Source organism: Vicia villosa, unplaced genomic scaffold, assembly GCF_029867415.1.
Source record: "Vicia villosa cultivar HV-30 ecotype Madison, WI unplaced genomic scaffold, Vvil1.0 ctg.003279F_1_1, whole genome shotgun sequence".
NCBI lineage: Eukaryota > Viridiplantae > Streptophyta > Magnoliopsida > Fabales > Fabaceae > Vicia > Vicia villosa.
The window spans coordinates 22,521-166,699 of NW_026706163.1; the positions used below are offsets into that span (position 1 = coordinate 22,521).

The 144,179-nt window shown below is 34.6% G+C and overlaps 4 protein-coding genes, 4 non-coding genes and 1 pseudogene across 12 annotated transcripts; 1 reads left to right on the forward strand and 8 right to left on the reverse strand.

Annotated features, from left to right (window-relative positions):
• Positions 1–22,154: 22,154 nt before the first annotated feature.
• LOC131640707 (tryptophan aminotransferase-related protein 2-like) lies at positions 22,155–28,712 on the reverse strand. Its single transcript, XM_058911095.1, has 5 exons — positions 28,341–28,712; positions 23,678–23,981; positions 22,944–23,224; positions 22,553–22,854; positions 22,155–22,446 (listed from the first exon to the last, which is right to left on the reverse strand). The coding sequence occupies exons 1-5, from the start codon at positions 28,613–28,615 to the stop codon at positions 22,268–22,270; spliced, it is 1,341 nt and encodes a 446-aa protein (XP_058767078.1). The 5' UTR covers positions 28,616–28,712; the 3' UTR covers positions 22,155–22,267.
• A 7,424-nt stretch (positions 28,713–36,136) lies between these two features.
• On the reverse strand, positions 36,137–37,313 carry LOC131640710 (glycerate dehydrogenase HPR, peroxisomal-like; annotated as a pseudogene).
• Positions 37,314–72,855: 35,542 nt separating this feature from the next.
• Positions 72,856–76,685, reverse strand: LOC131640708 (galactinol--sucrose galactosyltransferase). The gene is made up of 3 exons (XM_058911096.1): positions 75,277–76,685; positions 73,818–74,363; positions 72,856–73,703 (listed from the first exon to the last, which is right to left on the reverse strand). The coding sequence occupies exons 1-3, from the start codon at positions 76,555–76,557 to the stop codon at positions 73,140–73,142; spliced, it is 2,391 nt and encodes a 796-aa protein (XP_058767079.1). The 5' UTR covers positions 76,558–76,685; the 3' UTR covers positions 72,856–73,139.
• A 7,768-nt stretch (positions 76,686–84,453) lies between these two features.
• LOC131640712 (uncharacterized) lies at positions 84,454–88,121 on the forward strand. 4 transcript variants are annotated; one of them, XM_058911098.1, is made up of 10 exons: positions 84,454–84,747; positions 84,866–84,968; positions 85,072–85,225; positions 85,299–85,398; positions 85,482–85,597; positions 85,689–85,880; positions 86,204–86,476; positions 86,779–86,999; positions 87,252–87,467; positions 87,676–88,121. In XM_058911098.1, the coding sequence occupies exons 1-10, from the start codon at positions 84,665–84,667 to the stop codon at positions 87,790–87,792; spliced, it is 1,575 nt and encodes a 524-aa protein (XP_058767081.1). In that variant the 5' UTR covers positions 84,454–84,664; the 3' UTR covers positions 87,793–88,121. The 4 variants fall into 4 exon arrangements, with proteins under 4 accessions (XP_058767081.1, XP_058767080.1, XP_058767082.1 ...); XM_058911097.1 differs by having other exon boundaries at positions 84,455–84,747; positions 84,863–84,968; XM_058911099.1 differs by having other exon boundaries at positions 84,455–84,747; positions 84,863–84,968; positions 85,341–85,398.
• Positions 88,122–88,257: 136 nt separating this feature from the next.
• On the reverse strand, positions 88,258–95,149 carry LOC131640713 (FKBP12-interacting protein of 37 kDa-like). Of its 2 annotated transcripts, XM_058911102.1 has the most exons (14): positions 94,890–95,149; positions 94,774–94,813; positions 94,614–94,681; positions 93,774–93,841; positions 93,625–93,661; positions 93,155–93,242; positions 92,956–93,020; positions 92,787–92,864; positions 91,959–92,006; positions 90,632–90,685; positions 89,816–89,977; positions 89,532–89,601; positions 89,038–89,093; positions 88,258–88,560 (listed from the first exon to the last, which is right to left on the reverse strand). In XM_058911102.1, exons 1-14 carry the CDS (start codon positions 94,914–94,916, stop codon positions 88,384–88,386), a joined length of 1,038 nt encoding a protein of 345 aa, XP_058767085.1. In that variant the 5' UTR covers positions 94,917–95,149; the 3' UTR covers positions 88,258–88,383. The 2 variants fall into 2 exon arrangements, with proteins under 2 accessions (XP_058767085.1, XP_058767086.1); XM_058911103.1 differs by lacking the exons at positions 94,774–94,813; positions 94,890–95,149 and adding an exon at positions 94,750–94,768.
• A 5,941-nt stretch (positions 95,150–101,090) lies between these two features.
• LOC131640717 (small nucleolar RNA snoR77Y) lies at positions 101,091–101,174 on the reverse strand. Its single transcript, XR_009295321.1, has one exon. It is a non-coding gene; the product is annotated as a small nucleolar RNA snoR77Y (small nucleolar RNA).
• A 147-nt stretch (positions 101,175–101,321) lies between these two features.
• LOC131640716 (small nucleolar RNA snoR77Y) lies at positions 101,322–101,412 on the reverse strand. Its single transcript, XR_009295320.1, has one exon. It is a non-coding gene; the product is annotated as a small nucleolar RNA snoR77Y (small nucleolar RNA).
• Positions 101,413–101,444: 32 nt separating this feature from the next.
• LOC131640714 (small nucleolar RNA snoR2/U65) lies at positions 101,445–101,602 on the reverse strand. The gene has a single exon (XR_009295318.1). It is a non-coding gene; the product is annotated as a small nucleolar RNA snoR2/U65 (small nucleolar RNA).
• Positions 101,603–101,645: 43 nt separating this feature from the next.
• On the reverse strand, positions 101,646–101,810 carry LOC131640715 (small nucleolar RNA Z112). Its single transcript, XR_009295319.1, has one exon. It is a non-coding gene; the product is annotated as a small nucleolar RNA Z112 (small nucleolar RNA).
• Between the last annotated feature and the right edge of the window lie 42,369 nt (positions 101,811–144,179).

The window sequence follows — 144,179 nt, forward strand, 5'->3', positions numbered from 1 at the left end:
TATCTTCCATTTGCACAAGTGTGTTAGACACATTGCATAGAAATTTTTGCAAGAGAGCAAAGACAAAGAACTTCACAAAAAGTCATTAACATGGGTAACACTCTTTATTTCTCCTTACTATTATACTTTCGACTAATACCTTTCAACTTATATTTTTTATGTTGGTAATACAAGATATGCATTGAATGAGCCTACATTTCAATACAAATGCAAGGAAATACGTTTGACAAACCTAGAAGCTTTAAGGTGGGTCGATGACATTCCAATAAAAAAATTGGGCATGAGCTTATGATGCATATTAGCAATGGGGCCATATGACAAGCGACCTTGTTGAGTCATTGAACTTAGTGCTTAAGTCTACATGTAACCTACCTATTACAAGTTTGGTAAAATATACATACTATAGGTTGGGATTAGTGTTTGTGTAGCGAGGACATGATTGAAGGAAAATGTTGGCTTCAAGGGAAAGTATACACGAAAATTGCAATAAAGGGATTGTAGAAAAAGTTCTAAAATCCAAAAACTCATAATGTCATGTAATTTAATTGTCTGAGATTCTATTTCACAGTTCATGAAAATGTGAACCATAGCGAGGGGCAATCAATAGGACATTTCAACGCAGACCTCCAAAGACAATTGTGGAAAATTTCAATTTCTCCATGTGTTTTATTCAGATGTTATTGCATCATATTTTAGTATTTTCCAAGACTAATATATTCATATACCACATGTGTACAAACACTACTACAAAATAGGACTTTCGTAACACAATATTACAACGACATTGTTGTTAACCGTGGTAATAATTTGTTTTTGGGCGCTTTTTTTGTATTTACTAAAAGATATTTCACTACGATCATAGTTAAAAAGCGTAGTCAAATGTACTTAGAGTGAAAGAGTTTGAATCCCAACTCCAACAACTTTCCATTTATTGTGACAAAACGGGCTTGACCTTGTATATCACCACGGTTATTGTAGTCAACTGTAGTGTAAAGTTCAACCATTCCATCACAGCTCGTCTTACCAACCATGATTAAAGGTGTTCCATATTTATATATAAGCGAAATTATCTCTCGCTCAGTACATAAAAGCTACATCTCTCAAAAGAAAACCTAAATATTTATTTCACTCGTCTCTCTCAAAAGAAAACCCTAACATCTATTTCATTTGTCTCTCTCAAAAGAAAATCCTAACATTTGTGTCACTTATCTCACTCATATTGAAATCCCAAACTTATGTAGTGATTTTGTCTCCTTCAAATCTTAGGAAATGGCTACCCTAAATTGAGCGCTGCATACATGTGTAACTGCTACAAACTTATAGATTAACACGTGTTTGTTTCTCTCACTTCAGCTTCATCTTTCTTTCCTTTCATTTTGACCCAGAGATCCCACCTCATTTTGAAAAGAGTGTGATCATAATCATCATCGTCATTATCATCATTCATAATCAATCATGCATCACTTACTAACCAAAAATATACAAAAAAGATTGTGTTTGCTTGTTGCTTGTCTCACAAGGTAGGTGACTGGTCAAAAGGCTCATGAATCTGAAGAAAAAGCAAATATGAAAATTCTAGAGCATGTTTGGGACTTTCCAAAAGTATTAGAACTCGTCCATAGCATTTGTGATCTAGGAGAATCGAAAGGATGAAGATAGTGATCCATTCTTGAATTTCAAGTCCATTTCCATGAAGAACCAAGTTGGAACTTGGAACCAAACCTACCAAATCTGCAAGAAAAGGTACATTAACTTGTAAATCTCCCTCTAATTAGAAGATTACACAAACGTTTGAGCTATTGTCCAAGTGCTTTGATCATTGCCCATTGAATTACTCCATCTATGGCACAAAGTTAACACTTCCATTCTTGTAAAGCCACTTTAATCACCAACAACTCTTGCTTGGAGCTCTCATCTTGTTTTCTCTGCACCAAAAGTGATTCAAATTCAACAAAAAACCTCCTACTTTGCAGAAGAATTAACATAAGTCATGTATAAAGCATTGCAAGTACCATGGAGACCATAACTTTCTCATTTCTTCACAAACAAGCAAAGTGACATAACTTGAGCATGGGAACTCCAAATGATATGATTTTCCCCAAAAAAACCACATTTTGTGCCTTTAAATAGAGGCAATTGGTTCTGAATTGAAACACACGGAACATCTCAAAGTCACTACCTCATTTGAAACACTACGCCAAATTTGGCTTTTAACAGCACACCTACGAAAGCGCTTTTTCCCAAAAGCGCTCTGGTAGGTTTGGCTAAAAACAAAATTAAAAATCACGCTAGAAAAGCGTTCTTATAGGGGGGGTAATGAAAGCGCTTTCTAAAAGCGCTCTTATAGGGGGTGGGTATGAAAGCGCTTTCTAAAAGCGCTCTTATAGGGGGTGGGTATGAAAGCGCTTTTGAAAGCGCTCTTATAGGGGGTGGGTACGAAAGCGCTTTTAGTAATAAAGCGCTGGTATAAAGGGGCATATGAAAGCGCTTCTGAAAAGCGCTCTGGTAGCCCTTTTTAATATTTTCATAAAACTAAAACACGCTATTTTCAGAAACCCAAAACTCCTCCGTACATCTTCTTCTTCTTCCTCGCTCACGTACTCTCTGCTTCCTTGCTCTCACTCCCTCCGCCGTGGTCTCAGCCCCTCCTCCGTCCCTCCGTCGTTGTCTCAACTAGCCGTCGTCGTCTCAACTAGCCGTCGTCGTCGTCTTCTTGCTGCTTCTCTCAGAATCAAAGTCTTGTGGGATTTTAGGGTTTTTCTTGGTCAAAATCAAAGTCCAGTTCTGCTTCTGTTCAGGTAAAGTCTTCCCACTATTTTAAGAGCAAATTGTGAGAATACTTTGAAACATTTATGAGAGATAATGGTATAGTTTACTCTAAAAGTATGATATCAAGCAAATAGTTTCTGGTTCTGCTTTTGTTCATAATTTCTGTAATGTAGAAATTTGTTTTTGTGTTGCTATCTTATTTGATCCTGAAGTGATAATGGTATAGTTTACTCTAAAAGTATGTGTCGCACGCTCGCGAAAATGAACAAAGTCGCCACCAATATATTTATCCCAAAGAGGGAAAGGAATATCAGGAAACGTAAGATGAATAAGAACGAGGTCTTTCGACCAGAGATAGGGTACGGGAGTCGGTTACGCAAGGGGAAGGTGCTAGCACCCCTCACGCCCATCGTACTCGATGGTATCCACCTATGTTTGTTGCTATCTAAAGGGTGTATAAATCTAAGGCTTAATGCTAAAGGAATGCATGCAAATGAAAGAAGAAGAAACACGGGGAAAAAAAAGGTTTATAAATAGTTGTGCTCGCTTAGGCCCCGCGACCCAATGCCTACGTATCCTTTTCAGGAATCAGAGCGCCGTAGTTCGGCTCTTTAGTTTTTGTTTGTTTTTGTGTTTTTTAGTGGACGGAGTTACATTCGCAATCTAGCGTCAGGATAGCAGCTCGTTGAGTGGAGTCTTATGCGTTACCAGTCTGCGATCGAAAGGAAGCAACGTGTCCGTTTAAGGGAAAGAATGCCCCGGAGGCGAGATGAAGAAGAGATTCTGAGCATTTCGAGTGGAACCCTTAAGCAAGGGAGACTCGAGTTGCTCTATGGTTTGTGTTTTTTAGAAGTTGGGAACTTACGCCTGAATGGGACCCTTAAGCAAGGGAGATCCAAGCACTCGAACATTCCCTTAAGCAAGGGACGTTCAAGCTTCCATTCCCTTTTTAAGATTTTCACTTTGTTTATTAGTGTTTTAAGTATTTTCTTTGTATTTTTTATGGGGAATTTTATTCAAGTATTTATTAGATGTTTTAAGGTTGAAAAGGAAAAGAAACTAGCCTAAGCATGAAGGGAATTTCTACCTAATGTTATCATGGTTTCTACCTAAGGTTAGGATTAAAAGAAACATGAAAAATAAAGCACTAAGTAGAAAAAAAAATGACAATGGTATAATAGCACAAAATTACTCACAAGCATATATTGACAAGTCATGAATATAGTACAAAAGTGGACTAAAAAATACTACTATTCTTATGATTTTTTATGAAAGAAATAAGTTCTAATTCAAGCAAAAAGACTAAAAGAAAATAGCCTAATTACTATTATTTAGTGATTGATTTTATGTCAAAAATTACATTTATATGACAAAAATAATAGAGGAAAAAATTAGCCTTTTATTACCTAAAAAGAAAAGGAAAACAAACTAATTAAGACTTGAATCTATCATGAACAGGAGGTGCAAATTGCAAATACTGGAGGTCTGAGTAGTAAGGGCGCAGGGTCCAGGTCCGGCCCAAAAGTGATTATTGTTCAGCTTCCTAAACACCAAAAATAGTGTGTGCGCTGGGCTCAGGGGGTATGCGTAGCAAACTGGCCCAGTGTAGTTTTTGTTCAGATCTCTATAGCCAAAAAATATGACACGGGCCAAAGAGGAGGTGTGAGGCAATTAGGGCCCAAAGTCATTGCACAGCTTTGTCCATGTTATTGTTTCAGAATTTCATTCAATTATTCACAAATAAAAAATAAAATAATTAAATGAATAATTAAAAAATATAGAAAGGGGGTAAAGTTTCAGTTGCGACGTTCCATCTCCTTATTCCAACTCTCTCGTTCTCAAATTATCTCGCCGGAAATCGCCTCCCGGCGGCGACCATGGCGGAGATGCTTCCAAATATCCAAAACCTAGCACAACCTTGTTATCTTCCTCCGTTAATTTCGAATCCGCCATCATTTTCTCTCAACTTCCACTCGTTTTAGCCTGGATCTAAGTAAACATCTAAAACCCTAGGTTATACTAAAAGCTCAAACAAACGGTAATGGTGGCGAATTGAAGAGCGAGACCATGGGGGAAATGTTCACAGTTCGTCACTCTTCACAACAGTATCAAGAACAAGTAAAGAAGACGAAGAATGAAGGCTCGTAAAACTCACCTGGAATGAAGATCACAGTTGTGTATTTGGCGAAATAAACGCTAGATTGCGGTGAAGATGTTCAGGTGAGTCTTCGATGCTTCGATTTTCAGGTTCTTCTACTCTTTCTTCTTTGAATTTTTTCTTGATCTTTCTTTTGATTTCCGTTGTTGTTTTTTTTCTGTGTGAGTCTTTTCTGTGTTGTGTGAACCGTGTAGCTGAGTGTGAGATTTACGAGTTGCAGGCTTAGCTCCACTGTCAAGAGTTTCTAATGGAGAAACTCTTGCAGTTAAGAATTGAGGAGCGTGTAGTGAGGGTTTGGTATGAAGATGATGATGAATGGAGGTTCGCAGGGTTTGAGAGATGAAGATGAGAATGGTTAGAGTTGATGGAGAGTGAATCGAGAGCTTGAAGTTGCAGAGTGATGATGATTGAATGAAGATGAATTGAAGAATGTGGAGAGAGAGAGAGAGAACTGAAAATGGAGAGTGTGAATGGTGGAGAGGCTTTAAAAATGGAGGGAGGTTTGAATATATAGAGATTGAGAGGGAAAAGTTTGAAATTCTGGACTCAGACACGCGATGTCTAACAGGATGTCACGACATTACTATCTGAACGTTTTTAAACAAAAGAACAAAGAGTAAACAGATAAACAACACAGGAAAGTTGTTAACCCAGTTCGGTGCAAACACACCTACATCTGGGGGCTACCAAGCCAGGGAGGAAGTCCACTATAAGTAATATCAATTAAAGGTAATACAAATCAAGATTACGCCTTTCACTTAATATCTACCCAATGCAACTTCAATCTAAACAACTTAGACCAGAGATCCTACTCACTCCCCCTCAATCACAGCAGTGATTAAAACTAACCAACGAATAACAAAAGAAGACACTCTTCAAGGACACAACTTGATCTTGCTTAAAAGCTTTGATCAAGTACAATAGTACTCTTGCTTAAAAGCTTTGAGTACTTCTTACAACTCAAAACAAAACGCCTAGACCAAGACAATCATCATGATGATTGTTTGGCTTACAAGAAAGCTACAACGAAAGACTTAAAAACAAAGAACTCTAAAAGTTTCTCAAACAAAAACCCCAACGTCAACAGCAGCACCTGCGTGGAATATATAGCCTTCATACAATACACCAGCTGGGCCTTGGATCCACAAAATAGTTTTAACCCTAATAAAACTAATCTCCATAAATCAAGGAACTAATAATAATAATAATCATCCAAGACGTCCTTGAAACAGATCAGAATCCATCATTACCAAATAAAGCGCATAGGATCTTATCAGATCACATAACCATAAATAGTAATAGAAAAGAACGAACAGCTGCGAATGTCATGACATCGGCCTTGACATCAGGTAAAGGCCCGCATAAGGAAAGACTTCACAACAGCAGAATGCATGTCATGACACCAGTTATGACAAGATAGAACCACAATTAGTTTTACCAAAAATTACAGCCAATCAACAACATCTACAAACTCCCCCTTTGGCAAATTTTTGGCTAAAACACTAATAGATGTAAACAGATATCAGAGCATACACAACAGCCAACAACAGAAAAATAAATTCTGTAACAGAAAAATAAATTCTGTAAGCAACAACAGCAACTTGATTAATCACCAGAAAACCAGAAAACATCTACTTAATCAACTGTTATAGAAACCACTTGTCATTGTCAGGGAGAACCAGAGAAAACCCAAAATAAAGAAAACCACAAAACAACCATGTCCAAAAAAAACCAAAAGATCACCAAAATAACAGAACAACCATTACAACAAAACAACCACTACTACTACACTACCACTACCAATTACTCCCCCTTTTTAGCCACAAAAGGAGCCAAAGCATATTCAGCTTAGCAGAGCTAATCATCAGACCCATCACTGTCTTCATCACTAGAGCCACCAGGATTGACATCACTTGAGCTACTAGTCCATTCAGCAGCATCACTACTCCCACTCTCAGCACCCTCAGCCTCAGCATCCTCAGCTTCTTCCTCAGCCTCTTTGTCTTCATCCATATTGTCACCACCCTTTTCACCAGCAAGATCATCATCTGTAGACTGCTCAAGACTGTGGATGAGATTTTCAAGTTTCAGCTTCCTGTTGTCCAACTCTTGACAAGTCTCTTTTAGCTCAGCAATAAGAAGAGCTTTGTTCACAAATTTGCTGGGTTGTGATGTCCCAGCAGATGTCTTGTCATCAGACCTCTGCAGCAGCTTGTAGTGAAAAGACAAAGCACTCTCCCTCTTACATACAGAATCTTTACTTTTCAGAATTCCAGGGTGTTGCTTGAGGATTATTCCACATATCAGAGATGGGAAAGCAATGGGAAGCTTAGTAGCAGAGGTACCAACATGCCTCATAGTTTGATCAAATATGTAGGTCCCATAGTCAAATTTTGTCTTGGTTCCCACGGCATATATGAATCTTCCTAGGCCAACAACAATGGTGGAAGTGTGATTGGTAGGCACCCAGTTAGCAGCACCAATTTTGTGCAGCAATGCATACCTGACATTAAGAGAACTAGCTGACAGTTTGCTCTTTATGGGCCACTTCTTAACCTTACCACCAGTGATTACCTTGCAAACCTCATTATCAGTCACTTCAAGCTCAGGTTGAGCCTCAGCATCTCTACCTAGATATAGGTTGATAACAGCAGGGGAAAAATCTATACACTTTCTTCTAACATACACCTTATGAAAATCATCAGTTGTTCTATCACCACAATCTTGAGACAAATTCACAATGAATTCCTTCACAAGCATTTCATAACACTTTGAAAAATGAGTAACAGTTTTAATCAAACCTGCAGCCTTGATGAGCTTCATGACCTCTTGACATTCCAGAGCATCATTTGCTAATTCTCTTTCCAGAGCCAGCCTTCTTTGATAGACAAACTTCCACTGAATAGCATTTGAAGCATAGTGCAAGTAAATGTTATCCAAAGGAACATCACGAACCTTTGTGGAGGATTTTGTGACAGCAATCTTCTTCTTGGATGGGATGTCAGGGACATCACTTAAGACATCATCTTCTGGGACAGAAACACTTCTTTCCTTCCTCTTCTTCATAGTAGCCTTGCTCCCTGTGGTTGAAGGTTCAGCAAGGACCTTCTTGTCCTTCTTTATAGTGACCTTCTTTTGAGGAGTAACCTGAGGTTTGGAGAAATCTTGATCACAAGCCTGTTTGCCCTTACAAGTCTTGACTCTATGAGAGATGCTAGAGATGAGTTCATCATCAGCAATGTCAATAGAATCATCCAGATCATCCAGATTCACCACATCATGCACAGTAGGGCCTTCATTAGGGGTTTCTTTAGAAACAGCAACAGGAACCTCTTCAGCTTTCTCAGGCTCAGGAATTTCAGCATCTTTAGTACCAGATGTTTCAACATTAACAGCTTCAGATGTCTCAACTTCTTTGGCACCTGGGATCTTCTCTTCAATGTTATCAACCGATGTCTCAACATCACCCTGATCTTTGCTAGCATCATCTTGACCATCTTGATCATCTTTGCTGTTCTCAGAAGCAGACATCTGGGCTAGAGGAACGGATATCCCATCAACCTTGTGTCCTTCATTCAAGATTCTGGTGACAATACCTGCGATCGCATTGTGAACATAAGTAGAACCCTCTATACCTTGAACAGAAAAGGTTTCAGGAACAGATCCCCCAGTTGATTTTCTTGCATGCATCTTTCTTGGTAGATTACAAACAGTATCGGTAGCGGGAACAGAGTTCAATGGCACAACATCCAGCACAACATCTTGATCACTCACAACATTTGGTGCCCTAGAACCTGATGCTGTTTCAGAGGTAGGAGAAGATTTCTTTGAGGGAGAACTCTGAGACATGTTGAGAGAAAATGGAAAACTGGGTAAAGGGTTGTGAAAGCAGAAACACAGAGAGATAGCGTGAGTGTGGAGGAGAGGTTTTGGAGGAATGGAAACTGTTTGGGTAACTTGTAAAAGGGGGGGGGAAATACACTTTAATGTGTAATGATATCAAAGATTTGGAGAGAGAAATAATGCTGGCCCCACACCCAATTAATTGCTATAATCCTTCACAAAGACAAATGCCTAGTTTGCTTCTTAGATTTTCAAATTGATTTGCATCCAAGGCTTTTGTGAAAATGTCAGCCAGTTGAAGGTTTGTAGCAACATGTTCCAAGGCAATTATTTTATCTTCAACAAGATCTCTAATGTAATGATGTCTAATATCAATGTGCTTGGTCCTGCTATGCTGAATGGGATTCTTTGAAATGTTAATGGCACTTAAGTTGTCACAATATAATGTCATGACATCTTGCGTGACATTGTATTCTGTTAACATTTGTTTCATCCAAACAAGCTGAGAGCAACTACTTCCTGCTGCAATGTATTCTGCCTCTGCAGAGGACAAGGACACACAATTTTGTTTCTTGCTGAACCATGAAATAAGATTATTACCCAAGAAGAAACATCCTCCTGAAGTACTTTTTCTGTCATCTGCACTTCCAGCCCAATCTGCATCACAATATCCAGTGAGAATAGGTTCACACCCATGAGAGTAGAGCATTCCATATTCACAAGTACCATTCACATATTTCAGGATCCTCTTGACTTGGTTGATATGGCTGATCTTAGGATCTGCTTGATACCTAGCACACACCCCAACAGCAAAAGCAATATCAGGTCTACTGGCTGTGAGATACAGCAGACTTCCTATCATGCTTCTATATAAACTTTGATCAACACAGGTTCCCTTTTCATCTTTGGACAACTTTAAGTGAGTAGGAGCTGGTGTTCTTTTGTGAGAAGCATTTTCCATTCCAAACTTTTTAACAATGTTTTTAGCATACTTACTCTGAGAGAGAAAAATTGAGTCTTCCATCTGTTTAACTTGCAGCCCAAGAAAATAAGTTAATTCTCCAACTAGACTCATTTCAAATTCTGATTGCATCTGATCAACAAAATGTCTAGTCATCTTGTCTGACATCCCCCCAAACACAATATCATCCACATAGATTTGAGCAATCAGGATCTTTCCTCCTTCATCTTTAACAAAGAGAGTTTTATCTATTCCTCCTTTCCTGTACCCATTACCAGTAAGAAACTCAGTTAGTCTCTCATACCAAGCTCTAGGGGCTTGTTTTAAGCCATAAAGAGCTTTTCTTAGTTTGTACACATAGTCAGGATGGTTTGGATCAGCAAAACCTTTAGGTTGCGCCACATAAACTTCCTCACTCTGGTATCCATTCAAGAAAGCACTCTTCACATCCATCTGATACAGTTTGAATTTTAGAATACAAGCAACTCCTAGCAGTAATCTAATTGACTCAAGTCTAGCAACTGGAGCAAAGGTTTCATCAAAGTCAATTCCTTCAACTTGAGTGTATCCTTGAGCAACTAGCCTTGCTTTGTTTCTGACAACAGTTCCCAGTTCATCTGACTTGTTCTTGTAAACCCATTTTGTTCCAATGACATTAGTACCTTTAGGTCTTGGTACCAGCTCCCATACTTCATTCCTTTCAAACTGGCCTAGTTCTTCCTGCATGGCATTAATCCAGAACTCATCTGTTAAAGCTTCCTTGACATTTTTAGGTTCAATTTTTGACACAAAACAAGAGTTTGAAACTACTTCCCTTGACCTTGTAGTAATTCCACTGTTGAGATCACCTATAATAAGTTCACTAGGATGATTTTTTTGAACTCTTATTGATGGACTCTTGTTAGGAAGTTTAGTCTCAGATTCTGTGATAGTAGGACTGCAATCATCTTCTCTTGTAGATCCTTCAGCTGTAATATCCCAGAATGTTCCGACATCTTCTGTGACATCTGCTTGATTGTGGACATCATCAACCACAACATTTATGGACTCCATTATTATTCTGGTTCTTGAGTTGAACACTCTATAGGCTCTACTGTTTGTAGAGTAGCCCAGAAAGATTCCTTCATCACTCTTGGGATCCATCTTCCTTCTGTGATCTCTATCAGCAAGAATGTAACACTTACTACCAAACACATGGAAGTATTTGACAGTGGGTTTTCTTCCCTTCCAGATCTCATATAGGGTGGTAGAGGTTCCTTTTCTTAAGGTAACTCTATTATGGACATAACAAGCAGTATTCATGGCTTCAGCCCAGAAGTAGATAGGAAGATTCTTAGCATGGATCATGGCTCTGGCTGATTCTTGAATCGTTCTATTTTTTCTTTCAACAACCCCATTTTGCTGTGGAGTAATAAGGGAAGAAAATTCATGATGTATTCCTTCAGAGGAGCAGAAATCAGCAAACTTTTGATTCTCAAATTCCTTTCCATGATCACTCCTAATTCTCACAACACCATTTTCTTTTTCTCTTTGAACTCTTTGACATAGGTCCTTGAAAACATCAAACACATCTGATTTTTCTCTGATGAAATTTACCCAAGTGTATCTGGAGTAGTCATCTACCACCACATAAGCATATTTCTTTCCTCCAAGACTTTCTATTTGCATTGGTCCCATCAAGTCCATATGTAGCAGTTCAAGAACTCTGGAAGTAGTCAGATGTGTAACCTTTGGATGTGACATCCTGGTTTGTTTTCCTACCTGACATTCACCACATATTCTTCCCTCATCAATTTGTAGCTTAGGAATTCCTCTCACAGCTTCCAGAGAAATAATCCTTTTCATACCCCTTAGATGAAGGTGACCAAGTTTTTGGTGCCATAGCTTTGCTTCTTCTTCCTTAGAGCATACAGTAGAATAGCTGGATTCATGAGACACCCACAAATAGCAGTTATCTTTGGATCTGACACCCCTCATAACTACTTCCTTTTCTTCATTAGTAACCACACACTCAGCTTTAGTGAAGTTGACTTGGTATCCTTGGTCACAGAGTTGACTGATGCTTATGAGATTAGCAGTCAGGCCTTTGACCAACAAAACACCTTCTAAATTTGGCACTCCTGAACAGTCTAATTTTCCAACTCCTTTGATTTCTCCTTTAGCTCCATCACCAAAGGTTACATAACTAGTAGAATGACTCTTGATATCAACAAGCAGATTCTTGAGTCCAGTCATGTGTCTGGAACATCCACTGTCAAAATACCAGTCTTCTTTGGCTGAAACTCTAAGAGATGTATGGGCTATTAAGGCCATATTTTTAGGTTTCCATTGTTGCTTCTGGACGGGCATGATCTGCTTAGGTCTGTAGTAAGGAGCTTGATCTGGGTATCCATATAATCTGAAGCAAAAAGGCTTAATGTGTCCAAATCTTCCACAGTAATGACATCTCCATCTTTGAAACTTTCTCTTCATTTCACTTTTCTCGTGATGTTGAGTCACATGTTTTGACATCGGTTTCAACATCTCAGCTTCAGGTTTAGTTCTGCTACTATCTTGGAAATGTTTCTTTGCACCAACAAATCCTATACCAGACATATCTCCTGAACTTTTTCCAACCTGCAAAATCTCCTCCAACATATCCGTGCCACTGTTCAACATTTTTACAGATTTTGACATCTGATCAAGTTTGGATTGCAACATGATAATTTCACTATTCAGTTCAGATATAGTTTCACTAAGCCCTTTGTTATCAGCCTCCAACTGAGCTATGTATTTCTTCTGCTTTTCACCTTGTTGACACACTTCAGCACTTCTGATACACAGCTTTCTGTAGGAGGTTGCCAGCTCTTCAAAGGATAGCTCATCTTCACTAGAATCTTCATCAGAATTGCAAACTCCAGTAAGGGTTGTGACATGTTTGGCTGATTCTTCTTCAAAATCACTCTCAGAATCTTCATCAGACCAGGAGACTGACAAACCTTTCTTTTGTTTCTTGAGATAAGTAGGGCATTCAGCTCTAATATGTCCATACCCTTCACATCCATGACATTGAATCCCTTTGCTGTGATTGTACTTTTCTTCTGGTTTAGCTCTTCTGCCAGAGTCATAAGATCTACTGATGTCAGATGAGATGTTCTTGGCATTAGGTCTTGGCTTCTGATCCATTCTTCTCATAATTTTGTTGAATTTTTTGCCAAGCATAGCTATAGATTCAGATAGATTCTCTTCTCTACTTTCCTCTACTTCTTCTTGAAAGTTGGACACAAAAGCTATGCTTTTGTTCTTCTTTTCAGAATTTTCACTGATTCCCATCTCAAAGGTTTGAAGAGATCCAATTAACTCTTCTACCTTCATTTTGCTGATGTCCTGTGTCTCTTCTATAGTTGTAACTTTCATATCAAATCTCTTAGGTAGGGATCTAAGAATTTTTCTCACCAGCTTTTCATCAGACATTTTCTCTCCCAAAGCTCCTGAGGTATTAGCAATATCCAGTATATTCATATGAAAATCCTTAATACTTTCATCATCCCTCATCCTTAGATTTTCAAACTTTGTAGTTAGCAGTTGAAGTCTTGACATCTTCACTTTGGAGGTGCCCTCATGAGTAGTCTTGAGGGTATCCCAGACATCTTTGGCTAGTTCACACTGGTGCACCAGTCTGAAAATATTCCTGTCAATTCCATTGAATAAAGCATTTAAGGCTTTAGAGTTGCCAAGCGCCAATGCCTCTTCATCTTTGTCCCATTCTTCCTCTGGTTTAAGAGTTTTCTTGCCATCTTTATCAGTAATAACAGGATGTTCCCATCCTTTGTTCACAGCTCTCCATGCTTTACTATCCACGGATTTCAGAAAAGCCACCATGCGAGGTTTCCAATAATCATAATTAGAACCATCCAGAATGGGTGGTCTAATCACAAATCCACCACCTTCTTTGTCCATAGTACCAGAAAATACTGTCCCTAGATCTCACCCAGTAAAAACAGGCAGGGTGCCTGCTCTGATACCAATTGAAATTCTGGACTCAGACACGCGATGTCTAACAGGATGTCACGACATTACTATCTGAACGTTTTTAAACAAAAGAACAAAGAGTAAACAGATAAACAACACAGGAAAGTTGTTAACCCAGTTCGGTGCAAACACACCTACATCTGGGGGCTACCAAGCCAGGGAGGAAGTCCACTATAAGTAATATCAATTAAAGGTAATACAAATCAAGATTACGCCTTTCACTTAATATCTACCCAATGCAACTTCAATCTAAACAACTTAGACCAGAGATCCTACTCACTCCCCCTCAATCACAGCAGTGATTAAAACTAACCAACGAATAACAAAAGAAGACACTCTTCAAGGACACAACTTGATCTTGCTTAAAAGCTTTGATCAAGTACAATAGTACTCTTGCTTAAAAGCTTTGAGTACTTCTTACAACTCAAAACAAAACGCCTAGACCAAGACAATCATCATGATGATTGTTTGGCTTACAAGAAAGCTACAACGAAAGACTTAAAAACAAAGAACTCTAAAAGTTTCTCAAACAAAAACCCCAACGTCAACAGCAGCACCTGCGTGGAATATATAGCCTTCATACAATACAGCAGCTGGGCCTTGGATCCACAAAATAGTTTTAACCCTAATAAAACTAATCTCCATAAATCAAGGAACTAATAATAATAATCATCCAAGACGTCCTTGAAACAGATCAGAATCCATCATTACCAAATAAAGCGCATAGGATCTTATCAGATCACATAACCATAAATAGTAATAGAAAAGAACGAACAGCTGCGAATGTCATGACATCGGCCTTGACATCAGGTAAAGGCCCGCATAAGGAAAGACTTCACAACAACAGAATGCATGTCATGACACCAGTTATGACAAGATAGAACCATAATTAGTTTTACCAAAAATTACAGCCAATCAACAACATCTACAAAGTTAGTTGAGGGAGGAGAGATTATAGCCCTTGGATTGAGTTTCGGTTATGAGATTGGAGGGCTGAGATTGAGTCTCCTATAAGGTTAGTTATCCAGTGATTTTTCTGTTATAACTCGGTTTCAATTGGTTAGAGGTTGTTAGGATTGGTTAGAGGAGTAACTGATTCTGTTATGCTTCTGTTTTGACAGTTATAGATGGTTATGTGAGCTGGCAGTTAGTAATTGGTTAGAAGGTTTAGAGTGGTGGTTATGGATTCTGTTATTTTCTGTTAGGTTTAGGAAAAGTTTGTTATAACAGTTAGGAATTGTTAGAAATATGGTTACAAGTCTGTTAGAGAAAATAGAAAGGGGTTAGTTAGAGGGTTGTTAAGTTAGTTATGATGTTTATGGGATAGTAACTGAAATCGGTTAGGTAGTTTGAGTTGGTTACAAGACTGTTATATGGTTGGTTATAAGATGGTTGGAAGTTGGTTAGTAGGTTTCTGTTAGCTATTAAGAGGTTAGTTATAAAACTGAAAATGTTAGTTTTTTCTGTTAGTTTTCTGTTTTGGTGGTTAGTAGGTTAGTTCTGTCAGGGGTTAAAAGGTTAGGAATTGGTTAGAGAATTAGTTTTAGGATAACTGTTAGTTATTTTAGGTGGTTAGGACAGGTTGAAAACTAAACTGTTAGGGAAATGCATGGATGCTGTTTTTATTTTTGAATGGCTGCAGTTTTTTTTGTTGAATGAATGATGTTTTTTGCTTTGACTTGGTGATGCAGGCTGTCAACCGATCGGTTGGGACATGGCTGGGTCAGCGGATGCGACGACACGGTCTTGGTTTATTGATTTTGGTAAGCTACAAGTTGCTGCAGAATTTTGGATGGTTTTATTTGTTAACTGAACTAGTTTGAAATTTAGTAATGGTAATTGGACTTCTGTTTGCAGGTTGGTGGTATTGGAGGTACAGGGGATGTATGGCACAGGATTCTGAAGCAAGAGGAGCACTTTTATGAACACTTAGTCTTAGCGTAGATTCTTAGTGAGCTTATGTTTGGGACATGCCTTGTAATGTAATTCTTTATGTCTCACCAAAATGTAATAACCAGTCACGGTTTGCGACCTTGAAGAGATAATATGTATGGAATTTGGATGACCATGTAACCTCATGAATAGACTGAATGAATCTTGTAGCCCATATAGATCAATGACATTTTCTACTTTCTCAAATTTAAGTGTATCCTTCACTTTCTCCAATTTGCCTCTAGTTTGAATTCAAGACTTCTTCTTATAGACTTCAGATTGCAACTTGAATAAACCAAAGATAAGATGGAAACCAAAACAAGCTTAACATGGAGTTTGACCAAAAGTCAAAGTTATCCCTTTTTAGCATATGATTTCCAACTTAGAAGTGACTTTAAAACACCATCTTTTTTCATCAAACTCTTGCACAACATCCAAAGCATATATGACTTGTAACATAAGTAATTAGACGAATCAAACTTTGACTTGATGATGAAACTCAGGTGAAACTTCAATATATTAAAATAGACTTTGTAAAGATCTTAACAAAGCCTTGAAATCAACCTTGATGAAGATGACACCCTTGTAATTTGATGAGCGGAGGATTCTTAATGATCATAAACACAAAACCTTTCCAAGATCCTTGATCCTATGCCATATTACTAGTTAATGATACATGATGTTAAATAACCTAATGGAGGTATGCAAATGAAATGTAATGCTTACGCCAATTAGAATAAAATCAGATGGGCAAATTTTGGGGTGCAACAGTATGATAGCAAGCAAATAGTTTTTTCTATGTATCTTTGGCTTATGATTCATCATAATGGTATAGTTTACAATGTACAATGTTTGACAAGTCTAATATATCTTATCAACAAATAATCATAGCCTGATATATCTTTGCCATTATATCCAAATCAAATCCCACTCTCCTTTGATTGTAAGTCAGTTCCTTCACTATGCAATAGGGTCATTTGTTGCATGGCCCTCGGAGCTCATTATCTTTGGTGATGAGGTATATTCAAAACCATTATGAATCATTTAGTTTTCGAATGTCAATTTTGCACCGTTACGTTAATTATTTTTTACATTTTAATTTTAGACTGCTCCTACAAAACCCGCAATTAAGGGCAAAGGGATTTTACAGGAGGAGGAGTCTGTTGCATCACTAAAAGAGGTACATTTAAGGTGTTAATATATAATTTGAATGTAAAACTCCATGATTTTATATTTTATCGATCGTTATTTGATTTTTAGGCATCTGCTCGGGAGTCACAACAAGTGACACAAGTCGTTCGTAGCGTACCGCCTAAGGGTCCTCCGAAGCAAGCGGCAAAAAAAGGTGGTGCTTTTTTTCCTCGATATCGGACGACGCTCGGAACACTTGTTGATATGTCCGATTTGAAGGAAGGTGCTCTCCGTCAAATCAATATGGAGGAAGGTATCTTTGGTGTTGAATTCATTTCACATATTGCAATAGATGACTTGGAAGAGATTTTTACACAAGAGCAACTAGGCCTCGCTAATATGCACTCGTACATCCGGTAATATTCACTCATCTGATATATTATTTAATTAGTCGAACAATTTATTTACACATTATGTTTATTATGTTTTTCACTCATCCGCTAATATGTTTATAATGTTTTTATTTAAGGTTGTTGCATGACAGAGTGTTGCGCGGGACTGCATTGTCAAATAGATTCCGTTTCGTGTCTTCCGCCCATTGCAGCGGAATGACAATTGATTCGGAACCGGAATCAGTTAGACAGCGCTTAGTCGATAGATTCATGTCATCCGGCAATACAGAAAGTCTGATTCTTTGGGCGTATAATACCCGACCAGTAGGGTTAGTTTCTCATTCTTGGTTCATTTAATCTTTGTTTCTTTTGCGTAGCAAAATTTTTATATAACCTATTGTTTTAATTTATAGAGCACACTGGTTGTTGCTTGCTATCAACCCGATAAGAGAAGTTGTATATTTTCTGAATTCGGTAGATGGTGAGTGGAGCAATTATCCGGCTATGAAGGAAATTATTGATTTGTAAGTGGGATCGTTCTAAATATTCTTGTATATTTATATATTTAATTATTTGTGAGATTGATCTAAATATATGCTTTTATATTTTTGTTAGATCAATACAAGTGTTCCGAAGTCAACGAGACGCACAGGTATCTCGGACTAAATCAAACAACATTACTTGGATCAAAGTGCAGGTACATTGTTTTTCACAATTTTGCTTATAATATTTATGCTACTTGATAAAACAAGACAACTATAATTTCTTATTTGTTTTTCTATGTAGTGTCCGATACAGCGGAACAGTTCAGACTGCGGATACTTTGTTTTGAGGTTTATGAAAGAAATCCTTCAAATGAATCAATTAGAGATTCCAATCACGGTATGGATTTATAACTTAATTAGATAACTTCTTATAGTTTATTACATTTAACTAAATCATTCATATTATGTTTTTATTCTGTAGTACTTTGACGAATTCCGTGCTGCTTCTTACCCGAAACTTAAGTTGGAAGAAATCAAAGAGGAATTGTGTCAATTTTATATTCATCAGCTATTCATGTAGTAGGATTTGTGTCGATTTGAAGAGAATATTACAGTACTCCAGAATATATGGTTACTAACTTTGTTCATATTGTTGCCAATTAATATTTGAAGTATAATATTGTTGATGTTAGAGATTTAGTTTGATTGACATAATGATGTATATATATAATTTTGGATATTATAATGGTATTATATTAGTATATATATAGTCCTACCTATGGTTGAAAATATATCGTCGAAAATATATTACTGGTCGAAAATATTACAGGTTGAAAATATATTACAGGTTGAAAATATATTACAGGTCGAAAATATTACAGGTCGATCTGGGAGGCTGAAATTATAGGCTGCACTTTAAAATATCTCATTTAGCAACGACAGCGCTTTTAAAAAGCGCTCTTAAAGGTCCACATACGAAAGCGCTTTGTTACAAAAAGCGCTGCCAAAGATCAAAAAAAAGAAGAAGAAAAAAAACGCAACCTACCAAAGCGCTTTTGGAAAAGCGCTCTAGTAGGGGGGGCTACCAGAGCGCTTTTTCCAGCAAAAGCGCTCTTATAGGGGGTCTACCAGAGCGCTTTTTCCAGAAAAAGCGCTCTTATAGGGGGATCTACCAGAGCGCTTTTTCTGTAAAAAACGCTCTTATAGGGGGGTCTACCAAAGCGCTTTTAAAAGCGCTTTCGTTACCTACGCCAGCGCTGGCTATGAGAGCGCTTTAAAGCGCTGTTAAAGGCCAAAAAAAGCGCTTTAGAAGCCCTTCCGTGTTGTAGTGAAAGCTTTAAAATCGTCACTTGTACAAACTTGTGAATTTTGAGTTCTAGGTCATTTATGTGTCAAACCATCCATCAAACACCTCATATACATCTTATAGAAGTTATTTGATCATTCACATTACTTCTGTAACACCTCAAACACAAACCTTCATTCTCACTTTTGTCACTTGCAAGTGAACTCGGGTAGACCAATCCAGATCAATTAAAGGTGTTATGAGCATTCAGTTAGCATTCCAGAGGTCTAAGGAAGTTTTCCAGGCCATCAAAGCATTTCTTGAAGTCCATTAAAACACCCTTCAATCTCCAGTTTCAGAGGTAAGTTCTCAAACTTGAACTTTCTCATTGTGCATCCTTTTCAATAAAACTCGATTCTATTATGTTCAGCATGATATGAGGATCAAAAGCCCTCTGCTTGTCTTCATTTATCCTTTGTGTATGTCATTTAATTTTGTTTTGAAAAATTAGGGTTCATGGGGTTTTCTGAGAAGTTTGTGAGCTACAATTTGAATAAATTTATGAATCATACATGGTTGAGTTCGTGTTGAAATTCTGAACATATTTGGTCTTTACATCATTGAGAATGGTTGCCTAAATCTCAAACACGATTTCTGAAAATCATTTGAACCAAGGTTGAAGATGAAGTTCATTTTGAACTTGGAACACATTTTTTATTATATATTTATGTGTGTGTTTGTTTATCACTTGTAGCGCGTTGGCCCAGTGGTTAGTGTTTTAACATGTGAGTGTTAGGGCATGGGTTCAAGTCTTCCCAAGGCCAAAACTAATTTTTCATCACTTATTTCTTTTAGTTTTTCAAACAACTTTGATATTTTATTTGAAATAGTAAATTAAATCATTTTCACTTGATTTGTTGCACACTTATCATTTACCTTATATATTTTATGAATATATTTTAAAATCACAAAAATACTTGTTATTTAATCAATTTTAATTTAAATCAAAACAAATGCTTTTATGCCGTTTAATGCCATTAAATCAAAATCCTTTTTAATCACGCGACCGTGGTGGAAAGCATCATACATACAACCACCTCTTACCTCACAACGATTAGTTAAACATTGTGGTATCTCTTTCCAACCGTTGTGGTATCTGTTTTACGTAGTAGTGAAAGTTGTTAATATCCTTAAAGTATGCAAGAAAAGTTTTCTCGGTGTTTCCCATTAATATTATTGACCTCACTATGAAAGGAATACTCTTTGTCACAATGAGTCCATGCAAGGAAAAAAGAAGATGCCCAAATAGTACTAGCATTAAAATCAAAATGGACAATGTTGAGAAACATAAAAGAAAATGTAGAATTTATCGTCAAATCAGCAATAACTGCAAAAATTACCCAAATGCTACAAATTAAGTATGCTTATTTATTTTTGCTATATTTTCATCTTATAATAAAATTAGTAATTAATCAAATGTTGCCTTGGTTTTTGCATGAAGGACAATTTTTATTTAAAATTAATAACATTTAGTTAGAACATAATATGAATAGACAGAGTGTTCTCAAATTTTTAGAGATCCTATGTAAGAAGTTGAAGTTAATTTTAGTTGAGTCGTAAAAAATTTTCAAATGGTTCTATTTAACTGTAAATTAAATGTGGAATATGTATATGGAAATCCTTTGTCATAGCTTAATTATAAAACAAAAAAAAAAGTGAGACTTAGACTATCTTGCACATTCTTAAAAACGACTTCGAATAAACATAAAATAAAGTTACATTACATCAATATAAAATCAAAATACTTCTTACATAACTTTTACACCACCGCAATCAAGCCACCCCTTTTACTCCTCTAGCAACTTCTTTATGTGTGTGTCAAACATTCTTACATGTTACATCTAAACAGTGTTTTAAAAACCGGACCGGTCATCGAACCGGTGAGGGTACTAGGTCACTGGTTTATCGGTCGAACCACTGGGTCACTGGTCGAACCGCACGACCAAACCGGATTAAACCGGATAACTCGGTTGAATAGACCTGTCATTATATAGGTATAAAACCGGTCGAACCGGATGATTCAGTCTCTAAAAAAATATAACTAGCTTTTAAATTTTTTAAAAATATCATATCATAAATTCACAATTTCATAACTTAAATTCAAATTTTAAACAAAGGTATCACATATAACAAAATAGTAAAAAATTACAAAGTCTAATTGCAAACAAAGTCTAATTACAACATAATCTAAACAAAGTCTAATTACAACATAATCTAATTGAATAGTTTATAACAAAATAACTCCAATGTGTACCAAATTTAATTCAAAATAGGATCCTCCTAAAAAGAAAATCAAATAAAATTCAACGTGTTTATGCTATTTAAGAAAATTTATTAGCAAAGATAACAAATAGACAATAAAGTTTTTAATTTGTCACTAACGAAAAAAACTATGTGAGAATGCTATTTAAGTAATACACTACTAAATATATTAAAAAAAAATTTAAAAGAAAAGTTTAAAAGAAATGTTAAAAGAAAAAAGTTTAAAAATAAAAAATAAAAAAATTAAAAAAAAAGTTTTAAAAAAATACAAAAAAAAAAAACAATTAAACCGCCGGTTCCCACCGGTTTGATGACATACCCGATCTAACTATTGAACCAGACCGGTTCCCGATTCGACCGGCCGGTCCGGTCCGGTTTTTAAAACACTTTATCTAAATCATTATGAAGTTCCAACTTACTCTTAATCATATAGCATGCAATCATTTGAGCTATCATCCTTCGGGTGTTATGTATGAATATCAAAATTTTTATCTTTCTAGTATAACCACCTAACTTTAAAAATTATTTCCTTCAATGAGTGTCGTTTTAAAAAAAATTGTTTCAAAATAAATGTTATTTTCACTTTTTAATGTAGCAATAATTTAATTATTAGTTTGTACACTATTTTCAACACATTAATAAGGTCAATTTAATAAAAGTGCCATGTGTTATCACAATATATTGTATTTCTTAATTCCTTTGCAACCATAAAATCAACTCTTATTCTAAAAAGGGGGGAATATTGTTCAAGCATGAAATCTACTCTTTGAAATTCTAATATAGATCTTGGGATATGCTCGTATCCCTATCCTTATTATTATTATTATTACTTAAATACTTATAAATAATATTGTGCACCAATATATGATCTAATATATGATCTGATCCCCATACATATTGTGCATCAGTACACTTGAGTGATCAAAATTGTGTTACAGCTCTTCACTTCCCAACACAACTAAACTTCCATTACATAGACTATATGCTAGATAGTCTATCTAGAAATTGGCTAAAATTTTCATCAGTATCCAACAAGCTAATTCTTACATATTTTGGGCTAACCCCAAATTGTCTTCCACTTCTGGTTAAGATCTTGTGTTCTCTAAGGAAGCTTTCACAGTCTTCCACATTTCCCTCACACTTCAACCACACAAAAGCTGTAAAATATATCATTATATACATTAGCACTCCTACAACAAATTTACCTCAAAATGTTCAATTAAATTAAACTTTAGTTTATAGTATAAAGTATATAGTATGTACCTGGTTGAGGTTCCAACACCTGATTGAAAAAGTTACAGAAAGCAGGAGAAAATTGAGGCAAACTGAACAATTCACCACGGTCTACTACTTCTCTCAGCAGCTTCCACCTCTTTGTCATGACCTTATGGCTGAACTCGAAGAATGAGTCACCCTCTAGAGAGTTTTCTTGTTTGCAACTATCAGAAACCGCGCTTAAAATCTTAGCAGCCCGGAGCTGTGAATCCTTTGAGACTCCTATTGAGTTTAACTCTATGAACTTGGTCATTTTCTTTGCTACTTCTTTGTCTTTCACAAGAGCCCACCTAAAAGTACAAAGTGGAAGCATTCCTTAAGTTTTCAAATTTATTATAAATGGTTATGGTTTAATGGATTATGGTATCATCTAACTTACCCTATCCGCGATCCTGCATGACCAGTGATTTTTGATAGAGTAAAAAGGGTTAGATCATTATCTGCAGGAAATGATATAGGAGTGTATTGCGGCCAGTAATATGCAAGGTCGTGAACCAGAAGTCCCTGACTACGGTTAACCTTAGAGGTCCTCGCATGTCCATCAGGATTATTCGGTGAAGTTATCAGTTCAATGTAGGGACCATCTTTCTCGTAACTATTTGCATCACCTCCCCATTTGTATAGCCCGGATTTTAGAAAATCCGTCATTGTTAGGTATGACTGCAATGCAAATTACAAAGTAGTACTAATTAATCATCAAACACATAAAGACACACCAGACACGACACCAATACTGCATCTCATGGATGATAATTTTAAAAAATAAATAAATTGAATGTATCACATGTGCTGATGCCATGTTAGTGTCGGACACTAATGCGTATGAGACAACAAACATGCCAAAGATTAATGTCAATTTAAGGCATGTGACCCTTCAACAAAAGATGCAACAAGTATACATGCAAAAGTAGTAGCACTACTACATAATAGGAGACAAAAATAAATAAGAAAATGGTATGAATACATTGCATGTGATAATTAATTAATGTCCATATAAGAAGAATCTCACATGGCCTAAAAATAGACAAGAGAATCAATCCATGTAATAAATAAATGTTGAGGAATCATACAACATGCATAATAAGTAACCAAGAACAAGAAAAGGGCACTGACAGAGTAGTAGGGTGCGGCACAGACAACGTTGATTGGCTCATTTGCATGAGAAGGGGAGAGAGCATACAGCGCAGCAAGAAACAGTTGAGAGGAACCTGTCCCTACAACAATGTAACGTCCATCAGTTACTGCATTCCCGACCACTCTGTGCAACCTCATTACCTCCTTTGCAAATTCTGCCTCAAGAAACCAGCATATGTTGGACACATCCACAAAATAGCTCATGGATTGCCATCCTTTGATTGTTATACTTGTCTTGTCACCACTTTGTCTCCAAAATCTCTCATACACTGTCGGGTTGCCACTGCATTTTATTCAAGTCAACTTATCACAATTCATAAACTAGTACATCATTATTTTCGCAATACATTTTAAAATATTTTATTTTAAATTTAATATCTTATTTTACAAACGACTAATCTAAAAGAATTAATTTCACTGTCAGCTAGCGAGGCCCCATTTAAAGTCAGAGCAAAACTCTGTATGAACTGAGTTAAGATAAATATTATTAACACCTAACGGAATTCGAATCATTCGAATCTAAAACTTTGACAAGAGTGCACTTTCAATTCAAGTTTCAAATCTTCACCTAAATGTCAACTATAATTTTTTTTTAAAATAAATAAATTTTACATTCATTAACTTTTCTCATGCGACATAAGATGGACAGAGGACGGAACTATTGATCCTTGATGTAGTGACAAAAATTTATATATATCCATAAATCACCTAGTTCTGTCCCCAAATCTTAGTGAATAATGGACTAAAATTTATTTTTGGATCGGTTTAGATTAGGTCAAGGAGCAATGAACATGTAAGAAGGGAGTATTTAATAAGGGGTACATCTACATGTGTCAGGTTATGGAAAATAAAAGAAAAAACTCAAGTGTCCACATACATGAGCCAAACAATGAAAATTAAGATGTGTAATGTATAATGCATTGACAATTATGAGATTCACATTAATGGAAAAAGCTAATAGGACAGAAATCATTGGAGGTGGAGTTCCATTTATGTAGGACCCATCATGAATTGATTAATTATAGATTCAGATTCCATAAACCATATGATATGGTAATAGGAGAGAATTGAATGATTAAAAAGCACATAAAAAGGTTATACGATTGAATGATTTAAATTTGTGCGGCCAAAAGTAGTCTAAAATAGAAAAAAAAGTTGTAAAAATCTAATGTCACTCAAACACCCCAAAAGACAGTTTCATATGATAACGAAAGTGTATCTTAATTCATGCAGTCTCACTAATTCGTATTTAGAATGTAAAATTATAGTTATAAAATCATTGAATAATTAAAATAATAATCTTAGTCCAGATTAAAAGGTTGGCCTAATTATGTATATGATGATTTTGGTATAAAAAATGTCAACTGAGGACCCGTTGATAGTGGTGGTGTAGTGGTGCTGCCTAGCTAAGTAATGTCACGACCCTATAGAGGGCTACCTCCAAAATTGGTGGCTTGGACCTATCTCTAGTCTACTTAGCTGGTAAATTTAAAAATTAGGGTGTGACCGCATGGTGTAAAAGCCAGTAGTAGCTTCAAGAAAATTTACGGTGGAGAGTGTGTACAAACGTGTAGTAGCGAAGACCCGCATTGCTACTAAACACACACTAAACTTATACTTGGTAAATTTAAAAACTACACGTGTGTAAAAGCTAGTAGATGAAGTTTCTTGAAAAATTTACGGTGAAAGAAGTATAAACTTATTGTACGGGTGATTTGTATTTCTATCGAGTAGACTTATTTAACTAAACTTTGAAAATGGTAGATGAGATAGTTCAGATGGTACTTGTTAGTTGAAGGAAGGGTGTTGTTGATCCAGAGTTTAACTCTTGATAACTACGTTTATTTGTAAATAAGTTGTTGATGATTTATAAATTAACAACTTTAAAAAAAAAAAAACTAAATTTTGAAAGATTTTTGGAGAGGAGAGTTTTGGATTGTGATGTATATAATTTGGTGTTAATTTAAGAATTTTTTAAAAATTGAATATTTAATATAATAAAGTTATATAATATTTCAAAAAAAAAACATTTATTTTGTTTTACCAAATATTTTATAGTATTTTAGTCAAGGATCCAACATTGAATTCCATATTAGTACAATAAATGAACTAAGTTTAATTTATGGAAAAAATATTATATTTTTAAGGATATTACCAAAATTGATAGTGGTCCTAGGAAGACTCACTCTAACACTATTTTTTTTAAAATATTCACTATTTTGTTTGTGGAAATATATGTGAGTGCTATTAATCTATTTGACATTCAATTTCAAACTAGTATGATATTAATTTTTAAAATAATAATTAAGATCTACATATATTTTATTAAATTAAAAAAATAAATGTTAAAACATAATATTAAATTGACTTTTTTAATTAATATTATATTTACATTTTTATCAAATATTATATTCTGAACCTAAAATTCTTTTAATTTTTAGGTTTAACTATTCCAAAATAGTTAAAACAGTTAAAGTAATCCTTCCACTCTATAATATTAAAGTGAATATTGTTAATACATAGTCTATTTATGATTATATTTCTTCAAAGTTACTCTATTATATTCTACCAAATGAGCAACATTAGGAGGTAATATTTTGACTAATATGTCTGTAGGTTGGAATGACATATTAAGTTTTATCAAATTTCTTATCCAATTCAATCAAATTTTATTAGTTTGAATAAAATCAAAAACTTGTTTTTTTATAATAAACTCAAATAATTTTTACATCAATCAATTATTTTTATTAGTTGGTTTAGGTTGGATAATTAATACATAACATCCCACTATTTTAAAAATCTCTTATAAAACTATTACATAACATTACCATATTTGATTTGAGTTGTAATTGAAGGGATTTAGGTGAAATGTGAATTGGGTTGGTTTGGATATGAATTTGAACTCATATGGGTTATATAATTTTTTTGTCTTAAAATAAATGTAGTTAAAAAAATTTGTCTTTTTCACTATCCTAAAATTAGTGTAGTTAAAGAAATTGTTCTAAAATAATTATCTCATTATCTTTTCAATACATTATTAATTAATTTGTACCAATTTCACTTCTAATAAATATTGTCTACATATTAACAAAAAAATATTATCTACATTATTTTCAAATTATTAAATTATATTATATATTTATAACAATGTATAATAATCAATAATAATTAAAAGAAGTTTGTAAAATTATTATATTTATTTTTTAATTATTAGTTTTTTTAATATGTGTATATCAATCTTTAAAATATTTATTTTGTGATGTAGCTTTGAGTTTGGGGCAAAACTAATCATTGTTTCCAATGCAATTGTTTTTACTGTCTCAATCTAAAAATATAATTTTGTTTTAAAATTTATATATATATATATATATATATATATATATATATATATATATATATATATATATATATATATATATATATATATTAATTTCTTAAAAAGACTAACAACAATAATTAAAAATAATAATTATATATTTGGTAGTTTTTGAAATCACTTTAAACTATTTATTTTGAAATTATTATGAATATTGTGATTAAACACATAGAAATAATGTATCAATTATAATAATTGATTAAAAATTTATAATGTATTATTTAAACAAATATGAAAGTGTCTAAAGGAAAAAAAAAAACAGTATCAAAAAAGTTAAAAGTGATTTTATGAGTTAAAAAACATAATTAGTGTTTTTTAATTTCTTTTGAATTTTTTATAACTAATTTTTTAAAAGTAAAGTTTAAATATTTAAATTTTGTAAAGAAACTCAATTATTTCCTAGTTTTTACCATCAAGAAAATAGAATCCCTCGTATATTTATTTAGCTACTAATTTCTTCATTTTAAAACAACTGTAGTTTAAGACATAAAATTGTTATGTATTAAAAAATACAATAATTATTAGGAAAAATAAAACATTACTTTATTAATTATTGTTTGATTTTCCACTATTATAAATAAAGATAAATATAATGCAATGGAATTTGCACATTACTATTAATTAATTAAATATTGTTTATGTCTTGAAATATAAAACTTTGTCGAACTTTTTAAAATATTATTTTAAAATAAGATTGATTTAAATTGAACATGCTGAAGAAATAATAATGAAACAAAAATCGATACTGTTTGAGTGTGTTGTGAGAAAAAATGCACGTTAAAGACAATGACTTATCTCTGTCTATTCTTGAAAATAGAGCAGAGAAGCCTGAAACTACTGTCCTGTCCTAGCTACCCTAAACTCAGACATAGCCAGTAATATTCCCTTTGGCTCAATCATAACAGATTATTTGAATCACAATTTAATCACTTTATCAAAACTTTATGGTTCATAAATTGAGTCTATTTATAAGAAAAAATTTATTTTTTAAATTCATATATTGAATTATTAATATATTTAAATACTACCTCTGGTCCCATTTATAAGAAAAGATTCTCTTTTTAGATACATTGAATAAATAATGTAACTAGACAGTATGTTGTTCAAATACATTATTTATTTAATGTATCTAAAAAGAGAATTTTTTCTTATAAATGGGACCAGAGGGAGGAATATATATTAAATATATTATTTATTCAATAAATTTAAAAAAAAATTATAAATAAGATGATAGAGAATATTAACGTAACATTAATATAAACTTACTGATCGAGGTTGATAATTCTGTTGCTGCGTGCTTTAACGTCTATGCATGTAGAATTTGCCAAAGATGAAGTGGATGATGACATAACAACATGTGATTTGAGGATATTGCTATGTGTTTTTGTGTCAAAATCTGTTCCATTTTTGTAACAAGAGATGTTGTTGTGTCCTTGTTCACCTTCATAGAGCATTCGCAGTATGAAGCTGACATTTAAAGCGAGTGATAACACTAACAAGTGCTTGGAAGAGAGTAATACTGTATTGGGAATCTTGGCCATGTCCTGTCAAATGAAAAAGAAAAACAGAGCAAAAGAAAAGATGAATTATTGATAGAAAGATAGAAAGAAAAAAGAGAGGGAGAGTCTCGTTCGTGAATGCTTTTGGGCCTATACTAAATTGCTTTGCATTGTACCAATTTATAAAGTTGCGTTCGGAGTGGACCTTTTGGGATTACAAAATTGTTCAATTTTTATATTTTAGAATTTTAAATGTTTCTTATATTTAAATGTGTTTTTAACTTTAATCTTTATTATAAACAATATAATAAGTGGTAGCATATATGAACCAATTTTATTTATGGAATAAAATATATGAATTTTATAATTAATTTTTAAAGGTTGAGTAAAGAAAGAACTCCGAAATATAATGTTGAAATTTAAGTGTGAATAATCAAGTATCACATTAAAAAATGAAAAATATATTAGATATATAAGTGAAAAGACTCGTGCACCCAAATGAATATTTAACCCATTCGGGATTAATTGTCATCTGATACCTATTACGCAGAGATGAAAGAGAAGGTTGGAGGATTGATTCGCTTATATGTTATATACGAGTGATAGAGACACTAAAGGAGGTTTGGGACAAATTGGAGACTCAATATATGTCAAAGACACTAATGAACTAATTGTTTGCGAAGTAGCGAATATACAATATGGAGATGCATGAAGGATCCTTTCCGTTAAGAAACTAAAATTGGTTGGAAAATCGGTGGTTGTGGTGGACAACGGTGCATCTGAGGTTTCAATAAGGAGTGGGAGGGGTAACCTCCAAGGTTGGCACTTTAACTCTAAAGTCAGTATGTGAAGGTGAATAGTGAATGAAATTTGAATTTGAAATTATGTACTTAAGATTATTTGCGTGTTACTTTTACAAAATGGAGCAGTTATAACAACCTCTTATTCTCTAGGCACGGAAAGCGGGGAGTCAAAACTTCCTTGTCGTGGATGTATATTGGATGTATCTTTGACCTAGATTACCTGTAATCTTCTATAGTGTAACTCCCGTGTGTTGTGAGCAATTTGAAAGAATCGGGACTTCCTTTGGGTGGTCGGCCAATGACCATTCTAGTAGGTCCAAAACAATTGCCCCTAAGCCATTGTCTTTGTATGACAATTCAAGTTTTATTGTTTATGCCTAATTTATCGATCACACTTTTAATTGAAATGGAAAACCAAGATAAGATGTTACTGTTTCTTGGGAACTTGCACCTTTAACGCGCCTCATGCTTCAAAGGTCTTTTCGGCAGTACCCTCATAATGAACTTCGAGAACTTAAACAATTGAGTGTCTCACAGGGGTGATCTGAAGCGTTGATAGGGTTTTATTTCCTTTAGTGAGTTATCATATGATTCTTGAGTGGTCACTTTCACATTTCTTTAGGACATTCTTTTTGCTTCATTATCATATGCATTTTCTACAATGATTTCCCTTATAATACTCGAAGAAAATAATGTTTATCATGAGTCAAAAATTAAAAGAAGATACTTGTGCTTCTTGGGTAGACCATGTTTCTTCTTTAAGTGTTTTTGTCTTTGCTTAAGAGGGTGGTCTTGACAGATCTTTTCTGCATGTTGGTCCATTTTCAGATTAGGGTGTCTTTACCTCCTAGTGAAAATGAGAGAAACTTTAGAGAGTATGGTAACTATGCCATCCCTTTCTATGAGTGTATTTTCTTGATCATGGGTTTTGACTACCCTTCAATATCTTTGAAATAGAAGTTCTAAATCAATTGATGGTTACTCCATCGAAGTTGCATCTTGCAAGTTGAGTGTATGTAAAAGTCTTCTAATATTGGTGTGATTATTTAAATGGGAAACCCTCTTTATGCCTTTTCTTCCATCTCTTCCAAATTCAACTTGGTTCTGCGACTCAGGCACGAGACCATGGTTTGCTTCACCTGGTGCAAATTGTTCGTAGTTTCGGAATTTTTTCGGAGAGCTTTAAGCATTTTGAAAATTGATTCATCCTGGTTACCCCTCTCTTCCAGGAGGCTCATGCAACGATGTGTACCGTAGGGGACAGAGTGGGAGGTAGGTGTACCATCTTGTTTCCCAAGTGCTGAAACAAGAGTCATTTCTTGATGCAAAATAGATTGTATGACTATAAATGGGGCGACATATATCTAGAGGATATGTATTTCAAGAAAGGACTGGCGGGTTTTGTCAAGCAGTTGGGTTAACTAGGGGAGTTACTCCTCGGGATGAAGCTTCACATAAGCGCTTGAAAAGACATATCAAAATCCTCCTACTGATGGATGCACATGCCAAGGAAGAAGGGAAGATCATTTTTTGCGAGTTTTTAAACGTATTTTGCCCCCTATTTTATTTTGGTAATTAGGGATGTGCTTACTTTGGTAATATTTATTTGTAGACTAAATAAAAGATCAGGAGGCGCTTTGTCTCTTAAGGCAACCTCTTCAAATACTTTGAGGTTGGGAGTTGCTCCTTCTCCCTCAAGGTCTGTTAGGGGTGATGGTGATTCAAATTATCCTTGCTGGTTATTGTGTGCATCGTATCCTCCTGCTCTTGCACAGTTAATGGGGTTATGCCTCTGTCCTCCTTAAGAGCACCAAGTCTCTTCCTTAAAAGAAGACTGTTCCTATTTAGCCAACTTGACCGGGCGCACTCTTGATGACACTGTTTTTACCTATTTAAGTTATATTTTTTTGATCCCGGGAATTATGCTCCGAACTTCATGCGAACTTACGAGGTCTTTCCTTGAAGTTTATTCGGTATTTCTCAGACTATTACCAGCCAAAGGTCGGTTCCCCCCTCCAAGGTGAAAACCTGGTCCGAGGTCGATGTGTGGCCAACTCACTGCGTCCTCTATAGCGACTAGCTACCAGAGGGGTGGACCGTTATTGTCATTTTAGAGGTTTTGTTTAACACCCTAAAATCCAACATGCATTTTATAAAATAATCTGAGTAATTTTTGTCAAAAAGGGTGTCACATATTTCTCATTTAAACCTCTTCCTCGAATAATAATTAATAGCAACGAAAAATTGAACAATTAAAAACATCACTTCATGGTCTCATAAAAATAGAAATTACTTCAACTCATAAAACATCAGTTTAGATAAACTCAACAACTCGGAGAATAAATCAAGAAAACGATCTCAACTCAAGTGTTACTCTATCAGACTGACACAAAACTAAACAACACGAAAAGCAATAAACGAAGAAGGCCACTAGTCATCTTCCACACAACCAACATCTAAGGCTCCTCAGTCTCTACTTGAGTATCTGCACCATATGCGTAAAGTTAACACAAGAAGCAAACAGGGGATGAGAATGTATTCATAAATGTTAATGGTGCATAAAACAGCAGGGGTAGCTTAATCATATTATTCTTCAGTTACATAGATTAATTCACAATAATTATCAATCACAAATACAGTCAGACAATGCGATGCAATTCTCCTCTTCTTCTTAAATGCATGTGGTACCAAGGTTTGGATGTCAGAGTTATGTTACTGATTAATCCATCATATATGGTTTCTCTCAAGCCCTAATAACCAATCAGTATTGGTTCTATTTACTTTTGTATCATGAACTTATATATATATATATATATATATATATATATATACTTATTAGACATTTGATTTATTGTGTTATTTGTATATGATATAATAAAGTTATTAGAATATTTAGTTTTTTTAATGACCTATTAAGTGTGACTTAATCGTGAGACTTTATTAAACATAAGAACGCTAATAATAAAATATCTATTGTCAAGCTTTATTGTCAAATAGGACAATCGTAATGCATAGAGACTATTATGTGGGTAGACTTGTGATTGTATCTCGCGAATCATGGATATGAGATTTCAAATATTCATATAACTATAAATATTATGATTAATATTTATATCGGATTGATCAGCCATGGAAATACTACACAACTTGTTATGTAAGTGGCATAAGTTATTTTCATAGTAATAGTGGTGTATACCACCCTTCAACCTGAAACCACTATGGACCATACATGTGGAGTCGAGTTCTTTATTACCTGTCAAACATTGTGTGTAATAGGATAATGACCATAAAGATGGTTGTGGGTACTCTACAAATCATGTTGAGGGACAGGAGTGACTTATGTGGGATTTGTCCGTCCTATATATACATGAGTAATCTATGGGTCTTTATCGAGTATGACTGTAAAATGCATGTCGTGCTCAAATAAGTTGATATGAAATGTTAATGGTGCATAAAACAGCAGGGGTAGCTTAATCATATTATTCTTCAGTTACATAGATTAATTCACAATAATTATCAATCACAAATACAGTCAGACAATGCGATGCAATTCTCCTCTTCTTCTTAAATGCATGTGGTACCAAGGTTTGGATGTCAGAGTTATGTTACTGATTAATCCATCATATATGGTTTCTCTCAAGCCCTAATAACCAATCAGTATTGGTTCTATTTACTTTTGTATCATGAACTTATATATATATATATATATATATATATATATATATATATACTTATTAGACATTTGATTTATTGTGTTATTTGTATATGATATAATAAAGTTATTAGAATATTTAGTTTTTTTAATGACCTATTAAGTGTGACTTAATCGTGAGACTTTATTAAACATAAGAACGCTAATAATAAAATATCTATTGTCAAGCTTTATTGTCAAATAGGACAATCGTAATGCATAGAGACTATTATGTGGGTAGACTTGTGATTGTATCTCGCGAATCATGGATATGAGATTTCAAATATTCATATAACTATAAATATTATGATTAATATTTATATCGGATTGATCAGCCATGGAAATACTACACAACTTGTTATGTAAGTGGCATAAGTTATTTTCATAGTAATAGTGGTGTATACCACCCTTCAACCTGAAACCACTATGGACCATACATGTGGAGTCGAGTTCTTTATTACCTGTCAAACATTGTGTGTAATAGGATAATGACCATAAAGATGGTTGTGGGTACTCTACAAATCATGTTGAGGGACAGGAGTGACTTATGTGGGATTTGTCCGTCCTATATATACATGAGTAATCTATGGGTCTTTATCGAGTATGACTGTAAAATGCATGTCGTGCTCAAATAAGTTGATATGAAATATTGGGCTTATTTGTTGTTATTAAGTATACCCAATGATCAAAGAATATAATATTGGACTATACAAAGTGAGCCCGATGTAAAGCCAGGCGATGTAATAAGTCTGGGACATTTTACATCGGTTCAAGGCTCGATGTGAAAAATTAACATACTACATCGGTTGAATCAGATGTCTGATGTGAAAAATAATGCAATTTTTTTATTAACAAAATATGCGCCATATTTTACATCGGTTTTCATCCACACCCGATGTAATAGATTGTTTTTACATCGGTTTTCAGCTTTGTCCGATGTAATATGTTAACTGCTTTTAAATATATAATTGCTGTTTTTCCTATTTTTTCCTATTTTAACCTGTAATTTTTTTTTTACCTAATTTTCCATATAAGATTTAAATACCACACAACCCAAAATTAGGTCGCTATTTTGCATATTTTTCCCACAGCACACAGCACACAAGTGTACAAAATGATAAGAAAAATTTACACACAGTTTACTACTACAAAATAATAACACAACAAATATCCAACCATTTAAGTCCTTTCGCGCACTTGAAAAACCAACATGCATCCACGAGAAACATAAAGTTATTCTTTATATAACTCAAAAAAAACATTTTGCCCAACAAGTCTCAAATCATACAAATCTTCTTATGTCAATTCTGTAGGATCATCGAATATCCAACCATTTATAAAGTTATTTTTATTACCTACAAATGAATGACATAATTAGTTACAACTAAAGTTATGAACGAAGGGAGTAATATAAGAATGAATATTGAGTGTACCTTCTCATTAATATGAATACCATTAATATACATGAATATATCTCTAATAATACTCATCAATTATATTCCTAACAATATCTTTTCTAGGTTCAACTCTAATCTTAATTCATCAAACCACTTTAGTTTATCGGGAACCTTAATTCATCTAATATCGTGTATGACTTTTTCTATTTCAAGTGACAATCTTTTTCTTTTTTGTCTTGACCAAGTAGATAATACCCCACTTATAATAAACTTTTGTTTTTTTCCCACCACACAAAATTTATTTGTCCAACACTGTATAACAATGGAGTATTAGAAACAAATAAACAAATAAGACAAAAAAATGGTGATGTAATTATGTAGTCATAATTAACATGAATCCTCTTATTTATTTACTTTGGTCCCCATTCAATTAGTCCCCATTCAATCTTAAAGTCAAGCACAAACTATTGCTTTTTTTGTATTTTTGCCATTACAGCTGACGGTTTCTTATGAGGTTCCTCAACTTTTATCTCCAGTGGCATCCGTAAGTAATCTAGCCTTTATAAAATGTAAATTTCTTGATAACTTTAGTTTACAAAAACGGTAAAGGAATTCCCATTTTTCATTATTAATTACTAGCCAAGTGGTAGATATTTTCCTAGTTTTTTCACTTGGGATCATGCTCATCTAAAGTGAGATTATTTCTGTCCAAACACTGGTTGAATTTCACAAAGATTTGGGCACGGTTATCATGCCAGTGTTGGTTATCCTATTTTTAAATGTTAGTTCCTCACAACTCCGATGGAAATCATGGTCTTGATATACAAAACAAACACATCAACATAATGCACATGAGCTGTTCTTAAACCTTGCAATTCCAACCTCGTGGTACTAATTCGAAACAGAAGCAGAATCTACGCAAGGATTCAACTACATAAACGAACTATCAACATCGATAAATATCTCGTAAACAAATATCGAATTACATTACCTGTGTCGAAGATGGCGTTTCTTGAATCAAATTGATACCGACCACGTTTCTAGAATCAATTTGCTGTGATTTCTCTTTACGATGTTCTCCGCAGGCCGTGAAATCGAGGATTAACGGAAGGTACCGGAGCTTTCCCAATAGGCAAATCTTTTGCGGAATCTAAAAAGAATTCTTCCCAAGGAGCTAGAAGCAGTATGCCCTACCGTTCTTTTCCTCTTCGCCCCGTTCTACCTAGTCGATGTATATATTATTGTTAATCAGTCGGTAGCCCAACCTGTGCATTGGACAAATAAAGGAAATATGGAAATTAAAATTATAAGTATTATATAACAAATATGTGTTCAAATCATAACTGAAGGATTACACTTTTAACATTCGAATGTAATGATTTCCTTTTAAACATGCAGTGAACAGAACATAAACATGAAATCCAATATGAGATTCTTAACCTATACTATGTTAACTCGTCTATTTTACAAAACTAACAAAGGATTGTCTATCATTTTCTATCACAATGTTAACTCAACTCCACAACCACATGTGTCTCAAAAGTAAACCACAGAAAAATAATAAAATTATAAAAGCACAGGGTTAAAACTAATGTTAAGCAATGTAGCATAAACCATTGGTTTTCTTTACATTTGAAAATTAATTGATTACAAATGTGAAAGTGAGAGCACTTTAATTATCCAAAACTAGACAAGGTTCAATTACCTCAAACACATCAAGGCCTACACGAAACAACAGGTTCTGTTTCAAGTGCTCCACTAGTGCAGCTTCATCAATACAGGTCCTCTACTGTAGTTTATAAGAATTGCTTCCAATAATAGGAATGAACCATAAGTAAAAGAAGACTAACCTACAAGATAATTTAAAAGAAAAAAAAATAGTTCCTTGAACTCTTACCTTCTTCATCTTGGCAAGTCTTTCCTTGTTGACTAGATGATAAGTGGTTTTATCCAGGATAGGATGAAGACTAATCTACAAAAACACTCATGATAAACAAAATTATTTGAAATAATCAAATGTGATCATGTTTATAACTACAAAGTGTAACTCTCAACATCAAAATTCTCACTATATCAGCCTCCTAGAGAACCTCATCCATGGACTCTGCCCTTTTTCAAGTCACCGGAGTTTCACCATTTGCCTTTAAGAAACCAGCATAAGCTGCAATAAGGGAAAATAATTATTAGTTAACTTGCTTTAAAGTCAATAAAGATCCATTTCAACAAATCATAGGGAGTAGGGACATGCGTGTGACAAATTTTTCGAGACACATAGCTTGGTAGAGATCAAAGTATATCAGATTCATCTTGAACCCTTCAACCTGTCACAGCTCAAAACAATTACATCATAGTCACCTTAAAGTCATTAACAATTGCATCATAGTCAACTTAATAGAAGATAACCATCATTCTTGCATAGGCTAATCCAATACGGCCAGCTCCGATAACACCAATAGTTTGCCCTATGAGTAGGTTTCCAAGAAATCTATCATATAAAAAAAAACAAACTAGTTATTCATATCTTCAGAAGATAGATTAGCTGTAGAAATATGCTTAAAGGATCTTAACCTTAAATATATGATAAAATCTCTGTTTGAACTTTTTCAAATATTTGTTAAATTAAACCAAAAAAAAAGAACATGAATGATATGCTCCAAGAACAAGATTATGAATGAAGAAGATTCTGAACAAGATTTTAAATGAAAAAGATTCAGAACAAGATTCTGAATGATATGCTCACAAAACAAACCAAATATTTTTCAAAGAAACAGACTCTGAATGAAGAAAATCTCCCTACACAAAAAGAACATGAATGATATGCTCACAGAATAAGATTCATTATCAACCATTTTATTTTCCAATACACAATATAATATACACACATATATACATCTCTAACTTTGATCTATTGAAATTAATAATGAAACAACATTTGATTGACAGCTATTGCTCTGAATACATACCTGATTTTCTTGAGTTAGCGGCGGAGCGTGGCTGAAGGCGAAGGTTGCTCGATTGCGCGAGCGTGGCTGCTGCGTGCGGAGTTCGTCGCGGTTGGAACGTCGTGTGCGCGGCGTCAGCGGATGGGTGGTGGTGCGAATGGTATTCAGCGGCGTTGATGCGAAGTGTGCGAATCTGAGGGGGTTTGAGTGGTGATGCCTCGTGCGTGAGAAGGTGAAGCTGTATCGAAGGAGGTTCGGTGCCGAGCAATTTCGACTCGCGAGGCAAAAGAATGAGTAAGAAAGTTGATTACGAGTGTGGTGAGTTGAGAAGAGGAAGTTTGACAGTGGAGGGAAGGTTTTTCTGACTCGGGGAAATGGAGTGGCGTGAGAGTAATGAGTTGAGAAGAGGAAGGTTGAGAATGGCATGAGAGATGTGAAATGGTTTCTGTGGCAATGGGGGAAGAAAGAGATTATCTTTTCAAGATTTAGGGTTTTCGTTTATTAAGGAGAAGGATTTTACATCGGTGGAGTAAAAGGCCTGATATAAAGGTTAGATATAACAAACCTTCATATATTTACCAAACTGACACCATGTTTTAGTTTTTCATTATTGGACTTTTCACATCGGTGCAAATATAGGCCCGATGTGAAATCCTTTATAAAAATTTTCATTTTATTTACTAAACTGCCACCGTGTTATATTTTTTTCTAAATCAAATATTTTTTACATCATTGGAAATAAATGCCCGATGTAAAATTCTTGTAAAAATATTTTTCACATCATATATCTTGAAACCTGATGTAAAATCCTTTAACCAAATGTCTTATTTTTAATAGTGGACACATTCTATGTCTTGTGTTCAATATAGATATGAGGGCAAAAGGATAATTATGCACATGATCATTATCATATAAAGCTTATGTCAGATTACACGACATTCTTGTCACTTAGATACCAATGATGTGTTGCTAGATATTGCTCAATGTTTAAAATATAAATAGGTGATTTAATATTATTGTCAACATTACGAGAGTCTATAGAGTCACACACATATAATATTGATACTGGAATAAATGATTAAATTATATAAAATTTAATTTAATTATGTGTTAATAGTATTTGAAAAAAAAATTAATTAAATATAAATTTGATTGGATTTATTTGAAAAAGTCTAAAATAAGAGAACTAGAATTTTAGTAGTTTTTTTATAAATAGAGAAGTTTTTTTCCTTGCAATCAATATTTTAATGTCATTTTCAGAAAATGGCTAACACCATGTTACACTTTGCATTCACGTGAATTTTGTAGAGCTCCATGTTACACTTTGCAATCACGTGAATTTCAGAAAATGCTTAAGATGATTGAAAATTTTGAAAATCCTCTCATAAATCTCTCTTCAATGGTATCTAGACACATTTAAAATGGTGTGTGGGCTTGTACCCCCACCCTGTTTTTAAATTTTTCTTAAAGTTTTATATATTATATTTTATATATTAAATATAATAAAAAATAAGTAAATTTATATATTACATTTTATATATTAAATATAATAAAAATAAGTAAGTAAATTTATATTGGCCCACACTAACTCAATATAAGTAGATTAGTGTACAGCATAATGATGGTCCACACCACACCTATCTAAGTCTAAACCTAATTCCCCTAATATTTACTTGGTTTTTAGTTACTATTTAATTACTATAAAATAAAATCACTGCCCCTAGCTAGTATATTCATATTGTCTCTCATATTGTCTTTCAAATAGACTCAGTCTCCCCACCTCCCTGTAGGCAAACGTGATAATAACTCGGTCTCTTTGCTCTAATTTTTTTTCTCTCTTTTTCTCTATTGTTAAACTTCTAAAAGATACATACTTTATTTCTATTTTTTTAAAATTTTAAAATTTATTTTATTATTGCTATAAAATATATTGTTACTTTGCACCACTTAAATTTGTGTTAATGGTAGAAATTTCATTCTTAAAATTTTGTTGTAAATATTTGTAATTATTGTTGTAAATATTTCATGTCCCAAGTCATTAGGTCAAATTCTGAGCAAAAGTCAGGAGTGTGCTGCCTTCAGTCAAAACCCTAATTCAGTCGATTCAAAGCTGTTGAGTTTGTTGAAGTGGAATCTCTGAGGACCAAATGTTGATTATTGATGAAGATAGTTCTTTTGAGATGAAGGGAGAACAAAACCCTAATTGGTTGTTACTTGTACTGATGAGTGATTTCCTGATTAAATCCTGCTGAGTCACAAGTAGCAAACACAAGCTATGCAATTTGTTAGAGATGCAAGTGATGCATATGCAGATGATATGAGGTGGTATCTTAGGTCAAAAATTGGGGTATGACAGTTGGCAATAGTGGTGGGAGTGATGCTGAGACGAGCATGTCGAATTTCAGAATCAATGGTGGTCCTACCTTCAGGATCTATGCGTAAAGACGCATTCATCCAGAATTCTGCCACCATGTTGGGGTAAATAGCACCCTCCAAGACTTCTTCAAAATAGAAGTCCAGTTCTTGGTTGACAAAGAGGTTTTCGATATTGATAAAATGACGAACAAGTTCATCCTCAGAGAGTCTGAACTCGCCTCTGATGAGGGCTTTGATGTCGTTAAAGAAGAGAGTTTCAGCCATTGCAAGATAAGAAAGGTGTTCTGAGAGAGAAGTTGTATGTTTTCTTTTTCTGTGTTTGGTTTGGAGAGAAAGCGCATGAATGAAGAAATGAAGACAATATTTGACCATTTATATAGACTGGGAATACTGAAGGGTGGTTTTTAATTGTTAATGAGTGATTGGACTGCGGTTGGTTTTCCAAAGAAAGAAGTTATGGCTTCCGCCGTTTCCCGCCCTTGGAAGTTGAGAAGTAATCATGAAACTGATGCACGCACGTCTTAAACCGACGTTTTGGAGAAAGTGACGTCACTGTTTAATAATGATTATGGCTAGAGAAGGGGAAACGTCAAGTCTAGAGGCAAGGATGCTGCGAAAGATGTTCAGGTTCTACACGTTGCATTAAATAAAAAGCACTGTAGAGAATCTAAAGATATATTTTGGCAGAAATGTTTAGATTCGCTAAAAGTAATGCTGGAAAACATTATAGATATAAATGGGAGTCAAGCATACAAATATTATGAGTCTACAGTAGTTTCGATTACAAAACAAAGGTGCAACAAGTAACAGGACTGAAAACATCTAGTTAAAATCCTTAGGGAGATCCGTTTTGATCTTCAAGTATTGAGTCTCCCACGAAGACATACGAAGCTCAATTAGTGCCCGTTGTTTCTTCAATCTTTCGATTTTTGGCACTAATTTTTGTGCAGTCTCGAAATGTCTAATTCCCGACTGCACCACTTCGAGCAAATCTTGTTGGTTAGATTTTTGTATGGCTGCCTGACAACGTTCAGCTTCTTTTATCTTGTCCTCGAGTGCCTTTATCTCTTGTTTCCAGGAGTTGATGTTCTTCTCATAATCATCAAAGGCCTTCTGATTTTCTGAATGTTTAAGCTTGAGGGCCTCACCTTGTTTCGTTGCGTCCACAGCAGAGTTCCATGAAGAGTCCTGAGAGGCCATTGTCTCAGATAGCTCTTTTTCGACATTTTGCTTTCGAAGAATGTTGGCCTGGAGTTGCTCGAGTAGAGAGCCTAACAGAACAATTACCTCTTAAACTTCTGTGGAAACTTGAAGCAAATCTACCTTCTTTAGAAGTTGATTTAAGTTGTGACTCTTAATAGGTTCCCGGTTGAGGACGTCTACAAGATTGACCCCAAAGAATCTCTCTTTTATTTGCCGGAGGAGGCTAGGAATATCTTCTTTATCACTAGATTCTACAGTTGTAGCTGGAGAGACATTAAGTTCCGAAGGCGAAGAAGTATTCGCATCCATGATGGCCTTTAAGAAACTAAGAGGATCAGTTTGCTTAAGTTGTTCCAGCTCCAAAGGAGTAGGCTTCACGGGGGCAAGCGTCGAAGTTGTCTCAGGAATGGTTTTCGTATCAAGAGTCGAAGTCCCTTGAGGATCTTGTTTTTCTGGTTGAGAAATTTCTTCCATAGCATCTTGCTCCGACGCAGTATCTTCACTGTCATGTGTTTGGGGGTTCACATTGTCGCTGCCTGAGAATGGGTGATCTTCTTCCAAATTTTTGTCTTGATGAGTAGGTGGGGATTCGTCAGTGGAGTGACTTTCTTCGACTGGTTCATTAGGCAATATGGTAGCAATTGGCCTAACGTCTTCAAAGACTGGCGAGAGAACATGAGTTTGATTTTGAGAGGTACCTATGTTAAACAGAGCAAAGTTAGTCATAAAGATAAGCCTTTGAGGGGTTTAGTTGACGAAAGTTAAAGTTTGACAATTACCGTAAAGTTTGTCAACATTAATGGTAAAGCCATGGTCCTTGAAACCTGAAGTAGCAGTGCCAGCGTCTTCCTGCAATAACAAGGTAAATGTCAGTTTAATTATTTGGTTAAGATCATAAGATAATATGTGGGGTGGAACCCAAATACCTTGGTTGGGATATTGTCTGGACTTGAATTATGACTTTCCACAACGAAAGCATTACTAGCAGTTTTCAAAGGAAACTCTTCAGAGGACGCCTTATCACCAGGAGAAACAGTTTTAGAGGGGCTTATCCTTTTCCCTTTTCTTGAAGGGGTAACAGCTTTTTGTCTCTTCTTGTGTCCTTGTCTAGTTTGGGGAGGGGATTTATCTTCGCCATCTGAGGCAGCTGTCGAGGAAGCTTTCCGCTTCGAACCTGTTGGGGGTTTCGAGCTCTGGCAAATAGATGATAAGTAAGATGGATACTACTCACAGATTGTACAAAATCAAGAATATGAGATGAGTACGTACCGTGGGCTTCTTGCCAGTAACGATGGAATCACTTTCACTTGGTTTGTTGCTCTTAGATGTCCCAGAATCTTTTTGGGCAGAAGCTTCCTTGATCTTCCTCCTTCGTGCAACAGCTGTAGTTGAAACTGAAATCAGTATATCAGCAAAGAAAAGAAAAGTCAGTCGAAAAGATTGTCTTAATCCAAACCTTCAGGTATTGGGGTCAGGACACGAACATGTTTAAGATCTATATGAAGATGTCCTTTGAAAGTATCCAAGGTATGCTTAGTCGGAACCACTCATTCAGCGCGTTTTTTGGTACTCTCTCGAAGAATTTTGAGAGCATTCCCACACACGAACCAGTATGGGAAAGGAGGACTTAGAGCCACACCAAAATCAGCACTTGATAGTGGAGGGAATTTTGGAGGATTAAGTTTGAAAGCCACTTCATAACGTAGTTCTGGTCGAACATACGAGGGCAACTTCAACTTATCCAGTTTGGCGGAAAACTTTTCGCGCAAAATGACTGCAGCCTCACGAACGGTCCGACTAAGATCATCAGGCCTGTAGATAGTTTCAAAGAATTTTTGAAAAGCTTGGATTTCTTTAATATGAGTTGAAGTACCTTTTTGAAAATTCTCCTGCACATCAGTAAAAGCTGCAGTTAGTTCTTGAGCAAGGCTATCAGCATCAAAGATTTGGGAGCTATAATAATCCGTCCACCATTGATGAAAGTCTGGTGTAGAATAAAAAGCAGGTTCGAAAGAGACAGGAGGAAGATTGGTGGTGCCAACGTATTTGTTGACTTTTGTTTTACATTCTTCTTCAGTCAAGTACAAGGTATGGAAACACATATGGTTTCTTTTCTCATATAAACACTTGGGTTTTATTTGAACCAACCCAAACTGTCTCGAGACCAAATTTGGTTGGTAGCACATGAGAATACATTGACCTTTTGATGGTCGAAGGCGATGGGAAAATAACCTTGGAGTCAGAAAGGCTTCCCAAATTTCCATAGACTCAGTTTGTTGATCCTGAGATGTTGATGGGAATTTTCGAGTAAACCATTCAGGACCTATTGTTCTGTGTACAAAGGGGGCCATAGAAGGATCGAACTGGTTACGCCGGGCAAACATCATTGAATACGCCAAGAAGTGTTCACGAAGCTTTCCAATTTCTTCTTTTGGAGTTAGGTAAGCTAACCTGGTCCCTTCTATAGTTCGATTCTTGATTTTGCTATCCTCCTCATTGACGTTTCCTCGAAAGGGAAGATGAGTTTCGAATGTAGCATTAAGCCACAGTTGTAATAGCCAAAAAGGGCCAGCATAAAGTAAACTACCGGATTTGAAATTCTTGGTGAGGGTTGCAGCTTCGCTGAGGTTTTCATAAAGAGACCCTAAAAGCAGTTGGCTAAGGTTGAGCTTTTTTCCAGCATGCAACTGATTAGCCATGCAAAGGTATCTCTTTGCAACTTGAATAGATCTTGAGCAGAAGGCACATCGTGAAAGCCATAGAGCTAGAAAAGCAATATGTTCTTCATCGGATACTGTCGTTTCAGTGGTAATATGATGCTTCTGGATGAATGCAGTATAAGTGACTTGTGAGTCATTAAAACCAATAGTATCATTATCCATTTCGTTAGGATCGAAGGTTTCGCCAGTTGGTCGAAGTACTGTAGTCGCAGCCACATCAAAAAGAGTAGGGGTCACCATTCCACAGGGGAGACAGAAAGTGTTGTGAGAAGCATCCCAAAAGTGAACCGCTGCTACTAACATGGGTTGGTTGTATTCTAAACCTGTCTTTGACAGTTGAATCGAGTCGTATATTCCTAACGATTTCCAGAAGGATTCTTTCTGTTTCTCTACTTTTTCTAACCAGGCATAGTACAAATCAGGATCTTTGGCCAAAGGAATTGACCTAAACACTTTTACAGAGTTGGTCATATAGTTTAACCTAATTTTCGCTAAAGCTAAAGGAGTTACAATTGGAGTTTCTTCCATGTTAGCGGATTTTCCTGAGGGAGAACAGCCATCTTCATCTATCCTAATTTTGCTAACTAATGGTCTAGTCTTGTAATAAGCAGGGAAGAATTTATTCAGAGATGGGATATTTTCACCTGGTAATGGACCCATAAAAGCGAGAGATTTTCCAGAAAGTTCAAAGGGAATGATTACCTGGGAAGCGTAAATAGCGCGTATTTCTTCGGTGTTAGGGTTTTGAACGTGCTCTTGTTCCCCAGACCGTGTTGTTGATTGGAGCTTCAGAGCAGGTTGAAGAACATTTGAAGATGAAGCCATAGAGAAATTTCTGATTAAGAGAGCGAGATTTTGAAGAGATTGAAGATGTTTGGTTTTTTGAAGAAGATGAAGAAATAGGAATGAAAGGTTGTGTAGAAGTGCAAGACCAAGTATTTAAAGGTTTAACGGAAACCCTTTTTAAATCTTTTGGGTAAAATCCAAAGAACACGTGGCGGCTGGTGATTTAATCCAACGGCGGTCGAATAAAGTTAGCTTCACTCCTAGTATGTAGGAGTAATGATCAAGAAGTAAGGTTAAAACGTGGGAATGTAAGTTATGAGAAGACATCTTTGAAAATGACAAGACGTTTCGGAAACAGGGTCATCAATGATTATGACGTTAGTCAGCAGTCTTGGAACTCTCAAAGATCAATAAAGAACGAAATCTTATAATGACAAGAAACGCCTATTTCTGTTGACAAGAAACGCCTATCTCAGTTAAGGAATAAATGGTTGGGGCTTCACACTATGTGAATAAGAAAGGGCATGTTGTTGAGTGTTTTCTTGGCGTTGTTCATGTTGCTAATGCTAGTGCCCTAACACTGAAATCGGCTTTAGAGTCATTATTTACAAAATATGAGTTACGTTTGTCAAGGATACGTGGTCAAGACTATGGCAGAGTAATTAACATGCAATGGGAATACAATGGTCTCAAAAGCTTGATGTTGAAGGATAATTGCTCTATATTTTTTTATTCATTGTTTTGCTTATCAACTCCAATTATGATTATTGGAAAGTTAAGATGGTTTCCTTTCTCAAATATAGACGACCAAACTTTGAAGGTTGTGATTAAAAGTTAGAAATATTGTGTGATTACTTCTCAAGATGGTATAACAAGTTTGAAGCCTGAAGCTGATTGGTCCAAAGATGGAGATGATGAAGCTCTTGCAAATGATAAAGCCTTGAATGCTATATTAAATGGTGTTGACAAAAACATATTCAAACTAATCAATACATGTATTGAAGCTAAAAAGGCTTGGGAGATTCTCAAGATTGCTCATGAAGGCACATCCAAAGTATGTATGTCAAGGTTGAAGCTTCTCACAACTAAGTTTGAGAATCTGAGAATGATGGAAGATGAATCCATATTTGATTTTAATATCAAACTTCGTGACGTTGATAACAGTTCATTTGAATTAGGAGAAAAGATGTCAGAAAAGAAGTTGGTAAGAAAAATTCTCAGATCTTTGCCAAAGAAGTTTGACATAAAGTTAACGGGTATTAAAGAAGCTCAAGATTTAAGCACCTTGAAGGTTGATGAACTTGTTGGAACAAAATTGGTTTATACCATATCCCTTGGATTTTGATGATAACAAAGTATTTGAAGAACAACTGGGTAGACTAATGTGTGTGTTCAAGTGTGCAGGTACAAAGATCAATATACTAATTAAAAGTCAGTTTTGAAACTACGCTGAACATTCAAAGCAAAGCTTTTAAGAGGTGGATTCTGAAGATCGGACTCTAAGGAATCAACTTCTGATCAAGATGATTAAAACCTGGTGTCTCTAGACTCTGAACAAGCCAGCCTTAGAAGAGTCAGAGTCTAAAGGATCAGAAGCAAAGACTCAGACTCTGAAAGACCAGAACCTGAACCCAGTCAAAGCTCAAGAACCGAGGAAGTCCTTGCACGTCGCTATCATACTCTGAGGTTAATTTTTCCTGTTCTAGTCACGTGATAACTCAGTAGAAAATCCTAGAAGCTCTAAGGTTTGCAACTGATAATTCCTTTTGTAGCAAAGGAAGTTAAAATGAGTTTGCAACGGTATTATCCATTTGAGGAAGCTTTGCAACGGATCTATTGATGTTTCTCTACAATGTCTCTCTTGTGCTTGAAGATCTCTCCAACAAACCTTTCATGGAACTCTATAAAAGGAGGTGGATATTTGGATAAAGACACAATAATGCACCTTGACAAGAAAAAGAGAAGTTTTTTTGTCAAAACAAAGAGCAAAATCTAACATAGAACTTCTTACCATTGTACATTCTTCGAAGTTCTTAAGTCATAGAGTTTTCTGTGTTTTAATATGTTTATACTTATGATTGTACATCAAGTGTAACTATCTGTTAGCTGAAGATTTCGTTTTATAGTATTTATCCTTCGAAGAAGTAGAAAATCGAAGGAAAGATGGTTACTGATGGCCATCCCTTAAAAATAAAAGAATGGCTACTGATGGTCATGCTTCGAGAGTAAAGATTTCTAAGTTCACTATGAAGATAATGAATACTGAAAGCTAGTGAAAAGTATGTGTCTTCGGGGACTTAGACAAATTTATAAATATATTCAAGTATTACTACTTAGCGTGTTTTTTCGTAGTGTTTGTTTAATACACTGCCACGCGTCGAAGACAGACTCAGGCGGGAAGCTTTGAAATTCGAAGACGGTTTCGTAACTGTCCAAGTAACAGATGGCATCGCTAGAAGTTCTTATGAGAAACGTGGCAGCAGATTAGTATAGGACCGTTAAGGTCGAAACTAGTATAAATAGGAGTCTTAATGTTAGGATTCTGTGTGTTCATTTTGTACAAATCACTCACATATTTACTCAAGTATCAAGCGTTAAGAGAAAGAGTTCGCTGAGAAAATGTACGTATGACACCACCATTTTAATACATGTGTATTATCTTTTGTTTTTAAATATCTTCCAGAATTACTGCATTTCGTTTACTTCTTGCCATTTACATTTCTGTATCTTTACTTTAATGTCATTTACTTTCGAATTACTTTCATGTTATTTACTTTCAAAGTCTTTAACATTTCTGCAGTTTAAGATTCTTTACGTTTCAATAGTCCTTTTAATTTTCTATGTTATGTTACTTATCTTTTCGCTGAAGTTACATTTATATATAACAAAGTGATTGTCAAGACTATTGGTTCTTTAATCGAACAACGCTTATTGAAGAAGACAAATAATGAATATGGTTCGAATGAACGTTGATGACAATCTTCTTGACTATGTGTCCTAGGATCAATCTAGTCGATCCTGCGAGTAACCAAATCATATTTATTATAGTTTGGAAGACTAGCGGTTGTTTACCGGAAATCACCGTAAACAAATTGGCACGCCCAGTGGGACAGTGTCAAGCAGATTGTTTTAATCAATTGCTTTATTTTTGTCTAGACAATATCAAGATCTTGTATGAACCTTAGGAACGGTAAATTAAAGAACAGTGCACAACCGATTCCCAAACGAAGGTACAACAGGAAAATGGTCGTTACGGCCAGTGCAGGGGGTGATCGAGATCCCCCACAAGGTTCAGGATCAGGAGCGGCAAATTCGACTTCTACTCAAGGAACACGAGATGCAACGGGTCCAAATGGATCGAGACCTGCAGATAATTCCCAGGCTTTGCCTGAAAATAATACAGGGCTTTCAGGGACTATTCCAGTTTCAGTGTCGACAACCGCACCCTCATCCACAAGCGCAGAGGACGTATTGTTTGCCTCGACAAATGCTGCAAATAATTTTCCTGGTCAAGGCACGAATTCTGCTTTCGAATGGAGACCAAATAGTTCATATGGAATGCCATACCCATATGGAACAGGCGTACGAGGGGCAGGATCTATATATGCCCCAACTAACAATGCGACATTTTCACCGAATGTTAGTTCAGTGGGTCGAAGTGCACATAACACTGGTTTTTCTACCCAGGTGCCTCACTTTACCACAAATAACCAAGCAGCATTTCGACAAGAAATGGATGCAAGCAACCATGATATGGTAGGGGTTTTGGCCAGAGAATTGACTTCAGTTTTAAGCCCACTAATGGCAAATGTTACTACTACAAATAGAGAAAACATGGAGACTTTCCAAAAGATATCATCTCAAATGAATCGAATGGCAGAATTCATGGGAATAACACCACCTAAAAGGAAAGACAAACAGCCTTCGAATCAAGAAGAGAGGCCCATTTTAGAACGTGTACAAGACATAGTTCCGTCATCTAGGACAGCCACTAGGGATGTAGGCCCCTCACGAAGAACAGAGATGTTCGAAGGAACTCCAATAATTAACTTAGAAGCTTCAAATCAAAGAGCCGTCCCCGTTCGACAAGAAACGGAGGAGGAGTGACCCAGATTAAGGATTGTGGGTAGGAACGAACACCCAGATGAGGTTGTTCAAAGAGTCAGAAGAGAAAATCTGGCTACAGAAAATAACTTAACTGCCATGATAGAAAGGGTTATGGCCAATAATGGCCTTAGTACTGGACTTAGACGTCCAAACTATACATCCCCTATATCAGATTATATCATGCAGACAGAATTGCCTAGGGGCACTAAGGTACCCAAATTTACAAAATTTTCAGGCGAAACTAATGAGTCAACGGTGGAACATATTGCTAGATATTTGACAGAAGCAGGAGACTTAGCGGGAAACGAGGATTTAAGGATCAAATATTTCCCTAGTTCGCTGACAAAAAATGCCTTCATTTGGTTTACTACTTTGCCACCAAATTCGATAGATGCATGGGCATACTTGGAAAGGCTTTTCCATGAGCAATTCTACATGGGTCAAACTAAGATAAGTTTGAAAGAATTGGCCAGTGTTAAAAGAAAATTCACAGAAACAATTGATGATTATTTAAATAGGTTCCGTTTGTTGAAATCAAGGTGTTTTACAACAGTCCCAGAGCATGAACTTGTTGAAATGGCTGCAGGTGGTCTAGATTATTCAATAAGAAAGAAACTAGATACCCAATACCTTAGGGACATGGCCCAATTAGCAGACAGGGTTCGACAAGTCGAACGACTGAAGGCAGAAAAAGTTAGGGCGAATAAAAGTTATAAGAAAGAGAGAGTAGCGTACGTCGAAGCCGAGGACGCTGATGATGAGTCTTTCAATGACTCATATAGCCCTGAAGAAATCGAAATAGACTTAGCTGAATTGAAAGAAGCGCCACCTTACGCCTGCAAATTGCTAAATCCTGCCAATGGAAAAAACCCAGTAGAAAACGATAAGAATGATAGGTTCCCTAAGAAAACTTATACATTCGACATTACCAAGTGTGATGAAATATTTGATTTATTGGTAAAAGATGGCCAAATGATACTACCTCCAAATTCAAAAATTCCTCCGTTGGAACAACGAAAGAAAAGAGGTTTTTGTAAATATCATGGGTTTTTAGGCCATAAAACTTCTCAATGTTTTCTTTTCAGGGATCTAATTCAAAATGCTCTCAATGATGGAAGGTTGAAGTTTGCTGACAAGACCAAGAGTCATATGAGGGTCGATACCAATCCCCTAAACATTGCTGACGCTAGCCTCTGCGAGGTAGAAGATATCAACATGGTGGAGGCCTCTGAAGTTGAAGTTGTGGAGACTAAAGCAATGTTCAATGGAAAGCAGGCTACTGAAAGCCTAAAAGGTGAAATAGTCTTCAACACTGTTGTTGAAGAATCTTCCAAGACAGAAATAACTGAAGCATCGAAGGAAGAAAACAGTGAGGCCACTGAAGACCTCAGGATGAAACTCCAGAAAATTCATATCTCTGAAGTTCCTCCAGCAGCGGTTAACATGGTCAGCGCCAGACGACCAGTGTCTGAATTTGGCGAACTAGAGACATGGCTGACGAGGCAAAATGGGGGCATCGAAGTTCCTCCAAGAACCGAAAGCCTCAAAGAATATCTCTGGAATTTCCACGAGGGAAATGGTGGTAAGCAATGGATGTGTCCAAGGTGTTCGATCATGCTGAATCGAAGGGTCGAAGCCAACTTCGAAAGGGTTCGACGCGAAAGGTGGGAACACCCAGGAAGAGAGCCAAATCCCCTACTACAACTGTACCCAAAGATGGAGGAAAGCTTGGTAGGATTTTTGGTCAGATGCCACAAAGAAAACACTGAAGTTGCTCTCTGCCCAAGATGTGGGGCAGTCTATGACGAAATGCTAGCACGATCATTCGAACGTGTGTATTGCTACATGAGTCAAGAAACCCAGGGGTTGCGTCCTAACCTGTACGGTTTCGACATATGGACTCCAACAAAGAGGCCTGATAGCCCACACCCCAGAACTCGAAGGGTAACTTTCAGAATCCCTACAGATGCGCCAAGGGATAGGTGGGTGCAAGATGATGCAAGAACCAACAAATGGCGAAGTTGGGACCAAGGTGGTAGAACTGCAATGGCATATAGGAAACAATTTCAAAGACCAAATCGAGAGGCGTATCGATTGGAGAATTACAAAGGAAAAAATCCTATGTCTCGGTCCCAGTGGAGAAGGCATCAGAGAATAAAAAAGGCTCAGAAGGAATACAGGACAAGAGAAGCTGGAGAATCTAGTAGCAACCAAGTCCCATACCAGGGGGCAAAGTCAAACAAACCTCCGGTGGAACGCAGATTATTCGAAGCTGAAAAACTCTTGGATGAAGAAGAAAAGATGCGTTCAAATTCTTGGAAAGAAGAGGATAGAATGACAAACGATTTTGATTCTGATGGAGTGTCATCTATAAACTTGAATTGCAATGTTGTTTCCGTACTCCCTCACGAGTTTAATCAGGAAACTGAAGTAGAAGACTGTGAAGAGGCTGATATCGAAGAAATGACAAAACACAAACCTGTGTGTTACTATGTACTGAATAATGGTGCAGTAGAATAACAGAATGCTTTCTTCGAAAGGCCTGATGAGGGTATGCGAAATCATTTGAAGCCACTCTATATCAGGGCTAAGATTGAGAACGTTGGCATTAATAAAGTCCTAGTTGATGGGGGAGCAGCAGTGAACCTAATTCCTCAATACATGCTAAAAAGAATTGGTATGTTCGATACGGATATAAGGCCACATAACATGGTTTTATCTAACTACGAAGGCAAAATAGGACAAACACTGGGAGTTGTTCAAGTCAATTTGACAGTAGGCTCAGTTACCAGGCCAACCATGTTCATGGTTATACCAGCAAAGGCAAACTACAACCTTTTGCTTGGTAGGGAATGGATTCATGGGGTAGCAGCTGTGCCCTCAACAATGCATCAGAGGGTGAAAATTTGGAGAGAAGATGGTATAGTGGAGAATATCGAAGGTGATCAGAGTTACTACATGGCTGAGGTCAACCAGGTGAACAAAACCAACTTCGACAGGAACCTGGCAAACATAGGCCCTTGTCATGCTGCAGAAGAGATGTATACCCCAAATAAAAATGCATTGTACTATTTAACTTTACACCCAAATGGATTCCAATGGGATAGAGAGATCATGGATGGTCCACCAGATACAGCACCATTGGAGAATTATCCGACAGTACGGCCAACAGGCTGGGACGATGACATTAATCATGTCTGAGTCTTCGTTCTTCGAAAAGATTTCGGCCTATGTGGCCGAGAACAAAAGGAAAGCGGCTCTCGAAGCCGAACTATCAGATACAAAGATAGATGCAGTTTTAACCAAAGAAGGAATAACAGAATTGGAGATACGTGCGAGTTTCGAACTCCCTGAACACGCGGCTCCAGACGAAGAGATCATAAGAGAAGAACCAAACCAAAGGTTGGATGCAATATACGACGAGGAACCTTTGGGGTTCGAAAAAGACCCAATGGCGCCGAATATAAAGATGTTGGCCCAAGATCCACTTGAAGAAGTAAATCTTGGAGACAATGATCAAAAAAGGATAACATATATCAGCGCGAAACTAGAGCCAGAATTGAAAGCAACGGTCATCAAAATGCTGAAAGAAAACAGAGATTGTTTTGCTTGGGACTATGATGAGATGCCTGGTCTAGGAAGGGATTTAGTCGAACTAAAATTACCAATAAAAGAAGGGAAGAAGCCCATAAAGCAAACTCCCAGAAGATTCGCGCCAGAGATTCACTCGAAGATTAAAGCAGAGGTCGAAAGACTCTTATGGTGCAAATTTATCCAAACTACAAGGTATGTTGAGTGGATTGCTAATATAGTACCTGTAATTAAAAAGAATGGCTCATTAAGAGTATGCATAGACTTTCGTGACCTTAATGCAGCTACTCCTAAAGACGAGTATCCCATGCCTATAGCAGAAATGCTAGTAGACTCAGCCGCAGGTTTTGAACATTTGAGCATGTTGGATGGATATTCGGGATACAATCAAATTTTTATAGCAGAAGATGATGTATCCAAGACAGCATTTCGTTGCCCAGGGGCAATAGGCACTTACGAATGGGTTGTGATGCCTTTTGGTTTGAAAAACGCTGGGGCAACTTATCAAAGAGCAATGAATTCTATATTTCATGACTTTATAGAAACATTCATGCAAGTGTATATAGATGACATTGTGGTAAAATCTACCTCGGGTATGAGTCATCTCGATCATCTGAGCCAATCATTCGAAAGAATGAGGAAATATGGCTTGAAGATGAACCCCCTTAAATGTGCTTTCTTTGTGCAGGCAGGTGATTTCTTGGGGTTCGTAGTCCATAAAAAAGGCATAGAAATTAACCAGAACAAGACGAAAGCCATTAGGGAAACCAAGTCCCCATCCACGAAGAAAGAACTACAATCATTATTGGGCAAGATAAATTTCTTAAGGAGATTTATCTCTAACTTGAATGGACGCACGCAAGCTTTCTCACCTCTACTTCGGCTTAAGCAAGGAAAATTCGAATGGCGTGCTGAACATCAAGAAGCTTTCGATCAGATAAAGCAATACTTGACTTGTCCACCAATTCTGTCTCCCCCAAATGGGAAGAAGCACATGCGCCTATACATTTCAGCATCAGATAAAACAATAGGCAGCATGCTTGCCCAGGAGGATGAGAATGGCATCGAGAGAGCCATTTATTACTTAAGTAGAGTACTCAATGATGCAGAGACTAGATATACTGATATAGAAAAACTCTGCCTTTGTTTGTATTTCTCCTGTATCAAACTTAAGTATTATATAAAGCCAGTTGATGTTTACGTTTCATCTCATTGTGATGTTATTAAACATATGTTATCTAAGCCAATACTACATAGTCGGATTGGCAAATGGGCTTTGGCCCTTACTGAATATTCATTAATATTTCAGCCTCTCAAGGCAATGAAAGGTCAGATTGTGTCAGACTTTATTGTTGACCATGCGGTGGTTGAGAATCATCAGCATTATGTGGACTTAAAACCTTGGAAGTTATACTTCGATGGTTCAACGCATAGAGAGGGTACTGGGGTTGGAATATTGATAATTTCTCCTGATGGAATTCCAACAAAGCTCAAGTTTAAAATCGAAGGTCCATTATGCTCCAACAATGAAGCTGAATACGAAGCATTAATTGCTGGACTTGAGGCTTTGTTAGAATTGGGGGCAACCAGAGTCGAAATTAAAGGAGACTCCGAATTGGTCATCAAACAATTGACAAAGGAGTACAAGTGTATCAAAGAGAATTTGATCATGTATTTTGTCATCGCAAATAGGCTACTCAAGAAATTCGAATATGTGGAATTAAAACACGTATCAAGGGTGAATAACCAGGAAGCAAACGACTTGGCACAATTAGCTTCAGGATATAAAGTATCAAAAGAAAAGTTGGAGGAATTGATTGAAGTAAGAGGAAGAGCAATGTTTACTAAACTTTCGCCAAGTGATCTAGAGAACTCACAATTGGGTTATGCCAACAAAGAACAATTCGAAGTACTAAATATAGACTCGTTGGCAGACACAGATTGGAGGAGTCCAATTATTAGCTACCTAAAAAACCCTTCGACGGATACAGACAGGAGAATCAAGTATAGAGCATTGTCATATTTTTTGATGGGAAATGAATTATTCAAGAAAACTCCTGAAGGGGTATTGTTGAAATGCTTGGGTGAAGCAGAAGCATATTTGGCTCTGTCGAACGTACATAGTGGGGCATGTGGTGCACATCAAGCAGGGCACAAAATGAAATGGCTCTTGTTTCGTTATGGGATGTATTGGCCTTCGATGTTAAAGGATTGCATAGAGTTTGCGAAAGGGTGCCAAGAGTGCCAAGAACATGCAGGTATCCAACACGCTCCAGCAAACGAATTAAGTACGATAGTAAAACCATGGCCTTTCAGGGGATGGGCATTAGATTTGATTGGAGAAATTCACCCCAAGTCATCTAAAGGTCAAAGGTACATTTTGGTAGGAATAGACTATTTCACAAAATGGGTCGAAGCAATACCACTGGCAAATGTGGATCAAGAGGCTGTGATTGAGTTTATTCAGAAACACATTATATATAGGTTTGGAATCCCAGAAAGTATAACAACTGATCAGGGATCAGTCTTTACTGGACGAAAAATGCAAGACTTTGCCAGAGAAATAGGTTTCAAGTTATTTACTTCTACACCTTATTACGCCCAAGCAAATGGACAGGTTGAAGCAGCAAACAAAATAATAATCGGCCTTATTAAGAAACATGTGGGAAAGAAACCTAAGAATTGGCATAAGACTTTAGATCAAGCGCTCTGGGCTTGTCGGACATCTCCAAAAGAAGCCACAAATACAACTCCTTTCCAGTTGACGTTTGGACATGATGCAGTACTCCCAATTGAGATATGTTTGCAATCGGTAAGAATACAAAGACAAGCAGACATTCCTCCCAACGTATACTGGGAGTTAATGATGAATGAGTTAGTAGATTTGGACGAAGACAGACTTCGGGCACTGGAAATGATAAAAAGGCAAAAGGAAAGAGTGTCCAGAGCATATAATAAAAAGGTGAAAGGTAAAACTTTTGTTAATAATGACTTAGTTTGGAAAGTTATTTTACCTATAGATCGAAAGAATCAGGCACTTGGTAAATGGTCCCCACATTGGGAAGGACCCTTTGGAATCTTGAAAGTATTCTCGAACAATGCTTACGAAATTGAAGAATTAGCAAAAATCGTAGGATCTTAAGAGTAAACGGGAAATATTTGAAGAGATATAAACCAAGTATGTACGAAGTAAGGATTGCAAAAACGTAGATACTCAGGGTACTACGAAAAGCCAAAATGGTCAGGCATGTGTCAAAACATATACGCTACGTTGATCAAAATGGCTTTGCGATCAGAATAAATTTTAAATGGAAGAGAGTCTAAGGACACACCAAAAGTGTTGTTCATTTAAAAGCATGGAAGTACATGCATTACAAGGGATCCAAAGAACAGGATCCAAGATTACAAAAAAAAAAAAGAAGAGAAAAAAAAAAGGGCATATAAATAAAGAAAAAAAAACCCTAAGGAAAAACTAGCTAGTTGATCCTTTGGTCCAAGCCTTCCAAGGACAGCACAGGCGAAGGTTCAGCTTCGAACATATCCCTGGCTCCAGAGCCACGCATCCGCCTCACTACACCTTTCTTCAGGAAAATGTAACTGAGGAGTCTCCCGTAGGGAAGACAAGTCACACTCCCTCGACGGTCAACACCGATAGAGACAGCTTTAACAAGTCCTTTAAAGATCATTAAAGGAATGTTAATTTTCCTCCCTCGAAGACCACAGAGGATGAACTCCAAGTCTTCAACCATGATGTTGTTTTCATCGATCCACCGAGGTTGGAAGTTCCCCACGAGCATCTGGTGCCAGATCCTGATGACTTTGGCACTGAAGCGATCATTGTCCATAAGAGTTCTCAACATGAGATGAGTAGTCATGCTGAAACTGTTGTCATCAAAAGTTGCACCAGAGTTATTGCATCTTATTAGGTTGGTGTCGCGGGCGAAAAACCGTTTTCTTCCTCTTTTTTGTGGGATGAGACACCTGATGCCTTCTTTGGGCTCGAGTGCTCATAAAAAATGATTTTTCTTTGTTTCGACCAAACTTTTTATTGTTTCCAAAAGAGGAAAAGGAAAAAAGCTGCAATAACCTAAAAGTGGGGAGAGATCTTGGGTAAGAGGGTTGGTTATACGAAGGGAATGTATTAGCACCCAACGTATCTATAGTACTCTATAGGATTCTTTATTGTTTTTTATTCTATGCTACGGTGAAGGTTCTGTTGTGAAATAGGTGGGACCTAAGGTGTTTGTTTGATTATGCTCGCAAAGATCATCGCGATCCTCTGCATACATATCCCTTAGAGGGAATCAGAGCATCTGTAGCTCGGGGTCTATGGGTGCTAAGGTTTGAATGGTTTTTTGTGTTTTGTTTTGCTCGCCAAGGATCGACCTTGTGCCTACGTATTCTCAAAGGGATGTTGAGAAAGTCAGAGCAATCGTAGTTCCCACTTATGCTAGTGGAAGCAAAGGAAAATAGACAAATGTCGTCTAAATGCTAGATGTATCTAATCTATATCATCACATACATCTGTTTGATTTTTGTTTGTTTAACCAGCCTTGTGGCAAAAACTTTTAATGAAGTCAGCCTTGTGACAAAAAGTTTTGATTAATCAGCCAGCCTCGTGGCAAAAGTTTCAATGAAGTCAGCCTTGTGACAAAAACTTTGATTAATCATCCAGTACGGTGGTAAAACAGTTTGATTGATTAGCCAGCCTTGTGGCAAAAAAGTTTGATTGATTGATTGATTGTTTGTGATGATATAGAAGAGATACTCCTAGCATAGAGATGAAAAATGTCTAATCTCCTAGGGTATTTGTTTTGGATATTTGGGATGCTTATAAGAAGCCTGTGGGTCCTTGTACGAAGCCCAAGAGGAGGCTATCCGAGGGTCCTTGCATTGTAAGCCCAAGAGGAGGCTATAGGAGGGACAATCCAGGGTCCTTGCATTGTAAGCCCAAGAGGAGGCTATGGGAGGGTCACTCGTTTGTACAAAGCCCAAGGGGAGGCATGGTATAGTTGGTTTGAGCTCTTAGAGCGATTTCACCGGGAAACCATACTCTATGTCCTAACCTAAACTAGGGGAGATTCTTTGCACGAAGCCCAATAGGAGGCTATGGGGAACCTAGTGTTATACTAAGTTGAACAAGTATATATAACACAATCACAAGTATGAACAAGTACGAACAAACATGAACAAGTACATGAACAAATATGAACAGTTATATGAATAGTTATATATGACAAAGTGTGTGTATTATAATGGAGTTTATGAAGGAAATATACCTGTAAGCATGATCCATTTGTATACACAGGGCTCGGGACTCACACTCGGGGAGAGGTCCACTTGAGTTTATTCAAAGCTATGTAAACAGGTATTTACAAAGGGGCTTGGGACTTATACCTACATGGAGGCCCATGATATTTTTGGGAAGATTTAAAGAAACCTTCATTTTTGGTTTGTTACTCAAAGTTTAGAAAAACAGATTGAGATATGTACAAAAATGTGTATGTACAAAAAGGCGTACAATGAAATACCTAATTTCATGTACGGGAATTGGTATGTACGAAAGGGGCTTGGGACTTATACCTACATGGAGGCCCATGGTGTATTTGAAAAGCAGACGCGTCGTTTGAAAAACGGTTTGAAAGTTCGTTTTGAAAGAGTTTTCTGTACAAAGAAAAACTGTATAAAAGAAAAAAGAGTGGGTCTTATACTCTCTAATATCCGAGAGGCCCCACATCGTTTTGAAAATCAATTGATCAATAAAAAGATTTAATCAATAGTTTCCTTTGAGAATCAAAAAGAAATGGTTTATCGTTTTTGAAAAGAATCGCGATCGCTTGTTTTAAAATGATTTGAATTTTGAAAGGAATCAAATTAATCAAAATAAACAAAGAGGTTATCCTCAATTAACACTTAGATGATTAGGGTTTGCTCCAAAAATATTTACAAGTGATTAAGTTTGAAAAATCAAGTGAAAAACAATATTTAAAAGTATTAAAAACATTTAAAACATGTCATTTTAAACTCAATTAAAAATATATTAAATGAATCCTTTTTTGTGATTTTTTTTAATATTATCAAAATATGTATATTAAATAAAGAGTGTAAAAAAAATGAAGTGAAAATAATGAATTTTGATTGGTTAAATTAATTGGTGAAGTTTGTTAAAAAATGAAAGAAAATAGGTTGCAAAAAATTGGTTTTGTCTCCACTAGGGCTTGAACTCACGCCCTCTCTCTCACCAGCCAAAACATGGACCAACTGAGCCACGCTTGTGGCTTGTTAAACATACGCGTTTGATAAAATATATTTTAAATCAAGAATTTGAATTTCCCAAACCAAATCTGGCGCCAAGAACACAACCCTAACTGATTTTCAAATTTCTTCAAAACTGTGTTGTTTTGATCGATCAAAGGGTCTATCTCACTCGGTTTTGGACGAGGAACATGATGATGACCTTTAATTTCATTTATTTTTGCTCTAAGATGATTAATCCTCTGATGAACACGAAGAACCCTAATATGAAAAATCTTTGTGAAATCGTGTATGATCATGATATGATGCAATTGATTGAGGGTTATTATTCAGTGATGGTGCAGAAACAAGATGGTAACTCAGTTTTGCATTTATGATGCATGTATGATAGAGTTTGAAGTTCATGAACACTTACCTCAAAAACGGCCAAGCTGGAGATTGAATTTTGCGAAGGAGGTGTTACAGATGTTGTTGCTTGATCTGGACAGCTTCAATGAACCATATGGAAGGTGTCTGGATGCTTGGAGTGGATTGAAAACACCTGGAGTAGTTGGAGGTACCCGATCTGCAGTTAAGCCTAAGTGTGAATCGAGTTCTATGATTCTGATGTTTCAGGTTGGTGGTGAGTGTTTAGATAGCTTATATGTGATATATGTGAGGTGTGGGAAGTGTTAATTTGGACAGAAATGATCTGGAATGAAAATTGGCATGATAAGGCTCTTTATGTGTTCATATGGAGGTTGAAGAGTGAATCTGAGTTTTGGGGTGATTTGGGGTGTGTGAGTGGTTCAAACACATCCCATATGATGTTTATGAGTTGCTAGAACCATCACTTTGGTCAGAACTTCAAAGGTTTAGAGGTTGAGAATTTCACCTCTTTGAAACTTAAGAAACTTGCATTCTAAGAAAGAAGAGAGAAAACCTATAATTGTGAGGTTTTGGTGTGAATTGAAGAGTGATTTGAACCTCTATTTATAGGCCAAAGTTTCTGAATACAAAGCTCTTGCAAGTTGATCAAGAATGATGACTTGGCTTAAGAGATAAAATGGCATCTTTTGCATTTAATGCATATGGTTAAAAGTAACTAAACCGTGGTTAATTTCCAAGCTTCCTATCCTCTTCCATTCTGATCTTCAAATCAGAAAATATCATTCAATCATTGCTTCTATGCATCATTGCTTGGATTATAGGTCATGTAGTCTTGAAACTTACTGAAAAATGGTGAAAATTCAAGTGAAAAAGTTCACTAATGTCAAAATTCAAAACCATGGCTACACTCCATATTTTTTCATGCTCTTGGACATTTTGGAAAGCTCATATTACACACTTCAAAACCCTAGTTGAAAGTTTCTTCAAGACCTTTAAGGAAATGGGTGAAAAAGATCCATGAACTTTGAGAAAAATGAAGTTTTAAGTGAAGTTTTCAAAAAGTACCAACTTTGAAGCACCATATCTCTTAAATGATTGATCTTATGGAAAAAATTTATATGTGTCAAAGTTGTTTATTGGATCAAAATCTACAACTTTCATGTTGGAAGTTTTTTTCAGTTTGTAGGTGAAATTTTGAGAAATTCCCTTCCAAAGTTTGGAAAAAACCATTGAAAAACACTTAGAAAATTTTCTAAGTATGGAAAGTCAAACTTTGACTTTTTGATTCTTGATTGATTTTCTTGATTTTTCTTGATCAAATGACTTCATATATCATATATTGATGATTTAAAACTTCAAAAGTCATGGTTGACCAAAATTCCCCAAAAGTCAATGGTGATCTTGTACAGTTGACTTTTTCAGACGAATCGCGTTTCTGGAGATTTCAAATGAAACAGGCTATCCTCACCATATGAATGGTATGAATGGATCATATTGAGGTATTGGAGGATATTGAATCATAGTTTGAGTTGTGACACCATGTCCTGATTAAAAAGTCAGTTGTTCAGATGAATTAGGTCAAAAACCCTAATTGTCGACCTGATGAAATTGATGACTGTGGATCTTGAATTGAGACACAATTTCCATTGGATGTTGTCATAGGGATTATTTGAAGATGATTGAAACCTTTGATTGACTTCCTGGGGATTTTTAGGGTTTCCCAAATGTGATCCCTGATTTCAGTCCCTGATAGTTCAAAACTCTGATCTGAGGATTTGTCTGATCAATCTTTGTGTAGGAGATGTCTTGAGCCAATAGATTAGGTCAAAATGATGTACTTGGGGTCTTGAGGTCATGTCCCAAGTCATTAGGTCAAATTCTGAGCAAAAGTCAGGAGTGTGCTGCCTTCAGTCAAAACCCTAATTCAGTCGATTCAAAGCTGTTGAGTTTGTTGAAGTGGAATCTCTGAGGACCAAATGTTGATTATTGATGAAGATAGTTCTTTTGAGATGAAGGGAGAACAAAACCCTAATTGGTTGTTACTTGTACTGATGAGTGATTTCCTGATTAAATCCTGCTGAGTCACAAGTAGCAAACACAAGCTATGCAATTTGTTAGAGATGCAAGTGATGCATATGCAGATGATATGAGGTGGTATCTTAGGTCAAAAATTGGGGTATGACAGTTGGCAATAGTGGTGGGAGTGATGCTGAGACGAGCATGTCGAATTTCAGAATCAATGGTGGTCCTACCTTCAGGATCTATGCGTAAAGACGCATTCATCCAGAATTCTGCCACCATGTTGGGGTAAATAGCACCCTCCAAGACTTCTTCAAAATAGAAGTCCAGTTCTTGGTTGACAAAGAGGTTTTCGATATTGATAAAATGACGAACAAGTTCATCCTCAGAGAGTCTGAACTCGCCTCTGATGAGGGCTTTGATGTCGTTAAAGAAGAGAGTTTCAGCCATTGCAAGATAAGAAAGGTGTTCTGAGAGAGAAGTTGTATGTTTTCTTTTTCTGTGTTTGGTTTGGAGAGAAAGCGCATGAATGAAGAAATGAAGACAATATTTGACCCTTTATATAGACTGGGAATACTGAAGGGTGGTTTTTAATTGTTAATGAGTGATTGGACTGCGGTTGGTTTTCCAAAGAAAGAAGTTATGGCTTCCGCCGTTTCCCGCCCTTGGAAGTTGAGAAGTAATCATGAAACTGATGCACGCACGTCTTAAACCGACGTTTTGGAGAAAGTGACGTCACTGTTTAATAATGATTATGGCTAGAGAAGGGGAAACGTCAAGTCTAGAGGCAAGGATGCTGCGAAAGATGTTCAGGTTCTACACGTTGCATTAAATAAAAAGCACTGTAGAGAATCTAAAGATATATTTTGGCAGAAATGTTTAGATTCGCTAAAAGTAATGCTGGAAAACATTATAGATATAAATGGGAGTCAAGCATACAAATATTATGAGTCTACAGTAGTTTCGATTACAAAACAAAGGTGCAACAAGTAACAGGACTGAAAACATCTAGTTAAAATCCTTAGGGAGATCCGTTTTGATCTTCAAGTATTGAGTCTCCCACGAAGACATACGAAGCTCAATTAGTGCCCGTTGTTTCTTCAATCTTTCGATTTTTGGCACTAATTTTTGTGCAGTCTCGAAATGTCTAATTCCCGACTGCACCACTTCGAGCAAATCTTGTTGGTTAGATTTTTGTATGGCTGCCTGACAACGTTCAGCTTCTTTTATCTTGTCCTCGAGTGCCTTTATCTCTTGTTTCCAGGAGTTGATGTTCTTCTCATAATCATCAAAGGCCTTCTGATTTTCTGAATGTTTAAGCTTGAGGGCCTCACCTTGTTTCGTTGCGTCCACAGCAGAGTTCCATGAAGAGTCCTGAGAGGCCATTGTCTCAGATAGCTCTTTTTCGACATTTTGCTTTCGAAGAATGTTGGCCTGGAGTTGCTCGAGTAGAGAGCCTAACAGAACAATTACCTCTTAAACTTCTGTGGAAACTTGAAGCAAATCTACCTTCTTTAGAAGTTGATTTAAGTTGTGACTCTTAATAGGTTCCCGGTTGAGGACGTCTACAAGATTGACCCCAAAGAATCTCTCTTTTATTTGCCGGAGGAGGCTAGGAATATCTTCTTTATCACTAGATTCTACAGTTGTAGCTGGAGAGACATTAAGTTCCGAAGGCGAAGAAGTATTCGCATCCATGATGGCCTTTAAGAAACTAAGAGGATCAGTTTGCTTAAGTTGTTCCAGCTCCAAAGGAGTAGGCTTCACGGGGGCAAGCGTCGAAGTTGTCTCAGGAATGGTTTTCGTATCAAGAGTCGAAGTCCCTTGAGGATCTTGTTTTTCTGGTTGAGAAATTTCTTCCATAGCATCTTGCTCCGACGCAGTATCTTCACTGTCATGTGTTTGGGGGTTCACATTGTCGCTGCCTGAGAATGGGTGATCTTCTTCCAAATTTTTGTCTTGATGAGTAGGTGGGGATTCGTCAGTGGAGTGACTTTCTTCGACTGGTTCATTAGGCAATATGGTAGCAATTGGCCTAACGTCTTCAAAGACTGGCGAGAGAACATGAGTTTGATTTTGAGAGGTACCTATGTTAAACAGAGCAAAGTTAGTCATAAAGATAAGCCTTTGAGGAGTTTAGTTGACGAAAGTTAAAGTTTGACAATTACCGTAAAGTTTGTCAACATTAATGGTAAAGCCATGGTCCTTGAAACCTGAAGTAGCAGTGTCAGCGTCTTCCTGCAATAACAAGGTAAATGTCAGTTTAATTATTTGGTTAAGATCATAAGATAATATGTGGGGTGGAACCCAAATACCTTGGTTGGGATATTGTCTGGACTTGAATTATGACTTTCCACAACGAAAGCATTACTAGCAGTTTTCAAAGGAAACTCTTCAGAGGACGCCTTATCACCAGGAGAAACAGTTTTAGAGGGGCTTATCCTTTTCCCTTTTCTTGAAGGGGTAACAGCTTTTTGTCTCTTCTTGTGTCCTTGTCTAGTTTGGGGAGGGGATTTATCTTCGCCATCTGAGGCAGCTGTCGAGGAAGCTTTCCGCTTCGAACCTGTTGGGGGTTTCGAGCTCTGGCAAATAGATGATAAGTAAGATGGATACTACTCACAGATTGTACAAAATCAAGAATATGAGATGAGTACGTACCGTGGGCTTCTTTCCAGTAACGATGGAATCACTTTCACTTGGTTTGTTGCTCTTAGATGTCCCAGAATCTTTTTGGGCAGAAGCTTCCTTGATCTTCCTCCTTCGTGCAACAGCTGTAGTTGAAACTGAAATCAGTATATCAGCAAAGAAAAGAAAAGTCAGTCAAAAAGATTGTCTTAATCCAAACCTTCAGGTATTGGGGTCAGGACACGAACATGTTTAAGATCTATATGAAGATGTCCTTTGAAAGTATCCAAGGTATGCTTAGTCGGAACCACTCGTTCAGCGCGTTTTTTGGTACTCTCTCGAAGAATTTTGAGAGCATTCCCACACACGAACCAGTCTGGGAAAGGAGGACTTAGAGCCACACCAAAATCAGCACTTGATAGTGGAGGGAATTTTGGAGGATTAAGTTTGAAAGCCACTTCATAACGTAGTTCTGGTCGAACATACGAGGGCAACTTCAACTTATCCAGTTTGGCGGAAAACTTTTCGCGCAAAATGACTGCAGCCTCACGAACGGTCCGACTAAGATCATCAGGCCTGTAGATAGTTTCAAAGAATTTTTGAAAAGCTTGGATTTCTTTAATATGAGTTGAAGTACCTTTTTGAAAATTCTCCTGCACATCAGTAAAAGCTGCAGTTAGTTCTTGAGCAAGGCTATCAGCATCAAAGATTTGGGAGCTATAATAATCCGTCCACCATTGATGAAAGTCTGGTGTAGAATAAAAAGCAGGTTCGAATGAGACGGGAGGAAGATTGGTGGTGCCAACGTATTTGTTGATTTTTGTTTTACATTCTTCTTCAGTCAAGTACAAGGTATGGAAACACATATGGTTTCTTTTCTCATATAAACACTTGGGTTTTATTTGAGCCAACCCAAACTGTCTCGAGACCAAATTTGGTTGGTAGCACATGAGAATACATTGACCTTTTGATGGTCGAAGGCGATGGGAAAATAACCTTGGAGTCAGAAAGGCTTCCCAAATTTCCATAGACTCAGTTTGTTGATCCTGAGATGTTGATGGGAATTTTCGAGTAAACCATTCAGGACCTATTGTTCTGTGTACAAAGGGGGCCATAGAAGGATCGAACTGGTTACGCCGGGCAAACATCATTGAATACGCCAAGAAGTGTTCACGAAGCTTTCCAATTTCTTCTTTTGGAGTTAGGTAAGCTAACCTGGTCCCTTCTATAGTTCGATTCTTGATTTTGCTATCCTCCTCATTGACGTTTCCTCGAAAGGGAAGATGAGTTTCGAATGTAGCATTAAGCCACAGTTGTAATAGCCAGAAAGGGCCAGCATAAAGTAAACTACCGGATTTGAAATTCTTGGTGAGGGTTGCAGCTTCGCTGAGGTTTTCATAAAGAGACCCTAAAAGCAGTTGGCTAAGGTTGAGCTTTTTTCCAGCATGCAACTGATTAGCCATGCAAAGGTATCTCTTTGCAACTTGAATAGATCTTGAGCAGAAGGCACATCGTGAAAGCCATAGCGCTAGAAAAGCAATATGTTCTTCATCGGATACTGCCGTTTCAGTGGTAATATGATGCTTCTGGATGAATGCAGTATAAGTGACTTGTGAGTCATTAAAACCAATAGTATCATTATCCATTTCGTTAGGATCGAAGGTTTCGCCAGTTGGTCGAAGTACTGTAATCGCAGCCACATCAAAAAGAGTAGGGGTCACCATTCCACAGGGGAGATGGAAAGTGTTGTGAGAAGCATCCCAAAAGTGAACCGCTGCTACTAACATGGGTTGGTTGTATTCTAAACCTGTCTTTGACAGTTGAATCGAGTCGTATATTCCTAACGATTTCCAGAAGGATTCTTTCTGTTTCTCTACTTTTTCTAACCAGGCATAGTACAAATCAGGATCTTTGGCCAAAGGAATTGACCTAAACACTTTTACAGAGTTGGTCATATAGTTTAACCTAATTTTCGCTAAAGCTAAAGGAGTTACAGTTGGAGTTTCTTCCATGTTAGCGGATTTTCCTGAGGGAGAACAGCCATCTTCATCTATCCTAATTTTGCTAACTAATGGTCTAGTCTTGTAATAAGCAGGGAAGAATTTATTCAGAGATGGGATATTTTCACCTGGTAATGGACCCATAAAAGCGAGAGATTTTCCAGAAAGTTCAAAGGGAATGATTACCTGGGAAGCGTAAATAGCGCGTATTTCTTCGGTGTTAGGGTTTTGAACGTGCTCTTGTTCCCCAGACCGTGTTGTTGATTGGAGCTTCAGAGCAGGTTGAAGAACATTTGAAGATGAAGCCATAGAGAAATTTCTGATTAAGAGAGTGAGATTTTGAAGAGATTGAAGATGTTTGGTTTTTTGAAGAAGATGAAGAAATAGGAATGAAAGGTTGTGTAGAAGTGCAAGACCAAGTATTTAAAGGTTTAACGGAAACCCTTTTTAAATCTTTTGGGTAAAATCCAAAGAACATGTGGCGGCTGGTGATTTAATCCAACGGCGGTCGAATAAAGTTAGCTTCACTCCTAGTATGTAGGAGTAATGATCAAGAAGTAAGGTTAAAACGTGGGAATGTAAGTTATGAGAAGACATCTTTGAAAATGACAAGACGTTTCGGAAACAGGGTCATCAATGATTATGACGTTAGTCACCAGTCTTGGAACTCTCAAAGATCAATAAAGAACGAAATCTTATAATGACAAGAAACGCCTATTTCTGTTGACAAGAAACGCCTATCTCAGTTAAGGAATAAATGGTTGGGGCTTCACACTATGTGAATAAGAAAGGGCATGTTGTTGAGTGTTTTCTTGGCGTTGTTCATGTTGCTAATGCTAGTGCCCTAACACTGAAATCGGCTTTAGAGTCATTATTTACAAAATATGAGTTACGTTTGTCAAGGATACGTGGTCAAGACTATGGCAGAGTAATTAACATGCAATGGGAATACAATGGTCTCAAAAGCTTGATGTTGAAGGATAATTGCTCTATATTTTTTTATTCATTGTTTTGCTTATCAACTCCAATTATGATTATTGGAAAGTTAAGATGGTTTCCTTTCTCAAATATAGACGACCAAACTTTGAAGGTTGTGATTAAAAGTTAGAAATATTGTGTGATTACTTCTCAAGATGGTATAACAAGTTTGAAGCCTGAAGCTGATTGGTCCAAAGATGGAGATGATGAAGCTCTTGCAAATGATAAAGCCTTGAATGCTATATTAAATGGTGTTGACAAAAACATATTCAAACTAATCAATACATGTATTGAAGCTAAAAAGGCTTGGGAGATTCTCAAGATTGCTCATGAAGGCACATCCAAAGTATGTATGTCAAGGTTGAAGCTTCTCACAACTAAGTTTGAGAATCTGAGAATGATGGAAGATGAATCCATATTTGATTTTAATATCAAACTTCGTGACGTTGATAACAGTTCATTTGAATTAGGAGAAAAGATGTCAGAAAAGAAGTTGGTAAGAAAAATTCTCAGATCTTTGCCAAAGAAGTTTGACATAAAGTTAACGAGTATTAAAGAAGCTCAAGATTTAAGCACCTTGAAGGTTGATGAACTTGTTGGAACAAAATTGGTTTATACCATATCCCTTGGATTTTGATGATAACAAAGTATTTGAAGAACAACTGGGTAGACTAATGTGTGTGTTCAAGTGTGCAGGTACAAAGATCAATATACTAATTAAAAGTCAGTTTTGAAACTACGCTGAACATTCAAAGCAAAGCTTTTAAGAGGTGGATTCTGAAGATCGGACTCTAAGGAATCAACTTCTGATCAAGATGATTAAAACCTGGTGTCTCTAGACTCTGAACAAGCCAGCCTTAGAAGAGTCAGAGTCTAAAGGATCAGAAGCAAAGACTCAGACTCTGAAAGACCAGAACCTGAACCCAGTCAAAGCTCAAGAACCGAGGAAGTCCTTGCACGTCGCTATCATACTCTGAGGTTAATTTTTCCTGTTCTAGTCACGTGATAACTCAGTAGAAAATCCTAGAAGCTCTAAGGTTTGCAACTGATAATTCCTTTTGTAGCAAAGGAAGTTAAAATGAGTTTGCAACGGTATTATCCATTTGAGGAAGCTTTGCAACGGATCTATTGATGTTTCTCTACAATGTCTCTCTTGTGCTTGAAGATCTCTCCAACAAACCTTTCATGGAACTCTATAAAAGGAGGTGGATATTTGGATAAAGACACAATAATGCACCTTGACAAGAAAAAGAGAAGTTTTTTTGTCAAAACAAAGAGCAAAATCTAACATAGAACTTCTTACCATTGTACATTCTTCGAAGTTCTTAAGTCATAGAGTTTTCTGTGTTTTAATATGTTTATACTTATGATTGTACATCAAGTGTAACTATCTGTTAGCTGAAGATTTCGTTTTATAGTATTTATCCTTCGAAGAAGTAGAAAATCGAAGGAAAGATGGTTACTGATGGCCATCCCTTAAAAATAAAAGAATGGCTACTGATGGTCATGCTTCGAGAGTAAAGATTTCTAAGTTCACTATGAAGATAATGAATACTGAAAGCTAGTGAAAAGTATGTGTCTTCGGGGACTTAGACAAATTTATAAATATATTCAAGTATTACTACTTAGCGTGTTTTTTCGTAGTGTTTGTTTAATACACTGCCACGCGTCGAAGACAGACTCAGGCGGGAAGATTTGAAATTCGAAGACGGTTTCGTAACTGTCCAAGTAACAGATGGCATCGCTAGAAGTTCTTATGAGAAACGTGGCAGCAGATTAGTATAGGACCGTTAAGGTCGAAACTAGTATAAATAGGAGTCTTAATGTTAGGATTCTGTGTGTTCATTTTGTACAAATCACTCACATATTTACTCAAGTATCAAGCGTTAAGAGAAAGAGTTCGCTGAGAAAATGTACGTATGACACCACCATTTTAATACATGTGTATTATCTTTTGTTTTTAAATATCTTCCAGAATTACTGCATTTCGTTTACTTCTTGCCATTTACATTTCTGTATCTTTACTTTAATGTCATTTACTTTCGAATTACTTTCATGTTATTTACTTTCAAAGTCTTTAACATTTCTGCAGTTTAAGATTCTTTACGTTTCAATAGTCCTTTTAATTTTCTATGTTATGTTACTTATCTTTTCGCTGAAGTTACATTTATATATAACAAAGTGATTGTCAAGACTATTGGTTCTTTAATCGAACAACGCTTATTGAAGAAGACAAATAATGAATATGGTTCGAATGAACGTTGATGACAATCTTCTTGACTATGTGTCCTAGGATCAATCTAGTCGATCCTGCGAGTAACCAAATCATATTTATTATAGTTTGGAAGACTAGCGGTTGTTTACCGGAAATCACCGTAAACACTATCACACTCATTTATCATAATATGCTCCCATTTATCACAGTGCATGCCTATTTATCATAGTGTGCACCTATTGTCTAGTACACAAGCCCGTTGCCTACATTATCACCCCTTTATAAAAATGTGGGGAATGGCGTGTCCTTACTCGTAACAGCGGTCAAAGAAGGAAACTATGTTATCTTGTGTAATAGGGAAGTAATGGTTCCACCTTCCATCCTCCTTAGAAAAGAATGCATTAAACACATCCATAAGTCTTGAGATCTAGGCTCAATCAACCTCTATAAATACCGCATCCAATGAGTTGAGGTATGAGATTCAATAAAATTAGAAATCATCTAAATATCAAGCTTCTCATCATTCATGCGTGAGCTTACTCTAACATCACAACCACCCTAAAACCCTCAAACAGTCCTACACAACTAAACGTTGTCACTCATAGTAATTTTACCAAGTAATGTTTCATCATAAACTCCTCTTACTCATGAGTAGTGTTTGTCATATTCCATTTTACATTGAATGATCCATTATGGATAACTTGAAGGATGTCCCACATTTCTTTTTAAGAATTGCAATGTGAAAAAAAAATCATCAATACCAAGAGCGTTAGTGATAATAGTTTTAACTTTCAAATTTTACTACACAATTTTAATAACGACCCATATATTAGGGGTGGCAAAATGGATGGATTGGATGGATTTGGATTGGATTGTTAATGGATGGATCAAAATGATCCATTAATCCATTAACAATCCACTAAACTTTCTTTTAAAAAATCCAATCCAATCCATCCACCAAGGGATATAATCCATCCCATCCATCCGTAAAATTAAGTTAAATATTTTTTTAAAAAATTTTCATTTAATTTTAGGAAAACAATTTTTTTATGAAACTTTTTTTAAAATTTTTAAATTATAAATATTTATATTTGTATCTAACTCTAATCAACTAACGTCTTAATTAACTTTACTATTAACTTTCTAATTCTAACCAACTAACTTCTCCATAAACTATTCTATGAAAAAGAAAATTAAAATTCAATGCACATACCAGTTAAACTAATTTAACGTGAAGGTTAAATTAAATAAATTCAATGCATAACAATTAAGCAATTTTAATGTTAATACTAATATAGACAAAGTCATCTAAGTCTGAGCATCATTAAATTTTTTAAGGAGAAAATAAACCACTCTATACATACTAAATTAAATGTATGTGGGTACTGTAGTATACTAGTAAGTAAATAAAAAAACAAGTTGTTGATGTTTTATGTCCTGATCCGTACATATTTTGTCAGAATCAACAATTTTTTTTTTAACATTATGATATAGGAAATAAAATCAAATGGCTGTGAATATTGTGAGAAATTAAAATGTTAAGAAATTGTTTAATTTTAGATTTTTCATGTTTTTTAGTAAAAAATTAATTTAATAAATAATAAATTAAAATCCAATGGATTTATAAAATGTGATGGATGGATTGAATTCATTCATGTAGTTTCATGGATGGATTGGACTAATCCATTAAATTTTCTTTTTGCTTAATGGATGGATTGGATGGATAAATTATTGGATGGATTGGATGGATATTCTCTTAATGAATTTTATTGCCACCCCTACCATATATCACAACCTATCCCTTATATAAATATGTTAATCTTCTCTTTGCAATAAGTGTACCCCTCACTATTGAAATATGGAGGTTTATTTAGTGAATCATTTGAAGTCATCCTTCTTCTTGAGACAATCATCTTATAACAGGAGTTAGACTTTGATGACACTTGTTAACCAAATGGCATCAAACAAAAAAAGGGGGTAATTTATGATAAAAAGGTTTTTCAAAAACTTTTAAGAAAAATATTGATTTTACTTCAAGTTTAGAAAAGGGACGAAGCAGATATTTAAGCGCAAAATAGTATATAAAAAGTAAATAAAGATATAAGGGATATGAAAGTTCACACCAAGATTTATACTAGTTCGGCCTTAAACCATGCGGCCTACTTCAGTCTCTAAGGATTTCTCCTTAACACTATGCTTGGTTTGAGAGAAATTGTAAAGAGAGAATTAGCAAAGAGAGAAGTTGAAGAGAAATGCTATATTTCTCTTGCTTGGTTGTCAAAGAAATAGAAGAGAGAGATTTAAAATATATGGGGCCCACATCTTTTTGCAATCTCTTCTGTTTAGAGGAGAAATGGAACAGATGGATGTTATTTGTCAATCTTTCCGTTTATACCCTCGTTTTGCATTTGTACCACTGTTATGTATCCTTGTTTTTCATTTGTACCACTACTGTGTATTATATACAAATCATGTTAATTGTATAATAATAAATAATAATATAATAAGATTATAACAATAAACTGCTAAATAAAATTTGACAAAAATTCTTTTCAAAGTAAATGTTGCAAACCGATTATTAGGTAATAAAAAAATAAATATTTTTTAAAAACCGGATAATAATAAAAATTAACAAAACTATCAATTAAAATTTTGACAATTTTTTTATTAGTTTTTTTTTTCAAAAAAATTATTACAAAGATTAGATTTTTAGTTAGGGACTTTTATGTCAATTTATTAAATCATTCAACTTCTTTCTTTCCTATTTCTCTTCTATCTCTCTTATACCAATCAATATATTAAATCTATCTAATTTCTCTCATACTTCTCTCTTTCTTATCTCTTTCTCATCTCTTTCTCTCTTTTCAATCTCTTCTCACAACCAAACACACCATAAGAGATACACTAATAACTTGAGCTTTTATGACCAGATCAACTCACAACCTTCTACACTAAGTTTTTACCTAGGTTTAACTTGCAACCTTTATAGTTATATCAGAGTTACAAGAGAATGTCACACTTGATGTACAATTACAACTCAAATAAATTTAAATAGCAGTTACACAAGAACAACTCTTACTAAATATTTCTTTTTTTCAATACTAAAATAATTTTAAGTGTATAAGAAGTTTCTTAAGAAGAGATTGGGTAAGAGAGAACACAAATATTTTAGAATTCTTATGTATCTTGAAGTGAAAACAAGTCCTCCTTATATAGTAAAAAATTGGCCAAAAAAGGAATGAATTTTGTGCCAAAACCACTTCTTAATTGATTAGCCTACGATGCTAATCGATTATGACCTAACATTTTAAGAAAGAAACTTTTAGATTTGGAGCACAACCGGTTAAAAGGCTTTTCTATCGATTATAAGGCAAGTTCGCTTCATAATCGATTAGACAAATGTCCTAATCGATTAAAGAGAGAATTTTTACTTCTTATCTGATTAAGTACGCTTCTTAATCCATTAGTTTTGGGCCAAAAACATTTCTAAGAATATTTCAAAAATAGACGAAGTTTAAGAAAAAATGAGTTATGTGTGTGCGCGCACGCACACACACGTTACTTTAGTACTTTGAAAGTTACTCACACATATTTCAAATTAATGATCTTAAACAAATATAAACAACTAAGGCACAGGATCACATGTGAGCCTGCTTAAACTTCAACTCATTTGATGTTGTTCTTAACATTTAATTCTCTTGCGTCAAACATCGAAACCTTCTCACATTTTGATTTACTTCAATCCTTTTTCTTCACTCTACGATGCTTATGATAATTTTGCTTTATTTCATTTCTTATCATCAAAACATACTATATTTGTTAAGTATATAGAGCCACGAGTAGTTCTTCACCCTTAAGTCTCAAATCCTTCTATCAGCAACAACTTTCACTTGCTCTGGTGTATTATATGTAAGAGTCACCCTGACACTATCTTTCAATAAGCTCCAATACTTCTTAGATCGCAACAAGATTCCATAAGGTTTTTTCGATCATCATATAAGCCATCAAACTTTTGAATGGAAGGTGGTGCAAATTTGAATTCACATCCATTGCAAAGAAACAAATGGAGGACAAAAAAGGAAGAAGGAGGAAAGATCTTAATGAGTTCTTGATGAACACAAACAAGATGAAGGAGAGGGTTGCACTCAAACAACGACCAAAAGATTATGTTTTGTGAACAAGAAACCTAACCAAACTCTTGATACTAATTGATAGGAATTGATCAAATTCCATTAGCTTTTTATTATGCATACAACAAGTATATTTAAGTTGTCATGCAAGTGACAAACTTTGGTAATTTATAGTTAGCTTACAACTCAAGTAACTTAGTTACTTCACAAACAAATAACTAATTAACTACCTATATGCATAATCCTATTATAACAAACACACAAAGTTAATTAAAAATGGAAATAGATACACATTACACTTATATAAAGTACTTTAAAACAGAGACACAAATGGGATCTCAAGTTAATCCCATGAGGGATCAAAATAAAAACTCCACCAAGGATAACGTTGAAGAACTAGGCCACAGAATTTGAACTCTCACCATTTTTTCCTCATAATCAAATTCCACACTAACTCCATCGATTTTGCAGCAAACTGGTTTCTCAGACGCAAACACCCTCATCTCTCCACAACCTCTCACCCCAATCTTGACCAAGCTTGCATTATCATCAAATTCCAGAGACTGAACCGCACCACCGGAGTTCAGCATGTTCACTAACCCATTCGGAGCAAACTGTATCAACCTTTTCGAAAACACCTTCACTGGAGACACCGTCATTAGCTCAAAACTAAATGGCTCAAGCGAAACTTCCAATCTATCAGAACACTTCATGAGCCTCAGTTTCTTCTCCTTGAAAAAATACACAGCAAAAACATCCACACCTTTGATGCTCATCGGGGTTTTCCCAATGCACCATTCAATGTCTTCGGGACTTGCATAACATGTCACAGCGTGTGAAAACTCAGACGCGCTCTTGTTTCGCCGTGTCTCGGGACACCACCCACCACCTTGGCAATTGAATAGACCCAAAACACCCGCATACTGTAAAAAAATCAATATCATATATAATACTAGCGTGCAATGCGCTCGTCATATATAATTTGTCAATAAAATAGTATAAGTAACAAAAACTAATAAGATGTTATTGAGTCTTACTTTGTTGAGATTCCAAATTTTGAGCATTGTTTTGCCATTATGCAAAGGGTCTTCAAACAAGCAATCTCGTGTAGGGAGTGCGTAATGTTGACAACGCAAGATAGAACCATCCGGCAAAACAAGAGATTTGAGCAACTTGAAATTGTGATTACCAACGCAATCACTAACATAAATCGGTCCACCGGAGATAGCTCTTGATGCGGCGTGAAATTCGGCACAAGGATGAGTGGACTGAAACATGTCCCAATCTGGGTGAATGAAATTTCCCATCCATAAACTGTTGTAGGCACAATGTACCATGTGACAACCTTGGAGCCAGTATGTACCATTTGGATCACCAGATGGATCAGAGCACCAGAAATCGTCTCCTACGCGGCCGAGGGATATGGCTTCCGTGCCGAGGAGAAAGAAGTCATTGCAATGCTCCATGCTGGCAATTACACCATTGCCTTTGAAATGTTTGTTCACTGATGAGGTTAGTGCTTTGTAATAAGCTCTTGCAAGTTCAACTCTTCCGCCATATTCCTCTGATAGTAACTCAAGTAACTGCAAAATGCAAAGAAACCAAATGTTGTGTTAAACTTAGACCCTAATAGTAACAACAGAAAAAAAAAATGAACATGCTCAAAAAAAATTTAAGGTGATAGGTGTATATGTTTTCCACTTATAAATATTTAATTTTTCATATTTATAACTAATGTGAGACTCCAACTCACAATTGACTTATTACTATCCACATGTACATCATTATCATTACTCCATCCGTCTTACAATAGTGACTCATTTGAAATAAAATGATATCTCAAAATGAATGATTAATTTCAATTTCAATACATTTTTTCCAATTCTACCCTCTAATTAATAAAAAGTTCATCATTCTCAATACATGATAAGGGTACAACAGTAAAAACGATATTTTATTTCTTATTTTTTTACACATTTCTTAATTTGTATGAAATAGTATGCTGCGGCATTCATTGTGGGACGTAAGAAACACGGTTGTACGCTGTATGTATAAAAACCATTATGTATAATGATGTACTCCCTAGACCCAGCTAGCATATGTACACTGTTCTTGTATTACTAACTAATTAAACTTGAGGTCCATTGTAATGATGTCACAAACTAGTAGACAAATTTAAATGAAATGAACCACCGCTAACAAATCTAAGTTAATGGTATTCGGAGTGCAGTGTCGTGTAAAACTATTATTGCAAACTAAAACAAAACAAATGCAACCAAATTACCATAAACGATTCAGAATATTTTCCACATAAAATCTCCAAAGTGTAGTTAACCTTTTCATCACCTAGTAAAATCATACGTTAGGACCACAACAACAACAAAACGTGCTCATTTCTAATTCTCATATAATTCATATCATGACACACCGACGCACCTACATAAACTATACGTGCACAAAAAATTGCAAGGAATAGAATTTTAGAAGAAGACTTACATGGATAACGTCAACTTTAACACCGTCAATTCCCGCCGACTCCAAATGAGAGTGAAGCCCATCAAACATCTCCTGCACCGAATTTGGCGGCACCAGCCCCACACCATTCTCAACAATCTTGTCCACCGCCAAATCATCCATCGTCATCTTCACCCCCGGAGACAACTTCGGTACCACAACCCTAGCTTCGGACATACCACGCACTTTAGGTCTAACCCCACCCCAATACCCACATAGCGCATGCCAAACATAAACACTCTCAACACTACTAAACTCTTCCTTCAAATCCCTCACAAAACCACCCAAACCCTTATTCGCTGCATTCTTAGGATTCTTATATTTTCTAAATTTATAATTCTCTTCATATTTTATAAGTCTGCATGGCATTTGTTCCCCGGCTGAGGTTCGGTTCATTCCTGAATCATCATCATTTACATCATCATCATGAGAAATCGATTGCCAACCGTCGTCGATGATGACAAAACCTGGAGGACAACCACCCTCTGTGAGAGACTTTACACCTTCCCGTACACCTCTTGGATGAACCTTCAAGTAAAAAGCATCCCACGTGCACCAACCGAATTTCTCGATAATTCCAGGTGGTGTTTTCTCTTCGAGAGTTTTGAATGTTCCTAACTGGGTTTGGATTACTGTAACTGCTTCTTTTACTAAATGGTAAGGGTCGTTGCTGAGATGGATGTAAAGACATGCTTTGAAGGTGGAACCGGTGACGTGTGTTGAACCGCTTTCGGTACACATGTCTATGTGATCGTTGAGACCGGGTTGGAGTGAGGTTCGGAACGAGTTTTCGAGGATTGGGAGGAGTAAGACATAGGGTCGTCCGAGGGAGATGTTTTGGTCGAGGATTAACATTTGTGTTTCGTGTTGTAGCTCGTGTCCGTTTGTTCCGACCCAGTGAGTTGTCCACCAAACTTTGAACCGGAATATGCTCATGAATTTGATTCCTTTTAGTTTGCCGAGTGGAACTACATGGTGGCTTTTGGGTTCGGTGGTGTTGAACCCAACAAAACAACCTTGTTGCAACATGTTGTTGTTGGTGATGGTGTCTTTGTTGGATTTGAGATTGAGAAAAGAGGAAGGAGGGGTTGTTGTTGTTGTTATGTTAGGTGGGACTTGGGTGAGGAAAGGGTGGCCATTTGCAAGGAAATTACGTGATTGGTCTAAGGTTATGGACAATAAGGGTGAGTTGCCATTACCAATATCGACGATGCTTATTACTTCTCGGGGGGTTGCGGTTTTGGTTATGCTTGGTGGTGCCATGGTGATTGATGAGATTCAGCTAGGTTAGTAGCTTAATGACAGGGATAAGTAACTTGTAGGAATGTTTGTAATGTAAATGAGGTAGTAGACGAGCTTAATTTGATGGTTAACTTAGAAAGGCTACATATATTTATAGACTTTAGCCTTGCTCTAGTTATTTGTCTTTTATTTAGTGTTTGTTTATGATTGAACTCCACAAGTAGACGTTAACCGAATGTAAATTTATCAACAATAACTTCCATGAATATAGAGATTGAATTTTTAATCTTAATTACATTTAAAGAATGTGTTTGGTTACCATTGATATTGTTTTTTAGAATCATTTTAAGGATAAATTTATGGTGAATTCTTATCTACCCAACTCAAAAAGTTGGGTAAAGTTACCTTCAATGTAAAAAGTCTTGGAAACAACAAAAAAGTATATTATTTAATAATTAATTAAATAAAATAAAACTAAATGATGCAATGTGATTGGTGGAAGGTACACTACCCAACTTTTTGAGATGGGTAAAGAAGTTGCCCCCTAAATTTATATGTAGTACTTAATTACTTGTGAATTCATCCTCACCGTCATTATTTTGTTTCATCGTTGTTTTGCTATAAAGTCATGTAAGGCCTCGAAAAAGAGTATAGGACCTAAACACTAAGAATAAAGTCTAACAAGTGATGCTTATTCAAATACATTAATTATTCTAAACTATGAACCTTGCACGGAGGATTGTCACTAACTTAATTGTCAAAATGTTTAGACATACATCCCCCAACATTGGGTACTATACAAAAAATGTGATTATATCAAAGTTTGTCATGATAATACAAGAAGATAAAAGTTTATTCATATCATCTAAGGTTGAACATGGGAGACTTCTCAAATGTTTCTACGCTATCTTCGATTTGATGACAAATTTCTGATAAACATCAAACGAAAATTATCTCTTGACCAAGAAGTCAATGTTCTTCTAAAAGGATTCAAAGAATAGGGAAATACGACACGACAAATTCAATTCAGAGACGTTTTTCTTACTCAAGAACTCAGAAGAATCCATCTTAAGAGTTTCAAGTCATCAAGTCCTGAAACCTCTATATATGGTCCCACACTCCTCCCCCAAAGTGTGAAACCCTCTTATGCAATAAAAGGACCAAGAACACCTTTATTGTCGTGATGTAGGTGGCACTAGAGAAAACATTGAGCGCGTCGGTCATGTTTAGAAGAACATTAAGTCGATGGGATGATTTTTTCACCATCATGAGCACCTTGTGGCAAGTCTATGTTATTGGAAAAACAAGCATATCAATGCCCCCACATAAGACGAATTATGGAACGCAACAACTTGGATGACATCCACATATCGTCATTGTGGACTTTTGAATTCCAAACAAAAAGTGCTTCACCCCTAAAGAGAGAAATGAAAGAGATAGATGTGCTAACTGGCTAACAATAATCAAATCTCAAAAAGAAGAGAATCTTGTTATCTTTCTAAGACGAAGAGTTAACCAACAGAGTACCAAACCATTACATCTCAGTATTGGTAAGAGTTGTTATCTCAGGTTCTAATGTTGGTCACATATTGGTTGGTTATAGAGTTCCTTTAATATCGTGTATGCCAAATTATTCTTGAAGGGAAATCGTGATACGATATGCAGCGGTAAACAAAATTTTCCTTATGTCAATCCTTACAAATGAACATGATCAATGATAGAAGCAGGCACCTCTTGTATCGATTAAAACCTTTGCGGCAGAATTAGTTGAAAGATCACATGCAAGAACAACTCCTCCATTTATTCCACACAAACAGAGTTCTTTCAATCTCAGAGCTAGTTGCTACGAATGAAGAGAGGGGGAGAGAGAGAGAGAGAGAGAGAGAGAGAGAGAGAGAGAGAGAGAGAGAGAGAGAGAGAGAGAGAGAGAATATGGCTAGGGTTTAAAATCGAATTTTATCAAATGAAAGCTATGGCACAAGGGTTCTATTTATAGAACCACTTGTATGGGCTACAAGCTAAAAAAAGTCCACTTAAGTAAGGATCCAAGGATGTGGAAGCAGATCGACAGAAAGTAGGCCACGTGGGAGTCGACTACTGATCAGTAGTTTTTACACGTTTATTTACCGTTGATTTTAGTCGTCTTTGCTTTATTTTGTCAAGTGTTTTACTTCATTCTTCTACATTTTATGCTTTGGTTGTGTATTTTACTGTTTGCAGGCTCAAAGGAATAAATCGAGACAAATCAATGCGAAAAAGTACAAAAATGGGAGTTTCGAAGGAAGTGAAAAATCAAGCTACATGAGGTCTGACACGACCACCTGTGTCACCTGAAACTGGTCGTGTTAGGATGAAGCATGGCCAAGAAAATGCAAAAGAGATGAAAGTCACAGGGTTGACGCGGCTCGTGTTAGCAAGTGTGAGATCTGGAAATTTTCAGCATGTTTCTCATCGTGACAGACGTGTAGTATTTTGATCATAACTAGAGCTTCGTAACTCGGAACGATGCGGTTCCGGTGGCAAATTTTCGCTAACAAAAAGGGCTACAACTTTGCTGAAGAACTCAAAGCCAAATTCTGAAGTTAAGGGCTGACACGGCTCGTGTTACCTAACACGGGCACACGTGTCAACAGTGCTGGGAGTGATTTCGAGAATTTAAGTTCAGAGGGCCAACACGGCCACCCGTGTTGCTTGACACGGGCAGGGTTGGCTAAAACGCTGATTTTGTTGATTTTTGTGATTTTTTATTAAGTGTTGACCCAAGGGGCATTTTGGGTACTTCCAACCAACCTAAGTGAGTCTGCAGTATTTAGAAGAGTTTTAACGATGAATTAGAGGACTTTTTGGCCAGGAGAAGACACGATTGAATATTGGAGAAAACAAGGGTTTGGGAGAGAAGAAGGTTTTCATGAACGGAAGCGATTGAAGATCAACTTTCATCTCAATTCTTGTAATGTCTCTATTTTATATTTTGTTTTCTTTGAACAATATGAGTAACTAAACCCTAATGCTAGGGGGTGTCCCTGATTTGATTATGTAATGATTTTGAATTTTTGAGTTCATCAATATATTTGTTTTCTTATTTAATTTAATTGTACAAGGTTTTTATGCTTTCTTTGTCGGACCAACAAGATTGATTTACGATTAACAACCAGCTGGACAGCGGTTGTTAAGGTTTTTGTACGATTAGACTATAGTAGATATCACCTAGGACTATGGATACCCTATAGTTACCGATTAACTCTTGATAACATAAAGGCTTGATTTCATCATAACTCTCTAAGGACTTAGGATTTAGGATGAATGTTCAAAGGTTTTCCCACAAAGGACTTAGGGGAAAGTAATCTAAAGGGCGGTAATTAAAGGTTATGAACTTGTTGAAGAAATCAAAATTCAAGGTTATTACAGGGAAAATCATACACTTTACCCTAGCATGCTGTCATATTTGTTAAAACCACTTAGTCAATTTTTTGTCATTTTTATTTATTGTTAATTTATAATTGCAAATCAAAACATCCAAATATAGTTTTTGTTTAATTGAACCACTATTGAAACACGATATTAACGTGCAGTCCTTGAGATCGAAATTTGGGGAATTTCCCTATTATTACTACAGAGGCAAAATAGTACACTTGCTATTTTACCGATCAAGTTTTTGGCGTCGTTGCCGGGGACTGCCAAAATATAGAGTTTTGGTTTTAGTTCAATTGAAATTTTGTTGCTCGTCAACTAAAATTTTGTTTTCAGTTTTTGTTTATTTGAATTTGATTTTATTATAAACAAAAAAGAAACAAAAAGTCTGATTATTTTTGTTTCATAAATTATTCTATACTTTGCTACTAACAAATTGTCTGAGTTTTGTAGCTATGTATTGTTTTGATACATTGTCACCTGTATCTTCTGCATGTTGGTCGCCTGATTCAGGAGTCACCTTGGAAGAGGCGACTAAATTTTTTAAAGCATATAAGAGAGAGGTAAGAATCCTTATGAATGAATGTAAGGAAGCTAAGTTTTATCCAGATAGGTTTATTTGGAGAAAGTTAGAGTTGGAAGAAGAATATGTGGAACCAGAATAAAAATGCATAATATCAGATGAAGAGGATGCAGTAAGAATAGAAGAATTTGAGGTAAAAAAGAAATATGGGGAAGAAGAAATAAGGAAACTTGAAGATGATCGAGTTTTGGATAAAACCACAAATTTAACAATTTGTGAAGATGTGGTCACCCAACAAGAAAATCTTCAACAAGAGAGTATCCCCAAAAACTATTTTTACAACAAGGCGGATGAAAGACAAGAAATTGACAAAGTACTGGAAGACATTTATGCCTTGTTCAATAAAATCAAGCTAAAATGAATTTGGCAGCAACATCATCAATACTTTAAGTTCATGAGATTGCTACCAAACAAAAGAAAGAAAAAAGATGATGTGTTCTTTGTGTCATATATGCCACCCTAACAAGGGGAATGGATCGTCGAGCCATGCGACGTTAAACGAAGCGCTTCGTGGGAGGCAAACCATGCTTTTAACAACTTAGTTTTCTTTTTGTGTTTGCTTGTTTTTTGTTTCAGGAAATAAAAAGGGGGATTTTCTGGTGAATGCTAGGAAGCTGCAGTTAGAGTTGCACTACCCTCTGTGAGTCACCCCTCTCGGGCTTGTTCTGAAACATTGGGGCCAATGTTTAGTTCAAGTTTGGGGGAGGATTTACTCTTGCATTTTTCTTTATATGTTTTTGTTATGATGTGTAAAACCAAACATTGAGTTCTTCCCAAATTTTGACCGAAATTTTAATTTTTGTTGAAGAGTTTTGATCTTAAAGAGCGATCGGGAATAATATATAGAGATGAAGGGAGGATTGTCTGAGGACAGGAAGTTTGGAATAATGTGACAAGAAGAGGTTTGTTTAAACACCCTTGGTTCCCTGAAAGAAATACGAGTCTAACGTGTAGATTTGCATCATAGTATTTATCTCCTGAGAAGTACTCCTCGAGTAGTTTATTGATACAGTCTGGCATAATTCAGATTCACATGCATGATGACTGGTTGAGAAAAAAATTGATAAAGTTGGCACCAGATGATGAAAAGGCGGTAAAAGGCAACCAGCTCACTAAGTTGGGTAACCCTCACTCGGTTATTCAGCCCAAAGGAGGTTGATCCCCAAACGTCGTCCAAAAAGGACAATATATAACTGCAAAGTTTGAAATTTTCATCGGTAATTAGAAGTAGCAAATGTTTCTCGTTTGGTGCCAGAAAAAGAAAATAAAAAGCCTTGATTCGTCTCATGCATGAGATGATCATTATAAGAAATGCAGTGCCTTAATGTGATTGTTCGAATGAAAGAGGAGGAAAATCGGAAAGAGACTTAAGTGCAAAGAATAGTTGGAGAGGTATCCGAAAGGGGAGCTTAAGGTTTAATGTTCTAGCAGAAACTCGCCGCGTCATGTGAATACCGGACCAACTGTTTCTTGATCAATACAAACGGATATCTCACGTATGAACACCGGTGTGCCTGGAAGGTCATTTTCTCTTGTAATTGTCGCTTGAGGTCAAGCAACAGTTTAAGTTTGGGGGAGTTTGATCAGTGGTTTTTACACGTTTATTTACCGTTGATTTTAGTCTTCTTTGCTTTATTTTGTCAAGTGTTTTACTTCATTCTTCTACATTTTATGCTTTGGTTGTGTATTTTACTGTTTGCAGGCTCAAAGGAATAAATCGAGACAAATCAATGCAAAAAATTACAAAAAGGGGAGTTTCGAAGGAAGTGAAAAATCAAGCTACATGAGGTCTGACACGACCGCCTGTGTCACTTGAAACTGGCCTTGTTAGGATGAAGCGTGGCCAAGAAAATGCAAAAGAGATGAAAGTCACGGGGCTGACACGGCTCGTGTTAGCAAGTGTGAGATATGGAAATTTTCAGCATGTTTCTCATCGTGACAAGCGTGTAGTATTTTGATCATAACTAGAGCTTCGTAACTCGGAATGATGCGGTTCCGACGGCAAAATTTCGCTAACGAAAAGGGCTACAACTTTGCTGAAGAACTCAAATCCAAATTCTAAAGTTATGGGCTGACACGGCCCGTGTTACCTAACACGGGCACCCGTGTCAGCAGTGCTGGGAGTGATTTCGAGAATTTAAGTTCAGAGGGCCAACACGACCACCCGTGTTGCCTGACACGGGCAGTGTTGGCTAAAACGCTGATTTTGCTGATTTTTGTGATTTTTTATTAAGTGTTGACCCAAGGGGCATTTTGGGTACTTCCAACCAACCTAAGTGAGTCTGCAGTATTTAGAAGAGTTTTAACGATGAATTAGAGGACTTTTTGGCCAGGAGAAGACACGATTGAAGATTGGAGAAAACAAGGGTTTGGGAGAGAAGAAGGTTTTCATGAACGGAAGCGATTGAAGATCAATTTTCATCTCAATTCTTGTAATGTCTCTATTTTATATTTTGTTTTCTTTGAACAATATGAGTAACTAAACCCTAATGCTAGGGGGTGTCCCTGATTTGATTATGTAATGATTTTGAATTTTTGAGTTCATCAATATATTTGTTTTCTTATTTAATTTAATTGTACAAGGTTTTTATGCTTTCTTTGTCGGACCAACAAGATTGATTTACGATTAACAACCAGCTAGATAGCGGTTGTTAAGGTTTTTGTACGATTAGACTGTAGTAGATATCACCTAGGACTAGGGATACCCTATAGTTACCGATTAACTCTTGATAACATAAAGGCTTGATTTCATCATAACTCTCTAAGGACTTAGGATTTAGGATGAATGTTCAAAGATTTTCCCACAAAGGACTTAGGGGAAAGTAATCTAAAGGGCGGTAATTAAAGGTTATGAACTTGTTGAAGAAATCAAAATTTCAGGTTATTACAGGGCAAATCATACACTTTACCCTAGCATGCTCTCATATTTGTTAAAACCACTTAGTCAATTTTCTGTCATTTTTATTTATTGTTAATTTTTAATTGCAAATCAAAACATCCAAATATAGTTTTTGTCTAATTGAACCACTATTGAAACTCGATATTAACGTGCAGTCCTTGAGATCGATATTCGGGGAATTTCCCTATTATTACTACAGAGGCAAAATAGTACGCTTGCTATTTTACTGATCAAGTTTTTGGCGCTGTTGCAAAATGAGTCACTCTAATATGTGATGTGGAATTCGCTTTATCATTCGTATCATTGTAATTTTCTCTCATACTTTTAGCTTCACTACTTATCTGGATGAAGGGGGTACATGCAAAAGAAACATCTTAAAGACTTAAGTTAGATAGTGTGTCAGTAGGTACTAGATAAGTAAATTGATTATGATCATACATGAAAGTTAAAACTTATATTTAAAGAGTGATTAGACTGGATACGCTCCGCACAATTGTCATATTTACTTAGGTGATCTTAAAGATCGTAGATGAATAGATGTGAGTTTGTTAATGTAACTAACTTCAAGATAGATGGTGGAACCTATCCGATTTAAATATGGTTTATGTAGTTCAAAATTGTACGATCACGTCAGTTTGGGACTAAAAGAGACCATAGGGATGTACATAGGATTGGGTTGAACCGAATTTGACCTAACTCGTTTAGATTTTAATGAGTTGAGTTCATCGTTCAACCCACAATTATATGATCAAAATCGAACCAAACTTACTCAGTCATTTATGAGTTGGGTTGAGTTGTGATCACAAGTTGTGTTTCAAATAAAAAAAATATATGTTTTTTATAAAAAAATATTTGAGTTATGTAAAAATTTAGGTTTTTTCTTTACCCGACTTCCTATGGGGTCATCCCAGCGAAAACCCCAAATTATAACCATGAATCTAACATCATATATGAGCAATTTTTTTACAAAAAGAGACCCAAAACCATGAAATAACTTTCAGCTTTGTGAGTTTGCAATATTTATTTGAATTATTTTAGATATGAAGATTCTCATTAGACCCTTTCTTAATTTTTTTTTTCTTCCTCTTGAAATGAAACCAAACAGAGGAAGCTTCTACTTCCAAGGAATTGTCTACCATATTTTCTCATCGAAGACATTGCGTGCTTGGTATTGAGCTCAAGAACTGGCTTAAGACGGGGAAGAACCGCAATTCAGCAACTGAATCACAGAATCTATGGACCCAGAACCTCAAAAGTCGGAAAATAGCGATTCTGTCTTTGTTTGGGACGAAAGTTCGCAGCTTTACTTCCACGCCAGGTTCCTTCCTCCCGTCATTTCAAACCATGCTTCTCATGAATCAATTTCAATTATAAAACTTGTATATTTTACATGAAACTATCATTTTTCTGATTTTATTTGTATTGATTTGCAGTAGTGGATTTTATCATGACCCTAATGCTGGTTGGTACTATAGCACCACTGATGGTGTTTATTACAAATTTCAAGATGGAAATTATGTACCTTTAGATTCCAATAAGGTAGGTTTACCCTTCTAATTCCTTTACATTATATCTCTGATAGAACTTATGAATAGTTGTAATTTTCAAGTTGGTGATTGTAGTTTTATTGCATGTATCTTAGGATAATTGTGAAGCAACATATGTGTGCAAGGAAACCAACCCCGAAAGCCCTTGGGAAATACATGACATTAACAACGAGAATTGCCCTTCTTTTATCGGTTACGGATTTGAAACTAACCAAGATGCCGGAACCTTGGCCAAGGAAGCAGCGGTTGGTAAGTGATGTTAACCTGCAAACTGTATTGTTTTATTTTATTAAAACGTCGATGTTCATGTTATCAAGGATAGTTCTGTCGACAATGTTACAGTATGTAGATGTCTTTGTAATAGATGCCCCGAACTCCACCAACAATCCAACTTGTGAAAACCCTCCACCACCATCAGAATGGTATCCTCCTTCCACATTCTTAATTTTTTTATTATAACAAGTTCAAAAAAATTCAGGGAATTAATCATTTTGCTAACAAACAGGTTGGAGGATACACTGATTGACCTTTACTTATCTGGCTACAACAACGTAGCACTCAGTGCTGCTGATACAGTGACAGTGCCCGTGGAAACCAATGGATATAACTCCGCGTTAGAAGGTAATGGTTTGTTCGTAACCTACGCAACTTTTCTGTAAAAAAAAGTGATAACTGAGATCACTCCTAAATGCATATGTTTCTCATTGTATAGCTTACAGCAACACTTATGAAGTGGAAGGCGAATGGAACACAGGTCTGGAGGATGAAAACGGCATGGCTGATGATAAAAGAATTGTAGATGAAGTCGTAGCTTACAGTGATATGTATGAACTTGAAGAAGGTGAGTGGATCCCAGATACAGAGGATGAAAATCACATAGCTGATACAAGTACCCTAGATGAAGGTATTTCCCTTTGCTCACATATCTAAATAATCATCCTAAAGCTTGTGTCTACGACTACTAGCACGTGCTATTTCAGTCTATGTTCTATATACTTAGAAATGATTTGCCAAATAAATCATTATGATGTGCACTATGAGTTCACCACAAGAACAAGGTTCAAGTATCTAACAGGAGCTCGTTTCCTTGTATATTCAGTAATCAACTTTGCCTCGAGTTCCCTATTCAATGCTAGTGTTTCTTTGCATGGATTTTATAATAATTTTATCATTCCATGAGTGAGATTGCATGCCGCTTATGTTCATATTTGATGCAAACCATTATAGGCATGTTGTTTGATGAAGAAAAATGGAGAGCTCAGTATGGTCAAGTCACTGAATCAAGGAAAGATTTGGTTTTAGAGTTTCCAGCTGTGGACTTGTGGGATTGGGAAATGGTTAGAGCTTCCAAAAAAGATGAAAAGAGTAGGGTGGCAAAGTTGGTTGGAAGACTGGTTAAACAATCTGCAAAGCGACATCCATCTATCTCATCTGGTGAAAAGAAATTTAAATCTGCTCCGATATGTGAAGTGCATCTCGATCTGGTACGCGTCAAAACAGGTTTGCATTTTGCTCTTATACTTGCCCGTGCATATCTTTCTCCATGCCATGGGATATAGCTAATGCTATTATGTACGTTGTGACATGAGAGGCGGCCATATATAATTTAAAAATTTTATTCCTCTTTAGCCTTGTTACACATAAATTTCATTTTAGAATCATGGACAAGTTCTAATTTATAAGCAATTGGGATGGTGCTTACTTTGGATGTTTTTAAACGAAACAGTATTGGGATTTTTCTGTAGTAGTACTAGAAGTACTCCCTGGACTGAATACGGCTTCTTGCCATGCTCTTTTATCAGGACAAGTGTATAGATTGCGAAATCCTAGTGCAAGATATGTGGCTTCAATATCAAGTTACGATTCTTCCAATCCAACAAAAGATTGGGATTTTCCTCAGCTATCATCTAATACAAATAACGCGCATGTCTCCCAGTCCGGTGAAAGTACTCCATCTACTTTGAATGAAATTTCTACAGAGAAGGATTTGCCTATGTTTCCAAGTCAACTTTCTGCATCCAAGGTGTGTAATATCTGACAATTACTTGCTGCTTTTTGTTGTATAATAGATGGATGTCCAACTTACAGAGAAACGTAAATAAATGATAGTTCTAGTAATAGACATGGATGTAAAACATATGTAACAACTGTCTTCTAATTGTCATGATTTGTTGATTATGGAAGCTGAAGGGATCTCAAAGGGGAGGGATAACAATATAACAAGTAGTCTTAATTTATATCTCCCTTCAACTCATTTACTGTTTTATTATGCCAGCAAATAAAAAGTCAATACAGAGATCGTGCGGCAGAAAGAAGAATCTTGCATGGTGGCTTTGGTGTGGGTCCAGGACAGAAGAATCTTGGTGGTGGTTATGATACGCCACCATCACCTGATGCTAGTCCTCAAGAAGCTAAAGAAGAGGCCTTGAAGATGTCATTTGGACCGGGTAGTTATGCCAGGAAACTTCTAGAAGGCATGGGCTGGAAGGAGGTATGGATAACTTCTCAAGTGGAAAATGTTCCATTTTTCTTTATTGAAATGAAATTCTTGATCATTATTACATTGTTGAAGTTTTTCCTATTAACAAACACTGATTTTCTTACTTCATACTTAATTTACTTTGGAGGAGTCGACTTTATGATTTTTCTTTCATAGTCAATTACCATTCTATAGTTACTGCTTTTTCATCCTTGTGCAGGGAGAAGGGCTTGGCAACTCAACAAAGGGCATGGTGGAACCTATTCAACCAGTTGGAAACACTGGCAGTGCAGGCTTGGGATGGCCTCATCGAAATTTTCAAAAGGGTCAAGGCTAATTTTGCGGCAGCTCTAGAGAAATATACCTCCATCCACCAGACCAATGTAGCCTATGTTTTGTTGTACATATATCTCTATAAAAGGTGTCTGGGATTTTGAGAAAGATATATTTTTGTTTCTAATATTGATTCCACTCAACACAACAGTTGGACATAATCTTTAATTTGATAAGTTTAAAGACAGATTTTCTATTTTTCCTATTAATGACAGTTATGCTTCAAACTATCCAAATAACACAAATTGTTTAGAATCACTTTTGAATGTGGCGTCATGGTTGGTTCAAGGGAACAATTACATAACCTGAACTAATTATAGTGTTTGCGTCATTTCTTGTAACAACTAAATACAAAGAAAAAATGTTACAAAGTAGAATCATGTTCCAAGAGGATCATGTTCCCAATTGGAGCAGAGCAGGATATGAAATTAATTTCACAACTGCATTATGTTTGCTTTGAAAAGAGAGGTTTATCAAATCGAATAAATCAAGATCAATATAATCCTTTTCAAAAAGATTTAGATCAAGATTAATCAATATAATATACAACCACCACCGGTAGCAACTCATAAAAAAAGTTTCCTATGTAAAAAAATTAAACAGAAGTTAATTCATTTGCAGCCTCCTCGTTCATCATCTTATCGCCCTCACTCTTATTTAAAGTTTCCTCAGATCTTCCATCCTCTGTTAAGTTATTTTGTTGTTGGAGTTCATTTTTCAGTCTTTGGATCTCCTGATCTTTCTCTTCTAGCTTCTCTTGAAACATAAGAACCTGCGTGAAAAATCCATAAGTAAAGCTCTCAAAATATTGTTACTTGTTAATTTCAAAATAGTTTTGGTGTGAGAACATGTTCATGCATGGTAAACCACTGTTACAAATCAGACTCTCGAAACATGCACTTTGAGATTTATTTTTATATGGTCAACAAAAAAATGTATAATTTTGAAAGCCAAAATATAAGCAAATCCTATCAATCTGTAGCTATATAATGATACCATTCTAAAAATACTTCTTTCTTAAACATCCAAGATCCCAAACACGATATTCTCGTGAAACAGATACCAACGGAAAATAGTTCGAAGGGTGCAATTATCTTTTTTTCCCATTTAAGAAAATTAAGTGTTAATTTTGTTATATAAGGTTTTAAGGGAGTTCAATTAACTGTTTCATTTTCTCAAATTCATCCATAACCAAATCCATCGAGAATTGCATATAATATATAATTAAGAAACGGGGAAAAGTAAAAACCGTTTCATTCGATCTCTCCACATCATTTGTCAGTCCTTCCATATGCTTCTGCAATCCTGTAGTCAATATCAAGGATTAACGTTTACAAAAATTACAAGTGTGTGGCTGGCCACAAATGGACATTAACTAGATCAATATACAAATTATCAAAGTCTCAAATATCACATTATTTCAGCCCCAATAATCTCCAATTTTCTAGGCAAGAGAACACGACGTAACTACTTCTAACAAAAATCTAATTTAACATGTTCAGAACATCATGAGATAAACATATATAGTGATATGTCCAGCATATTATTATGAATAGCTTCAAAATCACACACAATACCATTATTATTCTGCATAATGTTTGATATGAAAATAAACACAACTAAAATACAAATGCACCTATTAATCCGACATGAAAGATGACAGCAGTTACTGAGTTGCTGGAAAGTGTAAATGGATTGAAAAAGCCAGAACATAATAAAATGAATTTCATTCAGCAAAAAAACCTTCAAATTGAATTCTGAGTTGTGCATTCTGGGACTTCTGCAATGCAAGTTTCATCGTTAATTCATGTATCTGCACATCAAAAGAAATGGACAAGAGCAACACAATATCAATTTAGCAGGCAATGAATACCAAAAAATGCATAGGAGACACATTAAGCTTCTAATTTTATTGGTATGTGAACACATGCAAGTGTAAAATTACATCCTGTTACCAGTACAGCAATTGGATGGAAAGGGAAAACCGTGACAATTAAAGGCATAAAAAGCAAATAAGATGATAGCACCTTTCCCTCAGAAGCTTGATTTCCAATTTCCTCATTTTCTTCTTGCAGGGTTCTACATTTAGCCATCAGCATCTTCCCCATCTTGCTTTGGGAAGTAAAAGTTATTGCAGCAATGTTATCTTGCAACTCCTTTACTTTTCTTTCCTTTTCCTCTACTAAGTTCTAATAAAACAAGAACTCTTGTAAGAACTACTAAAATGGAGAATGTATGTGTAGGAAATGATGAATGAGGACGGAGATGTATAAATGAAACTAAAGAAACATGGAATCAACTATCTTGAGCCACAAGAAGAATTAATCAAGACAATACATAGAAGATATGTGCAATAGAGCTTCAGAAATTGTGTGGTGCTGACTCTGGATATATTTCTGCAATTTAAAGGTATTTCCCTATTCTAATATGCCATCAGAAATCCCTAATTAAACCTTCAAAACCACCATCCCTCGTCACTTTCCAAACCATGTTTACATAGCATATCCAAAGTACAAGGCTTGGATATGCTCTTCTATGGTGTTAGGCTGGTCTTGTTCCATCTTAGGTGACTTCCAAGGAAAAAAAATTCATAATAAATTCCCCCAGTGGCCATGGGATGAAACACTATTGCTACGGAACAGCATTGTTCATAATGTGAACGAGATTTTCTTCACTTTATTTTTAAGCGACAAATCGAGTAACAACTTGAACCAACCTTTTTCCTAGTGCAACTCGAGGATGACATCCAATTTTCCCCACCTCCCTTTCTATGTCCGTGAAAAGGAGAAAGAGATAAATCGAACTTGATTCCATAAATGTGAGTGTTAAGTTAGATTGCAAACCTTTAAACGTGTGAACTCTTCATGAACAGCCGGATCTAGTAACAACCTTCTTGCCTGAAAAATACATCACGAAGAACATCAAGGTCTTCAGTCCTGAGCAAAATTATTTTAAAAGAAAAACAAAAATAGAAGGCAAGATATAGCCAACTTGATACAGTCAGTCAGCCAACAAAGATGCCACAGCTGTACGGCAGAATAGACAATGATAGTGTAAGCACATAAGAACCACTTCAACAACAAATTCAATGTTATTCCTCCTTTGTCACAGCTATTGAATTTTTGTAAGTTTAGTTAAAGGGAACAAACTAAGCACTTTACCACCAAGTGGTGCTAAGACAAGAATGCTAGACCATTAATGGTGTGCTAAGACTAAGACAATTTTGAGGCATTGAGGGACGGCAAAACAAGACCCCGTTCTGTGTTCAGTACATGCAACATGTGCCACTTCCAGTGATGTTGAGGTTATAGATATAATTACAAGGGTGCTTTTGATTTATTTAACAAGTCAAAAACAGTACATTGTCTGACAAAACTAGATGATAACTTAGTATTTCAAATTTCAATCTTTCAAAATTTTCAATTTATTGTAAATGATTGTAGAAAATATGCTTAGATTTTTTGGACATGTAGAGAGAAGACCTATAAATTTTGTTGTAAGGAGAGTAGATTAGATGGAGAGGAGTCAAACAACTAGAGGTAGAGGAAGACCTAGAAAAAGTATACGATAAACTACTAAGAAAGATCTCGAGAATAACGAATTGGATAGAAACATAGTCTTGAATAGAACATTATGGTGGAATTTGATCCAGTAGCCAACCCCAGTTAGTGGGATAAGTCTTGGTTGTTATTGTAAATGATTGTAGAATAATACATTTAGCCAATGAATGTATTGAGAATGTAGTCACTGATGGAAAAACAAAAATACAACTATTTTTCTAAAAAAATTCTATTTTTTAATTAACAAATTAAAAACACAATTATTTTTCTAAAACAAACAGAAATTTTAAAACAACCAAACAGGTTACAAATAAATTGCAAGTATAGAAGAAAACAACTGATGTGGTTCATTATCCATGGCGTACATGTTAATTCAGCATTTAATAAAATACAAACACATTTCTGCAAAGCAAGATGCAGACTAAAAAACAAAAAGAAATGAAGGAACTTAATCACAACTCACAAGCAGTTCAACATTACTAAAAAGAATCTAAAAAATCAACTGGGTTTAAAAATGAATACATAAAGAAAAAGCATCGGTGAGTAAAAAAATTCATTGCTGGGCAAATTTATTTTAATAGGTACACTTAAACATGTTTTATAAGCATACCTGCATTGATGGCGGCTTGAGTTGCACTTTCAGGTCCCGAACAGCAGACTGAAAGTTTCAGACAGCCATAACCAAAATGAAAAAATAATAAGAATAAAAATAACAGCAATAATAATAGATAGGAAATTATTGAGAAAAACCCAAGTCCCCACATTGAAAACAGATTTGGTCTGAAAAAAGTTTATAAAGAGTGACACTCATAATTACAAGCTGATTTTGTAAAAATGAGTTAGTTCTAATAATCGGTCACCCACCAAATTATCCATGCACCATGCTTAATAGCGCTGGCTGTGAGGAGGTGTATTATGAAAAACCCAAGTCCATCAGTGAAAAGAGACAAGGCTTAAAAAAAGTTGATAAAAATAGTGGCACCTCTCTCACCTTACAAGCTAGTTTTTAATGATGAGTTAGATCCGATATAAAAACCTAAAAGAAATATATCAAAATCTAGTCATCTAGAGCTTTAGCAGCCAAACCCATACTGAAAGGATTCGAGGATGATTATGATCTTATGATATATTGGTGCCATTAAAAGCTAGCCATCAATTAAATAAAAGACACTTCGTAGAGAATTATTAAGTTCACTATCGTAAAACCTCAACGAAATAGTTTGATGTTCTCTGTTGTTAGATGTAAATGAGAGAGTGCAAGACCAAGAAAGACCTCACTTCACAATTATTCCTACTCTATCCGAACTATACTTTCTTAAAGGCAAACATAGGGAACATACTTAGGTTGTTGATCTGGATGCCAAAAAGAAAAACATACACACAGTCAAGCTAATTGCTAGACCAAACCAGAAATAAAAAATTGTGCTCAGAATATTACCTTCAACTCTGCTATCTCCTGTTCCCTTTTTGCAAATGTTTTGATGAATGCCGATTCTTTTTTCTTCGCTTTTTCAAGCTGACAACCAGGAGAAAATTTATAAGTCTATGAAACCCAGTCCATAGATAATGTATTATTTTGATGAAAAAATGGAAGTTTGATTCAAAACCTGCTCTCTCAAAGACTCTTCAGATGATTTCAGGGCCTGAAGATAATCAATCAACATTTTTGGCTCTAGCAAGAGAAAAGATTAAACAATTGATCAGGTGTAAATTTAAAATACAGAAATTGAAGAAAGAGCTAAATCTTGAACAATTGAAACAGATATTTAGTATATACTACTTGCAAAAGACACAATACAAACAAACCTGGAGTAGCCCCGGCACGCACAACAGGCTCATTTTGAATTGATGAGTGCCAACTCTGAATCTCAGACTTTGCAGCCTCAAGCTCATTCTGGAAATACAGTTATTTAAATCAAATCTTCTAAGAAAGAAAAACGTCAAACTAAACCATATATATGACGACTATCATGTGTGCAACAAAACAAAGCAACCCTCAATTCACACTGATTAGGAACAGCAACAGGAATGAAGGAAGGATGCGAGAACATTCTATTAAAAATCATTACCATCCAAAAATTATACATTAATTAAGATTAAAGCCTTTCCATTGTAAACTACTCGTGAGTGTCCAAGTGTTAGATCATATTATTTTTAACAAAAGAATACTTACTTCAGCAACAAAAATTTAAATTCTTTTATGTACAAAAGATACAGGCCAAGGCCAACTTAAAGGAGAAAACTATACAATGTGAATTCTTCAGAGGAAAACGTACTTGGCATGTTGCAAGCTGCTCCTTACAGGTCTGGAGGCTGCAAAATAAGAAGAAGAAAATAAAAAGGTTAAAGATAAAACTGGCCCAAATATTGCACTTCAATCTACGCACAGTACAATATGTTTCACAGTAGCTACGGTGAGACATACCTTTCACGAAGTGACAAGATCATTCCTGTTGTTACACCAGAAGCAGTTTCTTCAGTTTTAGTTTTGGCCTACATCACAAATGGTGGTAAATGTTAAAAGTGTCCACAGCGGATGAGATATGGCCTGGAAAAATATTTATAAGTGAGGGTTTTCCTTACCTTACAAGCCAGTTTTTTGAGGTTGAGTTAGGCCCAACCCAAATTCTAAGTATGAAGAATCTAAGGTAAATTGAATTTTGTATATTGAGCTGAAAATTGAATTGCTAAACAATTACAGTATAGATTGCATTTTATGTTACTAAACTGCTAAAAAAAACTAACCGACTAACAGCTGCCAGTTAGTTTAGTTACAAGGACAGTTCATTTAGTTTAGTTACAAGGACAGCTCAGCGGAAATATAACCTACAATAGGACCTATGCGAGCTCTCATAAGCTCGAGTAGCTGTGCTCCCTTAATAATTTTTTTATTTTAATGTTTTGACTACGCAATGTTCCCTTAATGTTTTGTTTATTTTAATATAAACAAAGCAACTCACTTCACACATATACCAACTTCCATTGATCACCAATACATCAACAAACAAACTGCCCCAATCAAACCAGTATAAATAATCAGTAATGTACTTGAACTTTATGCACAAGAAAGACAGAGCATGTAAGACATTAAAGCTCAACCGCCACACCCGTCATACAAAAATGATCAAATTGCATTACTGCAAGAACACAGTAACATCCTTCAAGTTGCTTCATTTTCCCATTTCCAAGTACTTATTCGTAAACTATTAAACCAACACAATCAATAAAAGATAGAATACCATAACAGATTCGAATGAGAAATTACCTTCTTCGGTGCAAAAGGATCATTGTCATAATCCTCATCATCGAAATCCGGCGATGGTCTCTTATTACCTGCATTTCCCAAACAACAAATCAATCAAACAGAATTAACAAATAAACCAACAAATTTAACAACACACCATTTCAGTAACAAAATCAAAAACCTGATTGTCTTCCGCCAATTTCACCTCCGAAATCGAAATCCTGCATTATACATAATTGAAATTAAGATCAAACAGAATCGTATAAGGCAATGGTGATAGATATTAACAGCACTTACATCGTCAAAACGAGCAGGGGAAGCCATGAAGTTCGAGAAAACCTAGATACGGCGGAGATCGGAAAGAAGTACGGTTAGGTTACCGGCGAAGGAGGGGGAATTGGGTGGAGAAGTAGCCCTTAAACAAGCACGTGACCGTTAAACCTTGATTGCACGTGACCCTCCGAAGACACGCCGCAAATAAGGATGAAGACTGTTACGTTCTTTGTTCTCAGTTGAAAGACTTGTGAAGTGAACACTGAACACCGATAGAAAGTGAGAAAATCAAAATAAAATGCATAATATTCAAATGTGTTTTTTTAGATTTTTTTTTAAGGCATACTACAATAATTATTTTAAGTAATTGCTCATCAAAAAAAATTATTTTAAGTAATAATATTATTAACTTTATTGAGAAAAATCGACTTTTGAATTTATTTATTTTTTATATTTGTGAATTAATAGGATGATATAGGTTAGTAATCTAGTTATAAAATATTAAACTAAGATAAAAGATAGAAGAAAGTAGAATGATATCACTTATGTCTTTCAAAGTAACTTGGTGAGTAATATAATATTTTTTTGATTTTTTTCTTTCTTGAATTATTATCACTTGGTAAATCAGACGTTATTTAGTTATGTCGAGTTATCGATTGTGACCATCTACACTTTTTGTTTGCTTCATGGAGGGAAATTGCTTCAGCATGATTTGAAGAAGTTGTTATAAGATGTTTGGTTTTGTGATCACCAAAATGTAGAGTAAGTCTTTATAACTTACTCTTGGAGTAAGAAAATCTCTCCTTATATATATATATATATATATATATATATATATATATATATATATATATATATATATATATATATATATATATATATATATATATATATATATATATATATATATATAGTCTGTGATTTGTCATTATGTGGATTTGACAAATATCATGGCATGCCAAGAAACAACAAACAATCTCCAAGTCATCATAAGAGGCAGAATACAAGGCACTTTCTACTGCAACCTGCGAATTACAGTGGCTTTTATATCTGTTTAGAGATCTACAGGTCACCTCTACAAAGTAGCCAATCTTTTATTGTGATAGTCAATACACAATTCACATTGCTTCTAACCCTGTGTTTCATGAAAGGACAAACACTTGGACATTGATTGTCACTTAGTGAGATAAAATATTCAACAGGGTGTGCTCAGGCTTCTCCCTATTCCTTCAGAAGAATAACTTGTTGATTTTTTTACTAAGTCATTAACAACTCCAAAATTCAACACTTTTATTTACAAGTTTGGCCTGATTGACATCTATCATGCTCAACTCGAGGGAGGCTATTGAGATATATAGGGCTAAGATCACTTTGATCTAATGGTTGCAGTTTGTTTTTGTACACATGTTTGTTTGAGTATATATACCTCCTTGGTCACTATTGTACTCTCACCCAGGAATGAATCAATAAACACCATTCTTTGTGATCTTCTCTATCTTTTTTGTTATTTTTCTATTATCTCTCTATCATAATTTTGTTATGATTTCATCACCTTCATTGACTTCAATAACATGAGTTGAATCTTGCTAGTAAGTTCACTGCAAAAGCTATATCAGATCCTGTATTGTTAGTAAGACACATGAGTGCCCCAATGGCACTTAGGTATGGTACTTTAGAGCTAAGATCTTCTTCATTACCTTCCTTGGGTCTAAATGGATCATTTTTTACGTTAAGTGCTCTACCCATCATTGGAGCACTCAAAGGGTTTGCTTTGTCCGTGTTAAACTTTTTCCATACCCTTTCTACATAATTTGGTTAATGTATCAATATGCCATTTTTGCTATACTCAATTTGTAAACCAAGGAAAAACCTGATTTTTCCCAAATATTTCATTTCAAATTCCCTTTTTAAGTAATCTCTTGTTTCCTTAATTTCTTTAGTAATTTCAATGGTATTTAAATCATCAACATAAACAGCAATTATTACAAAATCAGATATTTTTTTTTCTTATAAAAATACAAGGGCAAATAGCCTTTTTTAAGCAAATATTCTCATAGCCTTTTTTAAGCAAATATTCACTTAGCCTATTATACCAACATAGGCCTTTCAGATAGGACTAGGTAACAATTCCTCTGATTTTCATCTCTGAACTGGATTTCCATCTCATCGAAGTTTTGCATCCTGAAAATGGTTAGAATAAACTATGTAGAATGATGAGACCTGAAATGCAAGAAATCACACAAGTTAGTCTGGTTAATATAAATATTCCATCCCAATAGAAGAAAAAATATAAGAAAAAGAAAAACCATGGGTTGCCTCCCATGCAGCGCTTTGTTCTACGTCGTTAGCTCGACTATGATACTAAGTTATAAATGTCACTTAAAAAGCCATTTATCGAGTCATCTCTCATATCCTTCACCTTTTTATTTCTTTTTAGTGTGAAGTGGTTCATACCTTAGGTAAGTGTGGGAAGTCTTAGCTTTATATTAGGCATTGAATTCTTAGATTTTCTAACTTTATGCCTTGCAAAATTTTCCCTTATATGTGGGGCCTCATACCTTTTTTACTGTGAAACTATCTTGGTTCCTAAGGAATTAGGAAATAGATTTTTAATTTTTATTTGATTACATCTTTCTTTGATCACCCCATTTCCTCCCTTCGGGTTTTCTATTGGTTTTTCTCTACCTGTGGTCGTATCATTTTCATTCCTCTTTGAAAGAGGTCCAAAAGGTGTTTGTGCAAGCAATGATATTCTTGTCTCTAGTTCCTGGTTGCTAGTTACTAGAGACTCGACTATATTATTTAATTTCCAAAGGTTTTCATTGACATGAAGAATTTGATTTAGAAATTCCTTATTTTGGATGGTTTGTGCTGCCACAAACCTCCTCATTACAGATTATAGTCTTGAAAGGGTTTGCGTACTGACAAAGTTCTCTACTAATATTTCGAGTTTTGATTTATATGGATATTGAGGTCCCTTGAAATACCTATAGTGGCAATTGTGGGGATAATTTGGGTAATTCATTATAAAGTGTGCCTTAGTCTAGACGGTGTAACAACAGGGTTACAAAAACTGACGTAATTGATCCCCGGCAACAGCGCCAAAAGCTTGATTGCGTGTATCCGCAAGTATACGGAGTAATCAAAGTAATACAAAGTGTATCGAACACACAATGACTTATTCGTCAATCTATCAGATTCTATCGTTACGGTGTTTATTTAAGGCTAGTAAAATAAAGATTGGATGTGCGAATAATAAAGTAAATAAACAAGTAGAATTAATATCAAAAAAGCAATATGGAAATGCGGATCGCATCGATTCGTTGGTACTCTAGTTTGTTTATCAATTAAATATTTATGGGACAAAATTTTCTACCTTACAAAGAACTAATTTAACGGAAATTGTCGCTTCCGCATATTCAAAACCGGATTTTACCTTCTAAATTATACCATCCATTGTCACGGCGGATGATTCGTATCGCATTAAAGTAATAAATTCTTTTTAAGTAATTAAACTCTTAACTTGGTTGAAAAGTGCTTTTGGTTCGAAAATAATACCTTAAAGAGTTTCCGACGATCGCATCGGCAAGCCATACCTTAACTTACAAACGCGTCCGAAAATAGGTTTAATAATACTTTATCAAAATAATTATCTTCCTAATTAATTAACAAATTTCTTTCACGGTCTTTATTAATTAATTACCAATTAACTTAGATCTTTTGTACCGGACGACTTTCGATCTTACCCGACTTATAAAAGGTTTCTACTTTCGTAGCAACCAACAAAATTATGGTTTAGAAAATTTATAATTAAAACAAAAAACAATCCCAATAGCATTCCCTAATTAACAACCATTTAGAATACCGTAGAATTGACGGTCCTCACATTCCAACAATTTATAAACTTAGTTAGGCATAATAACAGTAAAGGAAGAAGGTTTTGTTTGGAAGACGAAATAGAACATAACGATAAATAAGAAGTGCGATAAAATAAACGTGCGAGTAAGGTAAATAGACTAAATATAAATAAAACTGAATTAAAGAAAAACATGCTCCATAGAGGCTTGAATCTTGTACAATGGAAATAACTTCGGGAATGTAAATGTGGGGAGAATAAATTTGCTTCAAAATAAATGCGTCGAAATAAAATACTGGAAAATAAAATGCTTCAAGCTATGGTACACGATCAACTTCGATGCAAAAGATTAAAGCTTTACAAGTATGAAAATATGTGGCTTATAGTACTAAGCTTGGATGCCTAAAAAGTGAGAAATAAAGTTCTATTTATGAAGAAACTAAAACCCTAAAAAATCTAAGCAACTGTTAGATTCGTGTGCTATTTTTTTGGAGAGAAAAGAGTGGGAGAACCATTCCAGATCCAATTCTCATGAAGCGCCTTTTAGCTTGTGGCGACCGACACACCTCCATGCCGAACGCCATGGTCACAAAGTGGACAAAACTTGGTCTTCTGACATATGAAAGGTAGACCACTCGTGGCTACCATCACAGTGAGCGCCATGGTGGTCATCATGAGCGTAATCAGTTCTATTTCCTTTGTTATTCACTCGTTTTTCTTCCTTTCTTCACACAAGGCTAATAAATCACAAAATACCTGAAACTTACACAAATACCAGCATAAACGAAGAAATGAAAGACAAAATGAAAATAAAACATGCACAAATCAAGTCGAATAAGAAGTGAAATTACGTGTTATCACATTACAAGATCTGATGAACTGAAGTTATGATAAATCAAGTTTTGAGAAACAACGTGGTCTGATATTTTAAGTTCTGAAGAGAACATTTCTACTAAAATCAAACTCTGATAAGTTCAAAAAGGCTCTGATATCCGTTATCTGACTCACGGGAAGCTTGTACATCTCAAGGGGAGTTTTCTCTATCTAACTTTGATATTTTTTTATGATAATACCTCGTAAAATTGATCATCAAATACATGATTTTGTCATTATAAAATAGAGGGAATTATTAGAACAGGATTTGGTTATGCACTCAATATTTAGTTTAAATGATAACAATACATATATTTTATATGTAACAATTTTAAACTCAAACAGTTTCTTGAGTGTGCAGATAAATTATTTTGATTGATTATGAATTGTTATCTAAAAAATCATCAGAATCAACACCGACACACCTCAGAAGAACTATTCATCAATTTCTGAAGTAACATCAACAGTTATGAAGAATGTTGAAGGTCTGTTCAAAAGGGACTCTCATGTGTCTTTAAGATAAACTACTCTTCCATATTAAAAGTCGAGATTTCAAAGCTCAAATAAGTTTTTGCTTTTAGCTCAAAAGTCAAGATCTGTCGTTAAGATAAGCTGTTGGCTGTTGCGTTCAATTCTGAAGACAAGATTCTAACTATGAAGACTCCACTTTGATCAGAATGGAAGTAACTATGGAAGAGATCAAAGTAGAGTCTAACTATAAAGACTCTACTTTGGTCCTAAAATTCTAAAGTTTAGAATTTTTTTATTTGTCATTGCATAAAATCTAGAATTTTTTTATAAAAAAAATCACCATTACACTTAAAATAATTTCAAACCTCACTTTAAATAGCTTAAAAATTACCAAAAAAACTTTAAAAAAGTGTTCCAATTTATATATATTTTTTTTAAATATGAAGAAAAAATAAATTATTTTAAAATATGTACTATTTATATTAAAATATGTACTATTTATATAATTGTATGAATATAAAGTAAAATTTTCTCCTAATTATTGTATACTCTTTGTCTCCCACAACCACATTTGAATCTGACAAGGAAATTATTCTCATTTTTGGGTTTATATATAGAGGCTAAAAATAGCTCAGGGATTAAATTGCTCAATACCGCATTGTTGAAGAAAATCCGTCTATAACTAGTCTATAACTAGCAAGGAAGCTCTCGTGACTAGCAAGTATGTTTATAATTATGTTTTAATCAAACATAGAGTACCTTTAATCACTCAATCCCCTCTTCCACCCTCTCATCATCATCTCTTTGGCGGTCATCAAATATTTAAAATTTGTTCATTTTCATTTTCTCCAACATTATATAGTAAGACAAAATTGTAATTTGTAACTTATATCTTTTTCAAACTCTTAATTTTGGTTATTAAACATTTTTAAACATTAAATTAAACATAATTGTATTCTATTAAACAATGATGTAAAACTAATTTACATTAAACTACTCCTGCGTACACACAACAACTTAAACTACTCCTGCCTCAGAAACAGCCAAAGTTTTCATCAAAGAATAAAACTATTCAGACGGTAATTCCAAATTTGAATCATCATAGGCCTAATTACTTGAATCAACCAAAAAATTTTTAAAGAGACAAAAAATATACTTTGAATGGAATTAACCAAATACGATACAGTTATATCTTAAAATTGAAAGGAAGAAAAGCAAATGCAGAAGCCTCTAACATTGAAGAAAAAAACAGATAACCGAAGCCTCAGTACCACAGCCAAGATATTTACATCAAAGAATAAACTATTCAGATGGTAATTCCAGTTCTATTTTTATCATCATCAGCTTCTCAAACAAAAATCAAAATCACAACGTAAAAAGAATGTAATCGCACAAATCGGCTCTGCAGAATCAACAAATAAGATTTGCAGATTCCTATCAGAATGCGAAATAAATGAAATTCACTCTTGATTTTGGTCCAATCATAGCATCGAAGGTCAGAGCTATCATATAGCTACCAGCGACGTGGCATCGGACCTAATTCACGAAAATTAAATATCTAAAAATTGATGTAAGAGATGAACCCTCAGGAGACCCGTTTCAAATCTCACACACAGCACCGCCAGAGAATAAACTCGGCCGATAACAAATATCGGGGGATGAGAGGATTCTTTGAGACGGAGCTGCTGTTTAGTGTGTCATACGGCACTTCCTATCAATTATTGGGAGATCCTCCTCATTGGGTATACACTTCAATCGTTAGATATCAAAGAGTAAAACTAAGATCCTAATTGATAAAACAAAACAAAATTACAAGACAGAACTACTAAGAAATTTAACTCAAAAAGAAGAAAACAATTGGCTTTGTTTGTTGTTTGCAGCTGCAGCGAATGAGGAATTAAGGTTTTCAGAGATGGGATTTATAGGCAGGGTAACTATTGTGGATTATTAGGGTTAGGGATTTTTTTGGTTGAAAGGCGCCGCAGCTTGTGTTTCTTTGACTCTTTCTCCAATTTTTTTTGGGCCTTCGCTTTGGTTTGGGCCAACAATGTGAACATGGACCAAGTGTGGGAAAATTCAAGATGGCACCCCCAATTAAACATGGCATCTTCCACCATTTACACCTTTAAATTTCAATTTTCAGAAAAAAATACTCTCAAAAAGTTATTTATAGCGGATATTTCTTGCCAATCAAAAATTCGGTGCAAATATTTCATCTACCGAAAATTTTAAAGGTACACTCAATTTTTTACCCCAAAAATCTGGTTCGCTTAAATTTATTGTTAAAGTTATCACCATGAGTGATCGAGTTTGCACCGATATTTTTGTAGGGTCCGTATTACACTGAAACTTTTATATGATCTATAATTATTTAAAAATGATATAAATATCTTTCATATGTTGTTAATAAAATCACTCCAAAATGAATCATTATGGGTAAATAGGGGTGGGAATAGGCTAGGCTAGGCTAGGCTTTATAAGGCCTGGGCCTGGCCTATAATAAACTTACAAGGCATGAGCCTGGCCTATGGCCTACTATAGGCTCATTTTTTCAGCCTGGCCTGGCCTTTTTAAAAGCTTGGCCTGGCCTGAAAGCCTATTTAAAAGCCTCTTTCTTATTAATGTTTTCAATTAATTCATATTACTTAAGAAGCCTTATAGGTCGCATATATATGAACATTTAGACCGACCTATTTAGCATTTTTTTTATAATATATATGCATATATAGACCAATCTATTTAACACTTTTTCTAATATATATGCATATATAGGCCAACCTATTTAGACTAATTTTAATATATATGAAAATATAGGCCGGCCTACAAGGCTTTATAGGCTTTTTTAATAGCCTAGGCCTGGCCTATTTTATTAAATAGGCTTTTAAAAAATCCCAAGCCTAGCCTTTTTATCAAATAGGCCTGGCCTGGCCTGGCCTTAAGTAGGCTAGGCTATAGGCCCCTGTAGGTCGGCCTGGCCTATTCCCACCCCTATGGGTAAATTACATTTGTTTACTTCGACGATATAAGACCTCCTATTGAATTTAGGATCACATAGGATACTTATCTAGTAGATCTAAAATCCAAATGATATGATCTCTTACACTACACCAACGACCGAAGAGTGGCTAAGAATGAGTGTAATACGATGAACTGACTTTTTATCGAAATGTCGCGGTTAAGCAAGAGTCGCCACCGACTTTTATTTTATCCAAATATCAGAAAGGCAAAGAACAGTAAAAACCTTTTAAATAAAAACTGAGTTCGGGGGTAATTTATGCAAAGGGAAGGTGTAAGGCACCCTTTGCATCCATGGTTATCCATGGGCTCTTAATTGCTTTGCTCTTTTGAAAGAAAAAGTGTAGAAAAGAAATAAGACTTTACCTTGTAAATAAGCGTAGCTTTTTGAAGATTTTTGCGAAAAGGGTAGAAAAAGATTTTAAACCAGAGCATGCAATTAAGGGAAAATTACCTAGTTAGATGAAAAATGTTCTTTTAGCCTTTCAGGGCTATCCATACCATAGGAGAGTAAGGAAGTCCTTTGATTTGGAGGTTGAAGGATCGTCGAGTTATCGTTCGCCATAATACTGTCCCATGCCATAGAGAGGCAGGTAGTCTAAGGGAAGGATCAGAATAACCTTTCGTTTAGGCAACCAGAGGACACCTCAGCATTTCGTAGGCAACTTCAAGGGACGAGATCATACTAGCGAATCGAAGGCAGCATCATTGGGACTTATGATCTGAATGAACTGAGGGCAACATTGCTGAGGTATCCTCGTATTCGAGGGACTTGGCTATTCTGCACTGAAAAACACAAGGCAACAGGCAACAAGAGGGGTACCATGAAAGGTGTGTGGGTGCAACTATCACGTGATCAGATTCAAAATAATAAATTATCTTGTAAAATTAATGATTCTAATTCAATTCATGGTTGTCACTCCCTAGGATTACTAACCACACAATAATATATAATATCACAGTTTAAGTGCCTTTAAGGCCATACAATACAACCTCAAACCAGATACATAATAAATCATGGGGAAGGGGAGAAGAGGACCAGCAGTGCAATAGGTCTAACATAAATAATAATTAAGACAGAAAAATAAATGAGGTTAGGTTTTAGGGTTACCGACTATCAAGCTTTGACGGTTGGTCAACCCTGAAAATTGGGAAAAAGAAAAATAGAAAACCAAGGGGTGAGTGTAGGCGGAGTTCATTATATTTGAAGGCAACCCTAATTTTAAATGAAAGAGGAAAAAATAACAAATATTTAAATAAGGATTAAATCGGGACTTAGCTTTTGATCGGATATGGTTAGTAGTCGGGGTAGCCTCGAGGTTAACCCTGAAAAATTGGCAAAGACGGACAGAAAAGGAAGTGAGTGCAAAAAGAGTCCATTGAATTTCGAGGTTAACCCTAATAATATTTTTATAAGGCAAACAAATATTTAAACAAATAATAAATCGAGACTTAGCTTCGTAATAGGCAAGGCGCATAGTCGGGAGGTGTCTGATAATTACCCTGAAAAATGCACAAAGAAATATTTTTTCAGTGTATGGCTAATTCTCGCAAATCTTAAATCGGGCGTAAATTAAATAAAATTAGATTTAATTAATTATTGGTTTTTCAACCTAATTAATTAAATCGATGGCAAAATTAAATTTGATTAAATATGTGACATTCTCATAATCTTTCATTAATTAAAGGAAATTATTTATGATTTTATGGAATTATATGAATTAAAGAAACAATTTAAAACAAATAATTAAATAAGTAAATAATTAAAAAAGGAAATATAAATTTTATATTTATAACAAAAAAAAGATTTAATAAATAAAACAAATTTATTAAAAAAAACTATTTATTAAAGCATATATATATATATATATATAATAAAATAAGAAAATATGGGTTGTGTAATAAAATATAAAAAAAAATTAAAAAACTTAGCTGTTTGATCCTGTGCGATGCACCCAGGGAGGTCCATGGTGGACTGGCGCTTTCAGATGCGTTGGATGGAAGGAGCATGAGATCTGGTGGTTCTGGTGACGGAGGCACATGATAGCGCGTACGCCACAACGCACGTGATCTCTGGATTTTAAAAAGAAGAACGCGCGCGTATTTGCACCAATGGAGAGGCGACGCGTCATCATCTTCTTCCCTCTTCCGTCGTCTAAAGTCTGCAACGACTTTTAGTGACGGTGCTTAACCGTTGCCGTAGCCCTGTTCTTACGAATACGGCCAAAACACCATATAAACTTTTCGCGAGGTCATGAACGAGTTCGTCTGGACCTCGTGAATTCGCCTATGGCCTTAATTAGGCCTAAAAGTACCTGTAATGAAAAGCCCTAAAAGGAAACCCTAACATCGGGGCTAAATGGAGAGTTTTCTGGGAGTATTGATGTCGTGCAATGATCCACACGCCTTCAATGAACACCCAGGGACGTATTGGAACCTTTGAATCTCTCTGAATTGTTCTCTAACCTCAAAATCGAATTCAAGTTTTCTTGAGTTTTTTGAAAGTTTGTTATGGTTCTTGGAGGCAAGGAATTCGTAACCTAGGGCTCTCTACTGGTTGTGTTTATATATTAGAAGAGTTTAGGTCAAAAATTGTAGAAGGAATCTTGCCATATCTTTGATTGAATTTTGAAAAAAATATGATTGAAATTTGGTTCATGAAAGCTTCTAATTATGGCCAAATTGATCCAATTAGGGGTGTTCATGGGTCGGTTTGGGTTGAATTTAGCCAAAACCATAACCCAACCCGTATATGGTACACTGATTTGGGTGAGGAAAAATAACCACCCACAATATCATTGGGTTGGTTTGGGTAAAACCACAAATTTGTGGGTTGGATTGGGTTGGGTAATGGGTTACCCAATATTATTCTTTCTTATATAATTATTAATGATATGTTACATTTTTTCTTAATATATAGTTTAACATATTACTGCTATTTTTTTAAACATCAAATGTCAAAATGTATAATGAAATTTATTATAAACATATATTTGTAAGAACCAAAGTTACATTACAGTAAAACCTAAAATTACATAAAATACTTGCAATTTATTAGAATTAGCATCAAAATAATCAAAATGTGGTATCCTAAATAAGTTAAAATCATTACTTACTAAATAAAAGATGTTCAAAAAGTTGAAATTGAAGCAAGCAAAATTAAAAACATCAAAGTCATCACTTGTCAAATTATAAAAAAAGAGAAAATATATAGTCACTCAATAACCCATGGGTTTTGTGGGTTGGGTGTAGGTTTACCTATAACCCAATTATATTGAATGGGTTTTCATTTTTGAAAACCGTATTCACCCAATAACCCGACCCAACCCACTTTTTTGAATCGGTTTGGGTGGGTTTGATTGGGTTTATTGGGTTTACCCAACCCATAAACACCCCTAGATCCAATCTCTTTCAATTAGTCCCTGCACGAATTTTGATTGAATATTGGGACATTCTTGATGATTGAAATTGAATCAAAACATATCTTTGATATTTACTTGAATTATTTTGAATTATATTCATTTTAAATGAATAAAAAATCCATATAAAATCAAATAAATCTTAAAAATTCGTGGTAACTAATTTTAGGGTCTTGGATGACTTATGGATCAAGATTGGGCCATAAAAGTTGGGCTCCTTTGCAAAAAAAATCAATTTGAACCCTTTTTCTTCACATTTTCCTTCTTAAATTTGTCCAACTTTAACAAGGCCTATCTCCCTCAATTTTTGAGGTATGGAGGAGTTCTAGGACTTTTTAGAAACCTTGAAGAGTCCTCTAACCAGTGTTTTTGGTCTCATATCAGAATAATTTTCCATGCTCCTTGTGTGTTCTTTTAAAAAAAAAAGACTTTTGGTTGACTTTTGAAAAGGACCTATAATGTTTTGATCCATATCTCTCAAATGAAGCAATTTTAGACTTGGCATGTAAGAGACAAAATTGTAGAGAATCCAATTTCCTTCAAAATGAGCTTTGGATGGAAAGTTTCTGATGTTCCATGTAGGAGTTATGGCTGGTCAAAGTTCAGTTGACTTCCTCCTATGAAAACCCTAATTTAGAAACTTTTGGAATTGTTGATTTCTAATCTTTCCTTGATGAACCATGATCAATTCTTGATCAAATGGTGAATGATACTTCAATATGAGGATGTAAAAAAAAATCAGGAGTTTTGACTGTACTTTGACCACAGTTGACTTTTAGGTCAACCCAGTCGACTGTTGACTTTCTGAGCAATTGAGTGATCAATCTTTTGAATTGAGACCTGAAATTTGTCATGGAGGTAGTGTGGGGTATCATAGACCATATGGGATGCCTTGGAGCCTTTGGTTCATTGATTTTCCTTCAGAACAACAAAACCCTAATTCTTTGAGCCTTGTTTAGGAGAGGGTGTCTTTGAACTTTGTACCTTGATTTGAATTTGAATATGAGAAATGAGATGGGCAAATTTTGGGGTATGACAATGAGTATCGCTCACCCACAGTCGATAATGAAAAAAAGATTAAGTTCAGTAAGTTTGAGTTGAAGGTGGATGGAAATGTAAGACTTATGTTGAGTATATTTTACCATTACTGAATCAAGAGAGGTTTGAAGTGGATAAGACACTTGCGAGATCTACTAACAATATTTTAAAGATGGCAAAACGTCCTGAGCCATCGGTTGGTAATGAAATGTTATTTTAGATATGAGTTAGGTCCAAGTTATGTTCTTGTTATGTTAAGTTTATTTAATGTCAAGTTCATGCAATGCTAAGTAGGCATGGTAATAAAACCCATACTCGCAGGTATCCACCCGAATCCGCCTAGAAGTTGACGGGGGAAACCCGCTTTGACTGGGTTTGAATTCAGGTTTGAATTTTCCCTGATTATAAAATATGGGGACGAGTCGAGTAATAAGGACACTAGTACCCACCCTGAACCCGCCCGTTTATTTTATTATGTACATTATTGTTTACGTTTCATAATTTATATTATTAAATATGTGGCTAATGTTTTGATAATTTGATTTGTATTTATTATTTAAAATATTTGAAATGTATATATGAAATTTTTTGAGATTGTTTATTTTATTATTTATAATGTAATTTGATTTTTGAAAAAGTAAATATTTTTATTAAAATAATTGATTTTACTAAATGGATGGTGGCGGGACGGAGATATTCGAACCCAACTCAAATCCGTTTGGGATGGGTTTGAGTTTAATTTTCCATCCTTGTTTGGGTTTGGGCAGGGAACGAGGGTTGATTGGGGATTCGGTTTGGGGGAGGTAAAAACCATCCCCGACCCGCCCCGCTGCCATGCCTAATGCAAAGTTCATATTATGCTATTTAATGTTGTGGTAAGTTAAAGTCACGACAACATAAAATAATTAACACCATACATATAATAATTCACAGCAACATAAAATAGTATTATAGAGATTCCAAATAATGCCAATGAACCAAGAAAATAGTAATAAAATGTCTAAATTGGTCTCCCACATGCAATGCATGTTATTTGCGATGCTATAACACAAACTTCGCCAGCTAGGTTTATCAAACCCGTGAGGTTATTAAAAAGAAGTGTTATCACATTCATCCGTTGTCGGTCAATCACACCATATGCCATGTCATCTAAAATTGCTCTAACATGCGAAAGTCCATCTACATCTGTAGGTTCGGTTGAGCCAGAAAGAATGATGTGAGGGTGTCATACTTTATAGTATCACTCTAAATAACCATACAAATATAGTATCAATCTAAATAACCATCCTAAATTTAGAAAAATATTCATGATTGTTATTTTTAACTGATTCACCTCGTGTGTCTATTTTCTCTTGTTCGACACTTAGAGAAGTTTCATATATCATTTCAAGAGTATCCCTCATTTTTTGGTGGTTTTACAATGATGAACATCATGCAATTTACTATCATTTAGAGACAATATCACAAAGTTATTTTTTTAAAGATTTATCTCTATCTCTATCTTTATCTCTTTCTTCTTCAATTCAAAAGGAATAAGGTTTATCCACTGCTTCATTCTTTCACTATTGCTTCCCACAATTTATGATTTAAACTTTGAAGAAAGATTTTAAATCTAGCTTGCCAAATATTAAATCTACTATCATCAAAAAGTGGTGGTGTGTTTAGAAAAGATATCTCATCGGAAGTCATCTTCCTCTTGAGACGATTAGTCCTTAAATATGAGTTAGGCACTGATGCCACTTGGTGGACTTGTGACTTTACACGCAAGAGGGTGGTGAATTATATGGTTCATGAAAAGTGATTTTGAAAAACTTAGAGAAATAAAATATGATTTTAGAAACATTTTAGAAACATTTTTGAAAACTTAGCAGCGGAAAATAAAAAACAGAAAATAAATTGCAGAAATTAAAGGAGTTAGAGGAACACTAAGAATTATAGAGGTTTGATCAAAACAAAAGGATCTACTCCTCTCCCTAAGAATTGATCTTGAGAATTTCCAATAATAATTACGAGTTATTTGTAGTAAAGACTCATGTACCCCCTTATACAAGGAAATGATGGTTGACCTCCAACCAAATAATACAAGACTATGGATTTGAGCGTTTGCATCTTTTCTTCCAAATAAGCTTAGGAGTGACGTGACCAATCTTCCTTTCCAATGGTGGATTGAAGTGGTTAGTCTTCTTTCCATAAACAAGTAACTTTGAGTTGTTAGTCTTCAAGGTTCTTATATTTTGAGCTCTAAACTTTTGTTTTACACGGGATAACTAATAACATGTGAGATTTTAACATCGGGCTGATCTTGAACATATGAAGCTTTTAATACCGGGCCGAGCTTCAACCTGTCTTAATTTTAATACCAAATTGACCAATAACCTACCAAACTTTTAATATCGGGTTGAGCTTGTACCTGTGAGATTTTATAATGGGTTAATCGCGAACCTAAATTGGAAATGAATCACACAATACCAAACCAAAGCTTTTAACGGGTTTAGCTTCAAATAAATCCCTAAATTGATAATATTTAACCAAGGTGTATACAAAAAGATTCCCTTGGTGAATTTCAAATTCTACATTTTCCAAAATTACAAATATATCCTTACTCGCAAAAGAAAATTTCTCACAGAAGCACTTAAGCTAAAATTTTAGTGAGAGAACGTGAAATAATACTTTAGAGAGAGAGAGAGGGAGTGTGTCAAAAAACGTTTCTAGATGAAATTAAATGAGAAAATGGGCCTCTATTTATAGGCTAGAGGTTAGCCCAAAAAGGAATTTCCAATATATGCATTTTAAAGCAATCTTATTGGTTGGCAAGTTTTCCCAAACGAGTAGAAGTTTGTAATATAATCATTTGTAAGTTTATAAAAGGAAGGAAAATATATATAGCCGTTGCGCATCATTATGGCGCTATCCTAATCGCTTGGGGTTCAATTTTGAGCTGATGTAACCGATTGGACAAATGCTCTAACCAATTAGATAAGTCAAAATTTTGCCTATAACTATTTTGACATCTCCCAAATCATCTGACACAACTTCAAGATGATTTTAAGGTATTTTTCTTTAGTAAAAGTATTTTGAAAACATTTTAGTGTGTGTGTATGTGTGCTTTAGCCATGCGCTTTTACGATAAAGTCTTATGTTTTACACTTTGTTCACTCACTATAAATTAGGAGGTATCACAATACTTTAAAACTTAGTCAAATGCTTTCTCTTATATGTACACTTTCTTGAGTAACTTGAGATGAGGCTTTAGGTTACATTCCATTTGATTGCCATTATCCGATAATCAAGTTCATCAAACCATAATGATAAGATTTGCATTTTTATCTGCTTAACCGTTCATGCTTGACTTATCATAAGACATTGGTTGTCATCATTAAAAGTTGACGTCCTTATTGAAAGCATATCATTTGTAAAACAAGGTTCCACAGAGGCTTCTTCATTTAAGTATCCATCATGGAAGGTACACTTTACATCCATATGGTAAAGCTTGAACTTCAGAAGACATGAAAATCTTTGTAACAATATGAGGGCTTCAAGATGGGAAATCAGAGCAAATGTTTCAGCAAAGACAACCCATTCGATTTGTGTATAGCCTTGTGCTCCAAGATGAGCCTTATTTCTAGTAACATTCTCATTCTAATCAGGATTGTTTTTATATATCCATTTAGTGCCAATGATATTTGCACAGTTAGATCTAGGAAGAAGATCCCATACTTCATTTTTTTCAAACTGAACAAGTTCTTCCTATATAGCATTGACCCAATATTCATCATTAAAGGCTTATTTTACATTTTTTTTATTCAATTTTTGAAATAAATCACACATTAGTTATTATCTCTCTATAATTAACTAGTTCTTTTCCATGCATAGTGATTCCTTCATTTATACCTCCAATATTATTTTCAATAAGATGATTCTTCTTAATCCTTGATGAAATTCCTTTATTTTAAGGATCACTATCTTTGTAATTTTCTGAATCTTTATCTTCTTTAGCAGGCTGTAGGTTGTTAGCTTCATTGTTTGGAACATCTTGCACAACATTTTGACCAGGACAAGCAGAATGTTCGTCTTCATGTGAGATCACTTCAGTTTGAACATCATTAACATAGACATTTATGGATTTCATAATAGATTTTGTACGTTTGTTAAACACACGATATGCCATACTATAAACTGAATGCCTCAAAAAGATGTTGTCATCACTTTTAGGATTAAGTTTTTGTCTTTGGTTAATATTTGAAATAATATAGTAAATACTGATAAACACATGGAAATATTTAACATTTGGCATCATCCCCCTTCATAGCTCATAATGAGTAGCCTTGGTGCCTGGTTGAATAGTTACTCGGTTATGAACATGACAAGCAATTTCATTGCTTTAGCCTAAGAGTAGTACGTAAGATTTTTGGAATGAATCACAACTCTACCTATTTCTTACAAGGTACATTTCTTTCTCTCAACAACACCATTTTGTTGAGGTGTGATGAGAGCAAAAAAATCATGCGCAATTCCTCTAGTATTACAAAAGGTAGAGAAGTTTGAGTTCTCAAATTCGATATCATTGTCACTTTAAATACGGATAGTCTTGCAAATTTCAACTCCTTTTTCACGATGTAAATGATGGCGCAAACCCTAAAAAGTAGCAAAGGTGTCAGACTTTTCACAAACTAAATCAACCCAAGTGTATCTAGAATAGTCATAAACACATACAAAGACACATTTCTTTCCTCCAAGATTCTTGACTTGCATGGGTCCCATGAGATCCATATAAAGTAGCTCAAGAACATATGTAATGGTAAGATATTGAACCTTCTTATGTGACATCTTTTTATGATTTCTTACCTGACAATCACCACGAATGTTTCCTTCTATGATCTTGAGATCAGGTAAGCCAACAACAACCTTCATAGAAACAATCTTCCTCTTACTTCATAGATTTAAGTGCCCGAGTTTTATGTGCCACAACTTGATTTCTTTAGTTTTAGAAATAAGACAAGACTGAGGTTGATTCTTGTCAGAAGGTGACCACATGTAGTAGTTGTCTATATATATGGACCCTTTCATCAGTTGAACATGGTTTTTGTCCGCGACCGTGAAATAAGCACTATTGAAGTTGACACATAAATCTTGATAAAACATTTTATCGGTGCTAATGAGATTAATAGTGTGACCATCAACTAGTAACACATCATTAAGGCAAGGAAGACCATGACAGTCTAACTTCCTTTTTCCAATAATCTTTCCTTTAACATCATCACCAAATGATACATAACTGATGGAATAAGATTTAATGTATTCCAAATATTTTCTTTCTTACGTAATGTGTCTAGAGAAACCATTGTGAAAGTAATAATCTTCACGAGACGAGGCCTTTATAAAGGTATATGCAATATGGCACAAAATGTTAGGCTTGGCACACAAACACCGTTGAAGATGTAAATCAGTCTTAACCTTGCATTGAGGATGCAAATGATTGTGGTATGGTTGTCTACCATATAGTTTGTAGCAGTAGGGTCATATGTGACCACGTCGACCATAATAATGACATATCCAAGTGGATCTAGTATGAAACTTAGAGTGTTTATTTAGATGTTTGGAAGGTTGTTGCAACATATAACCAAACATTGTGATTTTTTTTAATAATTGTAACAAACATATTCTTTGAATTGAATAACTCACCAATATATCTAATTCCCTTAATGTCTTTTGATTATTTTCCCGCACCTGGATTTCATCAAGGCTTTCAGTTTCATAATTCAACATGCAAATAAAGTTGGTCATGCCATCAATCTTAGACTTGTAATGGCCAACTTCTTTCTTCAACTCTGAAATAGTTAGCACGAGACGAGTTTTGTCTCGAAGAAAGGCTCCAACCCTTTTCTTCTACTTTCAACAACTTGAGATTTTCCGGTCCATTTGAGATACAAAGTCTTGTCAGATTAAACAAAGGCATCATCAGATAAGTCATCATCACTAGTATCATACTTATCATCAGGAAATTCTAAATTTGAACTTTCTTTAATACGAGTAGCGAAGGCCACAACACTGCTTGCTTGATCAGATTCGCTTTCTTCACCCCACTCATCATCAAAGAAAGTGGAATTATAGACCTTTTTCTATTTCCTAATAAAATTTAAACATTAACCCAAACATGTCCAGAACCTCCATATTCACGATATTGAATTCCCTTGGCCTTGTTATTTTTTCTCCATCTCTTTCTTTACGCTGAAAGTTACCACCTTTTGAATTTCGACATTGATTGTCTTTAACATTAGTTGAGACATTATTCTCATATCTTTTATCAAGTATTCTCGTGACTTTACTAAAACTTTTAGCAAGCATGGCAATAGATTCAATTATATTTTCATTAGCACCACATTATGCATGGTCATCACAATCTTCAATATCCACTTTAAACACGACACCCTTACAATTTTTATGAGATTTTTCATCAATGGACATCTCAAACATGAGTAAGGATCCAATTAATTCATCAACTTTCAACGTGGAAACATTTTGATCTTCTTCAATTGTTGTAACCTTCTTGTAAAATCTCTTTGGCATAGATCTTAGATTTTTTCACAAGATTTCCATTAGACATCTTTTCACCAAGAACAAAGGAATTGCTAACAGTGTCACGGAGATGAATATTGAATTCATAAATAGTTTTGTCCTCACGCATCTTCAAGTTTTCAAATTTTGTGGTGAGAATTTGAAGTCTTGACATACAAATTTTGTGTGTACCTTCATGAACAACTTCAAGTGTTTCCTAAAGCTCCTTGGCACTAGTGTAGGTATTAATGATCTTGAAGATGTTTTTGTCGACTCAATCATAAATGGAATTAAGAGCATATGATTTTTCAAGTGGAGCTTTATCTTCAGCAGGTGCCCGATCTTTTTCGGGCTTCACAGATTCAGTGTTGTCTTCAATTATGATCTTTAGCGGAGTCCATCCATTTTATGGATGCTTTCCAGGTTTGGGTGCCCGTGGACTTAACAAAATCAACCGTGCAAGTCTTTCAATAATCATCATTCATCAAGAATTGGTGGACGATTAACAAAACCTCCTTCTTTGGTATTGTCCATCTTGAATAGAATAGATTAAAAACCATGGAGCTCACCCAATCAAAACAGGATGTTTGCTCTGATGTCAATTGAAATTTTGTTCGTTCAACTACAAGATGTCACACACAATGTTGGGATAATATGTGGGACAATATAATCCAAAAAGTGCTATGAATAAATAAACTAGATAAATAATATAGATAATTGGTAACACAGTTTAGTGCAATGTCACTTACATTTAGAGGGTTGTAGCCAATGAAAGAAAATCCACTAATTTAAGTAACGAGTAGGACACGACGGTCTCATATGAACTCTAACCATTCAATGTCCTTTTTCTAATATTACCTGTGAATTTCAACTATGACTCCTCTGAATATGAGATCTATTCACTTTCACTGAAACACTCTTCCTAGTGTCTGCAATAAAACAATTGTATGTGGAGTTATTCAAATCACAGTTAAAAACCAAATACTATATCCTTTTAAAATAAGAAAGACTCTCAAGATAGAGTGTTACACAACTAATCAAAAAGTCTCTACCAGGCAAAAATACGACACTCAAAATAATTCTTCAAAATCAGTGGACTTCAAATTAGGAAAACTATCTCCTTAAATAACAAAGATGATCTAACATAAAAGTTCAGTAGGGTTTAATTTAAACTACTTATTCCGAACATAATCTTTGCATCTTTCTTGAAAAATTAAAACCACAATAAATTTTGAAATAAATGTTGAAGCGCTTCAAATCACAGTGAGAGCACTCACGAGAGTCAATCTGAGTTAAAATGTCTCACAATAAGTCAAAACATCTTAATTAATAAGTTATTTATAAAAATTAGTCAATCATCTTATAATAACAATTAATAAATCACTAGTGTTACATATACACTCACAAAGAAGAGTTAACACATTTGATAACATGTTACATATGGATGTTATTATTTATTTTGAAAAATATAATTAATTAATTTCATAAAATTTCTAAAAAAAGACATAATTAAAAAATATTTATTCTATTAAAAATAAATAAATAAAGAAATTAAAATTTTATGGTAGTATAATTTAGTTATTTACTTACAAATATAATAATTTATATTATTATTAAAGAATAATATTATAAAATTAAAATTTTATTTTAAATACGCGTCATGATATAATTGACTTAGGTGGTGAAAAAAATGGAGAGAATTGAAAAATCTCAATAATTATGAAATAAATGATTAAAAAGTTGGATTTTAAATTTAAAAACTTAAAAAATTAAAAAATTAAAAATGGAAAGATTAAAAACACATTTAAACCATTAAAATATAATATTTTAGTCAATATTTAAAGATTTTTTTTTTAGTACTGAAATTTTGATTACCTATATCAACCAAAGAAATACAATATACTGTAACTACATTTCAAAACAAATACCCATATTGAAATGCAGAATTTTTTTTTTAAATATCCACTTTTTTAAAAAAAAAATCAAAAATAACAAGATTTTCAAAATATTTACAAAAATGTTTTTTTTTTTAATTTTAACACGTTGTCGCCAGGGGGGTGGCGACAACGTTTTGGGCCTAGGAGTTGTCGCCAGTGGGCCTGGCGCCTCCTTTGTATTGTTTTGGTGTTATCGCCACCCCCCCTAGCGACAACACCCCCCCTATTTTTTTTTTCCTTTTTTTTTCTATTATTTTTTTTCTGCTTCTTTTTTTTTTCTTTTTTTTTTGTTATTTTTTTTCTGCTTCTTTTTTTTCTTTTTTTTTTCCCAATATTTTTATACTATTTTTTTAGTTGTTTTTTTATTTTTTTTAAGTTGGAAAAATAATAGCAATAAATTAAACATTACCAAAATACAAAATACATTAAAATGGAAAACAACACACAATACATTAAAATGAAAAACAACACAAAATACATTAAAGATACAAATAAAATTCATAATTATTGAGCGCCACGTGGACCATGGTACAATTCGGCATGCATCAAGGTATCCGTGACCCCCTTCTACACGACCTATTAGACAACCTGAATGCGGATCGTACCATGGTCCACGTGGCGCTCAATAATTATGAATTTTATTTGTATCTTTAATGTATTTTGTGTTGTTTTTCATTTTAATGTATTATGTGTTGTTTTCCATTTTAATGTATTTTGTATTTTGGTAATGTTTAATTTATTGCTATTATTTTTCCAACTTAAAAAAAATAAAAAAACAACTAAAAAAATAGTATAAAAATATTGGAAAAAAAAAAGAAAAAAAAAAGATGCAGATAAAAAATAACAAAAAAAAAAAGAAAAAAAAAAGAAGCAGAAAAAAAATAACAGAAAAAAAAAGAAAAAAAAATAGGGGGGGATGTTGTCGCCGGGGGGGGTGGCGACAACACCAAAGCAATACAAAGGAGGCGCCAGGCCCACTGGCGACAACTCCTAGGCCCAAAACGTTGTCGCCACCCCCCCTGGCGACAACGTGTTAAAATTAAAAAAAAAAAAAACATTTTTGTAAATATTTTGAAAATCTTATTATTTTTGATTTTTTTTTTAAAAAAGTGGATATTTAAAAAAAAAATTCTGAAATGCAACCTCTATTAGAAAAGAAAAAAAAAACTCCAATGAATAAAAAATATATAACTAAAATTAAAAATAATAGAACAAAAGATAATGCATATAACATCACACAACAAAAAGTTAAACTTGAAAAAGCCATTGACAATCCTTCAAATCTTCTTTTGTTGAACCTTAACACTTCCTAATACAATAGTTATGTTAATATTGTAATAATTTTACAATTATAAAGAGTTAAATTTTATCGTTTAACATTACAAGAATACAACTCTTCAGATTAAGATGACACCTCGTATGATTTAATTTTTTTTACTATCAACACATTTAATTTTATAAGTTATTTAAGATAAATACGTGTACAAAAAAGAATAGAAATCTAGCTTAGATTATTTGTATAAGAAGTGTCCAATGCAAGCAAACATAGTAACCAACCAAAATATCTTCCACATAGTTTATACATTTTCCACCACTCCTTCTACAGTATAGTCCACTCCGCAATAATGGCAAACACAATAATAGCTACTCGGTGTCTTCCCAGTATAGTCTTCAAGGAACAACAAAACGGAATCACAAGTTTATTAACACAGTGATGTTATTTAATTAGTATTTTATTATTGTGTTTCTAAGGAGGAGGTATATCTAATCTATCATTCCCAATCAAGGTTTCCTAGTTTGTTACATGAAAAAAATGTTATTACTTTGGATTATACCTTAATCTATTTTATTATATCTGTTTATTAAGATAAAGACAAACTCTAAAAAAAAAAATTGCAAAAACTGCAATTAGCTTTCACCTCGCTAAAGCTAAAATCACCCTGCAATGCAACAATTGCGGGGTTGACCAAATACCTTGCAAAAATGTTAGTCGCAACTTGTTGCAAGGTGATTATCATTTCGCAACTTTGTCAGGTGACTATCACTTCACAACTTTGCCCGGTGAATTTCACCTTGCAACACCTGTCCCAGAGTTGAGCAGAGCAAAGCACGATGTTCAAAAAATAAAAAAAAAAAGTTGCGAGGTGAATTTCACGTGACAAATTTTGAATAGACAAAAAGTTGCTGAGTGAGTTTCACCTAGCAAAGTTTTTAATATTTATAGTATATATATATATATATATATATATATATATATATATATATATATATATATATATATATATATATATATATATATATATTAATATATTTCCGTTTTACAAAACTAAAATCTATTATATTATTTTTTTATTTTTTTATGAAAAAAAACTGCATACCTAATTCTAAAAATTTCACGTACTAAAAAATTTCACCTACAGGTTTCTAATAATTTAACACATACATATTCTAACATTTTAACATATTTATACACAAAATCATATAAATTTCATCAAAAAATTTCTAAAATATTATACACAAATCTAACCATCACTACTTAGATGATACAACCTTCAATAAAAAAAATGCATAATTTAAACCAGTTCATACAACCCAATATAAAATAACAAACAATTTAATTCATATGTGTACCTTAAATAATGGATTTGATGAAAAAACTAAAAAGAACTTTGAAACCAACAAGTAATTTGAGTCTTGAATGTGTTAATTTGTGTTAAAAATGAAAGCTTTGAGAGATTTTGAGGGTTTTGAAATGTGGAACCATGGCTGGGAGAAAGAGAGAATGAGTGAATGAAATTTTTTGAATCTGGAATGTGAGAAAGGAAACTGAAGTTGTGGTGTTTAAAGAAAACTTGCGAGGTGAAAAACACCCCGCAACTTTTAGAATCGTTGAGACTTGCTAGGTGATTTTCACCTCGCAATGTTTGTGTCAGTCAAACGCCCACCTGCCACACCCTGCCATCAGTAATTGTCATACATAATTTCCCCCCAATTTTTTTAAAACATAGTTGTGGGGTGTTTTTTACCTAGCAACTTTTGCGGGATGTTTTTCACCTAACAACTTCATTTTCAAAAATTTCAAATTGCGTCATCAGTAAATACTAAACATAATTTTCCCCCAATTTTTTTAAAACATAGTTGCTGGGTGTTTTTCACCTAACAACTTTCTTTTCAAAAATTTCAAACTTTCCACCATCTGTTGCGAGATGGAAAAATATTTATTTATTTTCAAGGTGAAATACACCCTGCAAGTACATTAATTTGCAAGGTGACTAACACCTGGCAAACTCACCCTGCTAATATGATATTTTCTTGTAGTGAAACTACCTTTTGTTCTATATATTCTCATATAAAAGGGGAGAAATATAGCCAGCAACAATTATGTTTTGAACCGACTATGTGCTCAAAAACACCGGTGCATTTGAAAGATATAATTTAAAGTTCTGCATGTTCAAAGACTAACGAGTAGTTAGATTTTCCCTAAGGGGCCGCACATCGAAGTCATACACCATATTTATCTTAGTTGTTGGTGTGAGATCCAATGGTCTCCTACATTTCTATTTCTATTTAAGTATGATTTCACGCCATGCTAATATACGACTTGTTTCATTCTTGCAAGATATGTACCTCTTTGATCTCATTAATTTGGTGTTGGAGTGTTAACTTTGTAGGTATATTTACTACTACGAAAAATGCATACTACAACAGTTGAAAAAGATATATAATTACGCAAGTACTGACGTTATTATGTAGACTGTAGAGTGTTGTTGTAAATGAGTTACTTACAATCATGGTCTTGGAACCGTTGTAGTATGATAGAAAGCGCGCGCTATCATAATAGTTAGTTAACTTAACCGTTGTTATAGACCTAAAGGTCTCAGGGTTATATTCTCAGTAGCGACATTTTGGAACATAAATTACTATTCTTCACGGTTACATTAGATAATAGTTGTGTAAATTACCCATAGTTTATTATATATACTATGTAGATTGATTGATGAAGAAATATATAATCTGAAAATTAAACTATTCTTGAAAACTAATTTTAACAAACTACTATTTTCCGAATTGCATGTGTCTCATCATTCATTTCATGCTCTTTAACACATAAAATGCGGTTCAATGGTATGATTCCTTTATTGCATCGATTCCTTCGATTCTAGTTTAATTTGAACAACATCAATTTATTGGTTAGGCCTACCTCATCATCATCGCTTATCATCATAACAATCACGATGATAAGCGACGACAATGAGGTAGACCTAGCCAATAATTAAATTTTATTCAAAATAAACCATAAAAGAAGATATTGGTGTATTGAAGGAATCGTGTCATTAAATCACATTCTAAATGCTAAAGAACGTGAAATGAATGATGAGACGCAAGCAATTCAGAAGACATTGATTTATATAAGTTGGTTTTCAAATACAACTTAATTTTTAGATTATAAGTTTCTATGTCAATTTAAATTTATTTTCAGTGAAAGGTTAATAAAACAAATAATCTACATAGCATATAATAAGCTAGACTTCATCTATTGTCAACCTGTATAAGAATTTAAAGAATAAAACATTGGTAAGTCATGAGAAGCCTATTTCTTGTGACTTAGCAATGTCTTATTCTTATTCTGAGAACATTTGTCAACAACAACATACAACAACACAACAAATGCATACAACAACATAAAAAGCATACATTTTAGAAACAAAACACTAACAACATACAACATCACAAGATATATTAAATTGTTTCAAGAACGCACCTTTTATTTAAAATAATCGTGGAACTAGAACAAATTATGAAGCTCATATAGTTTGTGAAGCTATGAAAAAGAAATATAAGGTGAATGAAGTTTCCACAATAACTTTATACTTCTTATATTTTTTTCCATAGCTAAGCAAACCATATGTATGATAGCCACACATGCGCTTTGTTAAGGTGGTGAAGATGAATCTGAAAAAAATCATGTCAACAAACATTTATCTACGTTTATCAACAACAACAACAAAACTAATAATGATGAAGAAGAGAAAAAATCTTATGAAAATCATGTGAAACATAACAACAACATATATAGAAAACGAGAGAATAAGGAAGAAGAAGAATACCTTCATGTATGAAGAACAAGATTGACAACTATTCTGTAAAATAAGATAGCTAATGACGAAGATAAAAAATGGGGGGGGGGGGAGTAGGGTTTTGCTTTGAAGGATACGACGATACTCTCAAGAAGCGAGAGTTAATTCGCTTATATATAGATAAGTTTGTAAACAATGGTTTTCATTACCAACCTCGGTGATAGGTTTATATATATATATATATATATATGTGTGTGTGTGTGTGTGTGTGTGTGTGTGTGTGTGTGTGTGTGTGTGTGTGTGTGTGTGTGTGTGTGTGTGTGTGTGTGTGTGTGTGTGTGTGTGTGTGTGTGTGACAACGGTTGTACAAGACAACCGCAGTGATATCCCTTTTTTATTTTTAAAACTAAATAAAAAATAAAAGGCGCATCTTAACGTTAAAGGAATAACATATTTTTAGGACATTGAGGTTCAAACCCATGAAAGCTTGACTGTATCACCACAGTGAGCTTAACAACCATTATTATATCCTAATTGTTTTTAATTTAAAAAAATGTTAGCACCTGAGAGTTGGGATGTCACCAAGGTGTTTGGAAGAACCGTGGTGACTTGGGCGCTGTTGTTTGCACATTTTCTAGTAGTGATCCCCTATCTATCTACCAAAGATTCTCATTATTGTATCAGGGAGATTCCATGATGAGTTTCATCAGCACATCACTGATTTCATGTTTCACATTAGAATAATAACACCATTTTTGGAAATCTTTTCTTGATTGTCATGAAATTTCATGTGAGATTCCTCTGATCTCATCTGTTGCGTCACCGCAACCGTTTATGTTAAGTAGTCCAATCACTGCAAATTTTTGTAACCATAAAAAATGGTAGCTTCTAAATCAACTCATTCAACCAGTTATTGCAACACCGTTCCTACAACCATAACATACTCTTGGGGCAACATAGAGTTGATGGTCACTCTTGAAGACGAAAGAGATGTGAGGACAATAAATGTACAGTTCTCGGAGGTCGTCTGCAAAATGGACAAGCAAATATCACATAAGCTAATACTCCCTCCGTCCCAAAATATAAAATAAAAAAAATGCATTTTTCTTGTCTTAAAATATAAGAGAAAAAATCATCTTTTATTTCTTTCAAGATAAAATTAAATGCAAATTGCATTTAACTTACATTCTCTCTCATCATTTCCACAACCAACAACGAATTAGAATTTTTTTAAAATTTTCCAAAGCACTTTATTTCAAGAAAACCATAAGTCAAATGAGTGTGTTTTTACTTTTCTTAGTAAGCGTGATTTTGTTTTTTTCTCTTATAATTTGGGACGGAGGGAGTATATATTTAAATAGAACCTTGCTTACATATAAGAATTTAAATAAGTTATTTAAGGATCTCAATGTCAAGCACCATATTATGTTGGTGAAACATTCTCATAAAAATAGACAAAATGAAGCCTCAATTACGGTATTTCTAAGAGGGCTAAAATGAGGCTCAAATGATCTAAAGGAATCTAGGTGGGGGATTTCCTGCATGTTATTTGGGCATAGCAGACTATGCCTCATTCCACAACTAGGGAGACACCTTTCATGCTCATCTACGACACTTATTAGGTCGTTATTTTTGTTGAGGAAGGAAAACTATGATGGAGGATAACACCCCATTTACTAGAAGAAGATAACTTAACAAAATTTAGACAAAAGTTGGACAACTTATACGGGAAAAGGTGTTTTTCTGCCCTTGCGAACGCCTCACTCAAACAAGCCACAATTTCCAAGTACAACAAGAAAGTCGAGCTCTAAGATTTCTAGTAAGATGATCTTGTACTTCAAAGGACCGACTATGCAGGAAGAAAATCTAGAAAAGGGAAGCTTGTTTCAAATTGGGAAGGGTCGTACTGGGTTCGTACTGGCACGGGCAAGAGAACTTACACCATTGGGAATCTTCATAGGGAACTTACCCCAAGGACCTGGAAATGTTGCAAAGTTGAAAGACTATTACAATTAAGTCGTTTACTTGTTTAAATCTTAAGAATACTTGTTGTCATACCCCAAAATTTTCCCATTACATTTTCATACTCAAGATCATTTGAATATCAAAGTCTCAATACTCGACTGAGTATACACTCTCCTAAACAACAACCTTCCAACTAGGGTTTTGTCTTTCTCAAAGAAAAGTCAGGTTCTGATGCCTCCAATGGACTTCATGTCCTATCATATGATTCAAATGATCCTCATGCCAAGTTACAGGTCTCAATTCAAAAGATTGATCACTCAATTGCTCAGAGGGTCAACAGTCGACTAGTTGGACCTAAAAGTCAACTATGGTCAAAGTATAGTCAAAACTCCTGATTTTTTGTCAACATCCTCATATTGAAGTATCATTCACCATTTGATCAAGAATTGATCATGGTTCATCAAGGAAAGATCAGAAATCAACAATTCCAAAAGTTTCTAAATTAGGGTTTTCATAGGAGAAAGTCAACTGAACTTTGACCAGCCATAACTCCTACATGGAACATCAGAACTTTTCCATCCAAAGCTCATGTTTAAGGAAATTGGATTCTCTACAATTTTGTCTCTCACATGCCAAGTCTAAAAATGCTTCATTTGAGAGATATGGATCAAAATATTATAGGTCCTTTTCAAAAGTCAACCAAAAGTCATCTTTTTCAAAAGAGCACACAAGGAGCATGGAAAATTATTTTGATATGGGACCAAAAACATTGGTTAGAGGACTCCTTGAGGTTTCCAAAAATTCCTATAACACTTCCATAAAATAAAAAAATGAAAGAGTTATGATTGGTGCGAGTTGGGCTAAATTTGAGAAAACCATAAAATCCTAATTGATGAAATTGAAACTTTTAAGTGATGGGCCTTAATGCTTGAACCCTCCACGTGATTTAGAGCCCAGAGGAGGTCCATAAACTCATTTATCTTTATTGTATGGTTTTTATTCATTTTATTTTGAATTTATTCATTTAAATTCAAATAAAATCAACTAAAATCACAATTAAATGATATAAGTTTTATGTGAATATTTTATAATCCTTTCTTAATCAATTTAATCATGGGGCCTATAAAATAATCCCATGCAATCTTATGTTTTTTATTTTTGAGTTTATTTATTTAAATTCAAAATTAAATCAAGAAAAATTATGATTTAATTTTCAAAGATTGTATGGTTGATTTTTGAAGACCAATTCAAATCCTAAGAGCATGAAACACGTGAGAATAGGTACACAAAATTGGAATTCCAAAACAAGAAAGATTTTATACAAAATTGAGTAAAATCTTCTTCAATATTTTTCTTACCAATCAAGCCTTATGCTAACCCTAAAAAGGATCCTCTATATATATTAAACATCATCAGACATCCAAGAAAAGAAAAACACGCAGTCAGGGCTCTAAGCAAGGGGTTCCAATTTCAAAGTTTTCACGAGAAAACTAGGGCACCAAGTTCCTTCCTCCATAGCCAAGATCAACGAGTTCCAATTATTTCTTCACGTTGCTGAGATCATTAGGAACCATTCCCAATCACTCTTGAAGCCTACGACACACCAAAACTGTCCCCACAAAATTGTGTTGCATGGTAAAGTTTTGAGTCTCAAACCTTCGTTTTACACTGTATGAATGATTTCTATGCATGTATTGATGTTCATACTAATGTTTATGGAAGTTTAGAACCTTCGCGCATGAGTTTACACGCAGGAATTACGAATCACCATTGTTGAGGGTTCGAATTTGCAAGCATTCGTTCTCATACTTACCGACCGTTTCAGACAAGACGGAGCACACCATTGAGTTCGTAGAAACTGTTTTGGTGGATTTGGGCGCTAATATGCATTTACTAACGTGTTTTCTGAGCTTTGTGTTCTTGCAGCTATTTGCTACAAAAAAAGCGTAGCTAAAACATAGGCAATTTCGAGGCAAATAAGTGCAGGTTCATGAGGAAGGAGATGATGACCGCGTGGCATCTACGCGCAACGCGATTCGCTGGTCAACTATCAGCGAATTCTCTCTCTTCTCCCATTGGTGGCACCAGCGATTGAGGGCCCCACTCTTTGACTGGCTTTTTGAATCCCCACTAACTCCTAATTTTGTGTTTTATTAGTAAAGACAGCATGATTGGCAAGAGATGTTGGTCATTGGGTGTAGACACCTGGGTTCGATCCCCAGGATTGATGTTATTTTTTCTAAAATTGGTTCAATGCAGATCTAGTACAACCATCACGTATGCCACTACCGTACACACTCCTATCACTGCCACTGGATGAACGTGAAGCCAAATCTGATGGGCCAGGGCGCGCGTACACCTTGGACCCTCAATGGAGCAATAACACCAGATCTGGAACACCCACCAGGTTTTTATTTTTTATTTTTTTTATATAACATTTGCTTTTCTCTTTTAAATTGAACTAATTTAGTTTTTTAACATAGTCTTCTTTTTTTTAGTTTTTTTTTATAAAACTTTTAAAAACCTTTTTATATAACAATTTTAATTTTAGATTAATAATATAATTTAATTTTAATTTAGGGTTTTTTACTTTAGATTAATTAACTTAATTTTAGGTTTAATCATATTTTAATTTTTAGATTTAGGTTTATAAAAATTAGGATTTTTAGGCTAATATTTATTTTTAAGTTGTAATTTTGATAATAACTATTAAATTTAGATTTTTATCACCAACTCTTGCCCATAATCCTAAAAGATCATATATTCAGGTAGGTGTTGCCCATTAACACAATTTCTAAATCTCACAAGCCTTTTTAGGTCACAGTAAGTTTTCTTAACTAAACCTTGTAGGTTTATGATTAGGGTTTTTACCATAATAGTTAATTTAATATCATTAGGTTTTTTAGCCATTAACCTTAAAAGGTTTAGGTTTGCCATTAGGTTTATTAATCCTGATTTTTCCAACTTAATTCATCGCGATCTTCTCTTCTCATCCCATACTCCATTGATCGTCGAATGCTCTCTATTTAATTAATTAATTTATTTAAATTATTTGCCTTTATTTATTTATTTAAATTATTTGCCTTTATTTTTACTTTCTGCCTTTTTATTTAAATTATTTGCCTTTACTTTAATTGGTTTTATTTAAATTATTTGTTTTCTTTTAATTATTTAATTTCCATTTAAAATTCTAGAAGGTGTATAGGTCGCTCACTCAACTTTGATGTAATAGTAATTAGGATTTTATTTTCTCGCACTTTTACTTTCCGCATCCCCCGATTTTTATTGTGTATCCCCCAATCCCGAAGCCATGTAATAGCGTAGGATTTAATTTCCGCACTTTATTTTTCTGTAAATATATTATCTGCGTGGTTAGTAAAATAGGGAGTGGCAAGATAATTAAATTGAACGTTAGATCACTAATTCAAGATAAATATCTGAATACAACCACATGATTGCTACACACACTCACCTCTAAGGTAACATCCTCTTATGCTGCCTTCTCGATAAAATAGTCAAGTCCCTTGGATATAGGGATACCTTAGCTTGCTGCCTTCGATTCAAAAATCACCATGTCCCTCCGATAAAAGATCATAGTCCCTTTCGAGTTGTCTACGATAAGTAATGATCTCGCCCCTCGATTAAAATGGTGATAGTCCCTTTGATTGCTAAGGTATCCTTACTTTTGCCTAAATGACTATTATATCCTTCCCCTAGACTACCTGCCCCCTTTATGGTAGGGACAGTCTTGTGGCGAACGATAATTCTCGATGACCCTTCGATGACCCGCACATCCAATTGAAAGACTTCCTGCCCTCTCATGGTATGGATAGACCCTTTCGTCCGAAAGACTTAAAGAACACGAAAGACAAACTTAGGGTAGGTAGTTCTCAATTGCTTGCTCACAATTCAAAAATTCAAAATACTTTTCACACCTCCTTTTCAAATACTTTCAAACAAGGCTACGCTTATTTACAAGCTAAAGTCCTTAACGAAATCTTTTTACTATTCACACGCTACACTTCAAACTTTTCAAACAAACAAGTGAGCTAAGCAATTAAGAGCCCATGGATAACCATGGATGCAAAGGGTGCCTTACACCTTCCCTTTGTATAGCCTACCCCCCAAACTCAAAATCTTTTTCAAAGGTCTTTCCTGTTCTTTTTTCCTTTCCAATTGGATAAAATAAAAGTCGGTGGCGACTCTTGCTATCCGCACATTTCGATATAAAGTCAGTTCACCGTATTACACTTGTCAAAAATCTATGTATGTAACACTTAGCAAAACAATTCAATGATGAATAATTTTCCTTACAAATTTTACTAGCATTATCACGTTCGTAGATAATAGGGCAAAGCTTTAACAATGTAACCCTTGATGACTCAAATCTTTGAAATTAATTGAAAAGATCCTAAGATGTTATACGAGACAATAAAGAACAAATAAAGAACACGTGCAAGACAAAGGCGAAATATCCCAATAAGCACACCTCTCTTGGTAGCTAGCCACACCAAAGCAAATGCGGTGGAGCCCCACTGATAAGTAGGGGTGGGAATAGGCCAGGCCGGCCTACAGGGGCCTACGGTCCAGCCAACATAGGCCTAGGCCAGGCCAGGCCTATTTAATAAATAGGTCAGGCTTAGGCTTTTTTAAAAGCCTATTTCATTAAATAGGCCAGGCTTAGGCTACTAAAAAAGCCTATGAAGCCTTATAGGCCGACCTATATATATATATATATATATATATATATATATATATATATATATATATATATATATATATATATTAAAGATATGTTAAATAAGTTGGTCCATGTATGCATATATATTAGAGAAAAAAAAGCTAACTAGACTACCTTATATATATATAACAAATGCTAAATAGGTCCACTTATATATGTATATATAGGTCGACCTACAAGACTTCTTAAATTATATAAATTAATTAAAATTTTTAATGAGATACAGGCTTTTTAAATAGGCCTTCAGGCCAGGCCAGTCTTTTAAAAAGGCCAGGTCAGGCCAAAAAATCGAGCCTATGATAGGCCTTAGGCCAGGCTTAGGCCTTCTAAGTTTATCGTAGGCCAGGCTCAGGCCTTCTAAAGCCTAGCCTAGCCTAGCCTATTTCCACCCCTACTGATAAGTCTGGTTTTTATCATTTTTAGATATCTAACTTTTACGTTTTATTATTTATTTTTCTTTCTTTTGTTATTTTTTATTTATATTTTTCCGTTTCCATTGTGCTTCGAAAGGATGAGATGAATGAAAGATCAAGACCCATATTTAAAAGATGCAAGAGCTAAGCGAGATATGCTTGCACATCTCGAAGAAACTAAGGAAGAATGAAGCAAGTTTAGAATAACACAATGGGAATTACAACCAATCCAGATGGTTATTACATTTGTAATAGTCCCAAGTCTTCAGGAGCAAAAAAGCAAGGTTTATAGTCAAATAAGTGAGAATTACAACTTATCCATAATGACCATTACATTCGTAATTCTCCGAGGCCTCTCAAATATAAAAAATTAGACTTGGTGAAAAATAGGGAGCATTACAAGTGTAATGGCTTTATCCTTTGGTTTTTTTTCTTCTATTTTTCTATTTAGTTTTCAACATTGTTTTGCTTCATGTATATTAAAAGTCACATATTTTTACTTTGTACTTTGTTTTTCTACTACTCTACTATAAAAACTATGCTGTATTTTCAATACAAGTCCTGTTTTCATTTGATTTATTTACCTTATCTTTATTTATTTTACTACCTTATTCCTTTATATTTACTATGAATAAGATTTTGATTCATGTGTTTATCATTACTATGACGAGTAAATATTTTTAGTTATAGGATTATAAGGAATGTCTAAATGACAGACCCACTATAAATCTAAACTCTATTATGAGAGTTTTAGTTTACTTATAATATTTAAGCTCTTAGAAAACATCTCTATTAAAGTAGAGATATCAGATATCAATTGACAAATCGAAAGGTTAAGATTGATATTCCATACATAAAAGTCGAACGGTTAAATTAAAACATGGAAATAGTTTTGCCTTAACTCACCCGACAAAGTGTTTTATTCACAAAATGCAGCGCAGGAACAGGAAGGCTCGCCCCGAGCTCTCCTGGAGAGCTCTAGGTGGCGGGCGCTCAGAATGCTCCGGGCTCGACCCGATCTCGCCGGGCGAAATTGACAACAAACAGCAAAATGATTTCTTGTTTTCTCCAAAATTTGAGAACCGTAGCTCTGATTTACGCTCGGTCAGAAGCATTTGAAAGTTATTCAATGCTCTATATTAAAATGAATAAATATAATTGCTTGAATACACACAAAAGTGAGATAAAAAATAATCAATCGAATGATATTTACACAAAAACACGATTATACACAATATAAACGTATTTACAAATAAGTTGAGATTTATTGCAAAAAAAACTAAAGAATTAAGCCAATAAGTGCCAATTATTCACATTCAAAACAACAAAATTTGGAACTTATCAACTCTTCCCAACTTGAAACATTGTTTATCCTCAAACAATGTCAAACAACTCAAAGAATCAAGAGTAATCAACCAAAATCATGAATGAACAAGTTTCAAAAAACCAAAACAAATGTATAGTTCAACAAAAAATGATGAAACAAAGTAATACTTACCAGAATCCTACAACGAAAACATGTAAACAAAATAACTCCTAAATAGTTGAGAACCAGTTCCAAGAGAGACGTTGGAAGTTGATCTGTTTAAGATCTTCATACTAGGTATCTACCAAAACGTTGGGGCAAACTTAAAAGGTCATGATAATTTTTTTTGAGCTTCACATTTCAAAAACTGTAGTTGACTTTCTCCTAAAATCTGGGTTCAACAAGATGGTTATGCTTTTAGAGACAAGTACGAACCAAAAGCGGAGTACCTTTATGGTTCTGCTAATAAAGTCCGAGCTATCACCAGAAATAGAGATACTAAGATCTGAGTCACCAGATTCTAAAATTTCAGAATCTAAGACTTTAACCTCTCTTCATAAGCTTTTTAACAGGGTCATAACCAAGTTGAATTTTAAGCTTAGGATCCTACACACGTAAACAAATGATAGTATAACCAATTGTTCTTTAAGTACTTTGTTATCATAAAAATCCAAGGGATACGAATAATTTTGTTCCAAAAATTACCAGTGACACTTTTCTGATCTAATTTACATCTAGAAAAATTAAAATGGGAGTACCCGACTAAAGCAAAATCACTCTATTCAGGGCTTTATAAACCCATTGGTGGTGTACTAGTGAGATACCTCAAAATGTGTTTGACCATAATGATATGTGCTTGAAAGTATGTACACATACATACAAATAACATTATATTAAGACGAGATGGAGTAAGATATACAAGGGAACCAATCATACCTCGTTATTTGCTTTCTTCCACATATTTTCCACCATCACTTTATCTACACTACACGAGGTTCTCTTGGGAGTTTAGATTTGTCTAGATTTTTCCATTATGAATCTTTTTAGTACCTCTTTACAATACTTAGCTTGATTGATTAAGGTTTTTTCTTTTGCTCGATGTATTTGCAAGTCGAGAAAGTACTAAAGCTCAACCATGACAAGCATTTCAATTTTGTTTTGCATCATAGCAGGAAAATACTTGCAAAGAGACTCGTAAGTAGCACCGAATATCATATAATAAACATATATTTGCATAAGTATAATTTCATATTCATATTTCTTAATAAAAAGTGTTGTAACAAACTTTCTTTTTTAAAAGTTGTTTTCAAGAAAAAACTTGATCAACGATTATACCAAGCTCGAGGAGCTTATTTTAAATCATAGAGATTAGAAATTTTAGAAACCAGAAGGTTGATCCATATACACTTCCTCTTGAGCGTAATCATTAAAGAACATGCTATTTACATCCATTTATAAGAGTTTGAAGTTTAAAATGCATGAGAAATATTAAAGCATCCTCAAAACTTCTAACCTAGCTATATGAGCGTAGGTTTCATCAAAATATACGCCTTCCTTTTTCTCGCAACCATTCGTAACAAGCCTTGCTTTATTTATTAAAACAAAGCCAATTTCACCAAGTTTATTGTGAAACACCCATCTAATTCCGATCTCTAGAATAATATGTATTAGGTCTTGGAACAAGTTTCTAGACATTATTTCTCTCAAATTGATTTAACTCTTCCTGCATATAAATATATCAATGTTCATCAAGGAAAGCTTCACTAACACACTTTGTATCAATTTGGAAAACAAAAGCCATAACATTACACACCTTGTTAAGGGAGTGTCAAGTTATTACCCTTTTAGAAATATCTTATATTAAGTTCTATATTGAATGATCTCTTGTTGTTATTTATTCCTTAGGTAGATCTTGATTGTCTTTATTCATCACTTGGGCTTGATCATTATTTTTATCTTTTTTTTTTGTATTTATCTCTACTTTGATCTCTGTCTTAATCTTGGTCTTTTAAGAGATTTTTTCCAGAACACTTGCATAGTCAAAATAATCTACCTCCACCGACTTGGGTTAGTTCATCAAAGGAAAAATAAGCTGATTATTCTTTAGTCAAGGTTTGTTTAGTAAAAATTCTAAAAACTTTACTATAAATGGAATATCTAAATGATAAACATTCATCACCTTTAATTTTGAATTTGCCAAGGTTATCCTTTTTACTATTAAGGAAAAAAACACTTGCACCTTAAACCATATAGGTGAGAAATTATAGAATTTCTTCATTTGTATAATTCATAGGGCATGAGCTTTAGAATTGATCTTATCATGACACAATTTATCATATAGGAAGCAATGCTTATCGCATAAACTCAAAAATACTTAGGAAGGTTGATTTTATTGAGCATCGTCTTTTGCTATCTCTTCGAGAGATCTATTTTTATGTTCCACTACCCCATTTTATTGGGGGAGTTTGTGGAGCAAACAAAGTACAATTTATACAATTTTTAAAACAAAAGTTATGAAATTACGCATTTTGAAATTTACCTTTATGATCACTTTGGATAGATGTAATGCTTAATCCTTTTTTCATTTTGGATAACTCTATCTGATTTCCAAAAGGAAACACATGTGTTTTTTATGAGATTAGAAAAGTCCACATAGAGCGAGAAAAATCATCCACTATTACAAGGGTATAGTAATTTACACCAAAACTCATAGTTTTAGATGAGCCAAAAAGATCCACATGCAAGAGCATAAATGCCTTTTTGTAGAAATAATTTTTTTTCTTTATTTAAAGGAGTCCTTGACTTGTTTACTATTTCGGTATGCATCACACAACTGATTATTTTTAAAATACAATTTTGGAAAATCAATTACTAATTCCTTACAAACTAATTTGTTTAAATAGTACATGTAGATTAGCTATTCTCATATGCCATATACATGATTTCCCCCCTTTAATTAAAAGATAAACATCATGTGAAGGTAGTTTGTTAAATTTTATAGTCAAGGTATTTGTACTTCTTAAACTACTAAAAATAGTTTCATTGTTTTCAATTTTTACGACCATGCTTACAGACGAGTCAAAAGTCACATTATTACCTTTGTCACATAAGTGGCTAATACTCAATAAGTTATGTTCCAAAAATTCAACTAAAAGAGCATCCTTAATCGTTGGATTGAGAGAATTACCATTCGTGCCATAAATTATGATCCTTAATTTGTTATTATCATCATACAAGACAAATTCTCCCCTTTTAGGAGTAAAGGAAGAAAAAAAAGTTCTATCTCCAGTTATATGCTTTGAACAACCATTATCAAGTTAACATTCGAGACTGTAAAGGGTATATGTATTATGAACTTAAGTTTTTTACTTTATGTATCCAAACCATTTTGGTTTCGCAACATTAGCTTAATGCATATAGTTTCAAGATTTCCATTTAGAATTGTGATCACAGAAGAAAGACGAGAAATAATTGTTTCTTAAATTATCCGCATGGTTTTTCTTATAAAGATGAGATGAAGAAAAATCCTTTTTATTCCCATGATTCTTTATAATAAAACAAGATAAAGCAATATGACTATTTTTACCATAACATTTCAGCATATTACATTTTAAAGGTCCTATTAACATGACAAACATTACCAAATGACTTAGCATTGTTTTTCAGTTCATAACTTAGACCAACTTTATTATAGGCTACTCTTTGATTAACTATAACTAGATTCAAGTTTTCCCTCCCTTTGATAAATTATCAAGTATGTTATGTAAGTTATCAATTTTATTTTCTAAAATATTGCATCTTTCACACTTGATAAGTTTTCCAAAATTTTCAGAATAAGGAGAAAATGGGGAAGGAGAGTTGTGAATTGAAAGACTTTGTTTTTCTCTAACATATTAATAACAATTTAACTTCAATTCACAACTTGTTTACCTCATTGTCTTCTTGTTTTTCCATTAGATAGAAGTTGGATTATTCTCCTTTTTTTTTAATTATTAATATGAGTCCATGTCATTATCATCCCAAACTATATATGATTTATTTGTTTCTTTTTGTTGTCTTTTGAATTAACATAGCTCTCTTATAGTTTTGAGGACAATTCGACTTTATGTGGCCTTTCTTTGCGCATTTGAAGCATGTTGACACAAACAAAGATGAATAATTCGCCGTTCCCCCATTTTTGCTATTTTTTCTACAGAGACTTCAACATGATCAGTACCTGAAATGCACAGCAGAAAACCAATATAACGCTACAAAATGCATAAATTTAACCCTAAAACTTGTTCGAATCGAGTTAAATATGTTGAGCATTTTAAATGTTATCATGTACCTATTGAGGAAGACACTTCTTACATCCATTTGATAAAGTGTGAACATAAGGCTACAAGACAAACCTAGCAACATTATGATGGATTCAAGATGAGAAATTGAAGTAGAATCTTCATCAAAGTCAACCCCTATGATTTGAGCCTAGTCTTGTGCTACAATTTAAGTCCTCTTTCTAGTAACAATCTTATTACTTTTCTTATTATTTTTATTAGCAACATCAACATGGGCTACAACCATATCAACCTCAACATCTTCATGAACATGATCATCATCACTCATAAAATTATTTTTATGGGTCACATAATCAAAATATGGAATATCATGGGGAACAATGTCTGAGACATGTTTCTTGACATATAACTTATCACTGAAATTCAACAACTAAGATGAACACCAACTTCAGCTTTACCCAAGACAATATCATGTTTTTGAATAGTGAAAATTCCATAAATATGAGAAGGAACCCCTATATGAAGAATTATGCCATAACCACTAATCTTCTTTAGCTTCTTCTTCTAAACTACCGTTGGTTGTTTAATATCGGGAGGACCTCCGGCCTGACCACAAGCCTTCCATTCAATGACAACTCCTTTCTTGAGTCTCATAAAGTCCATTAGAGGTGATTTAGAAACACAATATGTTGAAACATCTTATATGATATCTTGGTTTGTTTCCAAACTTGAAAAACTTCATAAGTTTTACCTTCAGCTTTCTCTACAACAAAGTTTCTCTTACTCCCAGGCTTTCTTTGCCATAACTTAGTTTCTGTATCTAACATTGTGCATTCTGTTATTTGAAAGGGCGTAACACCCATATTCTTTGAATTTGATGGTTCACCAGTATATGTGACACCTTTCATGTCTTTGAAAGCCAGAACACTCTTTGCTTGATCAAATCCACCTTCTTCATCTATCTTATCGTTAGTGACATGGTATATTTTTCTTTGATTCCTTAGAAAACTTGAGCATTCAGCTTGAATATGTCTAAAACCTCTACAATTAAGACAACGAATCCCTTTGCCTCTAAAATAATAGTTGAGATTTTTATCTTTCACCATATTTTCTTTTATACTGAATTTTACACCTATTGAAGTTGTGTTGTTGATTGTCTTAAATATTTATAGAGACATTATTCTCGGATCTCACATCTAGTTTTTCCATGACTTTACTAAAGATCTTAGCAAGCCTGAGATTTTCTTCAGTATCATAATCTACTTGATCTTCACAATCTTCATAATTGTCTTCAGCTCTATTCTTTGGAGGATTCTTAATATCGTAAAGAATCTTTGGTCAATGAACTGCTCCTTCATATTTGAAATTCTCCATTTTGTACATAATAAGAACTTCAGAATACCCAAACAGAATAGGGTGCCTAATCTGATGCTAATATAAATTCTTTTCTAGCACAATGATAGATGTTAAACACAATGTCTAAGATAATATGTTCAACATCTTGAACCAGAATTGATAGATCATAGAAAACAGACGATAAATCATAAGCAATAAAGAACACCAAGGAATTGGTAACCCAGTTCGGTGCAATGTCACATACGTCTGGGGGATTTCAACCCAAGAAAGGAGATCCACTCTCAATAGTGTTAGTATAATGTGTCTTAGATGAACAACTCTTGTTCAATGACCCTCTTCCTAATACGAAACATGTATTTCTAATCAGTACTTCCTATAAAACTATTCCACTCTCAATTGTCATATGGATAAATGAACTTACTCTGAACTTTCTTAATTCAAGGCCACTTTGTTAATCGTACCCGTGAAGCTTCGTTTAGGCCCCCCCCCCTGAATAAGAGACCCCTCTCACTCTCTCAAGCACTCTCCCAAATGTAATATGATTGAAAAGCTGGAAATTTGAAACACTCACAACTACTTTTTTCTCAAGCTTATATAATTAGTATCTAGGAACAAAGTATTATACAACCTACAAAAATAAGACTCGACTAAAACAAAATTCTCCTAATGAGTAGATATTTTCTCTTGAGGTCTTAGTCTTCACAAAGGATATGGACTCCTTATATAGCCACAAAAGTCCAACTCCAAAATCCCATCATGGATTCGGTTGAACTTCTAAAATGTACATGAGATCAATCTTCAATAATGATAATTTCCAATCTTGATTGATCTCCTTGAATAAACTAAATCTCTTGATTATTCTTGCTGTATTTGATTCAGATCACATCATCCATAAACTCACATAATTAATCAAATCTTTATTAGAAATATTGAGATCCTTGATTAAGCATTCCATATGCAATCTTGTTAGGATAAGATCTTTTCCAAATCTAAAATCAAGCTAGCACACCAATATATCTAATATAACATAAAATGAAATAGATCATAATAGGACAAGATATACTATAATTTATCTTGCTCAACAAGTAATACTTAGAGACAAATGTCTCACACATCGTTGGAACATTTGGCACATCATCTGTCTATGTAACAAAATTCTGAATCTTGAACAAATCAATAAAAATTTTACTTTATAAATCAAAATTCCAACTTCTCAAATAAAGGATTCTGAATATATGTCTTGCAAACACTGAACCATACTTTAAATCATCTTTAATAGAGATTGGAGATTTTCTCATTAAGTGCAAATCCAAATTAAATCTCTTCATGAGATGAATCTTCAATCTATATCTTTTATTAGTCCCTAATTATAAGACCCTCTTGAGTTTTTTTTCTTTTCCCTTTTTATAAAACCCTTTTCAACTTTCAAAGTGCATTAATTTTTTTCCAAACACATCCCTAATTATATCAAATCTTTTTCTGCAATCAATAAGAAATACACATCTATGAAAATCAATTATTTCTCTCTCCTAAGGATAAATTTGTAAAATTGTACAAATAATCAATAAATTTAATACTCTAACAAACTTTCTTAATTAGCGTAATTTTGTCTACGGAGTCTTATATTTAGGGACGAAGGTAATAATATCCAATATCAACCCAATCTTGAATAAACTAAATCTGAAACAAGTCTTTTTTCAAGGCATATTTAAATAAATATTTTCTTCAATAAAAATTCAATCAAATTAAATCTTCTTATTTGAACCAAATCTAAATCTTTTTGATTGAACCATATCCAATTAAATCTTCTTCAACATTTATGGATTATAATTTTAATAAAATATTTTCTCAACTGATTTGGATTAACATACTTTATAGAAACAAACACAATCACACCAAATAACTCTGCCAATAACTTGATTGTTTACGGATGTGGCAGAGTGTGTAATTATTATTATGACCATTTAGTGGTAGCGACGTGCGTCTCACGTGGCAATGTCGCGACGTGATGACCACGTCGGTGATTTCTTTATATATCACTTCAAAAAACCAAAACATTTACGTTTCAATTTAACAAGTTTTCATTTTCTTCTTGTTTCATTCTCTTCTCCCTCGTCTCGCCCCTAGTTCTTCCCCACCACCATTACAGCTCTCTCAATTGCTCTCTCAAATACCAAATTAACTCAATCAATCTCTAATATTTCTCCTAACAGGTAACTAAATTTATATTTTATTTGTATAATTTTGTTTTTTAATAATTTTTAAATTTCTGAATTTAATTTAGGTTTTTTTTTGTTGAAGTTATATTTTCAAAGAAGATTGAAGAATTGTGAAGAAAAATATATTGGTACTAGAAGATAGAATGAGATTTGAAGAAGAGGTATTTTAGTAACTTTTTTAATTTTATTTTTATTGTGATTTATTTAGTTGTTAGTTAGGTTTTAATTGATTTATCTTTTTATTATATAAATAAGTTTAACTTTTATTTAAAATAGAATATATATACTTAAATAAATTTATTTAGTCTTATTGTGTTTTTTTAATGATTTTTTTGGTTGTTTTTTTATTTTATTTGATTTTTATTTTTATGAATTTTATTATTTTTTTTAGTATAAAATATATTAAAACAGAATATAAAATATTTTTTTAGTATAAAATTTATTTAGTATGTGTGTGTGTGTATATATATATATATATATATATATATATATATATATATATATATATATATATATATATATATATATATATATATATATATATATATATATATATATATATATATATATATATATATATATATATATATATATATATAGGGAGCATATCCGGTGAGAACTGATATATTTGTGAGAAACGAGAACTACTAATATCAATCGTTAGATTTAATTAACGCTTGAGATTGTAATAAATAAAATAAATTGTGATGTATATGATTATTTCTAAATATGTATAGCACTTAGTTAATATTAAATATTGCTGATTATCTTAGATCAAAATAGAAAGTATTTTATTTTTCCTTTATGGGTCCTTATCCTATGATCTTTTTCAAGAATTTTTTCTATATGACCTATCCTATAATTGCAATCAATTTTTATGGCTCCATCTGAGACTTACCCTCATTTCCGCCATCTTCTATTAAGTAAATTGTATTTTTTTAAATATACTCACAATAATAGAAATTTATATAATAGTAGCAATTTTTTCTTATTAATATATAATAATATAGATAGCTTTAATTAATATATTAGTTATTATTTATTAATATAAAAATAATATATGTTTAAATATTAATTATAAATAAATTATTTTATAACAAATCTAATTTATAAAATATTTATAAAACATATACAAAAATCTAAAATAACCTATTATTATTATTAATATTAAAACAAAAATAAATATTTTGTTATCGTTGATAAAATCCTATTTGTTGCATCCAATAAATAATTAATATTTATTTTTCCTTCTTATTATAAAATTATATAATAATATTAATAAATAAATAGTTATATTAATTTCTATTAATTGAATACAACAGTATATTATATATAACTATTTAAATTAGTATCAAATTATTATAATATTGTACCATAATATAATATAACTATTCATTCATCAATATTGTAAATATAATTTTATATTAAGAAGAAAAAAATATTAATTATTTGTTTTGATACAGAAACATATAAATTATCTTAATCATAAAAAACATTTGTTTTTGTTTTAAGATTACAAATAACATGTTTTTTTTGTTATTTTTAATATGTATTTTATAATAATTAAATCACTCCTAAAAACGGGTTGAAATTTGAATTGATAGTAGTCAGAGGTTTTCTTTTGCGTGTTCAAAATTATAGAAAAAGATTCTTGAAAAAAAATAATGGAATAAGGGTCCTAAAAAGGTAAAATAAAATACTTTCTATTTTGATCTAAGATAGTCAGCAATATTTAATATTAACCAAGTGCTATACATATTTAAAAATAATCATATACATCACAATTTATTTTATTTATTACAATCTCAAACGTTAATTAAATCTAACGATTAATATTAATAGTTCTCGTTTCTCATAAAAGATATCAGTTCTCACCGGATACGCTCCCTATATATATATATATATATATATATATATATATATTAAAAGAGAATATAAAATATATTAAAAATAATAAAAAACAAAAATGTATAAATATATAAATAAAAAACAGAATTATTTTTGCATATATAGAAAATATATTTTTTATGTTTATAATAAAAAGATAGTATTTTTATATTATGAATTATGAAAATAAAATACTAAAAAGAGAATATTTTTATACATAGAAAATTATTTTTTTATAATTATATTAAATTTTTTTAAAAACAAAATATTTTTATGCAATGAAAATGGATTTTTATGTTTATATAAAGTAAGTTATTTTTTTGAAAAATAGAAATATAAACAAACTATAATTAAAAATACATCATTTTTGTAAATATTTTATAAAAATAGTTTCATTAAAAAAAATTCTAATAGAGTATGTTTTACTATGTAATATATATTATTGTTTTTAAAAATAGAAATTATTAATAAAAATAATATACATATTAATCTTAATGAATATAGAAGTTATGTTTACAAAATATTATTAATATTTAAAAATTAAAATTAAAAATAAAATATTATAGATTTACATTTTGTAAATAGAATATATTATATATTTAATAAAAAATTAAATTTATTATCTTTATGAACTATAGTGTTATATGAGTAGTACTTTTTAATATGTAATATATATATTTATATGGTACATGTTTAATAGTTGAATCAAAAATAATATTTTTAATAATAGTAAATATTTAATAGTAGTATTTTTATTAAATAATATTTCCAATATGTGTAGTTTAAAATGTATGGTTAAAAAAATAATAACTTTATGGTTAACATATGTTCAATATAAAATGTGTAGTTAAAAATATTAGTAGTATTGTTATTAAATAATATTTTTAAGAATAGTAAATATTAACTAGTATACGTCTAAGAATAATATTAAGTTGATTAATATTTCTAACTCAAAAAAGACAATGATTTTATAAATGTGCAGAATGGAATATTATCAGTATTATCGTAGTTGGATGTACGATAGAACATTTCCAAGAAGAATGAGACTTAAACCCAATTTTATAGTAGGAGTTGAAGGGTTTATTAGTTGGGCGTTTGTTCATGAAATTCACGTGACAACCTATAAATTGTGGCGTGAATTTCATGTGGCAACTGATAAATTGCCACGTGAAAATCACATGGCAAATCATAAGTTGTGGCGTGAAAATCACGTGACAACTTTTTCATATATTTTAATTTAGTATAATTAAATATGTATGTAAATATTTATTTAGTATAATTAAATATGCATGTAAATATTTAACTTAAATTTTTTTATTGAATATGTGTGCAGGATGATTATAATACAATGCTTGCAACTTTTCTGGAAAATAATCCTCAATACATGCCAGCAGAGGGGGAGCCGCTTAACGCTGATGTTGATCACTATATTTGGAGTGAGGTTATTAAAGAAAAATGGCCTAATAGTTCCTTTTTTGGGTTGGAAATTTGGCGTCCAGCTATAGAGCTGGTGATCGCAATCTGTTTCAAAGAGATGGAGAGGGTGGATCGCGTCAACCAATTCTGACACGGGAACAAGCTGAAACAGTAAGGCGATTGGCATTAAGTGAGGCGAGACACGAAAATGAGGCCCTGGGGCAGCAACAAGAGCATCAGATGGAGATGATGCGGAAGATGCAATCTGATATGTAGCAACACCATGCGCGGCAGATGAAGGGCATTCTGAAGAGGCAGTCTGAGATGGAGTAGCAGATGAAGGAGCAAATGAGACGATTTATGCAAGGTGGTGGAAATTATCGTAATGTTCCTGATTTAGAGCCGGAGGATAACGAAGTGGATGATGATTTTGATCATGATAATTATTTTTCAAATGACGATGATGCCTCATAAAAACATTTTGTATTTCATTTGTTTTTAAATTTATATTTATGTAATTTTTTTTTTTGTAATCAAGATTTCATTAAAGAACCAAAAGTTCTACCGAATAGATTACAAAGAACAGGGCGAACAACAACAAAAACCCCGGAGGAAAATTACAAGCCAAATATAACCTATGAATAATACAAAAAAGGATCATTTGTAAACTCAAAGAAATTATAATTGGTGCGGGTAATTTTCCCGATGAAAGACCATCTCCACCAAAGTTCTTTAATCCTCCAAATAATATCGGAAACACTCCAACTATCATTTCGGAAAATAATGCCATTCCGAACCTTCCAAATAGTCCAACAAACCGATAACCACAAGGTTCCTTCCGTACCGGCTCTAACATTGAGCTTTTTGCAAAAGAGAAGCCAAACCAAAAAACTTTTCCGAATATCTTCAAACACATAATCTTCAAAACCCACCCAACAAGAAATATTATTCCATATCACCGAGGACACCGCGCATTTAAAAAACAAGTGGTTCATAGATTCCCTTTCCATACCGCATAAACAACAAGAATCAAGAGAAGGGATGATGATTCCTCTAGTTAATAAAAGATCCCTAGTGGGTAATCTATCTAACAAACACCGCCACCCGAAAGTCTTAACTTTAACCGGAACCACCACTTTCCACATCAAAGGATAAACACTATCCAACTTATCATAAGGCCCTCTCGGTAAGTGAAAAAAATTAAGAAGATCATAAAAACTACGAACCGAGAACATACCATCCGCTTCCGCTAGCCACCGGATGCCGTCCCTTTCTCCCGGCTTCAAGCTCACGCCTTCCAGCTCATGAATGAGCTGCTGCCGCAGCAAGATGGCAGCCCCATTACTCTCCGAATCCGGGATGCCAAGGTCCCCCCACGTCCACACCTCACCACTCCAACCTCCCATACCCGCTACGGATACAAACTTTAGTTTCGATATAGAATAAGCCAACGGAAATGACTCCTTGAGGCTCCTCCCTTCCTTCCAACAAGAATGCCAAAATGATGTATTGAACCCATTTCCGATGTCGAACCTACACTTTTCAACAAAAAAATCATCATAATAAGAATTTTGCAAAGATAGAATGTCTTTCCACCACAAAGAATAAAAACTATTCTTGCAACGGTTTTCATCTTTTTTGATAACTTGAATATTGATATCTCCATATCTAGCTTTCAAAACCTTCACCCACAAATCGTCCGCTCCTCTTAAAATTCTCCAACGCCATTTGTTAAGAAGCGCCAAATTAAAATCCCCTATTCTCCGAACACAGATACCTCCTTTTTCTACCGGTAAACAAATAGTCTTCCAACTCACCCAATGCACCTTTCTCCCCTCCCCCAATCCCCCCCAAAGAAATCTACTTTCCATCTTCGAAATCTCTTTTAGAACTTTCTTAGGGGCCTTATAGAAAGAAAGCCAAAAAATAGGGAGACTACTAAGAACCGAGTTTAATAGAGTCAATCTCCCTCCAATCGATAAATACCGGTTCTTCCAATCCGAGAGCTTATTCTTGATTTTTTCCAAAATGAAGTTCCAAGAAGACAACCTTCTAGGATTGATTCCAATCGGAATCCCAAGAAAATAAAAGTGGTTCTCCTCCCTTCCACACGACAAGAACGAGGAAGCAAAAGCCAAAAAATTCTCATTAACATTTACACCAATAAGCTTACTCTTATGATAATTAATGCCGAGACCCGACACAAGTTCAAAACCACGGAGAATAGCCTTGATTATCCAAACTTGGTTCCAACTTCCCTCACCAAACATAAGAGTGTCGTCCGCAAATTGAAGTAAGTTAACATTACACGCTCTCCTTACATCAAACCCCACATAGTCGCCATGCTCCATCGCCCTAGAAACCATCCCTTTTAAACCCTCCGCTACAATGACAAAGAGAAACGGGGAAAGAGGATCTCCTTGCCTCAACCCTTTCTCCACCATGAATTCTCTCGTTGGACTACCGTTAACCAACACCGACATCTTACTAGAGAAAATAAGCGCCTCCATCCACCTCAACCATTTAGCTCCAAACCCCATTCTCCTTAGCATAAATCTAAGAAAATCCCAACACACATTATCGTACGCCTTCTCAAAATCCACCTTAAAAAGGATGCAACTATTACCGTTCCTTTTCGCCATGTCCAACACCTCATTCGCCACCATAACCCCATCCATCAATTGTCTCCCCGGAATAAATGCGGTTTGACAATCGGACACCACCAAATGCAACACTCTCTTAAGCCTCCTGGCCAAACATTTAGCTAAAGCTTTGTATATACATCCCACAAGACAAATAGGCCTATAATCATTAAGGCCTAACGGATTGTTCTTCTTAGGAATTAGAGTAAGAAAAGATGAAACAATGGCCTTTGATAAAAGAGCATCACGATGGAAACACGAGAAACAATTGAAGAAATCATCCTTCATAAACTCCCAACAATTCTTGATAAATAAGAAAGAATACCCGTCGGGCCCCGGACTCTTATCTCCTCCACAACTCCACACCGCTTCTTTAATTTCGTCCATCGAAAAAGGCACTTCTAGACCCACACTAACCGAATGATTCAAAGAAGAAAACGGAACACCTTCCAAAGAGGGCCGAATACCCTCCGCCTCGGAAAACTTCTTTTCGAAATGAATCTTCACTTCCTCTTTCACCTCCTCCACCGAATCTAGCAACCCCCTTTCCGACACAATAGAGCCAATATGATTGCGGGATCGCCTACATTTCATAACCTTGTGAAAAAATTTACTGTTAGAATCCCCATCATTTAGCCATTTAATTCTAGATTTTTGGATTAACATGTTTTCTTTAATCTTAAGATTCATCCAAAAATCCCTACAAGCCCTTCTTTTCCTCTCCAACCCATCCTCGTCCTCTTCCACCTCCCCACCCGAATCGTCGCCTACTAATTCATCACCATCATTCATACCCCTCACACCTTCTTCCATGGCCAAATTGTACTTCCCAAAAATGTTAACATTCCAC

Excerpts from the sequence above, each read along its gene's own strand:
- LOC131640707 (XM_058911095.1), bottom strand. The coding sequence starts at position 28,615 with ATGGCCAAGATTCCCAATACAGTATTACTCTCTTCCAAGCACTTGTTA. Across the intron at positions 23,225-23,677 it reads GTGCCGCACCCTACTACTCT|TCATACCTAACAATGACGGA; the intron begins GTCAGTGCCCTT and ends TTTGCATTGCAG. Across the intron at positions 22,855-22,943 it reads CATGCAGGATCGCGGATAGG|GTGGGCTCTTGTGAAAGACA; the intron begins GTAAGTTAGATG and ends TTGTACTTTTAG.
- LOC131640708 (XM_058911096.1), bottom strand. The coding sequence starts at position 76,557 with ATGGCACCACCAAGCATAACCAAAACCGCAACCCCCCGAGAAGTAATA. Across the intron at positions 74,364-75,276 it reads TTAAAGTTGACGTTATCCAT|TTACTTGAGTTACTATCAGA; the intron begins GTAAGTCTTCTT and ends TGCATTTTGCAG. Across the intron at positions 73,704-73,817 it reads AAATTTGGAATCTCAACAAA|TATGCGGGTGTTTTGGGTCT; the intron begins GTAAGACTCAAT and ends ATTTTTTTACAG.
- LOC131640712 (XM_058911097.1), top strand. The coding sequence starts at position 84,665 with ATGGACCCAGAACCTCAAAAGTCGGAAAATAGCGATTCTGTCTTTGTT. Across the intron at positions 84,748-84,862 it reads CAGCTTTACTTCCACGCCAG|TAGTGGATTTTATCATGACC; the intron begins GTTCCTTCCTCC and ends ATTGATTTGCAG. Across the intron at positions 87,000-87,251 it reads GTCAACTTTCTGCATCCAAG|CAAATAAAAAGTCAATACAG; the intron begins GTGTGTAATATC and ends TTATTATGCCAG.
- LOC131640713 (XM_058911102.1), bottom strand. The coding sequence starts at position 94,916 with ATGGCTTCCCCTGCTCGTTTTGACGAT. Across the intron at positions 94,682-94,773 it reads AATTGGCGGAAGACAATCAG|GTAATAAGAGACCATCGCCG; the intron begins GTTTTTGATTTT and ends TGGGAAATGCAG. Across the intron at positions 92,865-92,955 it reads AAGAGTCTTTGAGAGAGCAG|CTTGAAAAAGCGAAGAAAAA; the intron begins GTTTTGAATCAA and ends CCTGGTTGTCAG.